The following is a 144,179-nucleotide window of genomic DNA, read 5'->3' as shown; positions in this document are numbered from 1 at the left end:
TGCAATTTACTGAGAATTTACAGGGAATTTTCTGCGAATTTACTGGGAATTTCTTGAGTAATTTACTTGAAATTTTTTGAGTAATTCACTGAGAATTTACTGGGAATTTACTGAAAATTTACTGAGTAATTTACTGGGAATTTACTAGGAATTTACGGAGTAATTTACTGGGAATTTAGTGAGTAATTTACTCAGAATTTACTGAGTAATTTACTGAGAATTTACTATGAATTTAATGAGTCATTTACTGACAATTTATTGGGAATTTAATGCGAATTTACTGGGAATTTATTGAGTAATTTATTGGAAATTAATTGAGTAAGTTACTAAGAATTTAAAGGGAATTTGCTGTGTAATTTATTGAAAATTTACATAGTAATTTACTGAGAATTTACTGAAAATTTACTGAGTAATTTACTTAGAATTTAGTGGGAATTTATTAAGTAATTTAAAGAGAATTTACTGAGACTTTGCTGGGAATTTACTGAGAATTTATTGGAAATTTACTGAGTAATTTATTGAGAATTTACTGGGAATTTACTCTGTAAATTACTAAGAATTTACTGAGTAATTTACTCAGTAATTTACTAAGTAATTTTATGGGAATTTACTTAGAATTTACTTGGAATTTACCGAGTACTTTACTTAAAATTTACTGAGTAATTTACTGAGAAATTTACTGAGTAATTTACTAAGAATTTACTGGGAATTTACTGAGAATTTACTGGGAATTTACTGAGAATTTACTGGTAATTTACTGAGTAATTTATTGAAAATATACTGGGAATTTACCAAGTAATTTAATGATAATTTATAGGGAATTTACAGAGTAATTTACTGAGAATTTATTGTCAATTTACTGAGTAATTTATTGAGAATGTATTGGGAATTTACTTAGCAATTTACCGCGAATTTATTGTCAATTTACTGAGTAATTTATTGAGAATGTACTTGTAATTTATTGAGTAATTTACTGACAATTTACAGGGAATTTACTGAGTAATTTTTTTGAAATTTACTGAGCAATTTATTGAGAATTTACTAGTAATTTATTGGGAATTTAATGAGAATTTACAATGAATTTAATGGGTAATTTAATAAAAATATACTGGGAACTTACTGAGAATTTACTAGGAATTTACTGAGTAATTTAATTAGTAATTTGTTGAGAATTTACTGACTAATTTAATGAAAATTTACTGAGAATTTACTAAGAATTTACTGAGTAATTTATTGAGATTTTTTTGGAAATTTACGGAGTAATTTAAAGAGAATTTACTGGGAATTTACTGAGTAATTTAGTGCGAATTTATTGTCAATTTACTGAGTAATTTGTTGAGAATTTACTGGTAAATTACTGAGAATTTACTAGGAATTTGCTGAGTAATTTTTTTCAAATTTACTGAGTAATTTATTGAGAATTTACTGGGAATTTAATGAGAATTTATAACGAATTTAATGAATAATTTAATGAAAATTTACTGGGAACTTACTGAGAATTTATTGAGTAATTTACTTAGTAATTTATTGAGAATTTACTGACTAATTTAATGAAAATTTAATGCGAATTTTCTGAGTAATTTAATTAGAATTTACTGGTAATTTGCTGAGAATTTACTGGGAATTTACTGGGAATTTAATGAGAATTTTCATGGAATTTACGGAGTAATTTAAAGAGAATTTACGGAGTAATTTACTGAGAATTTACTGAGTAATTTAATGAGAATTTACTGGGAATTTACTGAGTAATTTAATCGAAATTTACTCAGTAATTTACTAGGAATTTACTCAGTAATTTTCTAAAATTTACTTGGAACTTACTCATTAATTTGCTGGTAATTTACAGGTAATTTACTAAAAATTTATTGAGATCTTAATGGGAATTTTCTGAGAATTTACTAGGAATTTACTGTGCAATGTAACGATAATTTATTGGGAATTTACTGCGAATTTACTGAGCAAGTTTCTGAGATTTTACTGGAAATTTAATGAGTAATTTACTGAGAATTTACTGAAAATTTACTGGGAATTTACTGAGTAATTTAAAGAGAATTTACAGAGAATTTATTTGGAATTTACTGAGAATTTACTCTGTAATTTATAGAGAATTTACTGGGAATTCACTTTGAATTTACTGAGCAATTTACTTAGAATTTATTTGAAATTTACTCAGATATATATAGAGAACATGTTGGGAATTTACTGAATAATTTACTAAGAATTTATAGAGTAATTTACTAAGAATTTACTGAAAATCTACTGAGTAATTTAATGAGAATTTATTGGGAATTCACTGATAATTTTCTGGGAATTTGCTGCGAATTTACTAAGTAATTTATAGGGAATTTAATGAGTAATTTGCTGAGAATTTACTTGAAATTTAGTGAGAATTTGCTGAGTAATTTTTTGAGAATTTAATGGGAATTTACTAAGTATATTAAGGAGAATTTATTGAGAATTTACTCTGTAATTTACAGAGAAGTTACTCGGAATTTACTCAGTAATTTAGTGAGAATTTACTAGGAATTTACTGGGTAATTTACAGGGATTTTGCTGAGTAATTTACTGAGAATTTACTCAGAATTTACTAAGTAATTTACTGAGAATTTACTGTGAATTTACTCAGTAAATTACTGAGTAATTTCTTGAGAATTTATTGGGAATTAACTCAGTAATTTACTGGGAATTTACTGCGTAATTTACTAAGAATTTAAAGGGAATTTTCTAAGTTATTTATTGAGAATTTACTGAAAATTTTCTGGGAATTTTCTGAGTAATTTACTTAGAATTTGCTAGGAATTTACTGTGAATTTACTGAGTGATTTAATTAGAATTTACAGAGAATTTAACTAGAATTTACAAAGAATTTACTGAGAATTTGCTGGGAATTTATTGCGTAATTTACTGAGAATTTATTGTCAATTTATTGAGTAATTTATTGAAAATTTACTGGGAATTTACTAAGCAATTTACTGAGAATTTATTGGGAATTGACTGAGTAATTTTTGAGTGATTTATTGGGAATTTACTGAGTAATTTAACGAGAATTTACTGAGAATTTTCTTGGAATATACTGAGAATTTACTAGGAATTTACCAAGAATTTATAGGGAACTTACTGAATAATTTACTGAGAATTTACAGGGAATTTAATGAGTAATTTACTGGGAATTTTCTGAGTAATTTACTGGGAATTTCATGAGTAATTTTCTGAGAATTTTCTGGGAATTTACTCAGCAATTTACTGAGAATTTGCTGAGTAATTTACTGGGAATTTATAGAGTAATTTATTGAGAATTTTCTGCGAATTTACTCAGTAATTTACTAGGAATTTATTGAGAATTTTCTGCGAATTTACTCAGAAGTTTACTGAGAATTTACTCAGACTTTAGTGGGACTTTACTGAGTAATTTACTCAGAATTCACTGGGAATCTACTGAGAATTTACTGAGTAATTTGCTGGAAATTTACTAAGTAATTTACAGGGAATTTACTGAGTAATTTACTGAGAATTGTCTGGGAATTTACTGTGTAATTTACAGAGAATTTACTAAGTTATTTAATTAGAATTTACCGGGAGTTTACAGAGATTTTACTGGGAATTTACTGAGTAATTTACTAAGAATTAACTGCGAATTTGCTGAGTAATTTACTGAGAATCTATTTGGAATTTACTTAGGAATTTATTTAGAATTTACATGGAATTTAACGAGTAATTTACTGAGATTTTACTGAGTAATTTTGTTGGGAATTTACTGAGTAATTTAGTGAATATTTACCGGTAATTTACTGAGTATTTACTTAGAATTTACTAAGAATTTACTGAGTAATTTACTGTGAATTAATTTAAAAGTTACTCAAAATTTTCTGAGTAATTTACTGGGAATTTAATGCGAAATTAACTCAATAATTTACTAGGAATTTACTAAGAATTTACAGGGAATTTACTAAGAATTTATATGGAATTTACTAAGTAATTTACTTAGTATTTACTGAGTAACTTACGAAGAATTTTTGGGAAATTACAGGGTAATTTGCTCAGAATTCACTGGAAATTTACAAAGTAATTTACTGAGAATTTACAGGTAATTTACTGAGAATTTACTGGGAATTTACTGAGAATTTGCTGAGTAATTTACTGAGAATTTAGTGAGTAATTTACTAGGAATTTACTGAGAATTTATTGGGAATCTACTAAGTAATTTACAGAGAATTTAGTTGGAATTTACTGAGAAATTTACAGAGAATTTATTGAGTAATTTACTTCGAATTTATTTAGAATTTGCGGGTAATTTACTGAGAATTTACAGGGAATTTACTCGGTAATTTGCTGAGAATTTACCGTGTGATTTACTGAGAATTTAATGGGAATTTACTGTGAATTTACTGAGTAATTTATTGAGAATTTACTAAATAATTTGCTCAGAATTCACTGGAAATTTACCGAGTAATTTACTGAGAATTTACTCAGTAATTTATTGACAATTTACTGAAAATTTTCTGATTAATTTACTGAGAATTTATTGGGAATTTACTCAGTAATTTTCTTGGAATTTACTAAGAATTTACGGGGAATTTACTGAGCAATTCAGTGAGAATTTCCTCGGAATTTACCGAGTAATTTAATTAGAATTTTCTGAAAATTTACTGACAATTTTTTGGAAATTTCCTGAGTAATTTACTGAGAATTTTCTAGGTTTGAATTTACTAGGAATTTACAAAATATTTTACTTAGAATTTTCTGAGAATTTAATTGGAATTTTTAGGGAATTTACTGTGTAATTTAGTGGGAATTTTTTTGGAATTTACTGAGTACTTTAGTGGGAATTTTTTCAGAATTTACTAGGAATTTGCATGGAATTACTCATTAATTTACTGAGAATTTTCTGGAAATTTACTGAGTATTTACTTAGAATTTTCTGAAAGTTTACTGGGATTTTACTGAAAATTTAATGGGAATTTACTCAGTAATTTACTGAGAATTTATTTCGAATTTACCCACTAATTTACTGGGAATTTACTGAGAATTTATTGGGAATTTACTAATTAATTTACTGAGAATTTACTAGGAATTTACTGAGTAATTTATTGGTAATTGACTGAGAATTTTCTAAGAATTGACTGAGTAATTTATTGAGAGTTTACTTGGATTTTACTGAGTAATTTACTAAGAATTTACTGAGTAACTTACGGAGAATTTACCTGAAATTTATAGAGTAATTTGCTAAGAATTCCCTGGGAATATACCGAGTAATTTACTGAGAATTTACAGGTAATTTACTGAGAATTTACTAGGAATTTACTGCGAATTTACTGAGTAGTTTATTAAGAATTTAGTGAGTAATTTTCTGAGAATTTACTGATTAATTTACTGAGTAGTTTACTGGAAATTTATTGAGTAATTTATTTCGAATTTATTTAAAATTTATGGGTAATTTACTGTGAATTTAAAGGGAATTTACTCGGTAATTTGCTGAGAATTTACTGAAAATTTACCTTGTGATTTACTGAGAATTTAATGGGAATTTATTGAGAATTTACTATGAATTTACTGAGTAATTTACTTAGAATTTACTTTGAATTTACTGAATAATTTGCTCAGAATTCACTAGGAATTTACCGAGTCATTTACTGAGAATTTACTTAGTAATTTATTGACAATTTACTAAGTAAGTTACCGGGAACTTACTGAAAATTTACTGTGTAATTTACTGAGAATTTACTGATTAATTTACTGAGAATTTTCTAAGTAATTTACTAAGTAATTTATTGGGAATTTATTCAGTAATTTACTTCAAATTTATTTAGAATTTACGGGTAATTTACTGAGAATTTACAGGGAATTTACTCGGTAATTTGCTGAGAATTTATTGAAAATTTGTTGAGAATTTATTTTGAATTTACTGAGTAATTCACTGAAAATTTACTACGAATTTACACAGTAATTTACTGAGAATTTACACAGTAATTTTCTGAGAATTTATTGGGAATTTACTGAGAATTTATTTGGAATTTACTGGAAATTTACACAGTAATTTGTTGAGAATTACTACGAATTTACTGAGAATTTAATTAGTAATTTGCAGAGATTTTATTGGAAATTTACTGAGTTATTTACCGAGAATTTGCTCGAAATTTTTGGAGTAATTTATTGGGAATTTATAGAGTAATTTACTGAGAATTTTGTGAAAAATTTACTGGCAATTTTCTGAGTAATTTAATGAGAATTTACTGGGAATTTACTGTGTAATTTACTAAGTATTTAATGAGAATTTACTAGGAATTTATACAGTAATTTACTGAAAATTTACTTGGAATTTACAAACTAATTTTCTAAGAATTCAGTGGGAATTTATTGAGAATTTACTGGGAATTTACTAAGTAATTTACTCACAATTTAATTGGAATTTACAGAGTAATTAAATGAGATTTTATTAAGAATTTACTGAAAATTTACTGAGTAATTTAATAATAATTTACTGGGAATTTAATGAGAATTTACTGGGACTTTACGTAGTAATTTATTGAGAATTTACTGGGAATTTACTGAGTAATTTATTGGGAATTTATGGGCAATTTACTGAGAATTTATTGGGAATTTACTCAGTAATTTGTTGAGAATTTACGGGAAATTTTCTGATTAATTTACTGAGAATTTAATGGTAATTTACTGAGTAATTTAATAAGAATTCACTTGGAATTTAGTAGGAATTTACTGAGTAATTTACTGAGAATTTACTGCATAATTAACTGAGAATTTACTGAATGATTTACTCAGAATTTGTTTCGAATTTACTGAGTAATTTAATGAGAATTTACTGAGTAATATAAATGAGAATTTACTGGTAATTTACTGAGAATTTACTGGGAATTTAGTCAGTAATTTACTGGGAATTAACTGGAAATTTATTGAAAATTTATTTGGAATTTACTGAGTAATTTAATAATAATTTATGGGGAATTTGCTTAGTAATTTAATGAGAATTTACCGGGAATTTACTTAGTAATTTACTGAGAATTTACCGGGAATTTAATTTACTGAGAATTTACTGATAATTTTTTGCGAATTTACAGAGTAATTTACGGAGAATTTACTGGAAATTTACTAAGTAATTTACTTAGAATTTTTTGGGAATTTACTGAGTAATTTACTGCGAATTCACTGAGAATTTACTGAGTAATTTACAGAGAATTTACTGAGAATTTGCTGGGAATTTACACAGTAATTTACTTAGAATTTACTGGAAATTTACTGTGTAATTTTTTGTGAATTTATTGGGAATTTAATGAGAATTTACTGGTAATTTACTGAGAATTTTGTTGGGAATTTACTGAGTAATTTACTTGGAATTTCGCAGAGAATTTACTGGGAATTTACTTAGTAATTTTCTAAGAATTTTCTAGGAATTTCGCAGAGAATTTAATGGGAATTTCCGGAGTAATTTACTAAGAATTTACTGGGAATTTACTCAGTAATTTTCTAGAAATTTACTGAGTAATTTGCTGGTAATTTACTGGGAATTTATTGAGTAATTTACTACGAATTTACTGAAAATTTATTGACAATTTAATTTGAATTTATTGAGTAATTTAATGAGAATTTATTGAGTAATTTTCTGCGAATTTACACAGTAATTTGCTGGGAATTTACTGAGTAATTTTCTGAGAATTTATTAGGAATTTATAGAGTAATTTACTGAGAATTTATTGGTAATTTTTTGTGATTTTACTGACAATTTATTGGGAATTTACTGAATAATTTACAGAGAATTTACTAGAAATTTACTGAGAATTTACTCAGTAATTTGCAGAGAATTTACTGGAAATTTACGGAGTAATTTACTAAGAATTTGTTGAAAATTTACGGAGTAATTTTCTGAGAATTTATTGGAAATTTATAGAGTAATTTACTGAGAATTTTTTGAGAATTTTGCGAAAAATTTACTGGCAATGTTCTGAGTAATTTACTTAGAATTTGCTGGGAATTTATTGTGTAATTTACTTAGAATTTAATGAAAATTTACTTGGAATTTATAAAGTAATTTACCGACAATTTATTGGGAATTTACAGAGTAATTTATTGAGTAATTTAATGAGAATTTACTGGGAATTTATACTGTAATTTACTCACAATTTATTTGGAATTTACAGAGTAATTACCTGAGAATTGATTGGGAATTTACTGTGTAATTTACTGAGAATTTACTGGAAATTTACTCAGTAATTTACTGAGAATTTATTGGGAATTTACTGTGTAATTTACTAAGAATTTATAGGGAATTTATTGAGTAATTTACAGAGAGTTTACTGGGAATTTACTGAGTAATTTAATGTGAATTTACTAGGAATTTACTGAGAAATTTGCTGAAAATTTACTGTGAATTTACGAGTAATTTTTTGAGAATTTACTTTGTAATTTACTGAGAATTTATTGAGAATTTATTGAGAATTTACTGGGAATTTACTTAGTAATTCACTGAGAATTTGCTGAGTAATTTACTTGGAATTTACTGAGTAATTTTCTGGGAATTTACTGAGTATGTTCTGAGAATTTTTTGAGAATTTACTTAGTAATTTACTGAGAATTTAGTGGGAATTTACTGAGAATTTCTAGGAATTTACTCAGTAATCTACTGAGTATTTGCTTAGAATTTACTGGGAATTTACTGAGAATTTATTTGGAATTTACTGCGTAATTTACTGAGAATTTACTGGTAATTTACAGAGTTATTTACTGAGAATTTACTGGTAATTTACAGAGTAATTTTCTGAGAATAGGGAATTTACTCAGTAATTTATAGAGAATTTACTTGGAATTTTTCTGAGTAATTTAATGAGAATTTACTGAAAATTTATGGAGAATTTACCGAAAATTTACTGGAATTTACTTTGTAATTTATTGAGAATTTGCTGGGAATTTACTAAGTAATTTATTGAGAATTTACTGAGTAATTTAGTCAGAATTTACTGAGTATTTTGCTTAGAATTTACAGGGAATTTGCTGAGTAATTTACAAAGAATTTACTAAGAATTTACTAGGATTTTTTTTTTTTTGAACTATTAAAAGCCAAAACGCTACACACAGGCATCAACACACAATGACTCCTTTAAAGGAGGAGGAATAAGTTTCACCCAATCTACAGAAAGCTTCCCGCTGTGGTGAGAAGAAGCCAACCAATGGGCCACCCTATTAGCCTCTCTAGGAATCCAGGAAAAATGGCACCTAAGACTGGACTTCAAAGAGTGATTATCGTGCAGCAATGCTAAACAATCCCGAGGGGGATCCAGCTCCGAGACACTGAGATCAATAACCACCTTACAATCACTTTCTACTTGGACATTTGATAGACCAAGAGTTTGAAGGAGACGACAAGCCAAACGAACCGCACGAGCTTGACCTTGCAAAACTGAGGATGAAGGGGCCGAGACAACAATGCCATTGACCAACCGTCCTTGCAAATCGTGCAGAACAGCTGCTATGGATGTTCTCCCACTGTCTACAGCCACACTTGCATCACAATTAATTTTCAAACAGCCACAAGTTGGACAATGCCAAGTAGGACGTGACTGAGGTAAAGGAGGAACTGCTGGAATAGGGTCAACCATCGAAGTGAGAGGTTGATTAATTTCCCTCCAAAAAGTATAAACCTTACGCACAACAGCTTGAGGATTTACTGGACACTGGGAAAAAACCCATTCATTTCTAGCTTTCCAGATAAACCAACACACCACCGCAGCCTTACCCACTATTTCTTTACGCTCCTTGGCATTTGAGCACATTTCCATGAGCGACACAGTCCAGATTTTAGCTGGGGGACAAATCCCAATCCCCGGCAGCAAACCCAGATCACATGCAAACCAAACTGCCCTGGTCTAATCGCACTTGAACAGAAGTTGCTCGATTGATTCTACTGAAGCATTGCAAATTGGGCACTGGTGGGAATCAGAACAACGACGCCTAAACAGATTTTCCTTTGTAGCTAGCTTGTTATAGCAGACTCGCCACCAAAAGTTACGAATCTTTAGCTTGTTATAGCAGACTCGCCACCAAAAGTTACGAATCTTAGGCGGGACTGGAGTCGACCAGATTACTTTCCAGAAATCTTTTGGGAGCAAAAGAGATGAAGACGCCCCTGAAAGTACTGCAGACTGCTTAGCCTCAACCGCCATTCGGTATCCACTCTTAACATCATATATTCCTCGGTTGGAGTGGTGCCAGACAAGAGAGTCCTCCATATTTGTTGAGGATATGGGAATAGCAAGAATATGTTGAGCTTCTGCTACTCCCACTGTGGTCGTAAGTTTGCCTAGATACCAATCTTTGGAATTAGGATGTATGACATCACTTACTAATTAAACTTGGCACCCAGGTTGCTGAGGGGACGCGACTTTGAAAGTTCGAGAATGCGGCACCCATTGATCCTCCCAAAATGAATTGACTTTCCATTGCCCACCTGCCACCGAAGACCTGATTTAAGAAGCTCTCTGCCCTGTAAAAGACTAGACCAGGCCCAGGATGGCCGGCTCCCTTTCCTAGCCATCAGAATGTCAACATTCGGGTAGTAAAGGCCTTTTAAAACTTGAGCGCAAAGAGAGGCGGAGGATTTAAACAATCTCCAAACTTGTTTAGCTAACAGGGCTAAATTGAAGGCTTTAAAATCTCTGAATCCCAGCCCCCCTTGGCTCTTACCCACAGATAAACTGGCCCAACTAGCCCAATAGATTCCACGGTCCGACGAGTCCCCGCCCCACCAAAAATTGCTTGTATAGGAATTCAAACAGTCGGTAAATTTTTTTGGCAGAGCAAAACAGGCCATTGCATATGCTGGAATAGCTTGGACTATTGATTTAATGAGAACTTCCCTACCAGCCTATGATAAAAGATTTTGTATACAACATTGCATCTTTTGCACCACTTTTTCAATTAAATAGCCATAAGCTTCTGCTTTTGATCTCCCCCAAAAAAATGGGAGGCCAAGATATTTGGAACCACGGTTTAAAGTAGAAATGCCCAAGGAAGAGCTAATGCTGTGTTTCACATCATCAGGAGTATTTTCTGAAAACAAGATCCCAGATTTCTCGAAGTTTATCAATTGGCCGAAAGCTAAGCTATACTCCTCTAGGATTGATTTCAAAACATGGCACTCTGATAAGCTGGCTTGGGCAAACAGAAGAGCATCATCTGCAAAGAAAATGTGAGAGAGCACGGGACAACCCCTCCGTAAAGTAACCCCTGACCACTGTTTCTCTTGAACACTTTTGGAAATTTGTAGAGACAACCCTTCAGCAACAAGTACAAATAAATACGGAGATAGAGGGTCACCTTGACGAAGCCCCCGCGATGGAGTAAACGCTGCCTGTCGCTCGCCATTTGCAAAAATTGAAAACGAAACCGTGGACACAATTTCCATAACCCAGTTAACCCAAATGGAATGAAAACCCAACTTTACCATCAGAACCTTTAAAAAATCCCACTGCACCCGGTCATAGGCTTTGTTGAAGTCAAGCTTCATAGCCATATCATGCACAACCCCTCTTTTCTTTAACTTCATGTGATTGAAAACTTCATGAGCCACAATTATATTAAGAATTTAATGGGAATTTAATGAGTAATTTACTGGGAATTAGCTTTGAATTTACAGAGTAATTTAAGAATAATTTATGAGGAATTTACTGAATAATTTATTGAGAATTTACTAGAAATTTACTGACTATTTACTGGGAATATACTGAGTAATTTACTAAGAATTTACCAAGTAATTTACTGAGAATTTAAAGTAATTTACTGAAAATTTACTGGGAATTTACTGAGAATTTATTGGGAATTTGCTGAGAAATTTAATAAGATTTTATGGGAATTTACTGATTAATTTAATGGAAATTTACTGAGAATTTACAGGGAATTTACTCAGTAATTGACAGAGAATTTTCTGGGAATTTACTGAGTAATTTACAGTGAATTTACTACGAATTTACACAGTAATATAATGAGAACTTACTGGGAATTTACTGAGTAATTTACTGGGAATTTACTGAGAATTTAGTGAGTAATTTAATGGAAATTTACTGCGAATTTACTAGGAATTTACTGGGAATTTACTCGGTAATTTACTGAGAATTTACTTGGATTTTACTGAGTAATTTATTGAGAATTTTCTAGGAATTTATTGGGTAATTTACAGAGAATTTACTTGGAATTAACTGCATAATTTAATGAGAATTTTTTGAGAATTTAATGAGTAATTTAATAAGAATTTACTAGGAATTTACTGAGAATTTACTCAAGAATTTACTGAGAATTTACGGGGAATTTACGGGGGATATTTTGAATAATTTACTGAGAATTTACTGGGAATTTACTTAGTAATTTACGAGGAATTTACTGAGTAATTTAATGAGAATTTGCTGGGAATTTATTGAGTAATTTGGTGAGAATTTACTGAGAATTTACTACGAATTTACTCAGTAATTTACAGATAATTTAATGAAAATTTACTGAGAATTTACTCAGAATTTACTGAGTAATTTAGTGAGAATTTACTGCGACTTTACTTAGTAATGTAATAGGAATTTACTGGGAATTTACTGATTAACTTATTGAAAATTTACAGAGAATTTATTGAGTAATTTATTGAGAATTTACAGGGAGTTTACTTAGTAATTTACTGAAAATTTACTGAATAATTTACTGAGAATTTGCTAGGAATTTATTGAGAATTTACAGGGAATTTACTGAGTATTTTTTAATAATCTACTTGGAATTTAAACAGTAATTTAATGAGAATTTACTTGGAATTTAATAGGTAATTTACTCAGAATTTACTGAGTAATTTAATGCGAATTTATTGAGAATTTATAGAGAATTTACTAGGAATTTATTGAGTAATTTACTGAGAATTTACTCTGTAATGTACTGAGTAATTTACTAAGAATTTACTGAGTAATTTACTGACAATTTACTTCGTAATTTATTGAGAATTTATAGGGAATTTGTTGAGTAATTTCCTAAGATTTTACTGGGAATTTACTGAGTAATTTACTTAGAATTTACGGGGAATTTACACAGTAATTTAATGAGAATTTACTAGGAATTTACTGAGTAATTTACTAAGAATTTTCTGAGTAATTTACATGGAATTTACCGAGTCATTTACTGAGAATTTACTGAGAATTTACTTGGAATTTACTAAGTAATTTACAGGTAATTTTATGAGAATTTACACTGTAATTTACTGAGAATTTATTGGGAAATTACTGAATAATTTACTTAGAATTTACAAGGAATTTACTGGGAACTTACTGCGTAATTTACTGGGAATTTACGGAGTAATTTACTGAGAATTTACTAGGAATTTATTAAGTAATTTAATGAGAATTTACTGGGAATTTACTAAGTAATTTACTGAGAATTTACTGAGAATTTTCTCAGGAATTTACTAGGAATTTACTAAGTAATTTACTGAGAATTTACAGAAATTTTCTAGGAATTTACCGAGTAATTTACTGAGAATTTACTTAGAATTTATTGCATAATTTAATGAGAATTTACTGGGAATTTACTCAGTAATTTAATGAAAAATTACTATAAACTTACTGAGTAATTTAATGAGAATTTACTGGGAATTTACTCAGTATTTTACTGAGAATTTACTGGTAATTTACTGAGTAATTTAATTAGAATTTACTTAGAATTTAATGAGTAATTTGTTGGGAATTTAGTCAGTAATTTACTGAGAATTTACTAGGAATTTCATCATTAATTTACGGGGAATTTACTGAGTATTTAATAAGAATTTACTGATTAATTTGATGCAAATTTACTGGGAATTTACTGAGAATTTACTGAGAATTCACTAAATAATTTACTGAGAATTTACTGGAAATTTACTGAATAATTTGCTGAGAATTTATTGGGAATTTAGTGAGAATTTACTAACTATTTATTGGAAACTTACTGAGTAATTTACTAAGAATTTATTAGGAATTTACTAAGTAATTACAGAGAATTTACTGAGTAATTTAATTAGAATTTTTTGGGAATTTACTGAGTAATTGACTTGGAATTTTCTCAGTAATTTACCCAGAATTTTCTGGGAATTTATGGAGTAATTTAATGAGAATTTTCTCGAAATTTACTGAGCAATTTATTGAGAATTTACTAGGAATTTAATGAGTAATTTACTGAGAATTTTCTGAGTAATTTAATAGCAATTTACGGGGAATTTACTGAATAATTTACAAAGAATTTACTGAGAATTTACTCAGAAATTTACTGAGAATTTACTAAAAATTTACTGAGAATTTATTAGAAATTTACTGGCCAATTATTGGGAATTTACTAGGAATTTACTCAGTAATTTATTGAGAATTTACTAGGAATTTACTGAGTAATTTCATGAGAATTTACTAAGTAATTTACGGAGAATTACCTGAGTAATTTTACTACGAATTGATTGGGAATTTACGGAGAATTTATTGAGAATTTACTGAGTATTTACAAGGAATTTACTCAGTAATTTACCCAGAATTTACTTGGAATTTACTGAGTAATTTAATTAGAATTTACAGGGAATTTACTGAAAATTTACTGGGAATTTACAAAGAATTTACTGAGTAATTTAATAGCAATTTATGGGGAATTTACTGAATAATTTACAGAGAATTTACTGGGAATTTACTTAGAAATTTACTGAGAATTTGCTGAACATTTATTGAGAATTTATGGAAATTTACTGACTAATTATTGGGAATTTACTAGGAATTTACTCAGTAATTTATTGAGAATTTACTAGGAATTTACTGAGTAATTTCATGAGAATTTACTAGGAATTTACCAAGTAATTTACTGAGAATTAACTGAGTAATTTTACTACGAATTGACTGTGAATTTACGGAGAATTTATTGAGAATTTACTGAGTATTTAAAGGGAATTTACTCAGTAATTTACCCAGAATTTACTTGGAATTTACTGAGTAATTTAATTAGACTTTACAGGGAATTTACTGAAAATTTTCTGGGAATTTTCTGGGAATTTATTGAGTAATTTACTGAGAATTTACTGATAATTTACTGAGAAATTTAATAAGATTTTATGGGAATTTACTCAGCAATTTAATGAGTAATTTAATGGGAATTTAATGCGAATTTACTTAGAATTTACTAGGAATTTAATGAGTAATTTACTAGGAATTTACTCTGTAATTTACTGAGAATTTACTTGGAATTTACTTCGTAATTTACTAAGAATTTACTAGGAATTTACTGAGAATTTACTGGGATTTTACTGAGTATTTTACTAGTAATTTACTGAGAATTTTCTGAGTAATTTATAGAGAATTTACTTGGAATTAACTGCATTATTTAATTAGAATTTACTGGGTATTTACTGAGAGTTTAATGGGAATTTACTAAGTAATTTGCTGAGAATTTAATGAGTAATTTAATAATAATTTACTGGGAACTTATTGAGAATTTACGGTGAATTTACTCAAGAATTTACTGGGAATTTGCAAAGAAATTTATTTAGTATTTAATGGGAAGTTACTAAGTAATTTACTGAGAATTTAAAAGGAATTTACTGAGTAATTTAATGGGAATTTACTGAGAATTTACTAGGAATTTACGTAATAATTTTCCGAGAATTTTATGGAAATTTATTGAGTAATTTAATAAGAATTTTTTGGGAATTTACTAATTAATTTAATGAGAATTTACTTGAAATTTACTGAAAATTTAGTGGGAATTTACTAAGTTATTTACTGAGAATTTACAAGGAATTTCCTCAGTAATTTCCTAAGAATTTGCTGAAAATTTACTGAGAATTTACTGAGAAATTTAATAAGAATTTACTAAGAATTTACTAATTAATTTAATGAGAATTTACTGGGAATTTACTGAGAATTTATTAGAAATTTAATGAGTAATTTACTGAGAATTTGCTTTGAATTTATAGAGTAATTTGCTGGGAATTTACTGAGTAATTTAAGAAGAATTTACGAGGAATTTTCTGAATAATTTACTGGGAATTTACTCAGTAATTTACTGAGAATTTACTGAATAATTTACTGACTATTTACTGGGAATTTACTGAGTAATTTACTGAGAATTTACCAGGAATTTACTGAAAATTTACTGGGAATTTAATGAGAATTTACTGGGAATTTATTGAGTAATTTACTGAGAATTTACTGGAAATTTAGTCAGTAATTTCTTGAGAATTCACCTGGAATTTACTGAGAAATTTAATAAGATTTTATGGGAATTTACTGAGTAATTTACTGAGAATTTACAGGGAATTTGCACAGTAATTTACAGAGAATTTTCTGGGAATATACTGAGTAATTTACTGTGAATTTACCGCGAATTTACACAATAATATAATGAGAATTTACTGGGAATTTACTGAGTAATTTACTAAGAATTTACTTAGCAATTTACTGCGAATTTGCTGAGAATTTACTCGGTAATTTCCAGGGAATTTACTAGGAATTTAATAAGTAATTTAATGAAATTTATTGCAAATTTATTGAGAATTTACTGGGAGTTTACTCGGTAATTCACTGAGAATTTACTTGGAATTTACTACGTAATTTACTGAGAATTTACTTGGATTTTACTGAGTAATTTTGTAGTAATTTACTGAGAATTTACTGGGTAATTTACAGAGAATTTACTTGGAATTAACTGCATAATTTAATAAGAATTTTCTGCGAATTTAATGAGTAATTTAATAAGAATTTATTGGGAATTTACTGAGAAATTTACTGAGAATTTAACGAGAATTTACTAAGTAATTTATTGAGAATTTAAAAAGAATTTGGTGAGTAATTTAATGGGAATTTGCTGAGAATTTACGTAGTAATTTGCTGAGAATTTACTGGAAATTTACTGAAAAATTTACTGGGAATTTACTGAGTAATTTAATAAGAATTTAGTGGGAATTTACAAATTCATTTAATGAGAATTTATTGGGAATGTACTGAGTAATTTACTGAGAATTTACAGGGAATTTCCACAGTAATTTACTGAGAATTGACAGGGAATTTACTGAGTAATTTAATGAGAATTTACTAAGAAATTTATTGAGAATTTTCAGGGAATTCCCTGAGTAATTTAATAAGAATTTACTGATTAATTTAATGAGATTTTACTGAGTAATTTACTGAGAATTTACTAGGAATTTAATGAGAATTTACTGAGAATTTATCAGGAATTTACTAAGTAATTTACTAAGAATGTAACAACCCTCACTCTACTCTAGTCATGCTTGCATATATTACATGATCTTGTCTTGATATGTTGCATTTTTTTGCAAAACCTTGATTTGCTTTGCTTAAGTGTTTCTTGCATGTTTTGTACCTTGCTTGGTGTGAGTTTAGCCGAGGTCATCTTCAGTCTAGAATTATCTTGGAACCACTTTGTTTGACCTCCACCTTCGCCCTGACATATTGGCCGAGATGTCATTATCTAGGCCGAGGTGTTCATCACCAAGGCTGAGATGTGTATCATCTAGGCCGAGATGTTACCTTTGCACCTAAGTGATCTTGTCCCGGAGTGGTATGACCTAGGCCGAGGTGTGGCACATCTAGGCCAAGGTGTGGCACAACTAGGTCAAGTGTTGTCCTTCCTAGCCGAGATCATTGTTCCCCTACTTGCCGATGCCTTGTTCCTAGCCGAGATCATTACCTGCAGGAGTGCCTATGCCATCTTGCTTGTTGAACACACTTTGTCATAGTCTTGTCTTTTCACTCAGCCACCTTTTTGAGGAGAACCAACCCGGTAGTGCCACGTGTCCCAGCTGAGTGTTAAGTTAGCCAGCAGACCTAGAAATGTATCATTTGCTATATGTCTTTGTTCTTGAGGAGAGAGAAGCTCTAGAAGAGGGAGAAGGGGTTCTTAGAGGAGGAATAGATTTTCCAAGCTTGATCTTCACACCTTGAGCAGTTAGATTCGTGTCTTGAGGTTAGAATCTTAATCTACTCTTGCTGTTCTTATTGATCATCTAGCTGCATTGCCTGATCGAACCTGATTTGAAAGCCTTGCATCGATTTAAAGTTGGGTTTAGAAAGAGAAAGTGGTAATCATGTGTTCTTGAATAAAAGCCTTGTTTGATTCGAAAGCTTGCATCGAGATTCATGTTTTTGTGTTTGTTTTCATAAAATCTTCGAGTATGGGTACCCAGGTCCATGTTTTTGAGGTTAGAATCTTAATCTACTCTTGCTGTTCTTATTGATCATCTAGCTGCATTGCCTGATCGAACCTGATTTGAAAGCCTTGCATCGATTTAAAGTTGGGTTTAGAAAGAGAAAGTGGTATTCATGTGTTCTTGAATAAAAGCCTTGTTTGATTCGAAAGCTTGCATCGAGATTCATGTTTTTGTGTTTGTTTTCATAAAATCTTCGAGTATGGGTACCCAGGTCCATGTTTTTGAATTCATAGCATGAAATCTTAGATTTTGTAATAACAAGTTATGCTCTTTGCGCTCATGTTCTTCATGTTCTTCAAGAAAGGGAAACCCAGATTTTCCCGACTTCATTCCCTTGAATGCGGCCCTCGGGACCACACCTCGGCAGGGAGGTGTGGGACCTCGGCCAAGACCTGGTTGGTGCCCATTATGTTTTCCCGAGATGAGGAACAGTGTTTTGTTTTGGTCCGACTTAGTTTTGAAGTAATGCTGAGATCATTTGCATTCATGTAAAGCTTGTTTGTTAGTGCATTCAATGGGATTTTTTATGTACTTGTAGGCCTTGGATCCTCGCTTGTAACCCCGACGTTTGAAGAATTATGTGAGTGGTATTTTTAATAAAGCTATGTTATAAATTTTTGATAAAGCTTTGCTTTGTTTTGAAAAGTATTTGTTAAGCATGAATGATTATCCCTATTTTGTGTGTCAAGTGTAAGTCTTGTTTTGGATCACAAACCTTTGAAAGTCCGTACGTGCTAGGGGACTATAAGCATTTGTAGTACAACCCTTTGAAAGTCCATACGTGATAGGGGACTATAAGCATTTGTAGTACAACCCTTTGAAAGTCTGTACGTGCTAGGGGACTATAAGCAATTGTAGCACAACCCTTTGAAAGTTCGTACGTGCTAGGGGACTATAAGCATTTGTAGCACAAACCTTTGAAAGTCCGTACGTGCTAGGGGACTATAAGCATTTGTAGCACAACCTTTGTCAACGTCACCCTTTGAAACTTGAAAGCCTTGAAAGACTTTGATTGATGAAGCTTGAAAGATTTGTTAGATGAACTTGATTCCTCCCTTGTTAGTTACAAGCTATGATTATGTATTGTTTTGTTAAAGATCTCGGATATCATGCATGCAAACCCTTTATTACTTGTACCATTCACTGAGTATCCAAGCTCACCCTCTATATATATATGTAGGTGATGAGCAGGACGGCGGCGATGCCTAGATGTGCCTTGCAACTTGTTTTGGATTCGCATTTTGTAGCATCTTGAAGATCATGCTTCTTAGCTTGCATTTCTTTGTATTTTGTATATGATGGCTCAAGAAGCCTTTTGGTCAAGATGTATTTTGTATTTCATTTTATTGTATCCAAGTTGTAAAGCTATGTATAGATGTATGCCATTTCATTTGACTTATGCACAGCTCTTATGGACTAATTAGATTTGTATATACTGCTTCCGCACATGTTAGCCCCATATGTAATACTCTGATTGTGTGTGAAACTTGAAAGTTGGCCTTCGATAATCTCGGATTACTGGCCATCACGGTACCATTCTACTAGGGGCGGAATGGGGTTGTGACAAAGAATTTACTGAGTAATTTACTCAGAATTTACTGAGAATTTACTACGTAATTTACTGAGAATTTAATGGGAATTTACTGAGTAATTTACTGAGATTTTACTGAATATTTTACTAGTAATTTACTGAGAATTTTTTGGAAATTTACGGGATAATTTACAGAGAATTTACTTGGAATTAACTGCATAATTTAATTAGAATTTACTGGGTATTTACTAAGAGTTTAATGGGAGATTACTGAGTAATTTGTTGAGAATTTAATGAGTCATTTAATAAGAATTTACTGGGAATTTATTGAGAATTTACGGGGAATTTACTCAAGAATTTACTGAGAATTTACTGGGAATTTACTAAGAAATTTAATGAGAATTTAATGGGAATTTAAAAGGAATTTACTGAGTAATTTAATGAGAATTTAATGGGAATTTACTAGGAATTTACATAGTAATTTGCTGAGAATTTAATGAAAATTTACTGAGTAATTTACTGAGAATTTACTGAGTAATTTAATAAGAATTTACTGGGAATTTACTAATCAATTTAATGAGAATTTACTGTCAATTTACTGAGAATTTACTTGGAATTTTCTGAGTAATTTACTAAGAATTTACAAGGAATTTCCTCAGTAATTTGCTGAGAATTTTTCTGGAAATTTACTGAGTAATTTAATAAGAATTTCCTGGGAATTTAGTAATTAATTTAATGAGAATTTACTGGGAATTTGCTAAGAATTTACTGGGAATTTAATGAGTAATTTACTAAGAATTTTGCTTTGAATTTACAGAGTAATTTGTTGGAAATTTACTGAGTAATTTAAGAAGAATTGACGAGGTATTTATTGAATAATTTACTGGGAATTTACTCAGTAATTTATTGAGAATTTACAGAATAATTTACTGACTATTTACTAGGAATTTACTGAAAATTTACCAAGTAATTTACTGATAATTTATTGGAAATTTACTGAGAATTTACTGAGAATTTATTGAGTAATTTACTGAGATTTACTGGGAATTTAGTCAGTAATTTCCTGAGAATTCACTAGGCATTTACTGAGAAATTTAGTAAGATTTTATGGGAATTTACTTATTAATTTAATGGGAATTTACTGAGTAATTTACTGAGAATTTACAGGGAATTTACTCCGTAATTTACAGAGAATTTTCTGGAAATTTACTAAGTAATTTACTGTGAATTTACTACGAATTTACACAGTAATATAATGAAAATTTACTGGGAATTTACTGAGTAATTTACTGAGAATTTATAGGGAATTTACTAAATAATTTACTGGAAATTTACTAGGAATTTACTAGGAATTTAATGAGTGATTTAATGGAAATTTACTGCAAATTTACTGAGAATTTACTGGGAGTTTACTCGGTAATTTACTGAGAATTTACTGGGAGTTTACTCGGTAATTTACTGAGAATTTACTGGGAGTTTACTCGGTAATTTACTGAGAATTTACTTGGATTTTACTGAGTAATTTACTGAGAATTTTCTGGGAATTTACTTGTTAATTTACAGAAAATTTACTTGGAATTAACTACATAATTTAATAAGAATTTTATGGAAATTTAATGAGCAATTTAATAAGAATTTACTGGGAATTTACTGAGAAATTTACTGATAATTTAACAGGAATTTACTAAGTAATTGACTGAGAATTTAAAAAGAATTTGCTGAGTAATTTAATGGGAATTTACTGATAATTTACGTAGTAATTTGCTGAGAATTTATTGGAAATTTACTGAGTAATTTACTAGGAATTTACTGAGAAATTTGCTAAAAATTTACTGGGAATTTACTGAGAAATTTGCTAGAAATTTATGGAGAATTTAACGGGAATTTACTAAGTAATTTACTGAGAATTTAAAAAGAATTTACTGAGCAATTTAATGAGAATTTACTGAGAATTTACGTAGTAATTTGCTGAGAATTTACTGAAAATTTACTAATTAATTTATTAGGAATTTACTGAGAAATTTGCTAAAAATTTACTGGGAATTTGCTGAGTAATTTAATAAGAATTTACTGGGAATTTACTAATTTATTTAATGAGAATTTACTGGGAATTTATAGGGAATTTCCACAATAATTTACTGAGAATTGACTGGGAATTTACTGAGTATTTATTGGGAATTCACTGAGTAATTTAATGAGAATTTACTGGGATTTTACTGTGAAATTTACTGATTAATTTAATGGGAATTTACTGAGTAATTTACTAAGAATTTACTAGGAATTTAATGAGAATTTACTGAGTAATTTACTGAGAATTTAGTGAGAATTTACCAGGAATTTACTAAGTAATTTTCTGAGAATTTACTGGGAATCATCTAGGAATTTACATCAAATTTACTAAGAATTTACTGAGTAATTTACTCAGAATTTACTGGGAATTTACTACGTAATTTGCTTAGAATTAATGGGAATTTGTTGAGTAATTTACTGGGAATTTACTGAGTAATTTATACTGGCAATTTATTGAGTAATTTAATAAGAATTTACTGTGAATTTTGTCAATAATTTACTGAGAATTTACTAGGAATTTACTGAGCAATTTAATAAGTATTTACTTGGAATTTACTAATTAATTTAATGAGAATTTACTGAGAATTTGCTGGGAATTTACTGATAATTTACTGGGAATTTAATCGGTAATTTACTGATAATTTACTGGGCATTTACTTGAAATTTACTGTGAATTTACCCCGTAATTTAATGAGAATTTACTGGGAATTTACTGAGAATTATCTGAGAATTTATTGAGTAATTTAATGAGAATTTATTGGGAATTTACTGAGTAATTTACAGAGAATTTTTTTAGAATTTATTGCGTAATTTACTAAGAATTTACTGGGAATTTACTGCGTAGTTTGCTGAGAATTTACTGGGAATATACTGAGTAATTTAATGAGAATTTACGAAAAATTTACAGGGAATTTTTTTGAATAATTTACTGAGAATTTATTGGGAATTTACTTATTAATTTACGAGGAATTTACCTAGTAATTTACTGAGAATTTTCTAGGAATTTACTGAGTAATTTGTTAAAAATTTACTTGAAATTTACTGATTAATTTAAAGAGAATATATTGGTAATTTACTGGGAATTTACTCAGTAATTTACTGAGAATTTATTGGTAATTTACTGAGAAATTTACTAAGAATTTTGCTGAGTAATTTAATGAAAATTTACTAGGAATTTACTGAGAATTTACTCAGCAATTTGGTGAGAATTTACTGTGAATTTACTGAGTAGTTTACTGGGAATTTATTGAGAATTTACTTGGAATTTACTGAGTAGTTTACTGAGAATTTACTAGGAATTTACTTAGTAATTTTTCGAGAATTTACTAGGATTTTACTAAGAATTACTAGCAATTTACTGAGTAATTTAATTAGAATTTACTGAGAATTTACCGAGAATTTACTGGGAATTTACTAAGTAATTTACTGAGAATTTACTCAGTAATTTACAGAGAATTTATTGAAAATTTACTGAGAATTTACTGAATAATTTACTGCGACTTTACTTAATAATTTAATAGGAATTTACTGGGAATTTACTGATTAACTTAATGAAAATTTACAAAGAATTTACTGAGAATTTACCTGTAATTTACTGAGAAATTTATAGAGAATTTACTGAGAATTTACAAGGAATTTGCTGAGTAATTTTTTGATAATTTACTCAGAATTTAAACAGTAATTTAATGAGAATTACTTGAAATTTAATAAGTAATTTACTGAGAATTTATTGCGAATTTATTGAGAATTTACTGAGAATTTACTGAGAATTTAGTCAATAATTTATTGAGAATTTACTACGAATTTATTGAGTAATTTACTAAGAATTTACTGGGAAGTTACTGAGTAATTTACTGGGAATTTACTGAAAATTTACTGAGAATTTACTTCGTAATTTACTGAGATTTTATTGGGAATTCGCCGAGTAATTTACTAAGAATTTACTGGGAATTTACTACGACTTTACTGAGTAATTTACTGAGAATTTTCTGGGAATTTACTGAGCAATTTACTGGGAATTTACATGGAATTTACTGAGAATTTACTCGAAATTTACTGAGTAATTTACTCAGAATTTACTGAGAATTTATTAGGTATTTACTGAGTAATTTGCAGATAATTTACTGGGAATTTACACTGTAATTTACTGAGTAATTTATTAGGAAATTACTGAATAATTTACTGGGAAATTACTAAGTAATTTACTGGGAATTTAGTGGTAATTTATTGAGTAATTTTATGAGAATTTACTGGGAATTTAATAAGTAATTTAATGAGAATTTACTTGGAATTTACTGAGAATTTAAGGGAAATTTTCTCAGTAATTTACTGGGAATTTACTGAGTAATTTACTGAGAATTTAAAGAATTTTTCTAGGAATTTACTGAGTAATTTACTGAGAATTTACTTCATAATTTAATGAGAATTTATAGGGAATTTACTGGGAATTTACTCAGTAATTTAATGAAAAATTACTATAAACTTATTGAGTAATTTAATGAGAATTTACTAGGAATTTACTCAATAATTTACTGAGAATTTACTGGAAATTTACTGAGTAATTTAATTAGAATTTACTGGGAATTTAATGAGTAATTTATTGAGAATTTACTGGGAATTTAGTTAGTAATTTACTGAGAATTTAATAATTAATTTACGGGTAATTTACTGAGAATTTATTGGGAATTTACTGAGTATTTAATAAGAATTTACTGGAAATTTACTGATTAATTTGATGAGAATTTACTGGGAATTTACTGAATAATTTACTGAGAATATACTAGAAATTTACTGAATACTTTGCTGAGAATTTATTGGGAATTTAGTGAGAATTTACTAACTATTTACTGGGAACTTACTGAGTAATTTAGTGAGAATTTACTAGGAATTTACTAAGTAATTTACAGAGAATTCACTGAGCAATTTAATTAGAATTTACTGGGAATTTACTGAGTAATTTACTGGGAATTTACTGAGTAATTTACAGGGAATTTCCTCAGTAATTTACCCAGAATTTTCTGGAAATTTACTGAGTAATTTATTTATAATTATCTGGAAATTTACTGAGTAATTTATTGAGAATTTACCGGGAATTTAATGACTAATTTACAGAGAATTTAATGGGAATTTAGTCAGTAATTTACTGAGAATTTACTCGAAATTTAATGAGTAATTTACTAAAAATTTGCTTTGAATTGACAGAATATTTAACTGAGAATTTACTGAGTAATTTAATAAGATTTTTCGGGGAATTTACTTAATAATTTACTGAAAATTTACAGGGAATTTACGAAGAAATTTACTGAGCAATTTACTGAGAATTTACTAGGAATTTAATTAGTAATTTACTGAGAATTTACTAGGAATTTAATCAGTAATTTACTGAGAATTTACTGGGAATTTACTGAGTAATTTAATGAGAATTTACTGAGTAATTTACTGGAAATTTACTGAATAATTTTCTACAAATTGACTGGAAATTTACGGAAAATTTACTAGGAATTTACTAGGAATTTACTCAGTAATTTACCCAGAATTTAATGGGAATTTACTGAAAATTTTCTGAGAATTTACTGAGTATTTAGTGGAAATTTATTGAGTAATTTACTGAGAAATTTAATAAGATTTTACGGGGATTTACTGATTAATTTAATGGGAATTTACTGAGTAATTTACTTAGAATTTATGGGAAATTTACTCAGTAATTTACAGATAATTTTCTATGAATTTACTGAGTAATTTACTGAGAATTTACTATAAATTTACGGAGTAATATAATGGGAATTTTCTGAGTAATTTTCTGAGAATTTACTTGGAATTTACTGGGAATTTACTCAGTAATTTACTGGGAATTTACTAAGCAATTTACTGAGAATTTAATGAGTAATTTAATAGGAATTTATTTAGAATTTACTAGGAATTTAATGAGTAATTTACTGGGAATTTACTTGGTAATTTACTGAGAATTTACTGCGTAATTTACTGAGAATTTAATGGGAATTTACTAAGTAATTTACTGAGAAGTTACTGGGATTTTACTGAATATTTTACTAGTAATTTACTGAGAATTTTCTAGGAATTTACGGGGTAATTTACAGAGACTATACTTGGAATTAGCTGCATAATTTAATTATATGTAGACACCCCATTTTTGACCGACCTTAAAACTCAAACGTCATCGATTGAGCGCTCGGTGATGGTGCATGTTGTGCTCGTTTCGAGGTTTCGGAGTTCTTGGCTGAGAGCCTCGCCTCCGGACCTGGGACCCTTTTGTACTTTGACTCGGTCCGCGGACCAGGTCTTGTTGTCTCTTCCTGGAGGGAGGGAGAGGTCTTGGAGACCATCTCTCAATGGTCGTAGACCACTTTTCGCGGTCGTAGGCCACTGTTCCCGGTTGGAGACTAGTTTCCGATTTTCGGAGCCGTCGACTGCGCGCCTCGGCTCGGGACCGCTTAACATTCTCCGTTTGGCACGGTTTTTGGAACACACCTTGTTTCCTCTGTCTAGAGGGACACTGTGGCCCGGGAGACCACTTTTGTGGTTGCACACCACTTTCGGTGCTCAACAGCCAGTTTTCGAGGCACCCGGCCGCGCGTTTTGCCTCCCGAACTCTCGTTTTGCATCCGTGTTGGTTCTTTTTTTTGGCATGAACCTTGTTTTCCTTGTTTGGGAGGTGGTACAAGGGTGGGAGACCACATTTTCTCCTTGGAGACAACTTTTCTCCCCGCCAGCCGATTTTCTGGTCGGGAAACTGGTTTTCTTGGCCTTTGGGCCACATTTACTGGTCTCCCACCACACCTTGGGCTTGCTTTCAGTGTGGAGACCACCAATCCCCTTGGCCGACCACTTTTTTTTTTTTTTTTCTGGGAGACCACTTTTTCTGGTCGGCTGGTTTCCTCCTGTTTTGTCAGATTGTGTGGATGCCAGCTGTGCCAGCTGGAAGGCACAGACTGTATCCTCCATACACGTGTATGGAGGATTTGCATCCAAGCTTTTAGCTTCTTGAGGAAGCTTTAGCTTCAAATCTCTATAAGAGAGGCCCTCCCTCTCCTTTGCAGAGGTTCAAAAAATTTCCTAAGGCTTGAGCATATATCTCTCCCTTTCTCTCTATATATTGTAGTTTTGCTTCACACTTGTGCACACAACCTCTCTTACCTTATAGCTGAGTTGCTGGAGGGTCTTGAGGGAGCTCAAGAGTTGGTTTTAGCTCAAAAAATTTGCTGGTTTTGTTGAGCTTCAAGGGTAACCTCATTTTCTCTCTTTTTAAGCTCTATCTTGATCATTCTCTTAGCCATACTTGCACGCATATTTAGGCTTTGTTGTCAACTGAAAAAAGCTTCATATTTAAGTGTTTTTCATGTTTGTTTAAGGCTCTTTTGGTGTTAAGGGTCATCTACCCTCTTGCATGCTCTATTTAGCCTTGTTTTGTACCATGCTATGAGACCTTTGTGTTGATCTTTGCTTGGTCTTTTAGCCACTGAAATCTAGCGGATTTTCAGTGGTTGGCATGTGGTTTTGAGGGCCTAAATCAGAGAGGGGAGACCCTCTCTCTTTTGGCCTTGTTTGTTTGCATTTTGGGCCTTTCAAAGGAGCACATACTTCCATACTTCCAAGGCTTGGTTCAGGCCCTTTTTGGTGACTTTTGGGACCTTCTTAGACTCTGTCTATGGCTGGTTTGGTCACCTTGTGTTTGCCTCTTGCATGTGTAGAATAATCCCTTTCATGGCTTATCAAAGTAGCACCTCATTATTGCATGTATTGGTCATGTCTCAGTGGGTTTTTGGCTATCATTTGGCATGCCATGATTCTGTTTTTGGCTGGTTTGGTAGCCTCTCATATGCTTCATATGGTTGTAGTGTAAATCATGTTTACTAGCTTGAATTGCATGTTGTTTTGGCCCTCTATTCTAGCATATTTTGGCCATGATCCAAACTGATTTTGTTCATATTTTGGGCTGCCTTAGCTCTGTTTTGAGGCCTCTTGGTCGAATGATGCTTGCCTTGCATGCCTATAGTGTAATACACTTCACTAGTTTCGGTGCTTGAGCCATTCAACATGCATTGTGTGAGTTGTTTACATCATTCGGAGTCATTTTGTGTCACGACCCGAACCCGCCCCTCTGGGTTAAGGCCATAACCGGCTAGTAATCATGAGATTACCTACGGCCTCAAACCAAATAAGACAAAACTCATCAGAGTAAAAGGGGCCAAACGGACGCAATTTTAAAACTTTGTTCATAGAGCCGTGCTTATATGCACATCATAACATTCCAGACATACATATGTTAATAACTCACAACAAAAAGTATAGTAACATAAGTACTGTACAGACAGGATCATTCAAATCTAAGTCAGCCAAGCAAAACTACATACAGACGTATTCAAACTTTCGCTAATCTGACAAAATGTAAATACATGACAAAAGGGGCGAAGACGGGTCTCATGCGTGAGACACAAGGGCCGACTCTCTCAAAACCTTAGTTGTTCCGTACAGACTTCACTGAGGCTGGGTCTGGACTTCTCTTGGCTCACCTACAAACATATGAATGAGCGTGAGCGATAGCCCAGTGAATAATATCAAATCAAATACAAAAGTTACATAACAATGTAGAACAACATGTTCCAAACGGCCTTGGGCCCAATTTACATTTTAACTAGTATATACATACATAGACACATGTAAGTTAAGCAACTGAGGTTCCAAACACATCATACGGCCTCGGGCCCAATTCATTCATTTCATTGTCAAACTGGCCTGCAGCCTTTTCAAACTTTCATATCAAACTGGCCCTTAGGCCTATTTACACTTTCGTGTCGAAACGGCCTATGGCCCATTCATTCATGTCTTGTCAAAACGACCTTCGGTCCATTTATTTATGTCAAAATGACCTTCGGTCTATTCATTTGTGCCAAAATGACCTTCGGTCCATTCATTTGTGTCAAAACAGCCTTCGGCCCAATCATTCATGTCAAAACGGCCTTCGGCCCAATCATTCATGTCAAAACGGCCTTCGGCCCATTTGTTTCTATCGAAATGACCGTCGGTCCATTCATTTCTGTCAAAACGACCTTCGGTCCATTCGCTTACGTCAAAACGGCCTTCGGCCCATACATTCGTGTCAAAACGGCCTTCGGCCCACTCATTCATTTCAAAACGACCTTAGGTCCATTTATTTCTATCAAAACGACCTTAGGTTCATTTATTCATATCGAAACGACCTTTAGTCCATTTATGTTTATCAAAACGACCTTTGGTCTATTTATGTTTATCGAAACGACCTTTGGTCCACAATCCCAATTAGCAACTTATAAAGCTTATAAGGGAATAATAATTGGACATTTACAATCATTCAAATATCGATATTACTCACAGTGATCGGCTTGTGGATTTATCTTGGAGCTTGACCCTACACATTTCATGAACACAAAAGGGTCACTAACAGTTCAATCCGTTCTTTGATTCACATATTCCTCTTTAGGCTTTATTCTTATCTCATTAACTCATTTACAATGCTTAACATATGCCTAAGAGTGCTTACAAGTGAAAGAGAACGGAAAACGAAACACAGAATGAGCATACAAAATTTCAGAGAACAGGGTCCCCGCTCGAGCGTCAACTTACCCGCTCGAACGGACCCTTAAGGCCTGCAAAAGTACTAGTTGCATGAAAAATACGCTCGAGCATGGAATAGAGAGCTCAAGCGGAATGCCTGTCTACAAAACTCCCCGCTCGAGCGTGAGATATCCCGCTCGAGCGGAAATCCAACTCTGCAAAAAGTGCTGGGAGCACGATTTTCCTGCTCGAGCGGCACTTAACCCGCTCGAGCGGACATCAAAAATCTGGGTTTTCCAGATTGAGTTCTTGAGCTCCAAACGACCTCCAACGGTTCCAAACTCAAAATCTTGTTTCTCCAAACATGCAAACACATTACATACCATGAGTATACAAGTATTAGGAGGCCAATTACTCAAAATCATGGTCACATTTCTTCAAAATAAACCAACATTCTTGTAAACTCATGGTTCAAGTTTTCAAATCTCATATAAGTTCATTAATCAAACATGCATGCAATCTTTTAGCTCCAATTCCATTTCAAAAGATGCAAATAGTGCCTATTCTCATAAAGCTCAACAAAACCAAGCTTGCATGCATGATCAAACTTCAAATCTTGCTTAATTGGTATGTTACATGCTAGATTATGCAAACTTATGGCAATTTAAAAGCAATTCTATGCATGCATGGCCAAATCTCACCAAAACCAATTTAAATCATGCTCTTGATCACAAATAAACTTTGAGCTTACAAAATTACAAATTCAATTCATGAATTCAAGAGTCAATGGCTTACCTAGAAGCCCAATTCCTTCAATCTATGGTCCAATTTAGAGTTGGACTTCAAATTTCCAAGCCTTCAAGATCAAAATAGATTTTTCTCCCTTTTCTCTCTCTAATAGCCGACCCTCTCCTCTCCTTAGAGTGTATATCAGCCAAGTGAAACAAAAAGGGAGTAATTGATTGTGTAGTGCTCATATTAAAAGCCCCTCTCTTGTAGTATTATTATAATATCAAAGAATAGAGCACTAACTCGCTAGTTTAATCAATTTAATCTGACCCGAATCAATTTCCAATTAAATTTCACCGTAGGTTCTAAAAATTATGCCAATCACAATGGCGTAATCGATTTCGGGTTCTGTGGTCGATAAGGCCTCCAATTTAATTTCCAAAGCAGATTATTCAAACAGATATTCCTATGGTGAACAGATAGAACTTCAAAATCGATTGTATTCACAAAATGGCACATAAAATCATATTAAACACATCATTATACTCATATTAAGGACCAATTAGCATACTACAGAACAGGGGTATTACATTTTGTATGTCATTTCAGAGTTGGAACATGTGTCTTTGCACTCCATATTTCATTATTTTCAATGCGTTTGGAAAGTTGTGTTTTATGGCTTAGGCTTGGGGCCATTGCATTGGGCATGTTTGCATGAGTTTTGGAGCCTTGTTTTCATCATCATTGGCCACTGATTTGGGTGTGGCTGAGGTCCATCCATTTTGGTTTAAGTCCATTTTGCATTGAGTATGCCATTGTAGTTCATAACATTGAGTATCCCATGTTGTCGCATGATTGATCATTGCATTGTGCATGCCTTGTTCATCTCATTGTGTATGTTAGTCTCTACGTGCATTGTGTATGCTAAGTGTCATGTGCTTTGAGCATGCCATTGTTAGTTTATAGCATTGTGTATGCTAGTTGCATGTTTGCATGTTATCCCTTGTATGTTCGCATGACTTAGTTGCATTGCATTGCATTAGGATCACATGCTAGAGTTGCATTGGTGCATGCCTCGTTTATTACATTGTGTTTGGGATAGGAGTTAGCCCAAACACGGGAAACGAGGAGCGTTTCATACTCGAAGTGATGAAATGCGCCTCGATTCCTGGTCGCCGACACTCTTGATTACTCATGACGGAGTTGTTGGCTTTAGGTGCTTACATGTACATTCATTTCACATCGAGTCGTGCAATTCGGCTCCTCGGCCATCATGTATCAAAATGCGTGATTGGTGGCCCAAGGGTCGAGGACTACACTCCCTTGAGCTTATGCAATGATGGGGAGAGTGGTCGTGCACACATGTGTTGCAAATACTTTGCCGTGCCTCCCTGTAGACGTCCCCGAACGTCCCGGGAAGGAATCCCGTTTTGTTCATTTGGGCTTACTACAGTTCAAGACTCAATGTCACGGTCCTGTATCTAATCTCGTAGAGTGCAATGCAACACCGATGAATCATCAAAGAGTCCAAATCCGACAAATCATTTTGGAAAACAGATTTTTAAGAAAGAAGTGCCAAACATGGACTGTTTTGCCAGATACAGAGTCGCCACCTAAATATTTTATTTTAGGGAATTTAGGAAACCCTGACTTGTACCTAAGGCCACGTGTCCGTCATCACCAAAGTTGTCTCGACTCGGGAACTTGGGTACGATTGGGGAAGGTCAGCTATGAGCACCCCCGCTCGCCCGATCCGAAGATCGGTCTGTACTAAGCATGATATCTTGTTTTTGAAAACACATGCATTCTTATTCTGGTTAATTAGCTAGAATTACTATGTGACGCGCACAACACACAAGTATAGACTAGATCGCCTAATTTGGAACAAAGCATCACATATTCGTTTGTTTTGAAAATGGATTGAAGTTTGCTACTCGCAAGTAGGCTAAAACACAGGTTTCGACGAATTATTCCAACTCAAGCAACCCAACCTTCACCCACAGGCATTCAGGCAGTTATATCACATAAGCAATTAGCCTCATGGCAAGCATGCTGTCATGTTAACACTCACACACATGCAAAATGCTAAAGCATAAATGCTTACCTAGTACTCCGAGCTAAAACAGGAAACTAGTTAGCAATCAAATGCATGATCCTAGTTCATGTTAGCAATGGCTAATGCAACACATACAAAATGCAACACATGCAAAATGCAACTAAGATAGGCTCGGCTATTCTAAAATGTCATGTGAAATGCAACTTGATACATGTATTCAAGCAGGAATTGAAATACAATGCAGTTAGCATGATGCGCCGAGCCCGGTGCGTACAATATGAATGAATGTATGCAAACATGCTATCATAAGTATGCTAATTGAAACGTGCCCTAAGACTAACCATTGAAAGCAGGTAAGTAAAAGGGAGAAAGACGTGGGGTTGGAAGACATGCATCACACCCACGCACGTTTATTACAAAATTCGCCCTCTCTCGGAGGGGCCAAAAGAATAATACAAACCAAATAAATAATTAACTACTCTTGCTAATTAAATATTACAAAACCTTAATTAATTAACAAATTAATAAAGCTACTAAAGCAGTAAAGCTGCCTCGGGAAGAGGGTCAAATGCATGCATGCTTGATTCGTCTCGCTCGGAAACCCGTTGCCATGCCACATGTTGCCTCTAATTGCACTGTTCTGCACCTCTAAGAACTGTGAAAATCCTTGAGATGCCTCTGAATTACTCCCTGAGCATTGTGGGATTTCACTGGCCAAAAGATAGGACCACCGGCCATTGGGAAGTGGTCACCGACCAAAAGTGGGGCCATCGGCTGGACTATGGTAGCCGGCCGGCACTGAAGAGGGCCGACGGGCCATCTGTTCTTGCAGAACTCTATTTTTGCTGCAGCAGAGGACAGACAGTGCATGGCAAGGAATTTACAAGACACTGTATGCATGACCACCCTCCCTACCATGCTATGAACTCAAGGGGGTTTGGTTCTCGACCCTTGGACCACCAATCACGCATTTCAATGCATGATGGTTAAAGGCGCCAAGTGTGCAATTTGATATCAAATGAAATGCACAAAAACACATAAGGGCCCCAACCTCTATCATGATTGATTCAAGAGGCAAGGGATGCGTACACAATGCTATGCAACCTAAGCATGCAAGCAAACTAATGCAACATGAGCATGCAAGCAACAATGCTATACAAGGCAACTAGCATATAACAATATGCAAAGACAAGCATGTAAATAAGCATGTAACTTAACAAGTATGCAAGATGGATGAGCATGCAACAACATGTCAATAGGCTAACATTTAATAACATGCAAAGGCAAGTATACTTAGACCAATGTAATACATGCATGATGAACTTAACAAAGCCACACAAGCATGCAATAGGCAATAGGCATACAACCTAAACATGTGAACATGTATAGCATGCAACAACATGCAAAATGAAACAAGCATGCAACAACATGGTGAGATGGACTTACACTAACATGGGTAGCTCTCAAGCATGCCAAAATCAGTGGCCGAAGTAATGAATTGGTGACATGAAATGCGAGACAAACATGTTCATGCAATGGCCCAAGAATTAAGGCATAAGGACACAACACCCAAACATGAGCAAAGGGGGGACAATCATGATAATGTGGCAATGAAGTAAGCTCTGAAATCATGTCAAGAGTGATGCCGAATCATGCACATAGGATAAGCATAGCATGCTAATGGACTTAATGCTCAAAGCTAGCCAAGGAGCTTGTACCAAGGCCACATCAACCAACTCCCAAAGGGCCAAGGTGAACCAAAACAGTCCCAAGGTAGACCAAAACAAGGCTAGAACATGCATGGAATGAGGCCAAAACATGCTAGAAAGGTGAACACAAAACATGAGGCATGCAAGGCCAACAAAGGGGTGTTACACTACACCTATTACAACCAAACATGGCATGGCTTAACCAATGAAAATCAGAGTTATGGCATGTCAAAATAAGCCCAAAAACCTACTGAGATGGCATCCTAAAGGCCTAAGCATAAAGGCATGCACAATGGTCCATTCTTGAAGCACAAAACAACAACTCTTCAAAGCAATGAAAGAGTGACAAATACAAGTGTATGACCATGAAATATGCACTGATATATCATATGGAATGATGCCAAATCATAAGAATAGTCCTAGCAATGCATACTAATGACTTAGACATTCAAAGCCAACAAGCTAGGTTGAACCATGGCTATACAAAACAATGCAAGCATGACCAAAAAAACACCAAACAGACCTTAAGCATGGTAAAACAAGGCTAAAATCTTCTTTGGGTCAAGCCAAAATCATGCTAAAAACAAGGCTCAAAGCACAAAGCATGTTAAGGCAATTTCATGGAAATGCACTACAAGTGCATGATACATGCAAGGGGCTATCAAACCAACTTTAGGCAGAGTTATGAAATGCTAAATAATGACCAAAAACATGCTGAAATGGAGCCCATACATGCTTAACAAACATGCTACTTTGGTAGGCTAACAAGGCTAGCAAAGGGGATTTACACTACAAGTGCAATAAGCATGCAAGAGATGAGCAAGAAAGCCCAAAACAGATTTATGGTAGGTTTGGAAAGTCACAAAAATGAGGCTAAACAAAGCCTCCAAGAAGTAGAAACACATGCGCTTTTGGAGGGCCATCAACACAAGTAAACAAAACAAGAGGAGGGGGGACAACCCCCACCCATTTGGGCCTTCAAAATAGGGTTTTTACCACTGAAAATCCTCTGGATTTCAGTGGTTAAAAGGCCACGAAAAGTTGGTTTCAAAAGCTTAGGAAGTTGGCTCAAAAGGCTTTACAAGCCAAAGAGCAAAAGGGAGGACAACCCCCTAGCCAACCAAGGTACAAACCAAGACTTTTAGGACTGAAAAATAGAGGAAAAACAAGGGTTTTTGTGGTTCAACACCACCCCCAAAACAGCCTCAAAGTAGTTCAAAAACTTATGGCAAAGCTAGTATGCAAAACAAGCTAAAAGGGAGAGAGATGTTACCCTTGATGCACAGCTGCAAAACCAGTCCAAAATCTGAGCTAAGACTAGCTTTTGAAGCTCAAAATGATCCTCCAAGAACCTTAGCCCAATGGGGGATAACTTTGATGAAGGATGTATATGTAAACAAGAAGTATTTCTCTACTTCTATGGACTTCTATGCACAAAAGAGCAATGGAGAGAGGCTCTAGAGAGAGAGGCAGAGGTTTTTAGGTCTGAAATTTCTAAAGAGAGAGGACCTTTTAGAGTGAGAAGCTCCAAAACTTGCTTAGGAAGTTCTCTCTTGGAAAATGGGAGATATATCATCATATATAGCAAAAGCAACACTCAAGGTCGGAAATATCTGAGCTGGGGACAGCTGAAGCAAGCTGGAAACAGCTGGAGATGAAATATCTTCAACAAAGCTGAGTTTGGGTCATTCTTGGCCGGCCGGCCATCTTTAGTGCCGGCCTGCTACTTGTGATGGCCGGCCTGCTACTTTTTTGGCCGATCTATTACTTTTGTGGCCGGTAGCACATATTTGTGGCCGGTAGCAAATTCTGCTCTACAGGTCCAACTTCAAATGGGCATAACTCCTTCATATGAACTCATTTTCTGGTCATTCTTATGTCTAAACTGAAGCCCCGGAAGTAAGCTTTCCAATGGTGGCAGTCTTGCATAAAAATTACAACTGTGAAAAAAGTTATGCCTCTTTTATTGAAGACTGCTCAGTTTCGATTCAATCGGAATGATGCCCAACTTCAACCAATCATATCTCCCCCATCCGGACTCGGCTTTAGGAGATTCTTAAGTGCAAAATGAAGCCCCAGAAGTCTCCTTTCCAATGGTATGGCCTCATACCTTAAATCCAAGTGCATAGATAGATAGGCCTGATTTAGCGAGGACTGCTCGTCCCTCTCTTAGCAATTCATGCCCATCTTCTTCTCCAATTTGGTTTCTTCCCTCTTCTCCTCTTTTCTTCAACTCCAAACCTCCGAACAAGGTGTTCTAAAAGATTTTTCAAATATTTCACCTCTCTTTCATTTATTTCCACTTTGTCCTTGCTCGGTTTACCGAAAAGCACATCATTTAACAAAATACGAGCCTCAAAGCATCGTAGAAACTTTATTTCAAAAATATTTTGAAAGAGAGGGTTTTAAGGTCTAAAAACCATTCAAAATAGCTTTGGTCCAAAATGGGGTGTGAGGTTAGGATTTGACTCTCCTCTTGCCGAAGAAATCGAACTTTTGCTCTGCACATCTTTCACCACCAACTAAACCATCAGTAGTGTCCAAGTCTTAAGGGCGGTCAAAAATGGGGTGTCTGTACTCCCTCTTTTCCTTTGTTGCAGAAAACCAGAAACCAAGAGAGAAAACTGGTCGGCCGACCAGATTTACTGGCTGGCCGACCACTTTTTCTGGTTTTTCACCACAAAAGTGGTCGGCAGGTGGTCTCCAAGGCCAATAGCTGGTCGGCAGCCTTCCCACAGATTCCCAGGGTGGAGTTTCATCTCTCTGGAGCTTTGTGCAAGTTTCTGAGATCAATTGCAAACAAAGGCAAGTCGGGGCGTCGCGAGGGATTTCCGCGCAAGGCGATTCGAGCATGCATGCATCATTCATCATCCGAGGCAGAGCTGAGGCAGCCCATTTCACATAGTTTGCATGCTTATTTAATTGTTAATTTAGTTGATTTGTTAACTAGTTAGCGTTGTGTAATAATTAGCTGTAGCTTGTTATTCATTTCATTCTGTAATAACTAGTTTAATTAGATTAGCTTAAATTAGCTAGTTGGTTTTGTATTATTCATTTGGATCCTCCGTCGAGAGGGCCAACTGTTGTAAATAAGTGTACGTGTGTGTGATGCATGTCTTCCAACCCCATGTCTTTCTCCCTTTTATTTACCAGCTTATGATGGTTAGTCTTAGGGCACGTTTTAATTAGCATCCTTATGTTCGCATGTTTGCATCCATTCATCTGTCTTGTATGCACCGGGCTCGGCGCATCATACTAACTGCATTGTATTTCAATTCTGAGTTGAATACATGTTATCTATAGCATCTCATATGCCATCTTAGAATAGCCGAGCCTATCTTAGTTGCATTTTGCAAGTGTTGCATTAGCCATCTTAACATGAACTAGGATCATGCATTGATTACTAACTAGTTTCTATTTTAGCTTGGAGTACTTGGTGAATGTTTATGCTTTAACATCCTTGCATGTGTGTGAGTGACTGCCATGATAGCATGCTTGCCAAGGCTGACTGCTTATGTGATATACCTGTCTGAATGCCTGTGGGTGAAGGTTGGATTATTTAAATTGGAACAATTTATCGATTGCGAGTTTTAAGCCCACTTGAGAGTGGCAAATCACCATGTTTTCTAAGCCCACTTGAGGGTGGCAAAATCCACATTTTAGCCTACTTGCGAGCAGCAAACCGCTTTCAAAAACAAACATGAGATGTTTTGTTCCAACTTAGACGATCCAGTCTATACTTGTATGCTGTGCGCATCACGTGGCAACTCTAGGCTAATAAACTGGAATAAGAGCACATATGTTTTCAAAAACAAGATATCATGTTTAGTAGTGGCCGATCTTTGATCGGGCGAGCGGGGGTGCTCATTGCATGACCTTCCCCAATCGTATCCAAGTTCCCGAGCCGAGACAACTTTGGTGATGACGGACACATGGCCTTAGGTACGAGTCAGGGTTTCCTAAATTTTCCCAAAATAAAATATTTAGGTGGCGACTCTGTATCTGGCAAAGCAGTCCATGTTTAGCACTTCTTTCTAAAAATCAGTTTTTCAAAATGATTTGCCGGATTTGGACTCTTTGGTGATTTATCAATCTTGCATTGCACTTTGCAAGATCAAATTAAGAACCGTGACATTGAGTCCGAACTGTAGTAAGCTCCATTGAACAAAACGGGATTTTCTCAGGACGTTCGGGGACGTCTACATTATAATTTCCTGGGTATTTACTGAGAGTTTAATGGGAATTTACTGAGTAATTTGCTGAGAATTTAATGAGTAATTTAATAAGAATTACTGGGAATTTATTGAGAATTTACGGGAAATTCACTCAAGAATTTACTAAGAATTTACTGTGAATTTGCTGAGAAATTTATTGAGAATTTAATGGGAATTTACTAATTAATTTACGGAGAATTTAAAAGGAATTTACTGAGTAATTTAACGAGAATTTATTGGGAATTTACTGAGAATTTACTGGGAATTTACGTAGTAATTTGTTGAGAATTTACAGGAAAATTACTAAGTAATTTACTGGGAATTTACTGAGTAATTTCCTGAGAATTTACAAGGAATTTGCTCAGTAATTTGCTGAGAATTTACTGAAAATTTATTGAGTAATTTACTAAGAATTTACTAGGTAATTTAATAAGAATTTACCGGGAATTTACTAATTAATTTAATGAGAATTTATTGGGAATTTACTGAGAAATTACTGGGAATTTAATGAGTAATTTACTGAGAATTTGCTTCAAATTTATAGAGTAATTTGCTGGAAATTTACTGAGTAATTTAAGACGAATTTACTAAATAATTTGCTGAGAATTTACTCAGTAATTTACTGGAAATTTACTGAATAATTTACTGAGAATTTACTGACTATTTACTGGGAATTTACTGAGAATTTACCAAGTAATTTACAAAGAATTTATTGAGTAATTTGCTGAGAAATTTAATAAGATTCTCTGGGAAATTACTTATTAATTTAATGGGAATTTACTGAGTAATTTATTGAGAATTTACAGGGAATTTACTCAGTAATTTACTGAGAATTTACTGAGAATTTAATGAGTAATTTACTAAGAATTTGCTTTGAATTTACAGAATAATTTGCTGAAAATTTCCTGAGTAATTTAAGAAGAATTTACGAGGAATTTATTGAATAATTTACTGAGAATTTACTGGGAAGTTACTCAGTAATTTACTGAGAATTTACTGAAAATTTATTGAATAATTTACTGAGAATTTACTGACTATTTACTGGGAATTTACTGAGTAATTTATTAAGAATTTACCAACTAATTTACTGAGAATTTACTAGGTAATTTACTGTGAATTTACGTAGTAATATAATGGGAATTTACTAAGTAATTTACCGAGAATTTACTTAGTAATTTACTAGAAATTTACTGAGAATTTAATGAGTAATTTAATGGGAATTTATTACGAATTTACTTAGAAGTTATTAGGAATTTAATGAGTAATTTACTGGGAATTTACTCGGTAATTTACTGAGAATTTACTTGGAATTTACTGCGTAATTTATTGAGAATTTTCTGAGAATTTAATGGGAATTTACTGAATAATTTATTGAGAATTTACTAGGATCTTACTGAATATTTTACTAGTAATTTACTGAGAATTTTATGGGAATTTACGGGGTATTTACAGAGAATTTACTTGGAATAAACTGCATAGTTTAATTGATATTTACTGGGTATTTACTGAGAGTTTAATGAGAATTTAATAAGAATTTACTGAGAATTTACTGCGAATTTGCTGAGAAATTTATTGAGAATTTAATGGAAATTTACTAATTAATTTACTCAGTAGTTTAATGAGAATTTATTGGGAATTTACTAGGAATTTACATAGTAATTTGCTGAGAATTTACTGGAAATTTACTGAGTAATTTAAAAAGAATTTACTAAGAATTTACTAATTAATTTATTGAGAATTTATATGGGAATTTACTGAGAATCTACAAGGAATTTCCTCAGTAATTGGCTAAGAATTTATTGGAACTTTACTGAGTAATTTACTAAAAATATACTAAGTAATTTAATAAGAATATACCGGAATTTACTAATTAATTTAATGAGAATTCACTGGGAATTTACTGAGAATTTAATGAGTAATTTACTGAGAATTTACTAGGAATTTAGTTAGTAATTTACTGAGAATTTGCTTTGAATTTACAGAGTAATTTGCTGGAAATTTACTGAGTAATTTAAGAAAAATTTACGAGAAATTTACTGAATAATTTAATGAGAATTTACTAGGAATTTACTCAGTAATTTACTGAGAATTTACTGAAAATTTACTGAATAATTTACTGAGAATTTACTGGGAATTTAGGCAGTAATTTCTTGAGAATTTATTATGAATTTACAGAGAAATTTAATAAGATTTTTTGGGAATTTACTTATTAATTTAATGGGAATTTACTGAGTAATTTATAGGGAATTTACTCAGTAATTTACTGAGAATTTATTGGGAATTTAATGAGTAATACTGAGAATTTGCTTTTAATTTATAGAGTAATTTGCTGGGAATTTACTAAGTAATTTACGAAGAATTTACGAGGAATTTACTTAATAATTTACTGAGAATTTACTAGAAATTTACTGACTATTTTCTGGGAATTTACTAAGTAATTTCCTCAGAATTTACTAAGTAATTTACGGAGAATTTACTGGGAATTTACTGAAAATTTCCTTGGAATTTACTGAGAATTTACTGAGAATTTATTGAGTAATTTACTGAGAATTTACTGGGAATTTAGTTAGTAATTTCCTGAGAATTTACTGGGAATTTAGTTAGTAATTTCCTGAGAATTTATTGGGAATTTATTGAGAAATTTAATAAGATTTTATGGGAATTTACTTATTAATTTAATGGGAATTTACTGAGTAATTTATTGAGAATTTACAAGGAATTTTCTCATTAATTTACAGAGAATTTTCTAAGAATTTACTGAGTAAGTTACTGTGAATTTACTGCGAACTTACATAGTAATATAATGAGAATTTATTGCGAATATACTGAGTAATTTACTGAGAATTTACTGGGAATTTATTGAGAATTTACTCGGTAATTTACTGACAATTTACTACAAATTTAGTGAGTAATTTAATGGGAATTTACTGAGAATTTACTAGGAGTTTACTCGGTAATTTACTGAGAATTTACTTGGAATTTACTACGTAATTTACTAAGAATTTTCATGGAATTTACTGAGAATTTACTTGGAATTAACTGCATAATTTAATGAGAATTTTCTGCGAATTTAATGAGTAATTGAATAATAATTTACTGGGAATTTACTGAGAATTTACTCAAGAATTTACTGAGAATTTATTGGGAATTTACTGAGAATTTAATGGGAATTTACTAAGTAATTTACTGAGAATTTAAAAGAAATTTATTGAGTAATTTAATGAGAATTCACTGGAAGTTTACTGAGAATTTACATAGTAATTTGCTGAGAATTTACTGGACATTTACTGAGTAATTAATGGGAATTCACTAAGTAATTTACTAAGAATTTACTTGGAATTTACTAATTCATTTAATGAGAAATTACTGGGAATTTACTGAGTAATTTACAGGGAATTTCCATAGTAATTTATTGAGAATTGACTGGGAATTTACTGAGAAATTTATTGAGAATTTTCTGGAAATTTCTTGAGTAATTTAATGAGAATTTACTAGGAATTTAATGGGAATTTACTTATTAATTTAATGGGAATTTACTGAGTAATTTACTAAGAATTTCCTGGAAATTTAATGTAGGAATATCTGTTTGAGTGAACTACTTTGGGAATTAAATTGAGGGCCCTATCGGCCACAGGACCCGAAATTGATTACGCCATTGTGATTAGCGTAATTTTTAGAGCCTACGGTGAAATTTAATTGGAAATTGATTCGGATCAGATTAAATCGATTCAATTATTGAATTAGTGCCCAATTACTTTATTGTTATTATATTGGAATTAGTGGGGCTTTATATAAGGGCCATTATACCTCAATTCCTCTCCTTTTTACACTTTGGCTGATTTTGAACTCAAGATGGAGGAGAGGGTCGGCTAAGAGAGAGAGGGTGAAGAAAATTGGGGTTTTGATCCTAAAGCTTGAGTCATTTGAAGCTACACTCAAGAAATTGCCATAGATTGGAAGAATTGAGCCTCTAGATAAGTAATTGACCTTGAATTCAAACGTTTGAATTTGTAATCTTGTGTGTTCAAGGTTTGTTTGTAATCAAGAGCATGATTGAGTTAGTTTTGTTGAAATTGAGGGTTGATATGTGCATGCATGTAAAGAACACCTATGGAATCACAAAATCTAGCATGTGAATTGTAAATTATGAAAGATTAAAAGTGTAATCCCACATGCAAGCATGTTTTTGTTGTATTCCATGAGAATGAACACCATTTGCATTGTTTGGGATGGAAATGAAATCAAGATTAGCATGCATGTTTGAATAATTAAGAGATGGGCTTTGAATGTATGATTTTGGTTTGTATTAGAATGAGTTGATGGGAGATTGGGGCATGCATGTGAATTAATTGTGAATTGGGCTCCATTGTAATGTGTTTTGGTGTTTATGGCATGTTAGCATAACTATATTTGAGATTTGAGCCATAACATGCATGTTCTGCTGGTTGAAATTCGAAATGAAGCTCAAGAACACAGTTCTGGGTTTTCTAGAATTTTGAGGTCCGCTCGAGCGGGGAACCTGACGCTCAAGCGGGAAATGCGTGCTCCCAGTACTTTTTGTAGACTTGATGTCCCCTCGAGCGGGGTAATTAACGCTCGAGCATGGGAGCTATTTTGACAGGCCTTCCGGTCGAGCGTCCTATTTCACGCTCGAGCGTATTTTTGATGCAACCAGCACTTTTGCAGGCCTATAGGGTCCGCTCGAGCGGGGAAGTCCACGCTCGAGCGGGGACCCTGTTTTCTGAAATTTTGTTCATGCGTTCTATGTTTCGTTTTCCGTTCTCTTTCACTTATAAGCACTCTTAGGCATATGTTAAGCATTGTAAATGAGTTGATAAGATAAGAATAAAGCCTAAAGAGGAATATGTGAATTAAGGAATGGATTGAATTGTTAATGACCCTTTTGTGTTCATGAAATATGTAGGGTCAAGCTCCAGGGCAAATCCACAAGCCGATCACTGTGAGTAATATCGATATTTGAATGATTGTGAATGTCCAATTATTATTCTCTTATAAGCTTTATGAGTTGCAAATTGGGATTGTGGACAAAAGTCTGACAGGAATAAACATAAATGGACCAAAGGTCGTTTCGATAAACATAAATGGACCAAAGGTCGTTTTGATAAACATAAATGGACCAAAGGTCGTTTTGATAAACATAAATGGACCAAAGGTCGTTTTGATAACAAAAGAACGGACCGAAGGTCGTTTTGACCTATATGAATGGGCCGAAGGTCGTTTTGACCTATATGAATGGACCGAAGGTCGTTTTGACATATATGAATGGACCGAAGGTCGTTTTGATAGAAATGAGTGGACCGAAGGTCGTTTTGACATATATGAATGGACCTAATGTCACGACCCGAACCCGCCCCCATGGGTTAAGGACGTAACCGGCGAGTAATCCTAAGATTACCTACGGCCTCAAACCAAAACAGACTTAACACATCAGAGTAAAGGGGCCAAAAGGGAAGCAAAATTTAAAACTTTGTCCATAGAGCTGTGCTTACATGGCACATCAAAACAAACCATACATATGTACGTTAATAACTCACAACAGAAACATAGCGACATAGTTTCTGTACAGACAGGATCATCCAAAACTAAGTCAACCCATAAAAACTATAAGCAGACATATACAAAACTTCGCCAACCTGACAAAATGTAAATACATAACAAAAGGGCGAAGACGGGTCTCGTGCGTGAGACACAAGGGCTGACTCTCTCAAAACCTTAGTTGTTCCATACAGACTTCACTGAGACTGGGTCTGGACTTCTCTTGGCTCACCTACAAACACATGAATGAGCGTGAGCGATAGCCCAGTGAATAATATCAAATCAAATACAGAAGTTACATAACAATGTAGAACAACATGTTCCAAACGGCCTTAGGCCCAATTCATATTTCCATTTAACAGATATATAACTATACGAGATTCAAATCAAGTGACTGTAGTTCCAAACATTCTGGCCTTTGGCCCATTCAGATTTCCATTCATGTCAAAACGGCCTTCGGCCCGTTCATTTACGTCAAAACGGCCTTCGGCCCATTCATTTCTATCAAAACGACCTTCGGTCCATTCATTTATGTCAAAACGGCCTTCGGCCCACTCATTCATGTCAAAACGACCTTCGGTCCACTCATTTCTATCAGAACGACCTTTGGTCCGTTTATGTTTATCAGAACGACCTTTGGTCCGTTTATGTTCATCAAAACGACCTTTGGTCCATTTATGTTTATCAGAACGACCTTTGGTCCGTTTATGTTCATCAAAACGACCTTTGGTCCATTTATGTTTATCAGAACGACCTTTGGTCCATTTATGTTTATCAAAACGACCTTTGGTCCATTTATTTACATCAAAACGACCTTCGGTCCATTCATTCATTCCTGTCAGACTTTTGTCCACAATCCCAATTAACAACTCATAAGGTTTATAAGGGAATAAACAATTGAACATTGACAAGCTTTCAAATATTGATATTACTCACTGTGATTGGCTTGTGAATTTGCCCTGGAGCTTGACCCTACACATTTCATGAACACAAAAAGGGTCACTAACAGTTCAGTCCGTTCTTTAATTCACATATTCCTCTTTAGGCTTTATTATTATCTCATTAACCCATTTACAATGCTTAACATATGCCTAAGAGTGCTTGCAAGTGAAAGAGAACGGAAAACAGAACACAAAATGCAAAAACATGATTTCAGAAAATAGGGTCCCCGCTCGAGCGTGGACCTTCCCGCTTGAGCGGACCCTTAGGTCTGCAAAAGTAATGGTTGCCTTCAATTCCAGCTCGAGCGTGAACTCGGCCGCTCGAGCGTACTGCCTGTCTACATAGCTCCACGCTCGAGCGTCAACTTCTCCGCTCGAGCGGGAACCATGTCTGCAGAAAATGCTGGGAGCTCGATTTCTCCGCTCGAGCGTCACTTCACCCGCTCGAGCGGACGTCGAAAATCTGGGAATCCCAGGTTGAGTTCTTGAGCTCCATTCCGACTTTTAACCAACAAAACATGCATGTTGTAGCTCAAATATCACATATAAGTATACTAACAAGGTATAAACACCAAAACACATTATTATGGAGCTCAATTTCAAGGATTAAACACTTGCATGTCTCAAATTGACACCAAACTCAATTCTATCATACATATTCATGCATTCAAAGCTCCCATCATCAATTATTCAAACATGCATGCCCATTTTGACTTCATTTTCATTTCAAATAATGCAATTAGTGCTCATTCCCATAAGACTCAACAAAGACATGCTTGCATGTGGGATTACACTACCAATCTTTAACAATTTCACAAATTACATGCTAGATTTTGTGATTCCATAGGAGTTCTTTACATGCATGCACTTATCAAGCCTCAATTCAACAACACAACTCAACTTCATTACAATCTTGTTCTTAATCATCAAGATAGCTTGGACATGCACAAAATTACAATTATAATCCAAGAATCACTCACCTAGGAGCTTGATCCTCACAATCTATGGTTAATTCTTGAGCTAGCCTTCAAGACTCCAAAGCTTCAAGAGCAAACTTAGATGATTTCCCCCTTTCTCTCTCAATTTCGGGTCTCTCACTCTCTCTAGAGAGTTTAATCAGCCAAAGCCACATAAGGGAAGGAATTGAGGGTGTAGTGCCCTTTTACATCAAACCCCACTATTCCAAAATAATAATAATAAACAATTGGGCACTAAATCATCAATTTAATCAGTTTAATCTGACCAGGATCAATTTCTAATTAAATTTCACCGTAGGCTCTAAAAATTATGCCAATCACAATGGCGTAATCAATTTCGGGTTCTGTGGCCGATAAGGCCCTCAATTTAATTTCCAGAGCAGATTATTCAAACAGATATTCTTACGGTGAACAGGTAGAATTCCAAAGTCGCATATATTCACATAATGGCACACAAAAATCATATCAAAACATATAGTCACATACGTATTAGGGACCAATTAGCATATTACGGAACAGGGGTGTTACACCTAAGGTCGTTTTGACATGAATGAGTGGGTTGAAGGCCGTTTTGACACGAATGTATGGGCCGAAGGCCGTTTTGACGTAAACGAATGGGCCGAAAGGCCGTTTTGACATGAATGGAAATCTGAATGGGCCAAAGGCCAGAATGTTTAAAACTACAGTCACTTGATTTGAATTTCGTATAGTTATATATCTGTTAAATGGAAATATGAACTGGGCCTAAGGCCGTTTGGAACATGTTGTTCTACATTGTTATGTAACTTCTGTATTTGATTTGATATAATTCACTGGGCTATCGCTCACGCTCATTCATGTGTTTGTAAGTGAGCCAAGAGAAGTCTAGACCCAGCCTCGGTGAAGTCTGTATGGAACAACTAAGGTTTTGAGAGAGTCAGCCCTTGTGTCTCACGCACGAGACCCGTCTTCGCCCTTTTGTTATGTATTTACATTTTGTCAGGTTGGCGAAGTTTTGTATATGTCTGCTTATAGTTTTTATGGGTTGACTTAGTTTTGGATGATCCTGTCTGTACAAAACCTATGTTACTATGTTTCTGTTGTGAGTTATTAACGTACATATGTATGGTTTGTTTTGATGTGCCATGTAAGCACAGCTCTATGGACAAAGTTTTAAATTTTGCTTCCCTTTTGGCCCCCTTTACTCTGATGTGTTTAGTCTGTTTTGCTTTGAGGCCGTAGGTAATCTTAGGATTACTGGCCGGTTATGGCCCTAACCCAGAGGGGCAGGTTCGGGTCGTGACAGTAATTTACTAAGAATTTACTGGGAATTTACAGAGTAATTTACTTAGAATTTACTGGGAATTTACTGAGAATTTACGAGAATTTACACAGTAATTTAATTAGAATTTAATAGGAATTTACTGAGTAGTTTACTGAGAATTTACTGGGAATTTACATAGTAATTTACTGAGAATTTTCTGGTAATTTACTGAGTATTTTAAAGAGAATTTACTAGGAATTTACTGAAATTTTACACAGTAATTTGCTAGGAATTTACTAAGAATTTACTGGGAATTGACTTTGTAATGTACTGAGAATTTACTACGAATTTATCAGAATTTACACAGTATTATAACAAGAATTTACTGGGAATTTACTGGGAATTTACTAAGTAATTTACTGAGAATTTAAAAGGAATTTCCTCAGCAATTTGCTGAGAATTTACTGGAAATTGACTGAGTAATTCACTGAGAATTTACTAAGTAATTTAATAAGAATTTACCGAAAATTTACTAATTAATTTAATGGGAATTTACTGAGAATTTAATGAGTAATTTACTGAGAATTTACTGGGAATTTTGTCAGTAATGTAAGAGAATTTACTGGGAATTTAATGAGTAATTTACTGAGAATTTGATTTGAATTTACAGAGTAATTTTCTGGGAATTTACTGAGTAATTTAAGAAGAATTTACGAGGAATTTACTGAATAATTTACTACGAATTTACTGAGAATTTACTCATTAATTTACTGAGAATTTACTGAAATTTACTGAATAATTTACTAAGAATTTACTGCAAATTTACGGACTATTTATTGGGAATTTACTGAGTAATTTACTGAGAATTTACTGAGGATTTACTAACTAATTTACTGAGAATTTACCAAGTAATTTGCTGGGAATTTACTGAAAATTTACTGGGAATTTACTGAGAAATTTAATAAGATTTTATGGGAATTTACTTTTAATTTAATGGGAATTTACTGAGTAATTTACTGAGAATTTACAGGGAATGTACTTAGTAATTTACTGAGAATTTACTGGGAATTTAATGAGTAATTTACTGAGAATTTGCTTTGAATTTATAAAGTAATTTGCTGGGAATTTACTGAGTAATTTAAGAAGAATTTACGAGGAACTTACTGAATAATTTACTGGGAATTTACTCAGTAATGTACTGAGAATTTACTAGAAATTTACTGAATAATTTACTGAGAATTTACTGGAAATTTACTCACTATTTATTAAGTAATTTACTGAGAATTTACCAAGTAATTTACTGAGAATTTACTGTGAATTTACTAAGTAATTTACTGAAAATTTATTGTAAATTTACGCAGTAATATAATGGGAATTTACTGAGTAATTTACTGAGAATTTAATGAGTAATTTTAATGGGAATTTACAGCAAATTTACTTAGAATTTACTAGGAATTTAATGAGTAATATACTTGGAATTTACTCGGTAATATACTGAGAATTTACTGGGATTTTACTTAATATTTTACTAGTAATTTACTGAGAATTTTCTTGGAACTTACGGGGTAATTTACGGAGAATTTTCTTGGAATTAACTGCATAATTTAATTAAAATTTACTCGGTATTTACTGAGAGTTTAATGGGAATTTACTGAGTAATTTGCTGAGAATTTAATAAGAATTTTCTAGGAATTTATTGAGAATTTACGGGGAATTTACTCAAGAATTTACTGAGAATTTAGTGCGAATTTGTTGAGAAATTTATTGAGAATTTAACGGGAATTTACTAATTAATTTACTGAGAATTTAAAAGAAATTTACTGAGTAATTTAATGAGAATTTATTGAGAATTAACTAGGAATTTACGTAGTAATTTGCTTAGAATTTACTGAAAATTTACTAAGTAATTTACTGAGTAATTTAATAAGAATTTGCTGGCAATTTACTAATTAATTTAATTAGAATTTACTGGGAATTTACTGAGAATTTACAAGGAATTTCCTTAGTAATTTGCTGAGAATTTATTGGGAATTTACTGAGAATTTACTAAGTAATTTAATAAGAATTCACCGGGAATTTACTAATTAATTTAATTAGAATTTACTGGAAATTTACTGAGAATTTAATGAGTAATTTACTGGGAATTTAGTCAGTAATTTACTGAGAATTTACTGGGAATTTAATGAGTAATTTACTGAGAATTTGCTTCGAATTTACAGGGAATTTATTGAGTAATTTAAGAAAAATTTACGAGGAATTTACTGGGAATTTACTGAGTAATTTACTGAATAATTTACTGAGAATTTACCAAGTAATTTATTGAGAATTTACTTGGAATTTACTGAGAATTTACTGGGAGTTTATTAAGTAATTTACTGAGAATTTACTGGGAATTTAGTCAGTAATTTCTGGAGAATTTACTAGGAATTTACTGAGAAATTTAATAAGATTTTATAGGAATTTACTTATTAATTTAATAGGAATTTACTAAGTAATTTACGGAGAATTTACAGGGAATTTACTCAGTAATTTACTGAGAATTTACGAGGAATTTAATGAATAATTTACTGAGAATTTGCTTTGAATTTACAGAGTAATTTGTTGGGAATTTCCTGAGTAATTTAAGAAGAATTTACGAGGAATTTACTGAATAATTTACTGAAAATTTACTGGGAATTTACTCAGTAATTTACTGAGAATTTACTGGAAATTTACAGAATAATTTATTGAAAATTTATTGACTATTTACTGGGAATTTACTGAGAATTTACCAAGTAATTTACTGAGAATTTACTGAAAATTTACAGAAAATTTATTGAGTAATTTACTGAGAATTTAGTCAGTAATTTCCAGAGAATTTACTGGGAATTTACTGAGAAATTTAATAAGATTTTATAGGAATTTACTTATTAATTTAATGGGAATTTACTGATAATTTACAGGGAATTTACTCAGTAATTTATTAAGAATTTGCAGGGAATTTACTCAGTAATTTACTGAGAATTTACAAAGTAATTTACTGGGAATTTACTGAGTAATTTAAGAAGAATTTACGAGGAATTTATTGAATAACTTACTGGGAATTTACTCAGTAATTTACTGAGAAGTTACTGGAAATTTACTGAATAATTTGCTGAGAATTTACTGGAAATTTACTAACTATTTACAGGGAATTTGCTGAGTAATTTACTGAAAATTTACCAAGTAATTTTCTAAGAATTTACTGGAAATTTACTTAAAATTTCCTGGAAATTTACTGAGAATTTACTGGGAATTTATTGAGTAATTTACTAAGAATTTACTGGGAATTTAGTCAGTAATTTCCTGAGAATTTTCTAGGAATTTATTGTGAAATTTAATAAGATTTTATGGGAATTTACTTATTAATTTAATTGGAATTTACTGAGTAATTTACTGAGAATTTATAGGGAATTTACTCAGTAATTTACAGAGAATTTTCTGAGAATTTTCTAAGTAATTTACTGTGAATTTACTGCGAATTTACATAGTAATATAATGAGAATTTACTGGGAATTTACTGAGTAACTTACTGTGAATTTACTGAGAATTTACTTGGTAATTTACTGAGAATTTATTAGGAATTTAATGAGTAATTTAATGGAAATTTACTGCAAATTTACTGAGAATTTACTTGGAATTTTTCGAGTAATTTACTGAGAATTTACTGGGAGTTTACTCGATAATTTACTGAGAATTTACTGCGTAATTTACTGAGAATTTTCTAGGAATTTACTAGGTAATTTACAGAGAATTTACTATGTAATTTACTGAGAATTTTTTGAAAATTTACTAGGTAATTTACAGAGAATTTACTTGGAATTAACTGCATAATTTATTGAGAATTTTCTATGAATTTAATGAGTAAATTAATAATAATTTACTGAGAATTTATTGAGAATTTATTCAACAATTTACTGAGAATTTACTTGGAATTTACTGAGAAATTTACTGAGAATTTAATGGGAATTTACTAAGTAATTTAATAAGAATTTACTGAGTAATTTACTAAAAATTTACTGAGTAATTTACAAGGAATTTACTGAGTAATTTACTGGGAATATACTGAGTAATTTAATAAGAATTTACTGGGAATTTACTAATTCATTTATTGAGAATTTACTGATAATTTACTGAGAATTTACTGGGAATTTCCAGAGTAATTTACTAAGAGTTGACTGGGAATTTACTTAGTATTTACTGAGAATTTACTGAGTAATTTAATGAGAATTTACTGAGAATTTAGTGAGAAATTTACTGAGAATTTTCTGGTAATTTCCTGAGTAATTTAATGAGAATTTAATTGGAATTTACTGAGAATTTAATTGGAATTTACTGATTAATTTAATTGGAATTTACTGAGTAATTTACTAGAAATTTAATAAGAATTTACTGAGAATTTACCGGGAATTTACTGAGTAATTCACTGAGAATTTACTGCGAATCATCTGGGAATTTACATTGAATTTTCTGAGAATTTACTCAGTAATTTACTGGGAATTTATTGAGAATTTACTAACAATTTACTCAGAATTTACTACGTAATTTACTGAGAATTTAATGGGAATTTACTGTGTAATTTACCGAAAATTTGCTGAGTAATTTATTGAGTAGTTTGCTGAGAAATTACATTGAATTTCCTCAGTAATTTACTGATAATTTACTGGGAATTTACTGAGTAATTTACTAAGAATTTACTAGGAATTTACTAGGAATTTACTGAGTAATTTACTGAGTAATTTACTGAGAATTTACACAGTAATTTACTTAGAATTTACTAGGAATTTACTAAGTAGTTTACTCAGAATTTACTGGGAATTTACACAGTAATTTATTGAGAATTTTTTCGTAATTTATTGAGCAATTTAATGATTATTTTTTGGGAATTTACTGAAATTTTACACAGTAATTTGTTTCGAATTTACTGAGAATTTACTTGGAATTTACTTTGTAATGTCCTGAGAATTTTCTAGGAATTTATAGAGTAATTTACTGAGAATTTACAAGGAATTTCCTCTGTAATTTGCTGAGAATTTACTAAAAATTTATAGAACAATTTTCTGAGAATTTACTACGTAATTTAATATAAATTTATCAGAATTTACTAATTAATTTACTGAGAATTTACAGAGAATTTAATGAGTAATTTACTGAGAATTTACTGGGAATTTAGTCAGTAATTTATTGAGAATTTACTCGGAATTTAACGAGTACTTTACTGAGAATTTGCTTTGAATTTACAGAGTAATTTGCTAAGTAATTTAAGAAGAATTTACAAGGAATTTACTGAATAATTTACTGAGAAATTACTGGGAATTTACTCTGTAATTTATTGAGAATTTACTGAGTAATTTACTGAGAATTTACTGGGAATTTATTGACTAATTTACTTAGAAAATTAATAAGATTTTATGGGAATTTACTTATTAATTTAATGGGAATTTTCTGAGTAATTTACTGAGAATTTATAGGGAATTTACTCAGTAATTTACCGGGAATTTAATGAGTAATTTACTGAGTAATTTAAGAAGAATTTACGAGGAATTTACTTAATAATTTACTGAGAATTTACTCGGAATTTACTCAGTAATTTACTAGGAATTTGCTAAGTATTTTACTGAGAATTTACCAAGTAATTTATAGAGAATTTACTCAGTAATTTACTGAGATTGAATGAGTAATTTAATGGGAATTTACTGCGAATTTACTTAGAATTTGCTAGGAATTTAATGAGCAATTTACTTGGAATTTACTCGGTAATTTACTGAGATATTACTGAGAATTTCCTGGGATTTTACTGAATATTTTACTAGTAATTTACTGGGAATGTTCTGGGAATTTACGGGGTAATTTACAGAGAATTTACTTGGACTTAACTACATAATTTAATTAGAATTTATTGTGTATTTACTGAGAGTTTAATGGGAATTTACTGAGTAATTTGTTGAGAATTTAATGAGTAATTTAATATGAATTTACTGAGAATTTATTGAGAATTTACGGGGAATTTACTCAAGAATTTACTGAGAATTTGCTGCGAATTTGCTGAGAAATTTATTGAGAATTTAATGGGAATTTACTAATCAATTTACCGAGAATTTAAAAGGAATTTACTAAGTAATTTAATGAGAATTTATTGGGAATTTACTAGGAATTTACTAGGAATTTACGTAGTAATTTGCTGAGAATTTATGAGAAATTTACTGAGTAATTTACTGAGAATTTACTGAGTAATTTAATAAGAATTTACAAGGAATTACTAATTAATTTAATGAAAATTTACTTGGAATTTACTGAGAATTTACTGGGAATTTATAAGGAATTTCCTCAGTAATTTGCTTAGAATTTACTGAGTAATTTACTGAGAATTGACTAAGTAATTTAATAAGAATTTATCGAGAATTTACTAATTAATTTAATGAGAATTTACTAGGAATTTATTGAGAATTTACTAAGTAATTTAAGAAGAATTTACGAGGAATTTACTGAATAATTTACTGAGAATTTATTGGGAATTTACTCAGTGAATTTACTAGAAATTTACTGACTAGTTACTGGGAATTTCTGAGAATTTACTAGGAATTTATTGAGCAATTTCCTGAGAATTTACTGGGAATTCACTGAGAAATTTAATAAAATTTATGGGAATTTACTTATTAATTTAATGGTAATTTACAAGGAATTTACTTAGTAATTTACTGAGAATTTACTGGCAATTTAATGAGTAATTTATTGAGAATTTGCTTTGAATTTACAGAGTAATTTGCTGGGAATTTGCTGAGAAATTTAAGAAGAATTTACGAGGAATTTACTGAATAATTTACTGAGAATTTACGGGGAATTTACACAATAATTTACTAAGAATTTACTGAATAATTTACTGAGAATTTACTAAAAATTTACTGACTATTTACTGGGAATTTACTAAGTAATTTACCAAGTAATTTACTAAAAATTTCCTAGGAATTTACTGAGAATTTACTGGGAATTTTTTGAGTAATTTACTGAGAAATTACTTGGAATTTAGTCAGTAATTTCGTGAGAATTTAATGGGAATTTACTGAGAAATTTAATAAGATTTTATGGTAATTTACTTATTAATTTAATAGGAATTTCCTGAGAATTTACAGGGAATTTACTCAGTAATTTACAGAGAATTTTCTGAGCAATTTACTGTGAATTTACTGCGAAATTACACAGTAATATAATGAGAATTTACTGAGTAATTTACTGAGAATTTACAGGGAATTTACTTAGTAATTTACTGGGAATTTACTGAGAATTTACTCGGTAATTTACTAGGAATTTGCTAGGAATTTAATGAGTAATTTAATGGGAATTTACTGCGAATTTACTTGGAATTTACTGAGTAATTTACTGAAAATTTAGTGGGAGTTTACTCGGTAATTTACTGAGAATTTACTGCGTAATTTACTGAGAATTTTCTAGAAATTTACTGGGTAATTTACAGAGAATTTACTTGGAATTAACCGCATAATTTAATGAGAATTTTCTTCTAATTTAATGAGTAATTTAATAATAATTTATTGGGAATTTACTAAGAATTTACTCAAGAATTTGCTGAAAATTTACTGAGAAATTTACGTAGAATTTAATGGGAATTTACTAAGTAATTTACTGAGAATTTAAAAGGAATTTACTAAGTAATTTAATGAGAATTTACTGAGAAATTACGTAGTAATTTGTTGATAATTTACTGAGTAATTTACTAGGAATTTTCTAAGTGATTTATTAAAAATTTATTAGGAATTTATTTAGTAATTTAATAAGAATTTACTGGGAATTTACTAATTCATTTAATGAGAATTTACTGGGAATTTACTTAGTAATTTACCGAGAATTTATAGGGAATTTCCACAGTAATTTACTGAGAATTGACTGGGAATTTACTGAGTATTTACTGGGAATTGACTTAGTAATTTAATGATAATTTACTGAGAATTTATTTAGAATTTTCTGGGAATTTCCTCTGTAATTTAGTGGGAATTTACTGAGTAATTTAATGGGAATTTACTGATTAATTTATTGGGAATTTACTGAGTCATTTACTGAGAATTTACTGAGAATTTAATGAGAATTTATTAGGATTTTACTGAGTAATTTACTGAGAATTTAGTGAGAGTTTACCGGAAATTTACTGAGTAATTTTTTGAGGATTTACTGGAAATCATCTAGAAATTTACTGGGAATTTACTGAGAATTTAATGGGAATTTACTGTGTAATTTACCGGTAATTTACTGAATAATTTATTGAGTAATTTGCTGAGAAATTACATTGAATTTGCTCAGTAATTTACTGAGAATTTACTGGGAATTTACTGACTAATTTACTTAGAATTTACTGGGAATTTACTGAGTAATTTGCTGAGAATTTACGGGGAATTTACACAGTAATTTAATTAGGATTTACTAGGAATTTACTGAGTAGTTTACTGAGAATTTACACAATAATTTATTGAGAAATTTCGGGTAATTTACTGAGTAATTTAATGAGAATTTACTGGGAATTTGCGGAGATTTTACTGGGAATTTACTTTGTAATGTACTGAGAATTTACTTGGAATTTACTGAGTAATTTACTGAGAATTTACTTGAATTTACACAGCAATATAATGAGAATTTACTGGGAATTCACTGAGTAATTTACCGGGAATTTACTGAGTAATTTACTTAAAATTTACAAGGAATTTCCCCAGTAATTTGCTGAGAATTTACAGGAAATTTACTGAGTAATTTACTAAGAATTTACTAAGTAATTTAATAAGAATTTACCGGGAATATACTAATTAATTTAATAAGAATTTACTGAGAATTTACTAAGAATTTAATGAGTAATTTACTGAGAATTTAATAGGAACTTAGTCAGTAATTTACTGAGAATTTACTGGGAATTTAATGAGTAATTTACTGAGAATTTGCTTTGAATTTACAGTGTAATTTGCTGGGAATTTACTGAGTAATTAAAGAAGAATTTACTAAATAATTTACTGAGAATTTAATGGAAATTTACTCAGTAATTTACTGAGAATTTACTGACTATTTACTGAGAATTTACTCAAAATTTACTGAACAATTTACTGAGAATTTACTGGAAATTTACTAACTAATTTTTGGGAATTGACTGTGTAATTTACTGAGAATTTAGTAGGAATTTGCTCAGTAATTTGCTGAGAATTTATTGGGAATTTACTAAGTAATTTACTGAGTAATTTTCTACGAATTGATTGGGAATTTTACGGAGAATTTACTGGGAATTTACTAAGTATTTACTAGGAATTTACTCAGTAATTTACCCAGAATTTACTTGAAATTTACTGAGTAATTTAATTAGAATTTAATGGAAATTTACTGAAAATTTTTTGGGAATTTACTGAGAATTTATTGACTAATTTATTGAGAATTTATTGAGTAATTTACTGAAAATTTGTGGGTAATTTACTGAGAAATTTAATAAAATTTTACGGGGATTTACTGATTAATTTAATGGGAATTTACTGAGTAATTTACTTAGAATTTACAGGGAATTTCGTAACAACCCTCACTTCATCTTAGTCATACTCTCATGCATTTATATGATTTTGTCTTGTTAAGCTTGCATTTCAAATCTTGTCTTTGTTTTTGCTTAAGTGTTACTGCATGCTCAGTTCCTTGCTTGGTGTGAGTTTAGCCGAGGTCATCCTAAGCCTGGGTCGCACCTTTGAATCTCTTATACCTAGGACTATCTTGGAATCTTTTGGTTAACCTCCACTCGCACCTTGGCATATTGACCGAGATGTCACTATCTGGGCCGAGGTGTTCATCACCAAGGCCGAGATGTGTATTATCTAGGCCGATATGTTGCCCTTGCACCTAGTGATCTTGTTCCTGGATTGGTATGACCTAGACCGAGGTGTGGCACATCTAGGCCGAGGTGTGGCACAGCTAAGTCAAGTGTTGTCCTTCCTAGCCGAGATCATTGAGACCTTACTTGCCAAAGCGTGTCCTTAGCCGAGATCACTACCTGGCGGAGTGCCTATGCCATCTTGCTTGTTGAACACACTTTGTCATAGTCTTGTCTTTTCACTCAGTCACCTTTTTGAGAAGAGCCAACCAGCCGATGCCACGTGTCCCAGCAGAGGGTTAAGTCGGTGAGCTGTTGAGAAACACATCATTTTGTATCATATCCTTGTCTTTTAGAGAGAGAGGCTCTAGGAAGAAGAAGGAGGAGTTCTTAGAGAGGGAATAGATTTCCAAGCTTGATCTTTACACCTTGAGCCGTTAGATTCGTGTCTTGAGGTTAGAATCTTGATCTACTCTTGTTGTTCTTATTGTTCATCTAGCTGCATTGCATGATCGAGCACGATTTGTAAGCCATGCATTGATTTAAAGTTTGGTTTTAGAAAGAGAAAGTGATATTCATGTGTTCTTGAATAAAAGCCTTGTTTGATCCAAAAGCTTGCATCAAGATTCATGTTTTCGTGTTTGTCTTCATAAGATCTTCAAGTATGGGTACCCAGGTCCATGTTTTCGAACTCATCTCATGAAATCCCAGATCTTGTAATAACAAGTTGTGATTGAGCATTCATGTTTTTCATGTTCTTCATGTTCATGTTCTTCATGTTCTTCAGCAGAGGGAAACCCAGATTTTCTCGATTTCATTTCCTTGAATGTGGCCATCGGGACCACACCTCGGCAAGGAGGTGTGGGACCTCGGCCAAGACCTGGTTGGTGCCCATTATGTTTTCCGAGATGAGAAACAGTGTTTTGTTTTGGTCTGACTTAGTTTTGAAGAAATGCCGAGATCATTTACATTCATGTAAAGCTTGTTTGAGAGTGCATTCAATAGACTTTGCCATGTGTTTGTAGGACTTAGACTCTTGCTTTGACCCCGACGTTTGAAGAACTAAGTGAGTGGTATTTTTAATAAAGCTATGTTATGACATTTGATAAAGTTTTACTTTGCTTTGTTTTGAAAAAGTATTTGTTAAGCATGAATGATTATCCCTATTTTGTGTATCAAGTATTAGCCTTGTTTCGGACGACATTCTTGACAAGTTCGTACGTGCTAAGGGACTATAAGCATTTATAGCACAAGTCCGTACGTGCTAAGGGACTATAAGCATTTGTAGCACAAGTCCGTACGTGCTAAGGGACTCTAAGCATTTGTAGCACAAGTCCGTACGTGCTAAGGGACTCTAAGCATTTGATGAATCTCGTTTCGCTTTGTTTGATGAAAAGTATTTGATTTAGCATGATGCCTATCCCTATTTGTATATCAACCACTATCTTGTTTTGATGACATGTCTTGAAAGTCCTTAGTTGCAGGGGACTATAATGCAACTGCACTCTTGTCTTGAAAGTCCTTAGTTGCAGGGGACTATAATGCAACTGCACTCTTGTCTTGAAAGTCCTTAGTTGCAGGGGACTATAATGCAACTGCACTCTTGTCTTGAAAGTCCTTAGTCGCAGGGGACTATAATGCAACTGCACTCTTGTCTTGAAAGTCCTTAGTCGCAGGGGACTATAATGCAACTGCACTCTTGTCTTGATATGTCGTCGCACTTGTAATATGTAGATGTTATTAACATCCAAGGAATTTGAAAGACCGGCAACGAACTTGATTCTTCCCTTGCTTGTAAAATATGCTATGTATGCTTTTTGAAAGAATCTCGGATGTTAATCATGCAAAACTTTTATTTCTAATATCATTCACTGAGTATCTAAGCTCACCCTCTCTATATATATGTAGGTGATGAGCAAGAAGGCATTGAGGCCTAGACGTGTAGCCGATGTGTTTTTGGGTGTATTGCCGACGTGTTTTGGATTAGCATTTTGTACCATCTTGAAGATTATGCTTCTTAGCTTATATTTCTTGTGCACTTGTATATGTCGGCTTGAGAAGCCTTTTGGTCAAGATGTATTTTGTATCTCATTTCCTTATTGTATCTAAGTTGTAAGACCTTGTAAGAATGTATGTCATTTCATTGGACTTAAGCACGGCTCTCATGGACTATTTAGATTCAGTATATATATATATGTTGCTTCCGCACTTGTAAGCCCCACATTTTATACTCTGATTGTGTGTGTTTCTTGTAAGTCGGCCTTCGGTAATCTCGGATTACTGGCCATCACGGCACCAAACTACTAGGGGCGGTTTGGGGGCGTGACAGAATGGTATCAGAGCACAAGTTCCTTATAGTACGTTAATCACACACACCTTGAGTCCTAAAGAGCATAGGATGTCCCTTAGAATGATGTTAGGATTGCATCATATTGCTTGCTACTTGACAAGGTGTGCAACGTCTCAGCATGAACATTTTGTTACATCAGCATGATCATATTCTCTTGCATACATGTTCCTTTGTTCATTTTGTTTAAGTGTCATATCCTGCATACCCCAGCATCATGAGGAGAGGTAGACCTCCAGTTGGCCGAGATCATTCCGAGGATAGGTTGGAGAGACTGGAAAGGTTAGTCGAAGGCTTGGTTCGTAAGCAGAGACAACCCAGGCCACAGGATACTAGTATGACTTCCACGCAGGCCGAGCAGACGAATGGCCGATATGCAGCTCCGCCTCCACCTCCTCCAGTACCACAAGTGCCTCCGCAGCAAGCTTTGTATGGGAACGACACGATAACCCTAATCAGAGAGTTCAAGAAAATGAAACCGCCAAGATTCCAAGGGGGCATAGAACCAATGAAAGCCGAGGCGTGGGTTTTAGAAATGGAGAAGCTGTTTGAAATTTTCCCCAGTACAGACGCTCAGAAGGTATCTCTGGCAGCGTTCACGTTAGACGACGACGCCCGCAGGTGGTGGATGATGGTTCGAGAAAGTAATCCGGGTTTGAATTGGGCCAGATTCCTGGAGTTATTCTACAACAAACATTTTCCCCTTAGCGTCCGAGACCGAAAGACCACGGAGTTTCAGAATCTGATGCAAGAGAACAAGACAGTCGCAGAATACGATCGTGCCTTTACTGAACTGGCGAGATATGCGCCTCATATGGTTGACGACGAATACCGAAAGGCGAGGAAGTTCGAAAGTGGGTTGCGTGGACCGATACAAGATCGGGTCAATATGCTCAATATGCCGACATACGCCGGAGTACTGGACAAGGCCATCCTGGCTGAAGCTAATTTGAACCGATACCAGAGTTCAGGTGAGGGTCAGAGGAAGAGACAGAATTATGATAATCGCCGACTTCCATTCAATGCCAAGAAGAGAATGAGCACAGACAGTTCCAGCAACTCAAATCAGGAAGGTAACGCCAAGCCGGTGTGCGCGAGTTGTGGAAAGCTACATTTCGGGGTTTGTCGTTGGGCAACAGGAGCTTGCTATGAGTGCGGCGAGATAGGTCATCGTGTGAAGGACTGCCCGAAGGCAGGGATTGACGCCAGAAAGAGGAATGGAAGCACCTCGGGCCCTGCACAGAACAACAACGTCAGGAGAATACAGGCAAGACAAGGCAGAGTTTTTGCATTGGTACCCGGAGATGCCCAGAATGCCGAGGCGGTGGTGTCAGGTACCCTTTCAATTTGTTCTCAAGATGCATACGTATTGATTGATTCTGGTTCTATGCATTCATTTGTGTCCACTATATTCGCCGAGAAGTTGAGTAGAGAATTAGAGCCCCTTGATTACGTATTATCTGTGTCTACTCCATCTGGGAGAAATATGATTGTTACATCCATTTATAGGGCGTGTATTGTTATGATTGAGAGTGTAGAGTTGTTAGTTGATTTGATGCCATTAAGCATGACCCACTTCGATGTCATATTGGGAATGGATTGGTTAGTAGCGAACCATGCATCCATTAATTGTGTTACTAAGAGCGTCACATTGAAGACCCCAAGTCAAGCCGAGGTCATTTTCCAAGGTAAAGGAGTAGTACCCCCACCTTACTTAATCTCATCCATGAAGGCCTACAAGTTGATCCAAAAAGGATGTCAGGGTTATTTGTGCAGTATACTAAGTGATTTGAATGGAAGTGTCGAGTTAGCCGACATACCCATTGTTGAGGAATTCCCCGATGTCTTTCCGAATGAGTTGTCTGGCCACCTTGTCGATAGAGAAATAGAGTTTACTGTGGACATCCTGTCAGGAACACAACCCATCTCCAAAACACCCTACAGAATGGCCCCAGCCGAACTTAGAGAACTGAAATCGCAATTACAAGAATTGTTGGATAAAGGATTTGTTAGGCCGAGCACTTCACCGTGGGTTGCACCCGTTCTATTTGTTAAGAAAAAGGATGGCACACTTCGTCTTTGCATTGACTACAGAGAACTTAATAAGGTGACCATTAAGAACAAGTACCCATTGCCTAGAATCGATGATTTGCTTGATCAACTACGAGGAGCACGAGTCTTTTCCAAGATTGACCTTAGGTCAGGCTACCACCAGTTGAAGGTTAAAGCCGAGGACATTGAGAAAACTGCTTTTCGGACAAGATATGGCCACTATGAATTTTTGGTAATGCCCTTCGGAGTAACCAATGCCCCAGCAGCATTCATGGATTTGATGAACAGAGTCTTTAAGCCGTACCTAGATGAGTTTGTCATTATTTTTATCGACGACATATTGATCTATTCCGGGAGTACGAGCGAGCACGAGAATCATCTGAGACTTGCCCTGCAGACCTTGAGAGATAAGAAGTTGTACGCCAAGTTGAGTAAATGCGAGTTTTGGCTTTCCAGCATTTCATTCCTAGGGCATGTGATTAATGAAGATGGTATATCAGTTGACCCCAGTAAGATTGAAGCCGTTGTGAATTGGCCGACGCCGACCCACGTGTCCGAGGTTCGTAGTTTTCTGGGTTTGGCAGGTTATTACAGAAAGTTTGTGAAGGATTTCTCGAGGATTGCAGTGCCATTGACACAACTAACTAAGAAGGGAGCAGCTTATGAATGGACCAATGAAAGAGAATCAGCCTTCCAGGAGCTGAAGACGAGGTTAGTTACAGCACCAGTTCTCGTACTACCATCGGCTAATGAGGAATTTCAGATTTACAGTGATGCTTCATATAAGGGTTTGGGTTGCGTGTTAATGCAAGAAGGTAAAGTCATAGCGTACGCGTCTTGCCAGTTGAAGCCCAATGAAAAGAATTATCCTACCCATGATCTAGAGCTAGCTGCCGTGGTTTTTGCTTTGAAGATATGGCGCCATTACTTGTATGGAACATCTTGCCAAGTTTTCACCGACCACAAGAGTCTGAAGTATTTGTTCACCCAGAAAGAGTTAAATATGAGGCAGAGAAGATGGCTCGAGCTACTGAAGGATTATGACATGCAGATTCAGTATCACCCAGGTAAGGCAAATTCCGTAGCTGACGCATTGAGCAGGAAGCTAGTTGGAAGTTTGGCGTGCCTGACAGCGGTTTCGGTGGAACCGACCCTCGTTGAGGAAGTGAAGACCAGGCAGATGGAAGATAAGTTCCTAAAAAGGGTAATTGACGAATTCGTCTCCAAGCCGAGGCCAGGATACACAGTGGAAAATCAGGTGCTTAAGTTTGAAGGAAGATTGTGCGTAGCCGACCTGCCAGAGTTGAAAAGGAAGATTTTGCAAGAAGCCCATAGTTCCAAGTTTGCCGTTCATCTAGGGAGCACCAAGATGTATCAGGACGTAAAACGGACTTTTTGGTGGCCAAACATGAAAAGAGAGATAGCCGAGTTTGTATATCAGTGTCTGTGTTGTCAGCAAGTGAAGGCAGAACACCAGAGACCAGCAGGACTTCTTCAACCCTTGTCAATTCCTGAGTGGAAATGGGAGCACATCTCCATGGATTTCGTAGTGGGTTTGCCGAGGACGCAAAGAGGTATGGATTCCATTTGGGTTATAGTCGACAGGTTTACTAAGTCAGCTCACTTCTTGCCTGTCAAGACTACATTCAATGCCGACCGACTTGCCGAATTGTACATGAATGAGATCGTTAGGCTCCATGGTGTGCCGATGTCCATTGTGTCAGACCGAGATCCGAAGTTCGTTTCTAGATTTTGGCAGAGTCTACAAGGAGCCTTGGGGACTGAGTTGAGATTTAGCACAGCCTTTCACCCCCAGACCGACGGGCAGACGGAAAGAACGATTCAGACACTCGAAGACATGCTCAGACTGTGCGTGATGGATTTCCAGGGAAGTTGGGAATCGCATTTGCCATTAGTGGAGTTCGCGTACAACAACAGTTATCAAGCCAGCGTAGGCATGGCGCCGTATGAAGCTTTGTATGGAAGGAAGTGCAGATCGCCGATATGTTGGACTGAAGTAGAAGACAAAGCTCTAATTGGCCCCGAGATGGTTCAAATGACAACTGAAAAGATTAAACTCATCCAGCAGAGGATTAAAACCGCACAGAGTCAACAAAAGAGTTATGCCGACCAGAGAAGGAGGGAGTTAGAATTTGAAATTGGGGATCATGTATTTTTGAAGGTCTCGCCGATGACAGGAGTTCCGAGATTTGGGAGGAAGGGTAAACTTGCACCCCGATACATTGGGCCGTTTGAAATTCTTGAGAAAGTTAACACCGTTGCTTACAGACTCGCTTTGCCGCCAGATTTGAGCCAAGTCCACAGCGTGTTTCATGTTTCAATGCTGAGAAAATATATCCGAGACCCACTGCATGTGATAGATTATTCCGGGGTTGTAGTTAATGAAGATCTAGGCTACGAAGAGAAACCGATGAGAATTATTGACAGACAAGTGAGACAGTTGAGAAACAAGTCGATATCGATGGTAAAAATCGAATGGGTGAAGCATTATGGCAAGGAGGCCACGTGGGAAAAAGAAGAAGAAATGAAAATCTGCTATCCGGAGTTATTCGTAGGATAAGGTAACTTAAGTTTGGGGACCAAACTTCTTTAAGGAGGGTAGACTGTAAGAACCCACATTTTATGTCTTCGTCATGTTCATGAGCATCTGTATGATTATGGCTTGTTAAGCTTGCATGTGTATGATTGTGACTTGTTTCGCTTAAGCGAGTGAGATCCATGCCTTGTCTTGAAGCCTTGTGATTTGTCTAAGTGTTGTGTGCTTGTCTTGTTCCTTCCTTGATGTGAAACTTAGGTCACGCCTTGAATGAGTTATGTAAGCCGATGTTATTCCTAGCCTAGGTTACGTTATGCCTAGATCATTCCAAGCCGAGGTCATCCTCAGTCTAGAAGTATCTTGGAACCCCTTGTTGACCTCCGTCCTTGCCTTGCCACATTAGCCGAGATGTTACCTTGCACCCAAGTGATCTCGTCCTGGAGTGGTATGACCTAGACCGAGGTGTGGCGCATCTAGGCCAAGATGTGGCACAGCTTAGTCAAGTGTTGTCCTACCTAGCCGAGGTCATTGTCACCTTAGTTGCCGAAGTCCTTTTGTTAGGCGATGTCACCCCTTGCCGGAGTGCCATTCCGTGTAGCTTGTTAGATACGCCTTGTTATTAGCCGATGTCATTGCCCCGTCAGAGAGCCCATACCGCTTTACTTGTTGAACACCCTTCCACCATGCTTTGTCTGGTCTGTCAGCCACCTTTTCAGGGGAAACCAACCAGTCGCCGCCACGTGTCTCAGCAGAGGGTTAACCCCAGAACCGAGTAAAGAAAACTATCATTTGGTATCATAACCTTGCCTTGAAGAGAGAGAGAGAAACTCTAGGAGGAAGAAGGAGTTTTAGAGTGAGAAAGTAAATCTTCAAGCTTGATTCCTAGAGATCGAACCGTTAAATCCGTGTTCTAAGGTTAGATTCTTGATCTGCTCATGATGTTCTTTATGTTCATGTTATTGCATTGCATGATCGGATATGATTTGTAAGCCATGCATTGTTTTGAAGTTTGGTTTTAGAAAGAGAAAATGGTGCTCATGTGTTCTTGAAGAAAAGTCTTGTTTCGATCCAGAAGCTTGCATAGAGAATCATGTTTTTGTGTTTATTTCCGCAAGAACTTCAAGTATGGGTACCCAGGTCCATGTTTTCAAACTCGTGGTATAAAAATCCCAGATTTTGTAATAACGGGTTGTAAATGAGCATTCATATTCTTCATGTTTTCGTACTCATGTTCTTCATGTTCATCAGCAGAGGGAAACCCAGAGTTCCCGACCTCTTTTCCTTGCATGTGGCCCTCGGGGACACACCTCGGCAAGGAGGTGTGGAACCTCGGCCTAGACCTGGTTAGTGCCCAGCATGTTTTTCCGAGATCATTGGTTTGCATCCATGTAAAGCTTGTTTGAAAGTACATTTAATAGACCTTGCCATGTGTTTGTAGGACTTGGGCTTGTCTCGACCCCGACGTTTGAAGAGCTAAGTGAGTGGTATTTTTAATAAAGTTATGTTAAACTTGTTTTGATGAATCTCGTTTCGCTTTGTTTGATGAAAAGTATTTGATTTAGCATGATGCCTATCCCTATTTGTATATCAACCACTATCTTGTTTTGATGACATGTCTTGAAAGTCCTTAGTTGCAGGGGACTATAATGCAACTGCACTCTTGTCTTGAAAGTCCTTAGTTGCAGGGGACTATAATGCAACTGCACTCTTGTCTTGAAAGTCCTTAGTCGCAGGGGACTATAATGCAACTGCACTCTTGTCTTGAAAGTCCTTAGTCGCAGGGGACTATAATGCAACTGCACTCTTGTCTTGAAAGTCCTTAGTCGCAGGGGACTATAATGCAACTGCACTCTTGTCTTGATATGTCGTCGCACTTGTAATATGTAGATGTTATTAACATCCAAGGAATTTGAAAGACCGGCAACGAACTTGATTCTTCCCTTGCTTGTAAAATATGCTATGTATGCTTTTTGAAAGAATCTCGGATGTTAATCATGCAAAACCTTTATTTCTAATATCATTCACTGAGTATCCTAGCTCACCCTCTCTATATATATGTAGGTGATGAGCAAGAAGGCATTGAGGCCTAGACGTGTAGCCGATGTGTTTTTGGGTGCATTGCCGACGTGTTTTGGATTAGCATTTTGTACCATCTTGAAGATTATGCTTCTTAGCTTATATTTCTTGTGCACTTGTATATGTTGGCTTGAGAAGCCTTTTGGTCAAGATGTATTTTGTATCTCATTTCCTTATTGTATCTAAGTTGTAAGACCTTGTAAGAATGTATGTCATTTCATTGGACTTAAGCACGGCTCTCATGGACTATTCAGATTCAGTATATATATATATGTTGCTTCCGCACTTGTAAGCCCCACATTTTATACTCTGATTGTGTGTGTTTCTTGTAAGTCGGCCTTCGGTAATCTCGGATTACTGGCCATCACGGCACCAAACTACTAGGGGCGGTTTGGGGGCGTGACAGGTATAGAGCCGATGAAGGCCGAGGCATGGGTTTTGGAAATGGAGAAGTTATTTGAGATTTTTCCCAGCACCGACGCCCAGAAGGTGTCATTTGCAGCATTCACGTTGGACGACAACGCACGAAGATGGTGGGTGATGGTCCGGGGTTTGACTAGGGCTAGATTTTTTGAATTGTTCTACAACAAGCATTTTCCCCTTAGTGTCCGAGATCGTAAAACTACAGAGTTCCAGACTCTGACACAAGGCAACAAGACAGTGGCAGAATACGACCGTGCTTTTACCGAGTTGGCGAGATATGCGCCTCATATGGTCGACGACGAATATAGAAAAGCTAGGAAGTTTGAAAGTGGGCTGCGTGGACCAATTCAGGATCGAGTTAACATGCTCAACATGCCGACATACGCCGGAGTATTGGACAAGGCCATCCTTACAAAAGCTAACTTGAACTGATATCAGAACTCAGGAGAGAGCCAGAGGAAAAGACAGAACTACGAGAATCGTCGAGTACCGTTCAATGCCAAGAAGAAGGCGAGCATGGGCAGTTCCAGCAACTCGAATCGGGAAGGTAATGCTAGGCCGACGTGTACAAGCTGTGGAAAACCGCATTCTGGGGTTTGCCGTTGGGCATCAGGGGCTTGTTTTTAATGTGGCGAGATAGGTCACCGCGTGAAAGACTGTCCGAAGACAAGGGCTGACGATGGCAAGAAGAATGAGAGCACTTCGGGCTCTGCACAGGGAAACAATGTCGGAAGGGCACAGATGAGGCAGGGCAGAGTTTTTGCATTGGTACCAGGAGACACTCAGAATGCTGAGACAGTAGTGTCAGGTATACTCCCAATTTGCTCTCAAGATGCATACATATTGATTGATTCGGGTTCTACACATTCATTTGTATCTGCGAAGTTTGCCGAGAAGTTAAATAGAGAACAAGAACCCCTTGATTATGTGTTATATGTGTCTACTCCATCTGGGAGAACTATGATTGTTGCATCAATTTATAGGGCGTGTGTTGTTGTGATAGAGGGTGTAGAATTATTAGTTGAATTGATACCGTTAAGCATGACTCACTTTGACGTCATATTGGGAATGGACTGGTTAGTAGCGAATCACGCATCTATTAATTGTGTTTCGAAGAATGTCACACTGAAACCCCCAAACCAAGTCGAGGTTATTTTCCAGGGTAAAGGAGTAGTATCCCCACCTTACTTGATCTCATCCATGAAGGCCTATAAGCTAATCCAAAAAGGGTGTCAAGGATATTTGTGTAGCGTACTAAGTAGTTTGAATGGAAACGTAGAATTGGCCGACATCCCAATCGTTAATGAATTCTCCGACGTCTTTCTAAATGAATTGCCTGGCCACTTAGTCAATAGAGAAATAGAATTTACTGTTTATGTCATGTCGGGAACACCGCCTATCTCCAAAACACCCTATAGAATGGCCCCAGCCGAGCTTAAGGAATTGAAAATGCAACTACAAGAATTGTTGGATAAGGGTTTTATTAGGCCGAGCACTTCACCTTAGGGAGCACCAGTCCTATTTGTTAAGAAAAAGGATGGTACACTTCGTCTTTGTATTGATTACTGAGAATTGAACAAGGTGACCATTAAGAACAAGTATCCATTGTCGAGGATTGATGATCTGCTTGATCAATTACAAGGAGCGTGAGTCTTTTCAAAAATTGATCTCAGGTCGGGCTACCATCAGCTGAAGGTTAAGGCCGAGGACGTTGAGAAAATTGCTTTTCGAACAAGATATGGCCACTACGAATTTCTGGTGATGCCTTTTGGAGTGACTAATGCTCCCGCAGCATTCATGGACTTGATGAACAGAGTATTCAAGCCCTACCTAGACGAATTTGTGGTTGTCTTCATCAATGATATATTGATCTACTCCAAGAGTGAAGCTGAGCATGAGAAGCACCTGAGACTTGCCCTACAGGTTCTGAGAGATAGAAGATTATATGCCAAGCTTAGCAAGTGTGAGTTTTGGCTTTCCAGCATTTCATTTTTGGGGCATGTGATTAATGAAGAGGGTATTTCAGTTGATCCTAGCAAAGTTGAAGCCGTTGTGAATTAGCTGAGGCCGACTAATGTGTCCGAGGTCCGTAGTTTTCTGGGTTTGGCAGGTTATTACAGAAAGTTTGTGAAGGACTTTTCAAAGATTGCAATACCTTTGACGCAACTAACTCAGAAAGGAGTGGCGTATGAATGGACTGAGGATAGGGAATCAGCCTTCCAGGAGCTAAAGACGAGGTTAGTCACAGCACCAGTTCTTATACTGCCGACAAGTAATGAGGAATTCCAGATTTATAGCGATGCTTCTTATAAGGGTTTGGGATGTGTGTTAATGCAAGGGGGTAAAGTTATAGCATATGCATCGCATCAATTGAAACCTCATGAAAAGAATTATCCTACCCATGATTTAGAACTAACAGCCGTAGTGTTTGCTTTGAAGATTTTGCGTCATTACTTGTATGTAACTTCTTGCCAAGTCTTCACAGATCACAAGAGTTTGAAGTACTTATTCACTCAGAAGGAGTTAAACATGAGACAGAGAAGATGGCTTGAATTATTGAAAGATTACGACATGCAAATTCAGTATCATCCAGGTAAAGCAAACTCAGTGGCCGACGCGTTGAGCAGGAAGTTAGTGGGGGATTTAGCTTATTTGTCAATGATTTCAGTGGAGCTGACTATCATTGAGGAAGTGAAGACCAAACAGATGGAAGACAGATTCCTCAGAAAGGTGATTGATGAGATTGTCACTAAGCCGAGGTCAGGGTATACCATTGAGAATCAGATACTCAAGTTTGAAGGAAGATTGTGCGTAGCCGACGTCCCAGAGTTAAAAAAGAAGATTTTACATGAGGCCCATGGTTCCAAGTTTGCCGTTCATCCAGGAAATACCAAGATGTACCAAGATGTGAAACAAACCTTCTGGTGGCCAAGAATGAAAAGAGAAATAGCCGAGTTCGTATCTCAGTGCCTATATTGTCAACAAGTGAAAGCAGAACATCAGAGACCAGCAGGACTTCTTCAACCTTTGTCAATTCTTGAGTAGAAATGGGAACAAATCTCCATGGATTTTGTAATCGGGTTGCCGAGGATGCAAAAGGGCATGGATTCGATTTGGATTATAATTGATAGATTAACCAAGTCAGCACACTTTTTGCCTGTTAAGACTACATTTAATGCCGATCAACTTGCTTCATTGTATATGAACGAGATTGTTAGACTTCACGGAGTGCCGATGTCCATTGTTTCAGACTGAGATCCGAAGTTCGTTTTCAGATTTTGGCAGAGTTTACAAGGAGCTTTGGGAACCGAATTGAGGTTTAGCACAACTTTTCACCCCCAAACCAATGGGCAAACAGAGATGACAATTCAGACGCTTGAAGATATGCTTAGACTATGTGTGTTGGACTTCAAGGGAAGTTAAGAAGTGCATCTGCCATTGGTAGAATTTGCTTACAACAACAGTTATCAAGCTAGCAATGGCATGGCGCCGTATGAAGCTCTGTATGGAAGGAAGTGCAGATCGCCGATATGTTGGACCGAAGTAGGAGACAAAGCTTTAATCAGTCCCGAACTGATTCAAGTGACAACTGAGAAGATTAAACTTATCCGACAAAGAATTAGGACTGCTCAGAGTCGACAAAAGAGTTACGCCGACCAGAGGAGAAGAGAGTTAGAATTTGAAGTTGGGGATCATGTATTCCTGAAAATTTCACCGACGAAGGGAGTTTCAAGGTTTGGGAAGAAAGGTAAGTTAGCACCTCGTTATATTGGACCATTTGAAATTCTTGAAAGAGTTAACCCAATTGCTTACAGACTTTCCCTACTACCAGAACTAAGTCAAGTCCACAATGTGTTTCACATTTTGATGTTGAGGAGGTATATTCGGGATCCATTGCATGTGATTAATCATTCCGGGATTAGGGTTAATGAAGATTTAGGCTACGAGGAGAAGCCAATGAGAATTATTGATAGATAAATGAAACAGTTGAGGAACAAGTCGATACCGATGGTGAAAATCGAATGGAAGGAGCATTACGGCAAGGATGCTACATAGGAGATGGAAGAAGAGATGAAAGTCCGATATCCGGAATTTTTTTCGGATCAAGGTAACTCAAGTTTGGGGACCAAACTTCTTTAAGGGAGGTAAGATGTAAGAACCCTTACTTCATCTTAGTCATGCTCTCATGCATTTATATGATTTTGTCTTGTTAAGCTTGCATTTCAAATCTTGCCTTTGTTTTTGCTTAAGTGTTATTGCATGCTCCGTTCCTTGCTTGGTGTGAGTTTAGCCGAGGTCATCCTAAGCCTGGGTCGCACCTTTGAATCTCTTATACCTAGGACTATCTTGGAATCTTTTGGTTAACCTCCACTCGCACCTTGGCATATTGACCGAGATGTCACTATCTGGGCCGAGGTGTTTATCACCAAGGCCGAGATGTGTATTATCTAGGCCGATATGTTGCCCTTGCAACTAGTGATCTTGTTCCTGGATTGGTATGACCTAGACCGAGGTGTGGCACATCTAGGCCGAGGTGTGCACAGCTAAGTCAAGTGTTGTCTTTCCTAGCCGAGATCATTGAGACCTTACTTGTCGAAGCTTGTCCTTAGCCGAGATCATTACCTGGCGGAGTGCCTATGCCATCTTGCTTGTTGAACACACTTTGTCATAGTCTTGTCTTTTCACTCAGTCACCTTTTTTAGAAGAGCCAACCAGCCGATGCCACGTGTCCCAGCAGAGGGTTAAGTCGGTGAGCTGTTGAGAAACACATCATTTTGTATCATATCCTTGTCTTTTAGAGAGAGAGGCTCTAGGAAGAAGAAGGAGGAGTTCTTAGAGAGGGAATAGATTTCCAAGCTTGATCTTCACACCTTGAGCCGTTAGATTCGTGTCTTGAGGTTAGAATCTTGATCTACTCTTGTTGTTCTTATTGTTCATCTAGCTGCATTGCATGATCGAGCACGATTTGTAAGCCATGCATTGATTTAAAGTTTGGTTTTAGAAAGAGAAAGTGATATTCATGTGTTCTTGAATAAAAGCCTTGTTTAATCCGAAAGCTTGCATCAAGATTCATGTTTTCGTGTTTGTCTTCATAAGATCTTCAAGTATGGGTACCCAGGTCCATGTTTTCGAACTCATCTCATGAAATCCCAGATCTTGTAATAACAAGTTGTGATTGAGCATTCATGTTTTTCATGTTCTTCATGTTTATGTTCATGTTCTTCATGTTCTTCAGCAGAGAGAAACCCAGATTTTCCCGACTTCATTTCCTTGAATGTGGCCATCGGGACCACACCTCGGCAAGGAGGTGTGGGACCTCGGCCAAGACCTGGTTGGTGCCCATTATGTTTTCCGAGATGAGAAACAGTGTTTTGTTTTGGTCCGACTTAGTTTTGAAGAAATGCCGAGATCATTTACATTCATGTAAAGCTTGTTTGAGAGTGCATTCAATAGACTTTGCCATGTGTTTGTAGGACTTAGACTCTTGCTTTGACCCCGACGTTTGAAGAACTAAGTGAGTGGTATTTTTAATAAAGCTATGTTATGACATTTGATAAAGTTTTACTTTACTTTGTTTTGAAAAAGTATTTGTTAAGCATGAATGATTATCCCTATTTTGTGTATCAAGTATTAGCCTTGTTTCGGACGACATTCTTGACAAGTCCGCACGTGCTAAGGGACTTTAAGCATTTATAGCACAAGTCCGTACGTGCTAAGGGACTATAAGCATTTGTAGCACAAGTCCGTACGTGCTAAGGGACTCTAAGCATTTGTAGCACAAGTCCGTACGTGCTAAGGGACTCTAAGCATTTGTAGCACAAGTCCGTACGTGCTAGGGGACTATAAACTTTTGTAGCACCTTTGATTATGTCATCCCTTGTATTATATTGATGCTAGTAAGCATCCCTTGAAGATTTTGAAAGACTTGATTGATGGACTTGGTTCATCCCTTGATTTTGTATTGTAAGCTATGTATTGGTTAGAAAGGAGATCTTGGATATCATTCATGCAAAACCTTTATTACTGGTATCATTCACTGAGTATCTAAGCTCACCCTCTCTTATATATATGTAGGTGATGAGCAAGAAGGCGGCGACGCCTAGATGATTATTTGCAACTTGTTTTGGATTCGCATTTTTGTAGCATCTTGAAGATCATGCTTCTTGGCTTGTAAATACTTCCTTTGTTTATGTCGGCTTGAAAAGCCTTTTGATCAAGATGTATTTTGTACTTTATTTTATTGTATCCAAGTTGTAAGTTATATTAAGATGTATGTCATTTCATTTGATCTATGCACAGCTCTCATGGACTACTTAGATTTAAATTCACTGCTTCCGTACATGCAAGCCCCATATGTATACTCTGATTGTGTATGAATCTTTCCGAGTTGGCCTTTGGTAATCTCGAATTACTGGCCATCACGGCACCATTCTACTACGGGCGGAATGGGGTCGTGACAAATTTACTCAATAATTTACAGAGAATTTTTTGGGAATTTATTGAGAATTTACTGTGAATTTACGGAGTAATATAATGGGAATTTTCTGAGTATTTACTGAGAATTTATTGGGAATTTACTAAGTAATTTTCTGAGATTTTACTCAGTAATTTACTGGGAATTTACTAAGTAATTTACTGAGAATTTAATGGGAATTTACTTAGAATTACTAGGAATTCAATGAGTAATTTACTGGGAATTTACTTGGTAATTTACTGAGACTTTACTTCGAATTTACTGCGTAATTTACTGAGAATTTAATGGGAATTTACTGAGTAATTTACTGAGAATTTACTGGGATTTTACTAAATATTTTACTAGTAATTTACTCGGAATTTTCTTGGAATTTACGGGGTAATTTACAGAGAATATACTTGGAATTAACTGCATAATTTAATTATAATTTCCTAGGTATTTACTGAGAGTTTAATGGGAATTTACTGAGTAATTTGCTGAGAATTTAATGAGTAATTTAATAAGAATTATTGGGAATTTATTGAGAAATTACGGGGAATTTACTCAAGAATTTACTAAGAATTTACTGCGAATTTGATGTGAAATTTATTGAGAATTTAATGGGAATTTACTAATTAATTTACTAAGAATTTAGAAGGAATTTACTGAGTAATTTAATGAGAATTTATTGAGAATTTACTTAGAATTTACTAGGAATTTACGTAGTAATTTGTTGAGAATTTACTGGAAATTTACTGAGTAATTTACTGGGAATTTACAAAGAATTTCCTCAGTAATTTGCTGAGAATATACTGGAAATTTACTGAGTAATTTACTGAGAATTTACTAAGTAATTTAATAAGAATTTACCGGGAATTTACTAATTAATTTAATGAGAATTTATTGGGAATTTACTGAGAATTTAGTCAGTAATTTACTGAGAATTTACTGGGAATTTAATAAGTAATTTACTGAGAATTTGCTTCGAATTTACTAAGTAATTTGCTGGGAATTTACTGAGTAATTTAAGACAAATTTACGAGAAATTTACTGAATAATTTACTGAGAATTTACTGGGAATTTACTCAGTAATTTACTGAGAATTTATTGAATAATTTACTGAGAATTTACTGAAAATTTACGGACTATTTATTGGGAATTTACTAAGTAATTTACTGAGAATTTACTGGGAATTTACTGAGAAATTTAATAAGATTTTATGGGAATTTACTTATTAATTTAATGGGAATTTACTGAGTGATTTACTGAGAATTTACAGGGAACTTAGTCAGTAATTTACTAAGAATTTACTGGGAATTTAATAAGTAAATTACTGAGAATTTGCCTTGAATTTACAGAGTAATTTGTCGGGAATTTACTGAGTAATTTAAGAAGAATTTACGAGGAATTTACTGAATAATTTACTGAGAATTTACTGGGAATTTACTCAGTAATTTACTGAGAAATTACTGAAAATTTACTGAATAATTTACTGAGAATTTACTGAAAATTTACTCACTATTTATTGGGAATTTACTGAAAATTTACTGGGAATTTACTGAGATCTTATTGGGAATGTATTGAGTAATATACTGAAAATTTATTGAGAATTTAGTCAGTAATTTCCTGAGAAATTTAATAAGATTTTATGGGAATTTACTTATTAATTTAATGGGAATTTACTGAGTAATTTACTGAGAATTTACAGGGAATTTACTCAATAATTTACTGAGAATTTGCTTTGAATTTATCGAGTAATTTGCTAGGAATTTACTGAGTAATTTAAGAAGAATTTACAAGGAATTTATTGAATAATTTACTAAGAATTTACTGGAAATTACTGAATAATTTACTGAGAATTTGCTGGAAATTTACTGGCTATTTACTTGAAATTTACTGAGTAATTTACTGAGAATTTATTGAGTAATTTACTGAAAATTTAGTGAGAATTTACTGGGAATCATCTGGGAATTTACTGAGAATTTACTCAGAATTTATTAGGAATTTACTGAGTAATTTACTGAGAATTTACTAGGAATTTATTGAGAATTTACTAGGAATTATCTGCGAATTTACTACGAATTTACTGGGAATTTATTGAGTTATTTACTGAGAAATTTAATAAGATTTTATGGGAATTTACTTATTAATTTAATGAGAATTTACTGAGAATTTACAGGGAATGTACTCAGTAATTTACAGAGAATTTACTGGGAATTTAATGAGTAATTTACTGAGAATTTGCTTTGAATTTACAGAGTAATTGGCTGGGAATTTACTGGTAATTTAAGAAGAATTTACGAGGAATTTACTGGGAATTTACTCAGTAATTTACTGAGAATTTACTGGAATTTTACTGAATAATTTATTGAGAATTTATTGGAAATTTACTCACTATTTACTGGGAATTTACTGAGTAATTTACTGCGAATTTACTAAGTAATTTACTGAGAATTTACTATGAATTTACGCAGTAATATAATGAGAATTTAGTCAGTAATTTACTGAGAATTTACTGGGAATTTAATGAGTAATTTACTGAGAATTTGATTTGAATTTACAGAGTAATTTGCTGGAAATTTATTGAGTAATTTAAGAAGAATTTATGAGGAATTTACTGAATAATTTACTGAGAATTTACTAAGAATTTTCTCAGTAATTTACTAAGAATTTACTGAAATTCATTGAATAATTTACCGAGAATTTATTAGAAATTTATGGACTATTTATTGGGAATTTACTGAGAATTTATAAAGTAAGTTACTGAGAATTTACTCGGAATTTACTAAGTAATTTACTTAGAATTTACCAAGTAATTTACTGAAAATTTACTGAGAATTTATTGAGTAATTTACTGAGAAATTTAATAAGATTTTATTGGAATTTATTTATTAATTTAATGGGAATTTACTGCGTAATTTACTGAGAATTTATAGGGAATGTACTCAGTAATTTACTTAGAATTTACTGAAAATTTAATGAGTAATTTACAGAGAATGTGCTTTGAATTTACAGAGTAATTTACTGAGTAATTTAAGAAGAATTTACGAGGAATTTACTGAATAATTTACTGAGAATTTACTGAGAATTTACTCAGTAATTTACTGAGAATTTACTGGAAATTTACTAGAAATTTACTCACTATTTACTGGGAATTTACTAAGTAATTTACTAAGAATTTACCAAGTAATTTTTTGAGAATTTACTGCGAATTTGCTAAGTAATTTACTGAGAATTTACTGGGAATTTACTGAGTAATTTACTGAGAACTTAATGAGTAATTTAATGGGAATTTACTGCGAATTTACTTAGAATTTACTAGGAATTTAATGAGCAATTTATTTGGAATTTACTCGGTAATTTACTGAGAATTTACTGAGAATTTAATGGTAATTTACTGAGAATTTACAGGGATTTTACTGAATATTTTACTAGTAATTTACTGAGAATTTTCTTGGAATTTACGGGGTAATTTACAGAGAATTTTCTTGGAATTAATTACATAATTTAATTAGAATTTATTGGGTATTTACTGAGAGTTTAATGAGAATTTACTGAGTAATTTGCTAAGAATTTAATAAGAATTTTCTGGGAATTTATTGAGAATTTACGGGGAATTTACTCAAGAATTTACTGCGAATTTGTTAAGAAATTTATTGAGAATTTAAAGGAAATTTTCTAATTAATTTACTGAGAATTTAAAAGAAATTTGCTGAGTAATTTAATGAGAATTTACGTAGTAATTTGCTTAGAATTTACTGAAAATTTACTGAGTAATTTAATAAGAATTTACTGAGAATTTACTACTTAATTTAATGAGAATTTAATGGGAATTTACTGTGAATTTATAAGGAATTTCCTCATAAATTTGCTAAGAATTTACTGGAAATTTACTGAGAATTTACTAAGTAATTTAATAAGAATTTAACGGGAATTTACTAATTAATTTAATTTGAATTTATTGAGAATTTACTGAGAATTTAATGAGTAATTTACTGGGAATTTAGTCAGTAATTTACAGAGAATTTACTGGGAATTTAATGAGTAATTTACTGAGAATTTGCTTTGAATTTACTGAGTAATTTGCTGGGAATTTACTGAGTAATTTAAGAAGAATTTTCGAGGAATTTACTAAATAATTTACTGAGAATTTACTGGGAATTTACTCAGTAATTTACTGAATAATTTACTGAGAATTTACCAAGTAATTTTTTGAGAATTTACTGGGAATTTAGTCAGTAATTTATAGAGAATTTACTGAGAATTTACTGAGAAATTTAATAAGATTTTATAGGAATTTACTTATTAATTTAATGGGAATTTACTGAAAATTTACAAGGAATTTACTTAGTAATTTACTGAGAATGTGCTTTGAATTTACACAGTAATTTGCTGGAAATTTACTGAGTAATTTAAGAAGAATTTCCGAGGAATTTAATGAATAATTTACTGGGAATTTACTCAGTAATTTTCTGAGAATTTATTGAAAATTTTCTGGAAATTTACTGACTATTTACTGGGAATTTACTGAGAATTTACTAGGAATTTAGTCAGTAATTTCCAAAGAATTTACTGGGAATTTACTGAGAAATTTAATAAGATTTTATAGGAATTTACTAATTACTTTAATAGGAATTTACTGAGCAATTTACTGAGAATTTACAAGGAATTTACTCAGTAATTTACTTAGAATTTACTGGGAATTTACAGAGTAATTTGCTGGGAATTTACTGAGTAATTTTAGAAGAATTTATCAGAAATTTATTGAATAATTTACTGGGAATTTACTCAGTAATTTACTAACTATTTACTGGGAATTTACTGAGTAATTTATTGAGAATTTACCAAGTAATTTACTGAGAATTTACTAAAAATTTCCTGGGAATTTATTGAGAATTTGCTGGGAATTTATTGAGTAATTTACTGAGAATTTAGTCAGTAACTTCCTGAGAATTTATTGGAATTTACTGTGAAATTTAATAAGATTTTATGGGAATTTACTTATTAATTTAATGGGAATTTACTGAGAATATACAAGGAATTTACTCAGTAATTTACAGAGAATTTTCTGAGATTTTACTGAGTAATTTACTGTGAATTTACTGCGAATTTGCACAGTAATATAATGAGAATTCACTGGAAATTTACTGAGAATTTACTCAGTAATGTACTGAGTAATTTAATAGGAATTTACGGCAAATTTACTGAGAATTTACTAGGAATTTACTAAGAAATTTACTGAGAATTTACTGGGAGTTTACTCAGTAATTTACTAAGAATTTACTTGGAATTTACTAGGTAATATACAAAGAATTTACTTGGAATTAACTATATAATTTAATGAGAATTTTCTGCGAATTTAATGTGTAATTTAATAATAATTTACTGAGAATTTACTCAAGAATTTATTGGGAAATTTACTGAGAATTTAATGGGAATTTACTAAGTAATTTACTGAGAATTTAGAAGGAATTTACTAAGTAATTTAATGAGAATTTACTGAGAATTTACGTAGTAATTTGCTAAGAATTTATCGAAAAGAATAATGCTTAGGACCCCCTTTTGGGGGTCACCCCCTCACCCCCCCTTTGCCACGTGGCGGGTGGTGATTGGAGGAGCAGGAAAAAAAAGAAAAAGAAAAAGAAAATGTAACCAATGAGAGAGAGGGGGGTCAAAGGGGGTGGGAGGAAAAGGGGGGATGAATCATTGTTGTTATCGAAAATTTACTTAGTAATTTCATAGGAATTTATTGAGTAATTTACTAAAAATTTACTGGGAATTTACTGAGTAATTTAATAAGACTTTACAGGGAATTTACTAATTCATTTAATGAGAATTTATAGAGAATTTCCACCGTAATTTACTGAGAATTGAATGGGAATTTACTGAGTATTTACTAGGAATTTGCCGAGTAATTTAATGAGAATTTATTGAGAATATAGTGAGAAATTTATTGAGAATTTTCTGGTAATTTCCTGAGTAATTTAATGAGAATTTACTGGGAGTTTGCTGAGAATTTAATGTAAATTTACTGATTAATTTAATGGAAATTTACTGAGGAATTTACTAAGAATTTACTAGAAATTTAATGAGAATTTATTAGTAATTTACTGAGAATTTAGCGAGAATTTACCGGGAAATTACTGAGTAATTCACTGAGAATTTACTGCGAATCATCTGGGAATTTACTGTGAATTTGCATTGAATTTACTTAGTAATTTGCTGGGAATTTATTGAGAATTTACTGAGTAATTTACTCAGAATTTACTGGGAATTTACTAACAATTTACTCTGAATTTACTACGTAATTTACTGAGAATTTAATGGGAATTTACTGTGTAATTCACTGAAAATTTATTGAGTAATTTATTGAATAATTTGCTGAGAATTTACATTAAATTTCCTCAGTAATTTACTGAGAATTACTAGGAATTTACTGAGTAATTTAGTTAGAATTTACTGGGAATTTACTGAGTAATTTACAGGAAATTTACACAATAATTTAATTAGAATTTACTAGGAATTTACTGAGTAGTTACTGAGAATTTACTGGGAATTTACATAGTAATTTATTGAGATTTTTTTTGGCAATTTACTGAGTAATTTAATGAGAATTTATTGGAAATTTACTGAAATTTTACACAGTAATTTGTTTGGAATTTACTGAGAATTTACTGGGAATTTACTTTGTAATGTACTGAGAATTTTCTAGGAATTTACTCAGTAATTTACTGAAAATTTACAAGGAATTTCCGCAATAATTAGCTGAGAATTTACTGGAAATTTACTGTGTAATTTACTGAGAATTTACTAAGTAATTTATTGAGAATTTACTGGGAATTTACTGAGAATTTAATGAGTAATTTACTGAGAATTTATTGGGAATTTAGTCAGTAATTTATTGAGAATTTACTCAGAATTTAACGAGTAATTTACTGAGAATTTGCTTTGAATTTACAGAGTAATTTGTTGGGAATTTACCAAGTAATTTAAGAAGATTTGACAAGGAATTTAATGAATAATTAACTGAGAATTTACAGGGAATTTGCTCAGTAATTTACTGAGAATTTACTGAAAATTAATTGAATAATTTACTGAGAATTTACTGGAAATTTACTGAGTAATTTACTGAGAATTTACTAAGTAATTTACTGAGAATTTACCATGCATTTTACTGAGAATTTATTGGGAATTTACTGAAAATTTACCATGCATTTTACTGAGAATTTATTGGCTAATTTACTGAGAAATTTAATAAGATTTTATGGGAATTTACTTATTAATTTAATGTGAATTTACTGAGTAATTTCTTGAGAATTTACAGAGAATTTACTCAGTAATTTACTGGGAATTTACTGAGTAATTTACTGAGAATTTTCTTTGAATTTACAGATTAATTTGCTGGAAATTTACTGAGTAATTTAAGAAGAATTTATGTGGAATTTACTAAATAATTTACTAAGAATTTACTTAGTAATTTACTGGAAATTTGCTTAGTAATTTACCGATAATTTCCCATGTAATTTACTGTGAATTTACTGAGAATTTACTCAGTAATTTATTGGGAATTTACTGAGTAATTTACTGAGAATTTAATGAGTAATTAATGGAAATTTACTGCGAATTTACTTAGAATTTACTAGGAATTTAATGAGTAATTTACTTAGAATTTACTTGGTAATTTAATGGTAATTTACTAAGTAATTTACTGAGAATTTACTGGGATTTTACTGAATATTTTACTAGTAATTTACTGAGAATGTTCTTGGAATTTACGAGGTAATTTACAAAGAATTCACTTGAAATTAACTGCATAATTTAATTAGAATTTACTGGGTATTTACTGAGAGTTTAATGGGAATTTACGGAGTAATTTGCTGAGAATTTAATGTGTAATTTAATAAAAATTTACTGAAAATTTATTGAGAATTTAGGGAGAATTTACTCAAGAATTTACTGCGAATTTGCTGAGAAATTTACTGAGAATTTAATAGGAATTTACTAATTAATTTATCGAGAATTTCAAAGGAATTTACTAAGTATTTTAATGATAACTTATTGGGAATTTACTGAGAATTTACGTAGTAATTTGCTGAGAATTTAGTAGAAATTTACTAAGTAATTTTCTGAGAATTTACTGAGTAATTTAATAAGAATTTACTAGGAATTACTAATTAATTTAATGAAAATTTACTAGGAATTTACTGAGAATTTACTGGGAATTTACAAGGAATTTCCTGAGTAATTTGCTTAGAATTTACTGAGTAATTTACTGAGAATTTACTCAGTAGTTTACTGGAAATTTAATGAGTAATTTACTGAGAATTTGATTTGAATTTACGGAGTAATTTGCTGCGAATTTACGAATTAATTTAATAAGAATTTACGAGGAATTTACTTATTAATTTACTTAGAATTTACTGTGAATTTATTCAGTAATTTACTGAGAATTTACTGAAAATTTATTGAACAATTTACAGTGAATTTACTGGAAATTTACTGACTATTTACTGGGAATTTATTGAGTAATTTACTGAGAATTTACTGGGAACTTACTGAGAAGTTTAATAAGATTTTATGGGAATTTACTTATTAATTTAATGGGAATTTACTGAGTAATTTACAGGGAATTTACTCAGAAATTTACTGAGAATTTACTGGGAATTTAATGAGTAATTTACTGAGAATTTGTTTTGAATTTACAAAGTAATTTGCTGGGAATTTACTGAATAATTTAAGAAGAATTTACGAGGAATTTACTGAATAATTTACTGAGAATTTACTGGGAATTTACACAGTAATTTACTAAACATTTACTGAAAATTTACTGAATAATTTACTGAGAATTTACAGGAAATTTACTGACTATTTACTGGGAATTTACTGAGTAATTTACTGTGAATTTACTGAGAATTTCCTGGGAATTTACTGAGAATTTACTGGGAATTTATTGAGTAATTTACTGAGAATTTACTGGGAATTTAGTCAGTAATTTCCTGAGAATTTACTGGGAATTTAATGAGAAATTTAATAAGATTTTATGCGAATTTAATTATTAATTTAATGGGAATTTCCTGAGTAATTTTCTGAGAATTTACAAGGAATTTACTCAGCAATTTACAGAGAATTTTCTGAGAATTTACTGAGTACTTTACTGTGAATTTACAGCGAATTTACACCGTAATATAATGAGAATTTACTGGGAATTTACTTTGTAATTTATTGAGAATTTACAGGGAATTTACTCAGTAATTTACTGGGGATTTACTAAGAATTACTCGGCAATTTACTAGGAATTTAATGAGTAATTTAATGGGAATTTACTGAGAATTTACTGAGAATTTAGTGGGAGTTTACTCGGTTATTTACAGAGAATTTATTTGGAATTTACTGCGTAATTTATTGAGAATTTTCTGAGAATTTACTAGATAATTTACAGAGAATTTACTTGGAATTAACTGCATAATTTAATGAGAATTTTCTGCTAATTTAATGAGTAATTTGATAATAATTTACTGAGAATTTACTCAAGGATTTATTAAAAATTTACTGGGAATTTACTGAGAATTTAATGGGAATTTACTAAGTAATTTATTGAGAATTTAAAAGGAATTTACTAAGTAATTTAATGAGAATTTACTGAGAATTTTCTGAGAATTTACGTAGTAATTTGCTGATAATTTACTGAAAATTTGCTGAGTAATTTGCTAAAAATTTACTGGGAATTCACTTAGTAATTTAATAAGAATTTACTGGGAATTTACTAATTCATTTAATGAGAATTTACTGGGAATTTATTGGGAATTTCCACAGTAATTTACTGAGAATTGATTGGGAATTTACTGCGTATTTACTGGGAATTTATTTAGAATTTTTTGGGAATTTCCTCAGTAATTTAGTGGGAATTTACTTAGTTATTTACTGAGAATTTAATGGGAATTTACTGATTAATTTATTGGGAATTTACTGAGTAAATTACTGAGAATTTACTAGGAATTTAATGAGAATTTATTGAGAATTTATTACGATTTTACTGAGTAATTTACTTAGAATTTAGTGAGAGTTTACCGGTAATTTACTAAGTACTTTACTGAGAATTTAATGGGAATCATCTGGGAATTTACTGAGAATTTACTGAAAATTTACTGAGAATTTACTCAATAATTTACTGGGAATTTTTTGAGAATTTACTACGTAATTTACTGTGTAATTTACCGGCTATTTACTGAGTAATTTATTGAGTAATTTGCTGACAAATTACATTGAATTTGCTCAGTAATTTACTGAGAATTTACTGACTAATTTACTTAGAATTTACTGGGAATTTACTAAGTAATTTGCTAAGAATTTATGGGGAATTTACACAGTAATTTAATTAGGATTTTCTAGGAATTTACTAAGTAGTTTACTAAGAATTTACTTGGAATTTACACAGTAATTTATTAAGAATTTTCGAGTAATTTACTGCGTAATTTAATGAGAATTTATACGGAATTTACTGAAATTATAGGCAGGAATTTGCTTGAAATTTACTGAGAATTTACTGGGAATTTACTTTGTAATGTACTGAGAATTTACTGGAATTTACACAGTAATATAATGAGAATTTACTGGGAATTTACCGAGTAATTTATCGGAAATTAACTGAGTAATTTACTGAGAATTTATAAGGAATTTCCTCAATAATTTGCTGAGAATTTATTGGAAATTTACTGAGTAATTTACTGAGAATTTACTATGTAATTTAATAAGAATTTACCAAAAATTTACTAATTAATTTATTAAGAATTTACTGGGAATTTAATGAGTAATTTACTGGGAATTTACCGGGAACTTAGTCAGTAATTTACTGGGAATTTAATGAGTAATTTACTGAGAATTTGCTTTGAATTTACAGAGTAACGCTGGAAATTGACGGAGTAATTTAAGAAGAATTTACGAGGAATTTATTGAACAATTTACTGAGAATTTACGAAAAATTTACTGACTATTTACTGAGAATTTACCAAGTAATTTACTGAGAATTTACTGAATAATTTACTGAGAATTTACTAGAAATTTATTGAGTAAGTTACTGAGTAATTTAATAAGAATTTACTGGGAATTTACTAATTAATTTAATGAAAATTTACTGCGAATATACTATGAATTTATAAGGAATTTCCTCAGTAATTTGCTAAGAATTTACTGGAAATTTACTGAGAATTTACTAACTAATTTAATAAGAATTTAACGAGAATTTACTAATTAATTTAATTTGAATTTACTGAGTAATTTACTGGGAATTTAGTTAGTAATTTACTGAGAATTAACTGGGATTTAATGAGTAATTTACTGAGAATTTGCTTTGAATTTACTGAGTAATTTGCTGGGAATTTATTGAGTACTTTAAGAAGAATTTTCGAGGAATTTACTGAATAATTTACTGAGAATTTACCAAGTAATTTTCTGAGAATTTACTCGGAATTTACTGAAAATTTACTGGGAATTTACTGAGAATTTATTGAGTAATTTACTGAGAATTTACTGCGAATTTACTGAGAAATTTAATAAGATTTTATAGGAATTTACTTATTAATTTAATGAGAATTTACAGGGAATTTACTTAGTAATTTACTTAGAATTTACTGGGAATTTAATGAGTAATTTACTAAGAATGTGCTTTGAATTTACACAGTAATTTGCTAGGAATTTACTGAGTAATTTAAGAAGAATTTCTGAGGAATTTAATGAATAATTTACTGAGAATTTACTCAGTAATTTTCTGAGAATTTATTGAAAATTTTCGAGAAATTTACTGACTATTTACTGGGAATTTACTGAAAATTTACTGGTAATTTACTGAGAATTTACAGGAAATTTATTGAGTAATTTACTGAGAATTTACTGAGAAATTTAATAAGATTTTATAGGAATTTACCTATTACTTTAATGGGAATTTACTGAGCAATTTACTGAGAATTTAAAGGGAATTTACTCAGTAATTTACTGAGAATTTACTGGGAATTTACTGAGTAATTTGCTGGGAATTTACTGAGTAATTTTATAAGAATTTACGAGGAATTTATTGAATAATTTACTGGGAATTTACTCAGTAATTTACTAACTATTTACTGGAAATTTACTGAGTAATTTACTGAGAATTTACCATGTAATTTACTGAGAATTTACTGGGAATTTACTGAAAATTTTCTGGGAATTTATTGAGAATTTGCTGGGAATTTATTGAGTAATTTACTGAGAATTTACTGGGAATTTAGTCAGTAACTTCCTGAGAATTTACTGGAATTTACTGTGAAATTTAGTAAAATTTTATGGGAATTTACTTATTAATTTAATGGGAATTTACTGAGAATATACAAGGAATTTTCTCAGTAATTTACAAAGAATTTTCTGAGATTTTACTGAGTAATTTACTGTGAATTTACTGCGAATTTGCACAGTAATATAATGAGAATTCACTGGAAATTTACTGAGAATTTACTCAGTAATTTACTGAGTAATTTAATTGGAATTTACTGCGAATTTTCTGAGAATTTACTAGGAATTTACTGAGAAATTTACTGAGAATTTACTGGGAGTTTACTCAGTAATTTACTGAGAATTTACTTGGAGTTTACTAGGTAATATATAGAGAATTTACTTGGAATTAACTACATAATTTAATCAGAATTTTTTGCGAATTTAATGTGTAATTTAATATTAATTTACTGCGAATTTACTGAGAATTTACTAAGAAATTACTGGGAAATTTACTGAGAATTTAATGGGAATTTACTAAGTAATTTACTGAGAATTTAGAAGGAATTTACTAAATAATTTAATGAGAATTTACTAAGAATTTACTGAAAATTTACTTAGTAATTTATTGAGTAATTTACTAAAAATTTACTGAGAATTTACTGAGTAATTTAATAAGACTTTACTGGGAATATACTAATTCATTTAATGAGAATTTACAGGGAATTTCCCCAGTAATTTATTGAGAATTTACTGGGAATTTGCTGAGTAATTTAATGAGAATTTATTGAGAATATAGTGAGAAATTTATTGAGAATTTTCTGGTAATTTCCTGAGTAATTTAATGAGAATTTACTGGGAGTTTACTGAGAATTTAATGTAAATTTACTGATTAATTTAATAGGAATTTACTGAGTAATTTACTGGGAATTTAATAAAAATTCATTAGTAATATACTGAGAATTTAGTAAGAATTTACCGGGAATTTACTGAGCAATTCACTGAGAATTTATTGCAAATCATCTGGGAATTTACTGTGAATTTACTACGAATTTACTCAGTAATTTGCTGGGAATTTACTGAGAATTTACTGACAATTTACTCAGAATTTACTACATAATTTTCTGAGAATTTAATGGGAATTTACTGTGTAATTTACTGAAAATTTACTGAGTAATTTATTGAGTAATTTGCTGAGAATTTACATTAAATTTCCTCAGTAATTTACTGAGAATTTACTAGGAATTTACTGAGTAATTTAGTTAGAATTTACTGAGCATTTACGGGGAATTTACACAATAATTTAATTAGAATTTACTATGAATTTACTGAGTAGTTACTGAGAATTTACTGGGAATTTACATAGTAATTTATTGAGAATTTTTTGGTAATTTACTGAGTAATTTAATGAGAATTCACTGGAAATTTACTGAAATTTTACACAGTAATTTGTTTGGAATTTACTGAGAATTTACTGGGAATTTACTTTGTAATGTACTGAGAATTTTCTAGGAATTTACTCAGTAATTTACTGAAAATTTACAAGGAATTTCTGCAGTAACTAGCTGAGAATTTACTAGAAATTTACTGTGTAATTTACTGAGAATTTACTAAGTAATCTATTGAGAATTTACTGAAAATTTACTGAGAATTTAATGAGTAATTTACTGGGAATTTATTGGGAATTTAGTTAGTAATTTACTGAGAATTTACTCGGAATTTAACGAGTAATTTACTGAGAATTTGCTTTGAATTTACAGAGTAATTTATTAGGAATTTACTGAGTAATTTAAGAAGATTTGACAAGGAATTTAATGAATAATTAACTGAGAATTTACAGGGATTACTCAGTAATTTACTGAGAATTTACTGAAAATTTATTGAATAATTTATTGAGAATTTACTGGAAATTTACTGAGTAATTTACTGAGAATTTACTAAGTAATTTACTGAGAATTTACTGGGAATTTACTGAAAATTTACTGGGAATTTACTGAGGATTTATTGACTAATTTACTAAGAAATTTAATAAGATTTTATGGGAATTTACTTATTAATTTAATGTGAATTTACTGAGTAATTTCCTGAGAATTTAAAGAGAATTTACTCAGTAATTTACTGGGAATTTACTGAGTAATTTATTGAGAATTTTCTTTGAGTTTACAGATTAATTTGCTAGAAATTTACTGAGTAATTTAAGAAGAATTTATAAGGAATTTACTAAATAATTTACTGAGAATTTACTGGGAATTTACTTAGTAATTTACTGGGAATTTGCTTAGTAATTTACCGATAATTTCCCATGTAATTTACTGAGAATTTACTGGGAATTTACTGAGAATTTTCTCAGTAATTTATTGGGAATTTATTGAGAATTTAATGAGTAATTAATGAAAATTTACTGCGAATTTACTTAGAATTTACTAGGAATTTAATAAGTAATTTACTTGGAATTTACTTGGTAATTTACTGAGAATTTACTGGGATTTTACTGAATATTTTACTAGTAATTTACTGAGAATGTTCTTGGAATTTACGGGATAATTTACAAAGAATTTACTAGAAATTAACTGCATAATTTAATTAGAATTTACTGAGAGTTTAATGGGAATTTACGGAGTAATTTGCTGAGAATTTAATGTGTAATTTAATAAAAATTTACTAGAAATTTATTGAGAATTTAGGGGGAATTTACTCAAGAATTTACTGCGAATTTGCTGGAAAATTTATTGAGAATTTAATAGGAATTTACTAATTAATTTATCGAGAATTTAAAAGGAATTTACTGAGTATTTTACTGAGAATTTATTGGGAATTTACGTGGTAATTTGCTGAGAATTTAATAGAAATTTACTGAGTAATATACTGAGAGTTTACTAAGTAATTTAATAAGAATTTACTAGGAATTACTAATTAATTTAATGAAAATTTACTAGGAATTTACTGAGAATTTACTGGGAATTTACAACGAATTTCCTCAGTAATTTGCTTAGAATTTACTGAGTAATTTACTAAGAATTTACATAGAATTTACTCAGTAGTTTACTGGGAATTTAATGAGTAATTTACTGAGAATTTGATTTGAATTTACGGAGTAATTTGCTGCGAATTTACGAATTAATTTAAGAAGAATTTACAAGGAATTTATTTATTAATTTACTTAAAATTTACTGAGAATTTATTCAGTAATTTACTGAGAATTTACTGAAAATTTACTGAATAATTTACAGTGAATTTACTGGAAATTTACTAGGAATTTACTGAGTAATTTACTAAGAATTCACTGGAATTTATTGAGTAATTTACTGAGAATTTACTGGGAACTTACTGAGAAATTTAATAAGATTTTATGGGAATTTACTTATTAATTTAATGGAAATTTACTGAGTAATTTACAGAGAATTTACAGAGAATTTACTCAGTAATTTACAGAGAATTTACAGGGAATTTGCTCAGAAATTTACTGAGAATTTACTGGGAATTTAATAAGTAATTTACTGAGAATTTGCTTTGAATTTACAGAGTAATTTGCTGGAAATTTGCTGAGTAATTTAAGAAGAATTTAAGAGGAATTTACTGAATAATTTACTGAGAATTTACTGGGAATTTACACGGTAATTTACAAAGAATTTACTGGAAATTTACTGAATAATTTACTAAGAATTTACAAGAAATTTACTGACTATTTACTGGGAATTTACTGAGAATTTACGGGGAATTTATTGAGTAATTTACTGAGAATTTACTGGGAATTTATTGAGAAATTTTATAAGATTTTATGGGAATTTAATTATTAATTTAATGGGAATTTCCTGAGTAATTTTCTGAGAATTTACAGGGAATTTACTTAACAATTTACAGAGAATTTTCTAAAAATTTACTGAGTACTTTACTGTAAATTTACAGCGAATTTACACCGTAATATAATGAGAATTTACGGGGAATTTACTTTGTAATTTACTGAGAATTTACAGGGGATTTACTCAGTAATTTTCTGGGGATTTACTAAGAATGACTCTGCAATTTACTGGGAATTTACTAGGAATTTAATGAGTAATTTAATGGGAATTTACTGAGAATTTATTAGGAATTTACTGCGTAATTTTCTGAGAATTTAGTAGGAGTTTACTCGGTTATTTACAAAGAATTTACTTAGAATTTACTGCGTAATTTACTGAGAATTTTCTGTGAATTTACAGAGAATTTACTTGGAATTAACTGTATAATTTAATGAGAATTTTTTGCTAATTTAATGAGTAATTTAATAATAATTTACTGAGAATTTACTCAAGGATTTACGAAAAATTTACTGGGAATTTACTGAGAATTTTACTGTGAATTTAATGGGAATTTACTAAGTAATTTACTGAGAATTTAAAAGGAATTTACTAAGTAATTTAATGAGAATTTTCTGAGAATTTACGTAGTAATTTGCTAATAATTTACTGAAAATTTATTAGGAATTTACTGAGTAATTTGCTAAAAATTTACTAGGAATTCACTTAGTAATTTAATAAGAATTTATTGAGAATTTACTAATTCATTTAATGAGAATTTATTGAGAATTTATTGGGAATTTCCACAGTAATTTACTGAGAATTGACTGGGAATTTACTGCGTATGTACTAGGAATTGACTGAGTAATTTAATGAGAATTTATTGGGAATTTATTTAGAATTTTCTGGGAATTTCCTCAGTAATTTAGTGGGAATTTACTTAGTTATTTTACTGAGAATTTAATGGGAATTTACTGATTAATTTATTGGGAATTTACTGAGTAAATTACTGAAAATTTACTAGGAATTTAATGAAAATTTACTGAGAATTTATTAGGATTTTACTGAGTAATTTACTTAGAATTTAGTGAGAGTTTACCAGTAATTTACTGAGAATTTAATGGGAATCATCTGGGAATTTACTGAGAATTTACTGAGAATTTACTCAATAATTTACTGGGAATTTTTTGAAAATTTACTACGTAATTTACTGTGAATTTAGTGGGAATTTACTGTGTAATTTACCGGCTATTTACTGAGTAATTTATTGAGTAATTTGCTGACAAATTGCATTGAATTTGCTCAGTAATTTACTGAGAATTTACTGACTAATTTACTTAAAATTTACTGGGAATTTACTGAGTAATTTGCTGAGAATTTACGGGGAATTTACACAGTAATTTAATTAGGATTTTCTAGGAATTTACTAAGTAGTTTACTGAGAATTTACTTGGAATTTACACAGTAATTTACTGAGAATTTTCGAGTAATTTACTGCGTAATTTAATGAGAATTTACACGGAATTTACTGAAATTATAGGCAGTAATTTGCTTGAAATTTACTGAGAATTTACTAGGAATTTACTTCGTAATGTACTGAGAATTTACTAGAAATTTATTGAGAATTTACTGAAATTTACACAGTAATATAATGAGAATTTACTGGGAATTTACTAAGTAATTTACTGAGAATTTACAAGGAATTTCCTCAATAATTTGCTGAGAATTTACTGGAAATTTATTGAGTAATTTACTGAGAATTTACTATGTAATTTAATAAGAATTTACCGGAAATTTACTAATTAATTTATTAAGAATTTACTGGGAATTTAATGAGTAATTTCCTTAGAATTTACAGGGAACTTAGTCAGTAATTTACTGGAAATTTAATGAGTAATTTACTGAGAATTTGCTTTGAATTTACAGAGTAATTCGTTGGAAATTGACTGAGTAATTTACGAAGAATTTACGAGAAATTTACTGAATAATTTACTGAGAATTTACGAAAAATTTACTGACTATTTACTGAGTAATTTACTGAGAATTTACCAAGTAATTTACTAAGAATTTACTGGGAATTTACTGAAAATTTACTGAGTAATTTACTCAGAATTTACTGAGTAATTTAATAAGAATTTACTGGGAATTTACTAATTAATTTAATGAAAATTTACTGTGAATTTATAAGGAATTTCCTTAGTAATTTGCTAAGAATTTACTAAGTAATTTAATAAGAATTTAACGGGAATTTACTAATTAATTTAATTTGAATTTACTGAGAATTTACTAGGAATTTAGTCAGTAATTTACTGAGAATTTACTGGGGATTTAATGAGTAATTTACTGAGAATTTGCTTTAAATTTACTGAGTAATTTGCTGGGAATTTACTTAGTAATTTAAGAAGAATTTACGAGGAATTTACTGAATAATTTACTGAGAATTTACCAAGTAATTTTCTGAGAATTTACTAGGAATTTGCTGAAAACTTACTGGGAATTTACTGAGAATTTATTGAGTAATTTACTGAGAATTTACTTGGAATATAGTTAGTAATTTATAGAGAATTTACTGGGAATTTACTGAGAAATTTAATAAGATTTTATAGGAATTTACTTATTAATTTAATGAGAATTTATTGGGAATTTACTCAGTAATTTACTTAGAATTTACTGGGAATTTAATGAGTAATTTACTGAGAATGTGCTTTGAATTTACACAGTAATTTGCTGGGAATTTACTGAGTAATTTAAGAAGAATTTCTGAGGAATTTAATGAATAATTTACTTGTAATTTACTTAGTAATTTTCTGAGAATTTACTAAAAACTTACTGGTAATTTACTGAGAATTTACCGGAAATTTATTGAGTAATTTACCGAGAATTTACTAGGAATTTAGTCAGTAATTTCCAGAGAATTTACTGGAAATTTAATAAGATTTTATAGGAATTTACCTATTACTTTAATGGGAATTTACTGAGCAATTTACTGGAATTTACAGAGTAATTTGCTGGGAATTTACTGAGTAATTTTAGAAGAATTTACTGAGTAATTATAGAAGAATTTACGAGGAATTTATTGAATAATTTACTAGGAATTTACTCAGTAATTTACTAACTATTTACTGGAAATTTACTCAGTAATTTACTGAGAATGTACCATGTAATTTACTGAGAATTTACTGAAAATTTCCTGGGAATTTATTGAGAATTTGCTGGGAATTTAGTCAGTAACTTCCTGAGAATTTACTGGAATTTACTGTGAAATTTAATAAGATTTTACGGGAATTTACTTATTAATTTAATGGGAATTTACTGAGAATATACAAGGAATTTACTCAGTAATTTACAGAGAATTTTCTGAGATTTTACTGAGTAATTTACTGTGAATTTACTGCGAATTTGCACAGTAATATAATGAGAATTCACTGGAAATTTACTGAGAATTTACTCAATAATTTACTGAGTAATTTAATGGGAATTTACTGCGAATTTACTGAGAATTTACTAGGAATTTACTGAGAATTTACTGGGAGTTTACTCAGTAATTTACTGAGAATTTACTTGGAGTTTACTAGGTAATATATAGAGAATTTACTTGGAATTAACTACATAATTTAATGAGAATTTTCTGCGAATTTAATGTGTAATTTAATAATAATTTACTGGGAATTTACTGAGAATTTACTCAAGAAATTACTAAGAATTTACTGAGAAATTTACTGAGAATTTAATGGGAATTTACTAAGTAATTTACTAAAAATTTAGAATAAATTTAATAAGTAATTTAATGAGAATTTACGTAGTAATTTGCTGAGAATTTACCGAAAATTTACTTAGTAATTTACTAGGAATTTATTGAATAATTTACTAAAAATTTACTGGGAATTTACTGAGTAATTTAATAAGACTTTATTGGGAATTTACTAATTCATTTAATGAGAATTTACTTAGAATTTATAGGAATTTCCACAGTAATTTACTGAGAATTGAATGGGAATTTACTGAGTAATTTAATGAGAATATAGTGAGAAATTTACTGAGAATTTTATGGTAATTTCCTGGGTAATTTAATGACAATTTACTGGGAGTTTACTGAGAATTTAATGTAAATTTACTGATTAATTTAATGGAAATTTACTGAGTAATTTACTGGGAATTTATTAGTAATTTACTGAGAATTTAGCGAGAATTCACCGGGAATTTACTGAATAATTCACTGAGAATTTACTGCGAATCATCTGGGAATTTACTGTGAATTTACTGCGAATTTACTCAGTAATTTGCTGGGAATTTATTGGGAATTTACTACGTAATTTACTGAGAATTTAACGGGAATTTATTGTGTAATTTACTAGGAATTTACTGAGTAATTTGCTGAGAATTTACATTAAATTTCCTTATTAATTTACTGAGAATTTATTAGGAATTTACTGAGTAATTTAGTTAGAATTTACTGGGAATTTACTGAGAATTTACACAATAATTTAATTAGAATTTACTAGGAATTTACTGAGTTGTTACTAAGAATTTACGGGGAATTTACACAGTAATTCATTGAGAATTTTTTGGTAATTTACTGTGTAACTTTATGAGAATTTACTGAAAATTTTCTGAAATTTTACACAGTAATTTGTTTGGAATTTACTAAGAATTTACTGGGAATTTACATTGTAATGTACTGAGAATTTTTTAGGAATTTACTCAGTAATTTACTGAAAATTTACAAGGAATTTCCGCAGTAATTAGTTGAGAATTTACTGAAAATTTACTGTATAATTTACTGAGAATTTACCAAGTAATTTATTGAGAATTTACTGGGAATTTACTGAGTAATTTATTGAGAATTTATTGGGAATTTAGTCAATAATTTATTGAGAATTTACTCGGAATTTAACGAGCAATTTACTGAGAATTTGCTTTGAATTTACAGAGTAATTTGTTGGGAATTTACTGAGTAATTTAAGAAGATTTTACAAGGAATTTAATGAATAATTAACTGAGAATTTACAGGGAATTTACTCAGTAATTTACTGAGAATTTACTGAAAATTTATTTAATAATTTACTGAGAATTTACTGGAAATTTACTAACTATTTGCTGGGAATTTACTGAGAATTTACCAAGTAATTTACTGAGAATTTACCAAGTAATTTACTGAGAATTTACTGAGAATTTATTGACTAATTTACTGAGAAATTTAATAAGATTTTATGGGAATTTACTTATTAATTTAATGTGAATTTACTGAGTAATTTCCTGAGAATTTATCGAGAATTTACTCAGTAATTTACTGAGAATTTGTTTTGAATTTACAGATTAATTTGCTAGAAATTTACTGAGTAATTTAAGAAGAATTTTTGAGGAATTTACTAAATAATTTACTGAGAATTTACTGGGAATTTACTCAGTAATTTACTGGGAATTTGCTGAGTAATTTACCGATAATTTCCCATGTAATTTACTGAGAATTTACTAGGAATTTACTGAGTAATTTATAGAGAATTTACTCAGTAATTTACTGGGAATTTACTGAATAATTTACAGGGTATTTAATGAGTAATTAATGGGAATTTACTGCGAATTTATTTAGAATTTACTAGGAATTTAATGAGTAATTTACTTGGAATTTACTTGGTAATTTACTGAGAATTTAATGGTAATTTACTAAGTAATTTACTGGGATTTTGCTAAATATTTTACTAGTAATTTACTGAGAATGTTCTTGGAATTTACGGGGTAATTTACAAAGAATTTACTTGAAATTAACTGCATAATTTAATTAGAATTTACTAGGTATTTACTGAGAGTTTAATGGGAATTTACTGAGTAATTTGCTGAGAATTTAATGTGTAATTTAATAAGAATTTACTGGGAATTTATTAAGAATTTACGGGGAATTTACTCAAGAATTTACTACGAATTTGCTGAGAAATTTAATAGGAATTTACTAATTAATTTATCGAGAATTTAAAAGGAATTTACTGAGTATTTTAATGAGAACTTATTGGGAATTTACTGAGAATTTACGTAGTAATTTGCTGAGAATTTAATGGAAATTTATTGAGAATTTATTGAGTAATTTAATAAGAATTTACTAGGAATTACTAATTAATTTATTGAAAATTTACTAGGAATTTACTGGGAATTTACAAGGAATTTCCTCAGTAATTTGCTTAGAATTTACTGAGTAATTTACATAGAATTTACTCAGTAGTTTACTGGGAATTTAATGAGTAATTTACTAAGAATTTGATTTGAATTTACGGAGTAATTTGCTGCGAATTTACGAATTAATTTAAGAAGAATTTACGAGGAATTTACTTATTAATTTACTGAGAATTTACTGGGAATTTATTCAGTAATTTACTGAGAATTTACTAAAAATTTACTGAACAATTTACAGTGAATTTACTGGAAATTTACTGTCACGACCCCAAACCGCCCCTAGTAGTTTGGTGCCGTGATGGCCAGCAATCCGAGATTACCGAAGGCCAACTTTCAAAAGTTTAACACAATCAGAGTATAGTATAGGGGCTCACAGATGCGGAAGCGATAAATCAAAATACAAGTGGTCTATAAGAGCTGTGCATAGATCAAATGTAATGACATACATGACATAGTTTCTCATTCGGTTGATAATAAACGAAATACATATCAGAATCTTGATCAAAAGGCTTCTAGAGCCGACATGTGCAAATACAATGATTACAAGCCAAAGAAGCATAATCTTCAAGATTTGCCGACGAAATACAAATTTTCCGACATAGTTCTGTCTCTTTCGCTGGTTCTCCCCCGAGCTCTGGTATCGATTCTGGTTAGCTTCGGCCAGAATGGCTTTGTCCAACACTTCGGCGTAAGTCGGCATATTGTGCAAGTTAACCCGGTCTTGAATCGGTCCGCGAAGGCCACTCTCGAACTTCCTGGCCTTCATGTAATTCATCGTTGGCCATGTGAGGTGCAAACCTCGCCAATTCAGTAAAAGCGGGGTCGTATTCCGCCACTGTTCGGTTGCCTTGCGTCAAAGTCTGAAATTCGGTAGCCTTGCGGTTTCGAACACTTAGGGGAAAGTGTTTGTTGTAGAACAACTCTAAGAATCGGCTCTAGGTCAGATCTGGATTGCTTTCTCGAACCATCATCCACCATCTGCGAGCGTCATCATCTAACGTGAATGCTGCCAACGCCACCTTCTGAGCGTCGGTGCTAGGAAAGATCTCGAACAACTTTTCTATTTCCAAAACCCACGCCTCAGCCTTCATTGGCTCTATACCCCCAGAGAATCTCGGTGGTTTCATTTTCTTGAACTCCCTGATCAAAGCTATCGTGCCATCCTCATATAAGGCTGGCTGCGGAGGAACTTGCGGCACTGGAGGAGGTGGAGGCAGAACTACATTTCGGCCGTTGGTCTGCTCGGCCTGAGTCGACGTAGCACTAGCGTACTACTGTCTTGTTTGCCTCAACTCGCGGGCCAAACCTTCAACTAATCTTTCCAGTCTGTCCAATCTGTCTTCGGGCTGATCCCGGCCAATTGGAGGTCTACCTCTCCTCACGATGCTATGAGCATGCAAAGTGTGAATTTAAAACAAATAAGCAAATAACCACGTAGGCAAGTGACAGATAGGTATGTCAAGACAATGCACACCTCGTTCAAATAGCAAGCACCATGATGCAATCCTAACATCTTTCTAAGGGAAATCCTATGCTCTTTAGGACTCAAAGTGTGTAAATAACGTATACTGAGGAACTTGTGCTCTGATACCATTCTGTCACGACCCCAAACCGCCCCTAGTAGTTTGGTGCCGTGATGGCCAGCAATCCGAGATTACCGAAGGCCAACTTTCAAAAGTTTAACACAATCAGAGTATAGTATAGGGGCTCACAGATGCGGAAGCAATAAATCAAAATACAAGTGGTCCATAAGAGCTGTGCATAGATCAAATGTAATGACATACATGACATAGTTTCTCATTCGGTTGATAATAAACGAAATACATATCAGAATCTTGATCAAAAGGCTTCTAGAGCCGACATATGCAAATACAATGATTACAAGCCAAAGAAGCATAATCTTCAAGATTTGCCGACGTAAATACAAATTTTCTGACATAGAACAAGTCAAGACGACATGACAAGAATCCAAAACAAGCTTTGCAAAACACTTCTAGGCGTCGCCACCGTCCTGCTCATCACCTACATATATATAGAGAGGGTGAGCTTGGATACTCAGTGAATGGTACTAGTAATAAAGGTTTTGCATGAATATAGCCGAAGTCTTTTCCAAACAAAACATGCCAAGACCATACGAATATTAGCTGAGATCCTTTCAGATCAAAACAGATCAAAACTTTATCAAAGCAAGAGATGAACCGTATTCATCTATCAAGTCTTACAAGTCTCAAGGGATGCTTACTGGCATCGGCAAAACACAAATCAAGCTTTCCGAACAAACAAATCCACGCGGTAAACCGTCAGTGGCAAAACAAAGACTGCACGATCCGTAATCGATTAGTCGAAGGTACTGCGAAAGTTTATAGTCCTCCAGCACAAGGGACTTGTGTTACTTAAGCCCGTAGCTCTTTTTAACACGATGGTCTTGTGTTACTTAGGCCCGTAGCCCGCTTTAACACGATAGTCTTGTGTTACTTAGGCCCGTAGCCCGCTTTAACACGATAGTCTTTCCAAGAAAGGACCGTATCCTTTTATTATTAGTGCTGCGAAAGTTTAGAGTCCTCCAGCACAAGGGACTTTTCAAGGATGACATCAAAACAAAGCTTATACTTGATACATCAAAACAGAGCTATTCATTCATGCTTAAGAAATACTTTCGTCAAAACAAAGCAAAGCAAGATTTATCAAAACAGTATAACATCGCTTTATTAAAAATACCACTCACATAGATCTCCTCGGGTGTGGGCTCAAAGCAAAGATCAAGGGCCTACAATCACATGGCAATCACATTCTCAAAACAAGCTTTATATACATGCAAATGATCCCGGCATTCTCACCAGATCCAAGTCAATGACAAAGCAAAACATGTTGGGAGTTTAAACACTGCTTTCGTCTCATGAAAACACACTGGGTACCAACCAGGTCTTTGCCGAGGTCCCACACCTCCTTGCCGAGGTGTGGTCCCGATGGTCTCGTTCAAAAGCAAAGTCGGGAAAACCTGGGTTTCCCTTTGAAGAACATGAAGAACATGATGAACATGGTCATGAGGAAGATGAATGCAAGATCATAACTTGTTACAAAAAAATCTGAGATTTCATGCCATGAGTTCAAAACATGGACCTGGGTACCCATACAAGAAGGTCATGCAAGAACAAACACAAAACATGGTTCTTGTTCCAAACTTTCGGATCAAAACGAGACTTTTCTTCAAGAACACATGAATACTATCTTTCTCTTCCGAAACCAACTTCAAATCGATGCATGACATGCAAAACAAATTCGATCATGCAATGTAGCTAGATGATCAATAACAACAACCAGAGTAGATTAAGATTCTTACCCCCAAAGCTCGAATCTAACGGCTCAACTCCAAAGGTCAACTTGAAAATCTACTCTCTCACTCTAAAACTCCTTCTCCCTCTTCTAGAGCTTCTCTCTCTTCAAGAACAAAACTTGCAACAAAATGATACAAAAGAATGATATGTTCACAGTCCTGCCGGCTGACTTAACCCTCAGCTCGGACATGTGGCGCTTCCGGGTTGGTTCAACTCAAAGGGTGACTGATTGATAAGACAACTCTATGACAAAGCGTATGCAGCAAGCTAAGGCAAGACACATCGGCAAGTAATGACATCGGCTAAAGTCAAAGCTTCGGCAACAGGGTAACAAAGACATCGGCTAGGGAGGACGACACTTGACTAAGCTGTGCCACACCTCGGTCTAGGTCATACCTGCCCAAGGACAAGGATCACTAAGTGCAAAACATCTCAGCAACAAGCCCGGTGTAAAGATGGGGGTCGACCAAGCGGTTCCAAAACAGTTCTAAATACAAAGGTTCAGAGGTGAACTAAGCTCAAGATGACCTCGGCTACACACCAAGCAAGGAACAAAATCATGCAAGCAATACTTAATCAAAACAAGGCAAGGCAAAACTTGCAAAACAACATAACAAGACGGGATCATGAATGAATGTATGCAGGTATGACAAGAGTAAGGTGAGGGTTGCTACATTTACTGACTATTTATTGAGTAATTTACTGAAAATTTACTGGGAATTTATTAAGTAATTTACTGAGAATTTGCTGAGAACTTACTGAGAAATTTAATAAGATTTTATGGGAATTTACTTATTAATTTAATGGGAATTTACGGAGTAATTTACTGAGAATTTACAAGGAATTTACTCAGAAATTTACTGAGAATTTACTGGGAATTTAATGAGTAATTCACTGAGAATTTGCTTTTAATTTACAAAGTAATTTGCTGGGAATTTACTGAGTAATTTAAGAAGAATTTACGAGGAATTTACTGAATAATTTACTGAGAATTTACTGGGAATTTACACAGTAATTTATTAAGAATTTACTAGAAATTTACTGACTATTTATTGGAATTTACTGAGTAATTTACTGAGAATTTACTGGGAATTTACTAGGAATTTATTGAGTAATTTACTGGGAATTTAGTCAGTAATTTCTTGAGAATTTACTGGAAATTTACTGAGAAATTTAATAAGATTTTATGGGAATTTAATTATTATTTTAATGGGAATTTCCTGAGTAATTTTCTGACAATTTACAAGGAATTTACTCCGCAATTTACAGAGAGTTTTCTGTGAATTTACTGAGTACTTTACTGTGAGTTTACAGCGAATTTACACCGTAATATAATGAGAATTTACTGGGAATTTACTTTGTAATTTACTGAAAATTTACAGGGAATTTACTCAGTAATTTAATGGGGATTTACTAAGAATTACTCGGCAATTTACTGGGAATTTACTAGGAATTTAATGAGTAATTTAATGGGAATTTACTGAAAATTTACTAGGAATTTACTGAGTAATTTACTGAGTAATTTAGTGGGAGTTTACTCGGTTATTTACAGAGAATTTACTTGGAATTTACTGCGTAATTTACTGAGAATTTTCTGTGAATTTACTAGGTAATTTACAGAGAATTTACTTGGAATTAACTGCATAATTTAATGAGAATTTTCTGCTAATTTAATAATAATTTACTGAGAATTTACTCAAGGATTTACTAAAAATTTACTGGGAATTTACTAAAAATTTTACTGTGAATTTAATGGGAATTTACTAAGTAATTTACTTAGAATTTAAAAGCAATTTACTAAGTAATTTAATGAGAATTTACTGAGAATTTTCTAAGAATTTACGTAGTAATTTGCTGATAATTTACTGAAAATTTACTAGGAATTTACTGAGTAATTTACTAAAAATTTACTGGGAATTCACTTAGTAATTTAATAAGAATTTACTGGGAATTCACTAATTCATTTAATGAGAATTTACTGGGAATTTATTGAGAATTTCCACAGTAATTTACTGAGAATTGATTGGGAATTTAATGCGTATTTACTGGGAATTGACTGAGTAATTTAATGAGAATTTACTAGGAATTTATTTAGAATTTTCTGGGAATTTTCTCAGTAATTTAGTGGAAATTTACTTAGTAATTTACTAAGAATTTAATGGGAATTTACTGATTAATTTATTGGGAATTTACTGAGAATTTACTAGGAATTTACTGAGAATTTATTAGGATTTTACTGAGTAATTTACTGAGAATTTAGTAAGAGTTTACCGGTAATTTACTAAGTAATTTACCGAGAATTTACTAGGAATCATCTGGGAATTTACTGAGAATTTACACAATAATTTACTGGGAATTTTTCTGAGAATTTACTACGTAATTTACTGAGAATTTAGTGGGAATTTACTGTGTAATTTACCGACAATTTACTGAGTAATTTATTGAGTAATTTGCTGAGAAATTACATTGAATTTGCTTAGTAATTTACTGAGAATTTAATGACTAATTTACTTAGAATTTACTGGGAATTTACTGAGTAATTTGCTGAGAATTTACGGGGAATTTACATAGTAATTTAATTAGGATTTACTAGGAATTTACTAAGTAGTTTACTGAGAATTTACTTGGAATTTACACAGTAATTTACTAAGAATTTTCGAGTAATTTACTGCGTAATTTAATGAGAATTTACACGGAATTTACTGAAATTATAGACAGTAATTGATTGAAATTTACTGAGAATTTACTGGGAATTTACTTTGTAATGTACTGAGAATTTACTAGGAATTTACTGAGAATTTACTGGAATTTACACAGCAATATAATGAGAATTTACTGGGAATTTACTGAGTAATTTATCGGGAATTTACTGAGTAATTTACTGAGAATTTACAAGGAATTTCCTCAATAATTTGCTGAGAATTTACTGAGTAATTTACTGAGAATTTACTATGTAATTTAATAAGAATTTACCAGAAATTTACTAATTAATTTATTAAGAATTTACTAGGAATTTAATGAGTAATTTATTTAGAATTTGCTTTCAATTTACAGAGTAATTTGCTGGAAATGTTTTGAGTAATTTAAGAAGAATTTACGAGGAATTTACTGAATAATTTACAAAAAATTTACTGACTATTTACTGAGTAATTTACTGAGAATTTACCAAGTAATTTACTAAGAATTTACTCAGAATTTACTCAATAATTTACTGAAAATTTACTGAATAATTTACTGAGAATTTACTGACTCTTTACTGGGAATTTACTGAGTAATTTAGATAGAATTTATCAAGTAATTTACTGAGAATTTACTGGGAATTTATTGAGTAATTTATTGAGAAATTTAATAAGATTTTATGGGAATTTACTTATTAATTTAATAGGAATTTACTGAGTAATTTACTGAGAATTTGCAGGGAATTTACTCAGTAATTTACTGCGAATTTACGTTGAATGTACAGAGTAATTTGCTGGGAATTTATTGAGTAATTTAAGAAAAATTTACGAGGAATTTACTGAATAATTTACTGAGAATGTACTGGAAATTTACTTACTATTTACTGGGAATTTACTGAGTAATTTACTGAGAATTTGACAAATAATTTACTGAGAATTTATTGGGAATTTACTAAGAATTTATTGAGAATTTACTGTGAATTTACGCAGTAATATAATGGGAATTTACTTAGTAATTTACTGAGAATTTACTCGGAATTTACTGAGAATTTACTCAGCAATTTACTGAGGAATTTATTGAGAATTTAATGAGTAATTTACTTAGAATTTACTAGGAATTTAAAGAGTAATTTGCTGGTAGTTTACTCGGTAATTTACTGAGAATTTACTTGGAATTTGCCGCGTAATTTCTTGAGAATTTAATAGGAATTTACTGAGAATTTACGGGGATTTTTATGACTATTTTACTAGTAATTTACTGAGAATTTTTTGGGAATTTACGGGTAATTTACAGAGAATTTACTTGGAATTAACTGCATAATTTATTTAGAATTTACTAGGTATTTACTAAGAGTTTAATGGGAATTTACTGAGTAATTTGCTGAAAATTTAATGAATATTTGAATAAGAATTTACTGGGAATTTATTGAGAATTTACGGGGAATTTACTAAAGAGTTTACTGAGAATTTACTGTGAATTTGCTGAGAAATTTATTGAAAATTTAATGGGAATTTACTAATTAATTTACTGAGAATTTAAAAGGAATTTATTGAGTAATTTAATGAGAATTTATTAGGAATTTACTGAGAATTTACTAGGAATTTACGTAGTAATTTGCTTATAATTTATTGGATATTTACTGAATAATTTAATAAGAATTTACTGGGAATTTACTAATTAGTTTAATGAGAATTTACTGAGAGTTTACTGGAAAAACTGAGTAATTTACTGAGAATTTACAAAGAATTTCCTCAGTAATTTGCTGAGAATTTACTGGAAACTTTCTGAGTAATTTACTTAAAATTACTAAGTAATTTAATAAGAATTTACCGGGAATTTACTAATTAATTTAATGAGAGTTTACTAGGAATTTACAAATTAATTTAATGAGAATTTACTAGGAATTTACTGAGAATTTAATGAGTAATTTACCGAGAATTTACTGGGAATTTAGTCAGTAATTTACTGAGAATTTGCTTTGAATTTGCAGAGAAATTTTCTGGGAATTTACTAAGTAATTTAAGAAGAATTTACAAGGAATTTACTGAATAATTTACTGAGAATTTACTGGAAATTTACTCAGTAATTTACTAAGAATTTACTGAAAATTTACTAAATAATTTACTGAGAATTTATTGAAAATTTACTGACTATTTACTGGGAATTTACGGCGTAATTTACTGAGAATTTACCAAGTAATTTACTGAGAATTTGCTGGGAATTTACTGAAAATTTACTGGGAATTTACTGAGAACTTACTGGGAATTTATTGAGTAATTTACTGAGAATTTATTGGAAATTTAGTCAGTAATTTACTGGGAATTTACTGAGAAATTTAATAAGATTTTATGGGAATTTACAGGGAATTTACTCAGTAATTTACTGAGAATTTACTGGGAATTTAATGAGTAATTTACTGAGAATTTACTTTGAATTTACAGAGTAATTTGCTGGGAATTTACTGAGTAATTTACGAAGAATTTACGAGAAAGTTACTGAATAATTTACTGAGAATTTACTGGGAATGTACTCAGTAATTTACTGAAAATTACTGAATAATTTACTGAGTATTTTCTGGAAATTTACTGACTATTTACTGGGAATTTACTGAGAATTTATCAAGTAATTTACTGAGAATTTACTCCGAATTTATTGGGAATTTATTGAGTAATTTACTGAGAATTTACTATGAATTTAGTTAGTAATTTCTTGAGAAATTTAATAAGATTTTATTGGAATTTACTTATTAATTTAATGAGAATTTACAAGGAATTTACTCAGTAATTTACAGATAATTTTCTTAGAATTTACTGTGAATTTACTGCGAATTTACACAGTAATATAATGAGAATTTACTGAGAATTTATAGGGAATTTACTCTGTAATTTACTGTTAATTTACTCGGAATTTACTGAGAATTTACGTGGTAATTTACTAGGAATTTACTAAGAATTTAATAAGTAATTTAATAGGAATTTACTGTGAATTTTATGAGAATTTACTAGGAATTTATTGGGAGTTTACTCAGTAATTTACTGAGAATTTACTGCGTAATTTACTGAGAATTTTCTGGAAATTTACTGGTAATTTACAGAGAATTTACTAGGAATTAACTACATAATTTAATGAGAATTTTCTGCGTATTTAATGAGTAATTTAGTAAGAATTTACTAGGAATTTATTGAGAATTTACTCAAGAATTTACTGGGAATTTACTGAGAAATTTATTGAGAATTTAATGGGAATTTACTAAGTAATTTACTGAGAATTTAAAAGGAATTTACTAAGTAATTTAATGAGAATTTATTGCGAATTTACTGAGAATTTACGCATTATTTGCTGAAAATTTACTAGAAATTTACTAAAAATTTACTGAATAATTTAATAAGAATTTTCTGGGAGTTTACTAATTCATTTAATGAGAATTTACTGAGAAATTACTTTGAATTTACAGGTAATTTACACAGTAATTTACTAGGAGTTGTCTGGGAATTTACTGAGTATTTACTGGAAATTTACTGAGTAATTTAATGAAAATTTAATGAGAATTTACTGATTAATTTAATGGGTATTTAATGAGTAATTTACTGAGAATTTACTGGGAATTTAATGAGAATTTACTGAGAATTTACTAGGAATTTACTAGGTAATTTACTGAGAATTTATTGAGAATTTGCCGGGAATTTATTGAGTACTTTACTGAGAATTTATTGGGAATCATCTGGGAATTTACTGAGAATTTACTGCGAATTTGCTGAGGAATTTACTTGGAATTTGCTGAGTAATTTACTCAGAATTTACTGGGAATTTACTACGTAATTTACTGAGAATTTAATGGGAATTTTCTGTGTAATTTACCGGGAATTTACTGAGTAATTTATTGAGTAATTTGCTGAGAATTTATTTTGAATTTCCTTAGTAATTTACTGAGAATTTACTGGGGATTTATTGAGTAATTTACTTAGAATTTTCTAGGAATTTACTGAGTAGTATGCTTAGAATTTACGGGAAATTTACTGAGAATTTATTCAAAATTTACTCAGTAATTTACTGAGAATTTACTGAAAATTTTCTGAATAATTTACTGATAATTTACTCAGTATTTACTGGGAATTTACCAAGAATTTACCAAGTAATTTACTGAGAATTTACTCTGAATTTACGCAGTAATATAATATGAATTTATTAAGTAATTTACCGGGAATTTACTGAGAATTTACTCAGTAATTTACTGGGAATTTACTAAGTAATTTGCTAAGAATTTAATGAGTAATTTACTTACAATTTACTAGGAATTTAATGAGTAATTTGCTGGGAATTTACTCGGTAATTTACTGAGAATTTACTTGGAATTTACTAGGTAATTTGCTGAGAATTTACTAGGATTTTACTGAGTATTTTACTAGTAATTTAATGAGAATTCTCTGGTAATTTACGGGGTAATTTACAGGGAATTTACTTGGAATTAACTGCATAATTTAATTAGAATTTACTGGGCATTTACTAAGAGTTTAATGGGAATTTATTGATTAATTTGACAAGAATTTAATGAGTAATTTAATAAGAATTTACTTGGAATTTATTGAGAATTTATGAGGAATTTACTCAAGAATTTGCTGAGAATTTACAGCGAATTTGCTGAGAAATTTATTGAGAATTTAATGGGAATTTACTAATTAATTTACTAAGAATTTAAAAGCAATTTACTGAGTAATTTAATTAAAATTTATTGGGAATTTACTGAGAATTTACTAGGAATTTTACCTAGTAATTTGCTTAGAATTTACTGAAAATTTACTGAGAATTTACTAAGTAATTTAATAAGAATTTACATGGAATTTACTAATTAGTTTAATGAGAATTCATTGAGAATTTACTGGGAAAACTGAGTAATTTACTGAGAATTTACAAGGAATTTCCTCAGCAATTTGCTGACAATTTACTGGAAATTTACTGAGTAATTTACTGAGAATTTACTAAGTAATTTAATAAGAATTTACCGGGAATTTACTAATTAATTTAATGAGAATTTACTAGGAATTTACTTAGAATTTAATGAGTAATTTACTAAGAATTTACTGGGAATTTAGTCAGTAATTTACTGAGAATTTACTGGGAATTTAATGAGTAATTTACTGAGAATTTGCTTTGAATTTACAGAGTAATTTGTTGGAAATTTACTGAGTAATTTAAGAAGAATTTGCGAGGAATTTACTGAGAATTTACTGGGAATTTACTTAGTAATTTACTGAGAATTTATTGGAAATTTACTAAATAATTTACTGAGAGTTTATTGGAAATTTACTGACTATTTACTGGGAATTTACTGAGTAATTTACTGATAATTTACCAAGTAATTTACCTAGAATTTACTGAGAATTTACTAGGAATTTATTGAGTAATTTACTAATAATTTACTGGGAATTTAGTCAGTAATTTCCTGGGAATTTACTTAGAAATTTAATAAGATTTTATGGGAATTTACTTATTAATTTAATGGAAATTTACTGAGTAATTTATTAAGAATTTACAGAGAATTTAATGAGTAATTTACTGAGAATTTGCTTTGAATTTACAGAGTAATTTGCTGGGAATTTATTTAGTAATTAAGAAGAATTTAGGATGAATTTACTGAATAATTTACTGAGAATTTATTGGCAATTTACTCAGTAATTTATTGAGAATTTACTGGAAATTTACTGAATAATTTACTGAGAACTTATTGAAAATTTACTGACTATTTACTGGGAATTTATTGAGAATTACTAGGAATTTACATAGAATTTATAGGGAATCTATTGAGTAATTTACTGGAAATTTACTGAGAAATTTAATAAGATTTTATGGGAATTTACTTATTAATTTAATGGGAATTTACTGAGTAATTTATTCAAAATTTACAGGGAATTTACTCAGTAATTTACTGTAAATTTAATGAGTAATTTGCTGAGAATTTTCTTTGAATTTACAGAGTAATTTGCTGGGAATTTACTTAGTAATTTAACAAGAATTTACTTGGAATTTATTCAGTAATTTATTGAGAATTTACTGGAAATTTACTGAATAATTTACTGAGAACTTACTGGAAATTTACTGACTATTTACTGAGTAATTTACTGAGAATTTAACAAGTAATTTACTGAGAATTTACTTAAAATTTACTGAGAATTTACTCAGAATTTCTTGAGTAATTTACTGAGAATTTATTGGAATTTAGTCAGTAATTTCCTGAGAATTTATTGGGAATTTATTGAGAAATTTAATAAGGTTTGATGGGAATTTATTGAGAAATTTAATCAGATTTTATGGGAATTTACTTATTAATTTAATGAGAATTTACTCAGAATTTACAGGGAATTTATTCACTAATTTACATAGAATTTGCTGAGTAATTTACTGTGAATTTACTGCGAATTTATACTGTCACGCCCCCAAACCGCCCCTAGTAGTTTGGTGCCGTGATGGCCAGTAACCCGAGGTTACCGAAGGCCGTCTTACAAAAATCACACACAATCAGAGTATGAAATATGGGGCTTACAAGAGCGGAAGTAAAATATACATATAAACCGAGTTGTCCATGAGAGCCGTGCATAAGTCCAATGGAATGCCATACATCAAACATCTTTACAAGTCTTACAATTTTAGATACAACAAAATGGAACACAAAATACATCCTGACCAAAAGGCTTCTCAAGCCGACATATGCCAAAACAAACAAAGAAACATAAGCCGAGAAGCATAATCTTCAAGACGATGCAAAACGCAAATCCAAAACATGTCGGCAAAGCACCCAAAACACATCGGCAATCACGTCTAGGCCTCAATGCCTTCTTGTTCATCACCTACATATATATAGAGAGGGTGAGCTTGGATACTCAGTGAATGATACTAGAAATAAAGGTTTGCATGATTGATATCCAAGATTTCTTTCAAAACTATACATAGCATACTTATCGATCAAGAGGGAAATCAAGTTCATTTGCCGGCTTTCATGTTCCTTGGATGTTAATAACATCTACTTATTTCAAGGGGTGATGACATATCAAGACAAGAGTTTCAAGACAAGCTGTGCTGCAAAAGTTTAGAGTCCTCTAGCACTAAGGACTGTCAAGACAAGCTGTGCTGCAAAAGTTTAGAGTCCTCTAGCACTAAGGACTGTCAAGACAAGCTGTGCTGCGAAAGTTTAGAGTCCTCTAGCACTAAGGACTGTCAAGACAAGCTGTGCTGCAAAAGTTTAGAGTCCTCTAGCACTAAGGACTGTCAAGACAAGTCATCAAAACAAGATAGCATTTGATATACAAAATAGGGATAGTCATTCATGCTAGATCAAGTACTTTTCAAAACAAGGCAAGATGAGGTTTATGAAAGCAAGTGTAACATAGCTTTATTAAAAATACCACTCACATCGTTTCTTCACACGTCGGGGTCGAGACAAGCCCAAGTCCTACAACACATGGCAAAGCCTATTGAATGCGCTTTCAAACAAGTCTCTCATATACACAAATGTTTTCGGAAAACATGCTGGGCACCAACCAGGTCTAGGCCGAGGTTCCACACCTCCTTGCCGAGGTGTGTTCCCGAGGGCCACATGCAAGGAAAGAGGTCGGGAAACTCTGGGTTTCCCTCTGTTGATGAACATGAAGAACATGAGTGTGAAAACATGAAAAATGCGAATGTTTGATCGTAATCTGCCATCACAAATCTGGGATTTTCGTGCTAAGAGTTTGAAAACATGGACCTGGGTACCCGTAGTTGAAAATCATGCAAGGACAAACACAAAACTTGAGTCTAGGCGAAAAGCTTTCGGATCAAAACAAGACTTTCTTGAAGAACACATGAATGTCATTTTCTCTTTCTAGAATCGAGCTTCAAAACGATGCATGGCTTACAAATCTTTTTCAATCATGCAATGCAATAACATAAACATAAAGAACATCATGAGCAGATCAAGAATCTAACCTTAGAACACGGATCTAACGGTTCGATCTCTAGGAATCAAGCTTCAAGATCTACTTCCTCACTCTAAAACTCTTTCTTCCTCCTAGAGCTTCTCTCTCTACAAGACAAGGTTATGACACCAAATGATAGTTTTCTATACCCGGTTCTGGGGTTAACCCTCTGCTGAGACACGTGGCGGCGGCTGATTGGGTTTTACCTGAAAAGGCGCCTGACAGACCAGACAAGGCATGGTGGAAGGTTGTTCAACAAGCAAAACGGTATGGGCTCTCTGACAGGGCAATGACATCGGCTGACAACAAGGCGTATCTAACAAGCTACACAGAATGACACTTCGGCAAGGGGTGACAATGACCTCGGCTAGGAAGGACAACACTTGACTAAGCTGTGCCACATCTTGGCCTAGATGCGCCACACCTCGGCCTAGGTCATACCGCTCCAGGACGAGATCACTGGGGTGCAAGGTAACATCTCGGCTAACGTGATCGAGGCAAGGACTGAGGTCAACAAGGGGTTTCAAGATACTTAGGCCAGACTAAGGAAGACCTCGGCATTGAAATAACGTCGGCTAGAGGCAAGGCGTGACCTAAGTTTTAACATCAAGGAAGGAACAAGACAAGCATACTACACTTAGACAAATCACAAGGCTTCAAATCAAGGCACGAATCTCACTTGTTAAAGCAAAACAAGTCACAACACACACATGCAAGCTTAACAAGTCATAATCATGCAAACGCTCATGAACATGATTAAGATGAAAAAATGTGGGTTCTTACAGTCTACCCTCCTTAAGGAAGTTTGGTCCCCAAACTTAAGTTACCTTGACCTACGAATAACTCCGGGTAACAGATTTTCATCTCCTCTTCCTTTTCCCATGTGGCCTCCCCGCCATAATGCTTCTCCCATTCGATTTTCACCATCGATATCGACTTGTTTCTCAACTGTCTCACTTGTCTGTCAATAATCCTCATCGGTTTCTCTTCGTAGCCCAAGTCTTCATTAACTACAACCCCGGAGTAATCTATTACATGCAGTGGGTCTCGGATATATTTTCTCAGCATCGAAACATGGAACACACTGTGGACTTGGCTCAAATCTGGCGGCAAAGCGAGTCTGTAAGCAACGGTGTTAACTTTCTCAAGAATTTCAAACGGCCCAATATATCGGGGTGCAAGTTTACCCTTCTTCCCAAATCTCGAAACTCCTGTCATCGGCGAGACCTTCAAAAATACATGATCCCCAGTTTCAAATTCTAACTCTCTCCTTCTTTGGTCGGCATAACACTTCTGTCGACTCTGTGCAGTTTTAATCCTCTGCTGAATGAGTTTGATCTTTTCAGTTGTCATCTGGACCAACTCGGGGCCAATTAGAGCTTTGTCTCCTACTTCAGTCCAACATATCGGCGATCTACACTCCCTTCCATACAGAGCTTCATACGGCGCCATGCCTATGCTGGCTTGATAACTGTTGTTGTACGCGAACTCCACTAAGGGCAAATGCGATTCCCAACTTCCCTGGAAGTCCAACACGCACAGTCTGAGCATGTCTTCGAGTGTCTGAATCGTTCTTTCCGTCTGTCCGTCGGTCTGGGGGTGAAAGGCTGTGCTAAATCTCAACTCTGTTCCCAAGGCTCCTTGTAGACTCTGCCAAAATCTAGAAACGAACTTCGGGTCTCGGTCTGACACAATGGACATCGGCACACCATGAAGCCTAACGATCTCATTCATGTACAATTCGGCAAGTCGGTTGGCATTGAATGTAGTCTTGACCGGCAAAAAGTGAGCTGACTTAGTAAACCTGTCAACTATAACCCAAATGGAATCCATACCTCTTTGCGTCCTCGGCAAACCCACTACGAAATCCATGGAGATGTGCTCCCATTTCCACTCAGGAATTGACAAGGGTTGAAGAAGTCCTGCTGGTCTCTGGTGTTCTGCTTTCACTCGCTGACAACACAGACACTGAGATACAAACTCGGCTATCTCTCTTTTCATGTTTGGCCACCAAAAGGTACGCTTTACGTCCCGATACATCTTGGTGCTCCCTGGATGAGCGGCAAATTTGGAACTATGGGCCTCTTGCAAAATCTTCCTTTTTAACTCTGGTACGTCGGCCACGCACAATCTTCCTTCAAACTTAAGCACCTGATTCTCTATAGTGTATCCCGGCCTCGGCTTGGTGACGAATTCATCAGTTACCTTCTTGAGGAATTTATCCTCCCTCTGACTAGTCTTCACTTCCTCAATAATAGTTGGTTCCACCGAAACCGCTGTCAGGCACGCCAAACTTCCAACTAACTTCCTGCTCAATGCGTCGGCTACGGAATTTGCCTTACCTGGGTGGTACTGAATCTGCATGTCATAATCCTTCAGTAGCTCGAGCCATCTTCTCTGCCTCATATTTAACTCTTTCTGAGTGAACAAGTACTTCAGACTCTTGTGGTCGGTGAAAACTTGGCAAGATGTTCCATACAGGTAATGACGCCATATCTTCAAGGCAAAAACCACGGCAGCTAGCTCCAAATCATGGGTAGGATAATTCTTTTCATTGGGCTTCAACTGACGAGACGCGTACGCTATGACTTTACCTTTTTGCATTAAAACGCAACCCAAACCTTTGTGTGAAGCATCGCTGTAAATCTGAAATTCCTCATTAGCTGATGGTAGTACCAAAACTGGTGCTGTAACCAACCTCGCCTTCAGCTCCTGGAAAGCTGATTCTCTTTCGTCGGTCCATTCATAAGCTGTTCCCTTCTTCGTTAGTTGTGTCAATGGCACTGCAATCCTCGAGAAATCCTTTACAAACTTTCTGTAATAACCTGCCAAACCCAGAAAACTACGAATCTCGGACACGTTGGTCGGCGTCGGCCAATTCACAATGGCTTCAATCTTACTGGGGTCAACTGATATACCGTCTTCATTAATCACATGCCCTAGAAACGAAATGCTGGAAAGCCAAAACTCGCATTTACTTAACTTGGCGTACAACTTCTCATCTCTCAAGGTCTGCAGGGCAAGTCTCAGATGATTCTCGTGCTCGCTCGCACTCCCAGAATAGATCAATATGTCGTCGATAAAAATAATGACAAATTCATCTAGGTACGGCTTAAAGACTCTGTTCATCAGGTCCATGAATGCTGCTGGGGCATTGGTTACTCCGAAGGGCATCACCAAAAATTCGTAGTGGCCATATCTTGTCCGAAAAGCAGTCTTCTCGATATCCTCGGCTTTAACCTTCAACTGGTGGTAGCCCGACCTAAGGTCAATCTTGGAAAAGACTCGTGCTCCTCGTAGCTGATCAAGCAAATCATCGATTCTTGGCAATGGGTATTTGTTCTTAATGGTCACCTTATTAAGTTCTCTGTAGTCAATGCAAAGACGAAGGGTGCCGTCCTTTTTCTTAACAAATAAAACGGGTGCTCCCCACGGTGAAGTGCTCGGCCTGACGAATCCCTTATCCAACAATTCTTGTAATTGCGATTTCAGTTCTCTAAGTTCAGCTGGAGCCATTCTGTAGGGTGTTTTGGAGATAGGTTGTGTTCCTGGCAAGACGTCCACAGCAAACTCTATTTCTCTATCGACAAGGTGGCCAGGCAACTCAGTCGGAAAGACGTCGGAGAATTCCTCCACAACGGGTATGTCGGCTAACTCAACATTTCTATTCAGATCACTTAGTATACTGCATAAGTAACCCTTACATCCTTTTTGGATCAACTTGTAGGCCTTTATGGATGAGATTAAGTAAGGTGGGGGTACAACTCCTTTACCCTGGAAAATGACCTCGGCTTGACTTGGGGTCTTCAATGTGACGTTCTTAGTAACACAATTAATGGATGCATGATTCGCCGCTAACCAGTCCATTCCCAATATAACATCGAAGTGAGTCATGTTTAATGGCATCAAATCAACTAACAATTCTACACTCTCAATCATAGCAATACACGCCCTATAAATGGATGTAACAATCATATTTCTCCCAGATGGGGTAGACACAGATAATACATAATCAAGGGGTTCTAATTCTCTATCCAACTTCTCGGCGAATATAGTGGACACAAATGAATGCGTAGAACCCGAATCAATCAGTACGTATGCATCTTGAGAACAAATTGAGAGGGTACCTGACACTACCGCCTCGGCATTCTGGGCGTCTCCTGGTACTAATGCAAAAACTCTGCCCTGCCTCGCCTGTATTCCCCCGAGGTTATTCTTCTGTGTAGAGCCCGAGGTGCTTCCATTCCTCTTCCCATCATCGGTCCTTGCTTTCGGGCAGTCCTTCACGCGATGGCCTATCTCGCCACACTCATAACAAGCTCCCGTTGCCCAACGACAAACCCCGAAATGTTGCTTTCCACAACTCGCGCACATCGGCTTGGCGTTACCTTCCTGATTTGAGTTGCTGGAACTGTCTGTGCTCATTCTCTTCTTGGCATTGAACGGAACTCGGCGACTATCATAATTCTGTCTCTTCCTCTGACCCTCACTTGAACTCTGGTATCGGTTTAAATTAGCTTCAGCCAGGATGGCCTTGTCCAGTACTCCGGCGTATGTCGGCATATTGAGCATATTGACCCGATCTTGTATCGGCCCACGCAACCCACTTTCGAACTTCCTCGCCTTTCGGTACTCGTCATCAACCATATGAGGCGCATATCTCGCCAGTTCAGTAAAGGCGCGATCGTATTCTGCGACCGTCTTGTTCCCTTGGACCAGATTCTGAAACTCCGTGGTCTTTCGGTCTCGGACGCTGAGGGGGAAATGCTTGTTGTAGAACAACTCCAAAAATTTTGCCCAAGTCAAACCCGGATTGCTTTCTCGGACCATCATCCACCACCTACGAGCATCGTCGTCTAACGTGAATGCTGCCAGAGATACCTTCTGAGCGTCTGTACTGGGGAAAACTTCAAACAACTTCTCCATCTCTAAAACCCATGCCTCGGCTTTCATTGGTTCTATGCCTCCCTGAAATCTCGGCGGTTTCATCTTCTTGAACTCTCTGATTAGAGTTATCGTGTCGTTCCCATACAAAGCTTGCTGCGGAGGCACTTGTGGCACCGGAGGGGGTGGAGCTGCATATCGGCCATTCGTCTGTTCGGCATGCATAGAAGTGGTACCAGTATCCTGCGGCCTAGATTGCCTCTGCTCACGAACCAAGCCTTCGACTAACCTTTCCAATCTCTCCAACCTGTCTTCCGATCGATCTCGGCCAACCGGGGGTCTACCTCTCCTCATGACGCTAGGGGGGGGGAAGATGCAAGATGAGACTTTAAAACAACTAAACAGATAACACATATGCAAGTAACGAGCGTCTAAGCCAAAACGAGGCACACATAGTCAAGTAGCAAGCAATATGATGCAATCTTAACTTTCTTCTAAGGGAAATCCTAGGCTCTCTAGAACTCAAGGTGTGTGATTAACGTACTACAAGGATCTTGTGCTCTGATACCAATCTGTCACGCCCCCAAACCGCCCCTAGTAGTTTGGTGCCGTGATGGCCAGTAACCCGAGGTTACCGAAGGCCGTCTTACAAAAATCACACACAATCAGAGTATGAAATATGGGGCTTACAAGAGCGGAAGTAAAATATACATATAAACCGAGTTGTCCATGAGAGCCGTGCATAAGTCCAATGGAATGCCATACATCAAACATCTTTACAAGTCTTACAATTTTAGATACAACAAAATGGAACACAAAATACATCCTGACCAAAAGGCTTCTCAAGCCGACATATGCCAAAACAAACAAAGAAACATAAGCCGAGAAGCATAATCTTCAAGACGATGCAAAACGCAAATCCAAAACATGTCGGCAAAGCACCCAAAACACATCGGCAATCACGTCTAGGCCTCAATGCCTTCTTGTTCATCACCTACATATATATAGAGAGGGTGAGCTTGGATACTCAGTGAATGATACTAGAAATAAAGGTTTGCATGATTGATATCCAAGATTTCTTTCAAAACTATACATAGCATACTTATCGATCAAGAGGGAAATCAAGTTCATTTGCCGGCTTTCATGTTCCTTGGATGTTAATAACATCTACTTATTTCAAGGGGTGATGACATATCAAGACAAGAGTTTCAAGACAAGCTGTGCTGCAAAAGTTTAGAGTCCTCTAGCACTAAGGACTGTCAAGACAAGCTGTGCTGCAAAAGTTTAGAGTCCTCTAGCACTAAGGACTGTCAAGACAAGCTGTGCTGCAAAAGTTTAGAGTCCTCTAGCACTAAGGACTGTCAAGACAAGCTGTGCTGCGAAAGTTTAGAGTCCTCTAGCACTAAGGACTGTCAAGACAAGCTGTGCTGCAAAAGTTTAGAGTCCTCTAGCACTAAGGACTGTCAAGACAAGTCATCAAAACAAGATAGCATTTGATATACAAAATAGGGATAGTCATTCATGCTAGATCAAGTACTTTTCAAAACAAGGCAAGACGAGGTTTATGAAAGCAAGTGTAACATAGCTTTATTAAAAATACCACTCACATCGTTTCTTCACACGTCGGGGTCGAGACAAGCCCAAGTCCTACAACACATGGCAAAGCCTATTGAATGCGCTTTCAAACAAGTCTCTCATATACACAAATGTTTTCGGAAAACATGCTGGGCACCAACCAGGTCTAGGCCGAGGTTCCACACCTCCTTGCCGAGGTGTGTTCCCGAGGGCCACATGCAAGGAAAGAGGTCGGGAAACTCTGGGTTTCCCTCTGTTGATGAACATGAAGAACATGAGTGTGAAAACATGAAAAATGCGAATGTTTGATCGTAATCTGCCATCACAAATCTGGGATTTTCGTGCTAAGAGTTTGAAAACATGGACCTGGGTACCCGTAGTTGAAAATCATGCAAGGACAAACACAAAACTTGAGTCTAGGCGAAAAGCTTTCGGATCAAAACAAGACTTTCTTGAAGAACACATGAATGTCATTTTCTCTTTCTAGAATCGAGCTTCAAAACGATGCATGGCTTACAAATCTTTTTCAATCATGCAATGCAATAACATAAACATAAAGAACATCATGAGCAGATCAAGAATCTAACCTTAGAACACGGATCTAACGGTTCGATCTCTAGGAATCAAGCTTCAAGATCTACTTCCTCACTCTAAAACTCTTTCTTCCTCCTAGAGCTTCTCTCTCTACAAGACAAGGTTATGACACCAAATGATAGTTTTCTATACCCGGTTCTGGGGTTAACCCTCTGCTGAGACACGTGGCGGCGGCTGATTGGGTTTTACCTGAAAAGGCGCCTGACAGACCAGACAAGGCATGGTGGAAGGTTGTTCAACAAGCAAAACGGTATGGGCTCTCTGACAGGGCAATGACATCGGCTGACAACAAGGCGTATCTAACAAGCTACACAGAATGACACTTCGGCAAGGGGTGACAATGACCTCGGCTAGGAAGGACAACACTTGACTAAGCTGTGCCACATCTTGGCCTAGATGCGCCACACCTCGGCCTAGGTCATACCGCTCCAGGACGAGATCACTGGGGTGCAAGGTAACATCTCGGCTAACGTGATCGAGGCAAGGACTGAGGTCAACAAGGGGTTTCAAGATACTTAGGCCAGACTAAGGAAGACCTCGGCATTGAAATAACGTCGGCTAGAGGCAAGGCGTGACCTAAGTTTTAACATCAAGGAAGGAACAAGACAAGCATACTACACTTAGACAAATCACAAGGCTTCAAATCAAGGCACGAATCTCACTTGTTAAAGCAAAACAAGTCACAACACACACATGCAAGCTTAACAAGTCATAATCATGCAAACGCTCATGAACATGATTAAGATGAAAAAATGTGGGTTCTTACATATACAGTAATATAATGAGAATTTACTGGGAATTTACTGAGTAATTTACTGAAAATTTACAGAGAATTTACTCTGTAATTTACTGTTAATTTACTGAAAATTTACTCGGTAATTTACTGTGAATTTACTAGGAATTTAATGGTAATTTAATGGGAATTTACTGCGAATTTACTGAGAATTTATTAGGAATTTACTAAGTAATTTACTGAGAATTTACTGGAAGTTTACTCGGTAATTTACAGAGAATTTACTTGGGATTTACTGCGTAATTTACTTAGAATTTTATGAGAATTTACTTGCAATTAACTACATAATTTAATGAGAATTTTCTGCGAATTTAATGAGTAATTTAATAAGAATTTACTGGGAATTTACTGAGAATTTAATGGAAATTTACTAAGTAATTTACTGAGAATTTAAAAGGAATTTACTGAGTAATTTAATGAGACTTTACTGGGAATTTACTTAGAATTTACGTAGTAATTTGCTGAGAATTTACTGAAAAATTACTAAGTAATTTACTAGGAATTTACTGAGTAATTTACTAAAAATTTACTGAGAATTTACTGAGTAATTTAATAAGAATTTATTGGGAATTTACGAATTCATTTAATGAGAATTTACTGGGAATTTACTGAGTAATTCACTAAGAATTTACAGGGAATTTCCACAGTAATTTACTGAGAAGTGTCTGTGAATTTACTGAGTATTTATTGGGAATTTACTGAGTAATTTAATGATAATTTACTAGGAATTTACTGAGAAATTTACTGAGAATTTTTTGAGAATTTCCTGAGTAATTTAATGAGAATTTACTGGTAATTTACTAAGTAATTTACTAAGAATTTAATGGAAATTTACTGATTAATTTAATGGGAATTTACTGAGTAATTTACTGGAAATTTACTGAGAATTTATTAGCAATTTACTGAGTAATTTACTGAGAATTTAGTGAGACTTTACCGGGAATTTACTAAGTAATTTACTGGGAATCATCTGGGAATTTACTGAGAATTTACTACGAATGTACTGAGAATTTGCTTAGTAATTTACTGAGTATTTACTTGAAATTTACTGAGTAATTTACTCAGAATTTATTGAAAATTTACTGAGAATTTACTCAGAATTTACTACGTAATTTACTGAGAATTTAATGGGAATTTACTGTGTAATTTATTGGGAATTTACTGGATAATTTATTGAGTAATTTGCTGAGAATTTATATTGAATTTCCTCAGTAATTTATTGAGAATTTACTAGGAATTTATTGAGTAATTTACTTAGAATTTACTAGGAATTTACTGAGTAGTTTGTTGAGAATTTACGAGGAATTTACATAGTAATTTAATTAGAATTTACTAGGAATTTACTAAATAGTTTGCTGAGAATTTACCCAGTGATTTATTGAAAATTTTATGGTAATTTAATAAGAATTTACTGGCAATTTATTGAAATTTTACACAGTAATTTGCTTGGAATTTATTGAGAATTTACTGGGCATTTACTTTGTCATGTACCGAGAATTTACTAGGAATTTACTGAGTAATTTACTGAGAATTTTCTGGAATTTACACAGTAATATAATGGGAATTTACTGGGAATTTACTGAATAATTTACTGAGAAATTTACTGAGTAATTTACTGAGAATTTACAAGGAATTTCCTCAGTAATTTTCTAAGAATTTACTGGAAACTTACTAAGTAATTTCCTAAGAATTTACTAAGTAATTTAATAAGAATTTACGGGGAATTTACTAATTAATTTACTTATTAATTTAATGGGAATTTACTGAGAATTTACAGGGAATTTACACAGTAATTTACTGAGAATTTACTGGGAATTTACTGAGTAATTTAAGAAGAATTTACGAGGAATTTACTGAATAATTTACTGAGAATTTATTGGGAATTTACTCAGTAATTTAATGAGAATTTACTGAAAATTTACTGAGAATTTGCTGGAAATTTTGTGACTATTTACTGGGAAATTGCTGAGTAATTTACTGGGAATTTACCAAGTAATTTACTGAGAATTTACTGCGAATTTACTGGGAATTTGCTGAGAATTTACTTGGAATTTATTGAGTAATTTTTTGATAATTTACTGGGAATTTAGTCAGTAATTTCCTGAGAATTTACTAGGAATTTAATGAGAAATTTAATAAGATTTTATGGGAATTTACTTATTAATTTAATGGGAATTTATTGAGTAATTTGCTGAGAATTTACAAGGAAGTTACTCAGTAATTTACTGAGAATTTGCTTTGAATTTACAGAGTAATTTTCTGGGAATTTACTGAGTAATTTAAGATGAATTTACGAGGAATTTACTGAATAATTTACTGAGAATTTACTGAATAATTTACTGAATAATTTACTGGAAATTTACTCACTATTTACTGGGAATTTACTGAGTAATTTATTTAGAATTTACCAAGTAATTTACTGAGTATTTACTGTGAATTTACGCAGTAATATAATGGAAATTTACTGAGTAATTTACTGAGAATTTACTCAGTAATTTACTGGGAATTCATTGAGTAATTAACTGAGAAATTAATGAGTAATTTAATGGGAATATACTGCGAATTTACTTAAAATTTACTAGGAATTTAATGAGTAATCTATTGGGAATTTACTCGGTAATTTACTGGGAATTTACAGAGTAATTTTTTGAGAATTTACTGGGATTTTACTGAATATTTTATTAGTAATTTACTGAGAATTTTATGGGAATTTACAGGTTAATTTACAGAGAATTTACTTGGAATTAACTGCATAATTTGATTAGAATTTACTGGGTATTTACTGACAGTTTAATGGGAATTTACTGAGTAATTTGATGAGAATTTAATGAGTAATTTAATAAGAATTTACTGGGAATTTATTGAGAATTTACGAAAAATTTGCTTAAGAATTTACTGCGAATTTGCTAAGAAATTTATTGAGAATTTATTGGGAATTTACTAATTAATTTGCTGAGAATTTAAAAGGAATTTACTAAGTAATTTAATGAGAATTTAATAGTAATTTGTTGAGAATTTATAGAAAATTTACTGAGTAATTTAATAAGAATTTACTGGGAATTTACTAATTAATTTAATGATAATTTACTGGGAATTTACTGAGAATTTACTGGGAATTTAATAAGTAATTTACTAAGAATTTACAAAGAATTTCTTCAGTAATTTGCTGACAATTTACTGTAAATTTATTGAGTAATTTCCTGAGAATTTACTAAGTAATTTAATAAGAATTTACTGGGAATTTACTAATTAATTTAATGAGAATTTACTCGGAATTTACTGAGAATTTAATGAGTAATTTACTAAGAATTTACTGGTAATTTAGTAAGTAATTTACTGAGAATTTACTGGGATTTTAATGAGTAATTTACTGAGAATTTGCTTTGAATTTACAGAGTAATTTGCTGGGAATTTACTGAGTAATTTAAGAAGAATTTACGAGGAATTTACCGAATAATTTACTGAGAATTTACTGGGAATATACTCAGTAATTTATATAGAATTTACTTGAAATTTTTTGAATAATTTGCTGAGAATTTATTGAAAATTTACTGACATATTTACTGGGAATTTACGGAGTAATTTACTGAGAATTTACCGGGAATTTACTTGAAATTTACTGAGAATTTACTGGGAATTTACAGAGAAATTTAATAAGATTTTATGGGAATTTACTTATTAATTTAATGAGAATTTACTAAGTAATTTACTGAGAATTTACAGCCAATTTACTCAGTAATTTACTCGAAATTTAGTGAGTAATTTTCTAAGAATTTGCTTTGAATTTACAAAGTAATTTGCTGGGAATTTACTGAGTAATTTAAGAAGAATTTATGGGAAATTTACTGAATAATTTACTGATAATTTACTGGGAATTTACTCAGTAATTTACTGAGAATTTGCTGAATAATTTACTGGGAATTTACTGTAAATTTACTGGGAATTTAATTAGTAATTTACTGAGAATTTACTGATAAATTTAATAAGATTTTATGAGAATTTACTTATTAATTTAATGGAAATTTACTGAGTAATTTACTGAGAATTTATGGGAAATTTACTCAGTAATTTTCTGAGAATTTACTGAGTAATTTACTGTGAATTTACTCCAAATTTACACAGTAATATAATGAGAATTTGCTGGAAATTTACTGAAAATTTACAGGGAATTTACTCAGTAATTTACTGGGAATTTACTTAGAATTTACTCGGTAATTTACTGGGAATTTAATGAGTAATTTAATGGGAATTAACTGCGAATTTACTGGGAGTTTACTCGGTAATTTAATGAGAATTTGCTTGGAATTTACTGCGTAATTTGCTGAGAGTTTTCTTGGAATTTACTGGGTAATTTACAGAGAATTTACTTGGAATTAACTGCATAATTTTATTAGAATTTTCTGGGAATTTTAATGAGTAATTTAATAAGAATTTACTGAGAATTTACTCAAGAATTTACTGAGAATATAATGAGAAATTTACTGAGAATTTAATGGGAATTTACTAAGTAATTTACTGAAAATTTAAAAGGAATTTACTGAGTAATTTAATGAGAATTTACTGGAAATTTACTGAGAATTTACGTTGTAATTTGCTGAGAATTTACTGAAAATTTACTGAGTAATTTACTAGGAATTGACTAAGTAATTTACTAAAAATTTACTGGGAATTTGCTGAGTAATTTAATAAGAATTTACTGCAAATTTACTAATTCATTTAGTAAGAAATTTCTGTGAATTTACTGAGAATTTACTGAGTAATTTATTGAGAATTTACATGAAATTTCCACAGTAATTTGCTGAGAATTGACTGGGAATTTACTGGGAATTTTCTTAGTAATTTAATGTGAATTTACTCGGAATTTACTAAGAATTTTTTGCGAATTTCCTGAGTAATTTAATAAGAATTTACTGAGTAATTTACTGAGAATTTAATGGGAATTTACTAAGTAATTTACTGTGAATTTACTATGAATTTAATGAGAATTTACATAGAATTTATTAGGAATCTACTGAGTAATTTACTGAGAATTTAGTGAGAATTTACAGGGAATTTACTGAGTAATTTACTGAGAATCATTTGGGAATTTACTGAGAATTTACTACCAATTTACTGGGAATTTACTCCGTAATTCACTGGAAATTTACTGAGTAATTTACTCAGAGTTACTAGAAATTTACTGAGAATTTATTAAGAATTAATATGTAATTTACTGAGAATTTAATGGGAATTTACTAAGTAATGTACTGAGAATTTACAGGGAATTTAAACAGTAATTTAATTAGAATTTACTAGGAATTTACTGAGAATTTACTGGAAATTTACACAGTAATTTATTGAAAATTTTCTGGTAGTTTACTGAGTAATTTGATTAGAATTTACTAGGAATTTACTGAAATTTTACACAGTAATTTGTTTGGAATTTACTGAAAATTTATTAGAAATTTACTTTGTAATGTACTTAGAATTTATTAGGAATTTATTGAGTAATTTACTGAAAACTTACTGGAATTTACACAGTAATATAATTAAAATTTACTGGGAATTTACTGAGTATTTTACAGAGAGTTTATCGGAAATTTATGGGGGATTTACTGAGAATTTATTGGTAATTTACTGAGTAATTTGCTGAGTAATTTACTCGGAATTTACTGAGAATTTAGTGGTAATTTACTGAGAATTTACTATTAAATTTATTGAGTAATTTAAGGGGAATTTAACAGGAATTTACTGAGTAATTTACTGGGAATTTACTCGGTAATTTATTGACAATTTACTTCTAATTTACTGAGAATTTACTGGGAATTTACCGAGTAATTTATGGGGAATTTACTGAGTAATTTACTGAGAATTTACTTGAAATTTACTACATAATTTAATGAGAATTTACTGGGAATTTGCTAAGAATTCACTTGGAATATACTGGCAATTTACTAGGAATATGCTGAGTAATTCACTGGGAATTCACTCGGAATTTACTGAGAATTTACTGAGTAATTTAATAAGAATTTACTGGGAATTTTGTCAGTAATTTACTGAGTAATTAATAAGAATTTACTTGAAATTTACTGATTAATTTACTGGGAATTTACTGAGAATTTGCTGGGAATTTACTGCGTAATTTACTGGGAATTTACTAAGTATTTACTGAGAATATACTAGGAATTTACTGATAATTTACGGGGAATTCAATCAGTAATTTTTTGATAATTTACTCGGAATTTACTGAGAATTTACTCCGTAATTTAATGGGAATTTACTGGGAATTTACTGTGAATTATCTGGGAATTTATTAGGAATTTTCTCAGAGAATTTACTGAGAATTTACTTGTAATTTACTGAGAATTTATAGGGAATTTACTGAGTAATTTTTTGAGAATTCACTCGGAATTTAAATAGTAATTTAATGAGAATTTACTTGGAATTTACTAAGTAATTTACTGAGAATTTACTGCGAATTTATTAGGAATTTATTGAGAATTTACTCAGTAATATACTGAGAATTTACCAGGAATTTATTGAGTAATTCACTGAGAATTTACTCTGTAATTTACTGAGTAATTTACTAAAAATTTACTGAGAAGTTATTGAGTAATTTACAGAGAATTTATTTCGTAATTTACTGAGAATTTATTGGGTATTTGCTGAGTAATTTACTCAGAATTTATTGGGAATTTACTGAGTAATTTGCTTAGAATTTACGGGGAATTTACACAGTAATTTAATGAGAATTTACTAGGACTTTATTAAGTAATTTACTGAGTAATTTACTCAGAATTTATAGGGAATTTACTGAGTAATTTACAGATAATTTACTGAGAATTTACACTGTAATTTACTGAGTAATTTACAGATAATTTACTGAGAATTTACACTGTAATTTACTGAGTAATTTACTGAGAAGTTATTGGGAAATTACTGAGTAATTTACTGAGAATTTACAGGGAATTTGCTGAGAATTTACTAGGAATTTACGGAGTAATTTATTTGGAATTTACAAAGTAATTTACTCGGAATTTAATGGTAATTTACTAAGTAATTTACTGAGAATTTACTGGGAATTTACTGAGAATTTACGGGGAATTTTCTCAGTAATTTATTGGGAATTTACTGAGTAATTTACTGAGAATTTACATAAATTTTCTAGGAATTTACCGAGTAATTTACCAGTAATGTAACAACCCTCACTTCAACTTAGTCATACTTGCATACATTTATGTATGATCTTGTTTTGTTATGTTGCATTTGCAAATCCTGTCTTGTTTTGCTTGAGTGTTGCTTGCATGTTTTGTTCTTGCCTGGTGTGTTGCCGAGGTCACCTTAAGCCTAGTCACCTTTGAACCTTTTTACACTTAGAACTATCTTGGAACCACTTTGGTTGACCTCCACCATCACCTAGGCATATTGGCCGAGATGCCATCATCTAGGCCGAGGTGTGCGTCACCTAGGCCGAGATGTGCATCATCTAGGCGTTCTAGATCCTTGATCCTTGCACTTAGTGATTTTGTTCCTGGAATGGTATGACCTAGACCAAGGTGTGGCACAGCTTAGTCAAGTGTTGTTCTTCCAAGCCGATGTCGTTGTTACCCTACTTGCCGAAGCTTTGCCCTTTAGCCGAGATCATCACTTGCCAGAGTGCTCTTGCCGTCTAGCTTGTTAAATACACTTTGTCATGGTCTTGTCTTGTCAGTCAGTCACCTTTTTTAGTAGAGCCAATCAGCCGATGCCACATGTCCCAACAGAGGGTTTAAGTCAGTGACTGTCGAGAAAAACATATCATTTTGTATCAAATCTTGTCTTTTAGAGAGAGAGACTCTAAGAAGAAGAAGGAGAAGCTTTTGAGTGAGAGAGTGGACCTCCAAGCTGATCGTTGGAGTTTGAACCGTTAGATTCGAGTTTTGAGGTTAGAATCTTAATCTACTCTTGTTGTTCTTATTGATCGTCCAGTTGCATTGCATGATCGAACCTGTTCTGCATGCCCTGCATTGATTTAAAGTTGGTTTTTAGTAAGAGAAGATAGTGTTCATGTGTTCTTGAAGGAAAGTCTTGTTTTGATCCGAAAGTTGCATCAAGAATCATGTTTTTGTGTTTGTTTTCACAAGATCTTCAAGTATGGGTACCCAGGTCCATGTTTTCGAACTCATAGCACGAAATCTCAGACTTTGTAATAACAAGTTATGATTTAAGCATGCATGTTCTTCGTCTTCTCCGACTTCGCTTTTGAATGTGGCCGTCGGGACCACACCTCGGCGAGAAGGGGTGGGACCTCGGCCAAGACCTGGTTGGTGCCCAGCATGTTTTCCCAAGATGAGAAATAGTGTTTTGTTTTGATTTAACTTAGTTTTCGAAGAATGCCGAGATCATCCGTTTGCATGTGAAGCTTGTTTGAAAGTGCGTTCAATAGACTTTGCCATGTGTTTGTAGGACTTGGACTTTTGCCTTGACCCCGACGTTTGAAGAACTAAGTGAGTGGTATTTTTAATAAAGCTTTGTTATCATATTTTGATAAACTTTGCTTTGCCTTGTTTTGAAAAGTATTTGATCAAGCATGAATGATTATCCCTATTTTGTATATCAAGTATTATCTTGTTTTGATGACATTCTTGGAAAAGTCCTTAGTGCCAGAGGACTATAATGCAACTGCACCCTTGTCTTGGAAAAGTCCTTAGTGCCAGGGGACTATAATGCAACTGCACCCTCGTCTTGAAAGTCCTTAGTGCCAGGGGACTATAATGCAACTGCACCATCGTTTGAGATATCTCCCTTGTTTTATCTTGTTTTGCCACTGGCGGTTTACCGCGTGGGTTTTTTTGTCCGGAATGTCATCATTTGCAATATGTTGATGCTAGTAAGCATCCCTTGCAGCTTTGAAGATTTGTTAGATGAACGTGGTTCATCCCTTGTTATGTAAAGTTGATATGTATTGTTTTGAAAGGACTTCGGCTATTATTCATGCAAACCCTTTATTATTTATATCATTCACTGAGTACCCAAGCTCACCCTCTCTATATATATATGTAGGTGATGAGCAAGAAGGCGGTGACGCCTAGATGTGTTTCGCAAGCTTGTTTTGGATTCTTGTTATGTCGGCTTGACTTGTATTCATGTTGGCAATCTTGAAGATTATGCTTCTCGATTTGTAATACTTGTATTTTGCATACGTCGGCTTGAGAAGCCTTTTGATCACGATGTAACATGTACCTTACTTTATTTGTAACCAAGTTGTAACCCATGTTAAGATGTATGCCATTTCATTGATCTATGCACGACTCTTATGGACCACTTGTATTTTAAATTATTGCTTCCGCATTTGCAAGCCCCTATGAATACTCTGTTTGTGTGTGAATCTCCTTTGGTTGGCCTTCGGTAATCTCGGATTACTAGCCATCACGGCACCATCCTACTAGGGGCGGTTTGGGGTCGTGACAAGTAAATTACTGAGAATTTACTGCATAATTTAGTGAGAATTTATTGGGAATTTACTGAAAATTTACTCAGTAATTTAATAAAAAATTATTATAAACTTACTGAGTAATTTAATGAGAATTTACTGGGAATTTACTCAGTAATTTACTGTGAATTAACTAGGAATTTAATGAGTAATTTACTGAAAATTTACTGGGAATTTAGTCAATAATTTATTGAGAATTTACTCAAAATTTATTCATTAATTTACGGGAAATTTATTGCGAATTTAATCATTAATTTACGGGGAATTTACTGAGTAATTTACTGAGAATTTATTGGAAATTTACTGGGTATTTAATAAGAATTTACTTGGAATTTACCGATTAATTTGATGAGAATTTATTGAAAAATTTACTAGAAATTTACTGAATAATTTGCTGAGAATTTATTCGAAATTTAGTGGGAATTTATTAACTATTTACTAGGAACTTACTGAGTAATTTACTGAGAATTTACTAGGAATTTATTATGTAGTTTACAGAGAATTTACTGAGTAATTTAATTAGAATTTACTGGGAATTTACTGAGTATTTATTGGGAATTTACTGAGTAATTTACTGGGAATTTCCTCAGCAATTTACCTAGAATTTTTTGGGAATTTACTGAGAAATTTATTGAGAATTTTCTGGAAATTCACCGAGTAATTTATTGAGAATTTACTGGGAATTTAATGAATACTTTACATAGAATTTATTGGGAATTTAATGAGTAATTTACGAAAAATTTTCTTTGAATTGATGGAGTAATTTACTGAGTAATTTAATAAGAATTTAAGGGGAATTTACTAAATAATTTACTGAGAATTTATTGAAAATTTACTGACTAATTACTGGGAATTTACTGAGTAATTTACTGAGAATTTACTAAGAATTTACAAAGTAATTTACAGAGAATTTACGGGGAATTCACTGAGTAATTTAATGAGAAGTTACTCGGAATTTACTGGGTATTTACTGAGTAATTTACTAAGAATTAACTGGCAATTTACGGGGAATTTACTGAGAATTTATTAGGAAATTACTCAGTAATTTATCTAGAATTTACTTTGAATTTCTGAGTAATTTAATTAGAATTTACAGAGAATTTACTAAAAATTTACTGAGAATTTACTGAGAATTTACTGGAAATTTATTGAGTAATTTACTGAAAATTTACTGGTAATTTACTGAGAAATTTAATAAGATTTTATGGGAATTTATTGAGTAATTTGCTTAGAATTTACGGGGAATTTGCTCAGTAATTTACAGAGAATTTTTTGGGAATTCACTGAGTAATTTACTGAGAATTTACTGTGAATTTACGCAGTAATATAATGAGAATTTACTGAGTAATTTATTGAGAATTTACTAAGTAATTTACTGAGAATTTACTGGGAATTTACTGAGGGTTTACTCAGTAATTTACTAGGAATTTACTATGTAATTTACTGAGAATTTAACGAGTAATTTAATGGGAATTTACTTAGAATTTACTAGGAATTTAATGAGTAATTAATTTACTAGGAATTTACTCGGTAATTTACTGAGAATTTACTGAATATTTTACTAATAATTTACTGAGAATTTTTGGGGAATTTACGGGGTAATTTACAGAGAATTTACTTGGAATTAACTGCATAATTTAATTAGAATTTACTGGGTATTTACTAAGAATTCAATGGGAATTTACTGAGTAATTTGCTGAGAATTTAATGAGTAATTCAATAAGAATTTACTGAAAATTTATTGAGAATTTACGGGGAATGTGACGACCCCATTCCGCCCCTAGTAGAATGGTGCCATGATGGCCAGTAACCTGAGATTACCGAAGGCCAACTTGCTAAGTTCACACACAATCAGAGTATACATATGGGGCTTACATATGCGGAAGCAATAAATTTAAATCTAAATAGTCCATAAGAGTTGTGCGTAGACCAAATGAAATGTCATACGTAACGTGGTTTTACAATTTGAATACAAATAAAATAAGTACATATTACATCTTGATCAAAAGGCTTCTCAAGCCGGCATATACAAAAGGGGTGAAATACAAGACCAAGAAGCATAATCTTCAATATGCTAGCAAAAGTATGAATCCAAAACATCATGCAAAACACATCTAGGCGTCATCGTCTTCTTGCTCGTCACCTACATATATATAAAGAGAGGGTGAGCTTGGATACTCAGTGAATGATATTAGTAATAAAGGTTTAAATGAATGCTATCTGAGATCTTTATCAAAACCATACATATAATAACTTGTACAAAACATGGGACGAATCAAGTTCATCAATCAAAACTTTCAAAGCTTCAAGGGATGCTTACTAGCATCAATAATATAAGGGATGACATTAAACAAAGGTGCTACAAAAGCTTAGAGTCCCCTAGCACGTACGAACTTATGCTACAAAGGTTTAGAGTCCCCTAGCACGTATGGACTTGTGCTACAAAGGTTTAGAGTCCCCTAGCATGTACGGACTTGTGCTACAAAGGTTTAGAGTCCCCTAGCACGTACGGACTTTCCAGGAATGTTATCCAAAACGAGGCTAATACTTGATACACAAAATAGGGATAATCATTCATGCTTAACAAATACTTTTTCCAAGACAAAGCAAAGCAAAGCTTTATCAAAACTTTATAACATAACTTTATTAAAAATACCAGTCACATAGCTCTTCGAGTGTGGGGATTACAAGCAAGGATCCAAGGCCTACAAGTACATAAATAATTCCATTGGATGCATTTCAAGAAGATAAGAAGAGATGCTCAAAAATGGGTATGAAATGCATTCCTAAAACAAGCTTTGCATGAGTGTAAATGATCTCGGCATTTCTCTCAAAACTAAGTCAAAACGAAGCAGTCATGTGCTGAGAGTCGAACACTGTTTTTCATCTCGAAAAACATGCTGGGTACCAACCAGGTCTTGGCCGAGGTCCCACGCCTCTTGGCCGAAGTATGGTCCCGATGACCACATTTAAGGAAATGAAGTCTGGAAAATCTGGGTTTTTTTTGAAGAACATGAACATGAATGCTAAAAATCATAACTTCTTTATTCAAAATCTGAGATTTCATGAGATGAGTTCGAAAACATGGACCTGGGTACCCATACTTGAAGATCTTATCAAAACAAACACAAAAACATGGATCTTAATACAAACTTTCGAATCAAAACATGGTTTTATTCTAAGAACACAAGAACATCATTTTCTTTTTCTAAAACAAGTTTTAAATCAATGCATGGCTCATGAATCATGCTAGATCATGCAATGTGATCGGATCAATATAAAGAACAATAAGAGTAGATCAAGAATCTAACCTCAAAACACGGATCAAATGGTTTAGACTCTAAGGATCAAGCTTGGAAATCTACTTCTCTCTCTAAGAACTTCTCTTCCTCTTCCTAGAGCTTCTCTCTCTTCAAAGGCAAAGATATGACAAATGATATGGGTTTCTCTACTGCCAGCAGACTTAACCCTCTGCTGGGACACGTGGCAACGATCGGTTGGCTCTCCTAAAAAAGGTGACAGAATGACAAGACAAGAGTATGACAAAGTGTATACAACAAGCAAGGTGACATGGGCACTCCGGCAGGTAATGACCTCGGATTACGACAAGGCTTTGGCAAGTAGGTTTAGTGATCTTGGCTAGGAAGGATAACACTTGACCTAACTGTGCCACACCTCGGCCTAGATGTGCCACACCTCGGTCTAGGTCATACCAGTCCCGGAACAAGATCACTAGGTGCAGGGATCAAAGGTCTAGGATGTCTAGATGATAACATCTCGGCCTAGATGAAACACATCTCGGCCTAGGTAACGCACACCTCGGCCTAGATGACGACATCTCAGCCAATATGCCAGGGCGAAGGTGGAGGTCAACCAAAGTGGATTCCAAGATGGTCCTAGGTTTAAGGGGTTCAAGGGTGTGACCTAGGCTTAAGATGACATCGGCTTCACACCAAGCAAGAAACAAAACATGCAAGCAACACTTAGACAAACAAATCAAGGTCAGTAAATGCAAACTTAACAAAACAATTTCATGTGAATGCATATGAGCATGACTAAGATAAAGTGAGAGTTGTTACAGGGAATTTACTCAAGAATTTACTAAGAATTTACTGCGAATTTGCTGAGCAATTTATTGAGAATCTAATGGGAATTTACTAAGTAATTTACTGAGAATTTAAAAAGAATTTACTGAGTAATTTAATGAGAATTTACTTGGAATTTACTGAGAAATTTTTAGGAATTTACGTAGTAATTTGCTGAGAATTTGCTAGAAATTTACTGAGTAATTTATTGAGAATTTACTGAATAATATAATAAGAATTTATAGGGAATTTACTAATTAATTTAATGAGAATTTACTGGGAATTTACTGAGAATTTACTGGGAGTTTACTGAGTAATTTACTGAGAATTTACAAGGAATTTCCTCAGTAATTTGCTGAGAATTTATTGGAAATTTACTGAGTAATTTACTGAGAATTTACTAAATAATTTAATAAGACTTTACCGAGAATTTACTAATTAATTTAATGAGAATTTACTGGGAATTTACTGAGAATTTATTGGGAATTTACTGAGTAATTACTGAGAATTTAGTTAGTAATTTACTAAGAATTTACTGGGAATTTAATGTGTAATTTACTGAAAATTTACTTTGAATTTACAAAGTAATTTGCTAGGAATTTACTGGGAATTTACTGAGTATTTTAAGAAGAATTTATGAGGAATTTACTAAATAATTTACTGAGAATTTACTGGGAATTTGCTCAATAATTTACTGAGAATTTACTGACTATTTACTGGGAGTTTACTGAATAACTTACTGAGAATTTACTGGAAATTTACTCAGAATTTACTGGGAATTTATTAAGTAATTTACTGAGAATTTACTGGGAATTTAGTCAGTGATTTCCTGAGAATTTACTAGGAATTTACTCAGAAATTTAATAAGATTTTATGGGAATTTACTTATTAATTTAATGGGAATTTACTGAGTAATTTACTGAGAATTTATAGGGAATTTACTCAGTAATTTACTGAGAATTTTCTAGGAATTTACTGAGTAATTTATTGTGATTTTACTGCGAATTTACTGAGTAATTTACTTAGAATTTACAGGGAATTTACTCAGTAATTTACTTGGAATTTACTGAGAATTTACTAGGTAATTTATTAGGAATTTAATGAGTAATTCAATGGGAATTTACTAAGAATTTTTGAGAATTTACTGGGAGTTTACTCGGTAATTTATTGAGAATTCACTTAGAATTTACTGCGTAATTTACTGAGAATTTACTTGGATTTTATTGAGTAATTTACTAGTAATTTACTAAGAATTTTATGGGAATTTATTGGGTAACTGACAGAGAATTTACTTGGAATTAACTGCATAATTTAATGAGAATTTTCTGGGAATTTAATGAGCAATTTAATAAGAATTTACTCAAGAATTTACTAAGAATTTACTTAGAAATTACTGAGAAATTTGCTGAGAATTTTATGAGAATTTACTAAGTAATTTACTGAGAATTTAAAAAGAATTTACTGAGTAATTTAATGAGAATTTATTGAGAATTTACGTAGTAATTTGCTGAGAATTTACTGAAAATTTACTGAGTAATTTGCTTAGTAATTTACTAAAAATTTCTTTGGAATTTACTGAGTAATTTAATAAGAATTTACTGGGAATTTATTGAGAAATTACTGAGAATTTACAGGAAATTTCCACAGTAATTTATTGAGAATTGATTGGGAATTTACTGAGTATTTATTCGGAATTTACTGTGTAATTTAATAAGAATTTACTGGGAAATTTCCTGAGAATTTTTTGAGAATTTCCTGAGTATTTTAATGAGAATTTATTGGGAATTTACTGAGTAATTTACTAAGAATTTAGTAAGAATTTCCCGGAAATTTGTTGAGTAATTTACTGGGAATCATCTGGGAATCTACTGAGAATTTACTGCGAATTTACTGTGAATTTACTCAGTAATTCACTAAGAATTTACTGGGAATTTACTGAGAATTTACTCAGAATTTACTACGTAATTTACTGAGAATTTAATGAGAATTTACTGAGTAATTTTCTAGGAATTTACTGAGTAATTTACCGAGAATTTACATTGAATTTCCTCAGTAATTTACTCAGAATTTACTGGGAATTTACTGAGTAACTTACTGAGAATTTACGGGGAATTTACACAGTAATTTAAGTAGAATTTACTAAGAATTTACACAGTAATTTACTGAGAATTTTCTGATAAGTTACTGAGTAATTTAATAAGAATGTACTGATATTTTACATAGTAATTTGCTTGGAATTTACTGGGAATTTACTTTCTAATGTACTGAGAATTTTCTAAGAATTTACTGAGTAATTTACAGAGAATTTACTGGGAATTTACTGGGTATTTTACAGAGAGTTTACCGAAAATTTATTGGGAATTTTTTTGAGAATTTACTGAGTAATTTACTGAGAATTTACTTGAAACTTACTAAGAATTTATTGCGAATTTATTGAGTAATTTACTCGGAATTTACATAATAATTTACTAAGTAATTTACTGGGAATTTACTGAGAATTTACTTGGAATTTAGTGGTAATTTACTGTGAATTTACTGAGTAATTTAAGGATAATTTAACAGGAATTTACTGAGTAATTTTCTGGAATTTACTCGATAATTTTCTGACATTTTACTTGGAATTTACTGAGTAATTTACTTAGAATTTAAACGGAATTTACTGGGAATTTATCGAGTAATTTACGGGAATTTACTGAGAATTTACTTGGAATTTACTACATAATTTAATGAGAATTTACTGGGAATTTACTGAGTAATTTACTAGAAATTTACTAGGAATTTACTGAGAATTTACTGGGAATATACTGGCAATTTACTAAGAATATACTGAGTAATTTACTGGGAATTTACTAAGTAATTTACTGAGTAAATTACTAAGAATTTACTGGGAATTTTGTCAGTAATTTATTGAGTAATTTAATAAGAATTTACTTGGAATTTTCTGATTAATTTACTGGAAATTTACTAAGTATTTACTGAGAATATACTGGGAATTTACTAATAATTTATTGGGAATTTAATCAGTAATTTACTGAGAATTTACTGCGAATTTACTCCGTAATTTAATGAGAATTTACTGGGAATTTACTGAGTAATTTAGTGAGAATTTACTTGGAATTTAATGAGTAATTTAATGAGAATTTATTGGGAATTTATTACGTAATTTACTGAGAATTTGCTGAGTAATTTAATGAGAATTTACTGAAAATTTACGAGAAATTTTTTGAATAATTTACTGAGAATTTACGGGGAATTTACTTAGTAAGTTATGAGGAATTTACTGAGTAATTTACAGAGAATTTTCTAGGAATTTACTGAGTAATTTAATAAGAATTTACTTGAAATTTATGTTTAATTTAATGAGAATTTACTAGGAATTTACTGAGAATTTACTAGGAATTTACTCAGTAATTTACAGAGAATTTACTTGCAATTTACTGATAATTTACTGGGAATTTATTGAGTAATTTACTGAGAATTTACTACGAATTTTGCTGAGAATTTACTGGGAATTTACTCAGTAATTTAGTGACAATTTACTAGGAATTTACTGAGTAGTTTACTGAGAATTTACTGGGAATTTACTCAATAATTTACTGGGAATTTATTCGGAATTTACTGAGAATTTACCGGGAATTTAGTGAGTATTTACTGGGAATTTACTGAAATTACTAGCAATTTACTAAGTAATTTAATGAGAATTTTCTGGGAATTTATTGAGAATTTACGGGGAATTTACTGAGTAATTTAGTGAAAATTTACCGGGAATTTACTCAATAATTTACAGAGAGTTAAATGGAAATTTACTGAGTAATTTACTGAGAATTTACTGTGACTTTACTTAGTAATTTAATATAAATTTACTGGGAATTTACGGTGTAATTTACTGGGAATTTACAAAGTAATTTACTGAGAATTTATTGGTGATTTACTCAGTAATTTACTAAGAATTTACTGGGAGTTTACTAAGTAATTTAATGAGAATTTACTGGGAATTTACTAAGTAATTTACTGAGAATTTACGGGGAATTTTCTCAGTAATTTACTGGAAATTTACTGAGTAATTTATTGAGAATTTACAGAAAATTTCTTGGAATTTACCGAGTAATTTACTGAGAATTTACTGCATAATTTAATGAGAATTTACTGGGAATTTGCTCAGTAATTTAATGAAAAATTACTATAAACTTACTAAGTAATTTAATGGGAATTTACTAGGAATTTTCTCAGTAATTTACTGAGAATTTACTGGGAATTTACTGAGTAATTTAATTAGAATTTATTATGAATTTACTGGGAATTTAATGAGTAATTTACTGAGAATTTACTGGGAATTTAGTTAGAAATTTACTAGGAATTTAATCATTAATTTACGGGGAATTTACTTAGTAATTTATTGGGAATTTACTGAGTATTTAATAAGAATTTACTGGGAATTTACTGATTAATTTGATGAGAATTTACTGGAAATTTACTGAATAATTTACTCAGAATTTACTGAAAATTAACTGAAGAATTTGCTGAGAATTTATTGGGAATTTAGTGGGAATTTACAAACTATTTACTGGGAACTTACTGAGTAATTTACTGAGTAATTTAATTAGAATTTACTGGAAGTTACTGAGTAATTTACTGGGAACTTACTAAGAATTTACTCGGAATTTGCTGAGTATTTACTGGGAATTTTCTGAGTAATTTACTGAGAATTTCCATAGTATTTTACCTCGAATTTTCTTGGAATTTACTAAGTAATTTATTGAGAATTTTCTGGAAATTTACTAAGTAATTTATTGAGAATTTACTGGTAATTTAATGAGTAATTTGCAGAGAATTTACGGGGAATTTAGTCAGTAATTAACTAGGAATTTAATGAGTAATTTATTGAAAATTTGCTTTGAATTGACAGAGTAATTTACTGAGAATTTACTGAGTAATTTAATAAGAATTTAAGGGGAATTTACCGAATAATTTACTGAGAATTTACTAGGAATTACTAAGAAATTTACCGACTAATTACTAGGAATTTATTGAGTAATTTTCGGAGAATTTACTAGGAATTTACTCAGTAATTTACTGAGAATTTACTGGGAATTTACTAAGTAATTTACTAGGAATTTACTGAGTAATTTACTACGAATTGAGTTGGAATTTACGGAGAATTTTCTGAGAATTTACTGAGTATTTACGAGGAATTTACTCAGCAATTTACCTAGAATTTACTTGGAATTTACTGAGTAATTAATTAGAATTTATAGGGAATTTAATGAAAATTTACAGGGAATTTACTGAGAATTTACTCAGAATTTACTGGTAATTTACTGAGAAATTTAATAAGATTTTATAGGAATTTACTAATTAATTTAATGGGAATTTACTGAGTAATTTACTTAGAATTTACAGGAAATTTACTCAGTAATTTACAGAAATTTTTTTGAGAATTTACTGAGTAATGTACTGAGAATTTACTGCGAATTTACGCAGTAATCTAATGGGAATTTACTGAGTATTTTCTTGAGAATTTACTGGGAATTTACTCAGTGATTTACTGAGAATTTAATGAGTAATTTAATCAAAATTTACAGCGAATTTATTTTGAATTTACTAGGAATTTAAAAAGTAATTTACTGGGTAATTTACTGAGAATTTACTGCGTAATCTACTGAGAATTTACTGGGAATTTACTGAGTAATTTTATGTGAATTTACTGGGATTTTACTGAGTAATTTACTAGTAATTTACTGAGAATTTTTTGGGAATTTACTAGGTAATTTACAGAGAATTTACTTGGAATTAACTGCATAATTTAATTAGAATTTACTGGGTATTTACAGAGAATTTGTTGGGAATTTACTGTGAATTTAATGAGTAATTTACTGAGAATTTACTGAGAATTTATTTAGTAATTTACTGAGAATTTACTGGGAATTTAATCATTAATTTACTGGGAATTTACTTATTAATTTGATGAAAATTTACTGGGAATTTACTGAGAATTTACTTAGAATTTACTGAAAGTTTACTAAATAATTTGCTGAGAATTTATTGGGAATTTAGTAATTATTTACTGGGAACTTACTGAGTAATTTACTGAGAATTTACTAAGTAATTTACAGAGAATTTACTGAGTAATTTAATTAGAATTTATTGGAATTTACTGAGTATTTGATGGGAATTTCCACAGTAATTTACCCAATTTTTTTTTGGGAATTCACTGAGTAATTTATTGATAATTTTCTAGAAATTTACTGAGTAATTTATTGAGAATTTACTGAGAATTTAATGAGTAATTTACAGAGAATTTACGGGGAATTTAGTCAGTAATTTATTGGGAACTTCATTAGTAATTTCCTGAAAATTTGCTTTGAATTGACAGAGTAATTTATTGAGTAATTTAATAAGAATTTACGAGGAATTTACTAAATAATTTACTAAATAATTTACTGAGAATTTACTGAAAAATTTATTGACTAATTACTGGGAATTTATTGAGTAATTTACTGAGAATTTACTAGGAATTTATTCAGTAATTTACTGAGAATTTGCTGGGAATTTACTAAGTAATTTACTGAGTAATTTACTACGAATTGACTGGGAATTTACAGAGAATTTACTGAGTATTTACGAGGAATTTACTCAGTGATTTACCAAGAATTTATTTGGAATTTACTGAGTAATTTAATTAGAATTTACAGGGAATTTACTGAAAATTTTCTGGGAATTTACTGAGAACTTACAGAGAATTTATTGAGTAATTTACTGAGAATTTACTTGTAATTTACTGATAAATTTGATAAGATTTTTTGGAAATTTATTGATTAATTTAATAGGAATTTACTGAGTAATTTACAAAGAATTTTCTGGGAATTTACTGAGTAATTTTCTGAGACTTTACTGTGAATTTACGCAGTAATCTAATCAGAATTTACTGAGTATTTTATTGAGAATTTACTAGGAATTTACTAAGTAATTTACTGAAAATTTACTCAGTAATTTACTAGAAATTTATTGAGTAATTTACTGAGAATTTAATGAGTAATTTAATGGGAATTTACTGCGAATTTACTAGGAATTTAATAAGTAATTTTTACTTGGAATTTACTCGGTAATTTACTGAGAATTTACTTAGAATTTACTGCGTAATCTACTGAGAATTTACTGAGTAATTTTATGAGAATTTACTGGGATTTTACTGAGTAATTTACTAGTAATTTGCTGAGAATTTTCTTGGAATTTACAGAGAATTTACTTGGAATTAATGACATAATTTAATTAGAATTTACTGTGTATTTACTGAGAGTTTAATGGGAATTTACTGAGTAATTTGCTGAGAATTTAATGAGTAATTTATTAAGAATTTATTGGGAAATTGCTGAGAATTTATGGGAAATTTACAGAGAATTTACTGGGAATATGTTAAGAAATTTATTGAGAATTTTATGAGAATTTACTAAGTAATTTACTGAGAATTTAAAAGGAGTTTACTGAGTAATTTAATGAGAATTTACTGAGAATTTTACTAGGAATTTACGTAGTAATTTGCTGAGAATTTACTGGTAATTTTTTGGGAATTTACTAACTATTTACTGGGAATTTACTGAGAATTTATTAGGAATTTACTCAGTAATTTACAGACAATTTACTGAGTAATTTAATTTGAATTTACTTGAAATTTTCTGAGTAATTTACTGAGAATTTATTGAAAATTTACGAAGTATTTACTGGGAATTTACTGGGCATTTGCTGAGTAATTTAATGAGACTTTTCTGGGAATTTAACATGATTTTACTAAGTAATTTACTGAGAATTTACTAGAAATTTGTTGAGTAATTTACTGAGAATTTACTGCGAATTTACTGAGTAATTTAATAAGAAATTATTGAGAAGTTTAATAAGATTTTATGGGAATTTACTGATTAATTTAATGAGAATATGCTGGGAATTTACTGAGAATTTACTGAAAATTTACTTAGCAATTTACTGTAACAACCCTCACTTCAACTTAGTTATACTTGCATACATTTATGTACGATCTTGTTTTGTTATGTGCATTTGCAAATCTTGTCTTGTGTTACTTGAGTGTTCTTGCATACTTTGTTCTTGCCTGGTGTGTTGCTGAGGTCATCTTAAGCCTAGACACCTTGGAACCTTTCTACATTTAGAACTATCTTGTAACCACTTCGGTTGACCTCCATCTTCACCCTGGCATATTGGCCGAGATGTCATTATCTAGGCCGAGGTGTTCATCACCAAGGCCGAGATGTGTACTATCTAGGCTGAGATGTTACCTTTGCACCTAAGTGACCTTGTCTTGGAGTGGTATGACCTAGACTGAAGTGTGGCACATCTAGGCCAAGGTGTGGCACAGCTTAGTCAAGTGTTGTCCTTCCTGGCCGAGGTCATTGTCACCTTAGTTGCCGAAGCTTTGTCCTGAGCCGATGTCATCACTTGCTGAAGTGCCTTACCGAGTAGCTTGTTATATACACTTTGTCATGGTCTTGTCTTGTCAAGTCAGTCACCTTTTTGAGTAGAGCCAATCAGTCGATGCCACGTGTCCTAGCAGAGGGTTAAGTCAGTGACTGCCGAGAAAACATATCATTTTATATCAAATCTTGTCTTTTGAGAGAGAGGCTCTAGGAAGGAGAAGGAGAAGTTTTGAGTAAGAGAGAGTGAACTTCCAAGCTTGATCGTTGGAGTTTGAACCGTTGGATTCAAGTTTTGAGGTTAGAATCTTAACCTACTCTTGTTGTTCTTATTAATCATCTAGCTGCATTGCACGATCAAACCTGTTCTGCACGTCGTGCATTGATTTAAAGTTGGTTTTAGAAAGAGAAAATGGTTCTCATGTGTTCTTGAAGAAAAGTCTTGTTTCGATCCGAAAGTTTGCATCTAGAACCATGTTTTTGTGTTTGTTTTCGTAAGATCTTCGAGTATGGGTACCCAGGTCCATGATTTCGGATTCTTAGCACGAAATTTCAGATTTTGTAATAGCAAGTTTTAATCTTTGCATTCATTTTCCTCATGTTCATGTTCATGTTCTTCATGTTCGTCATGTTCTTCAAGAGAGGGAAACCCAAATTTTCCCGACTCCATTTCCTTGACTGTGGCCATCGAGGCCACACCTCGGCAAGGAGGTGTTGGACCTCGGCCCAGACCTGGTGGTTGCCCAGCTTGTTTTCCAGCGATAAGAAACTATGTTTTGATTTGATTTGACTTAGTTTTTGAAGAATGTCGAGGTCATTTGCATGCATGCAAGACTTGTTTTGAGAACTGCATTCAATAGACTTTGCCATGTGTTTGTAGGACTGGGACTGGCCTTGACCCCGACGTTTGAAGAACTATGTGAGTGGTATTTTTAATAAAGCTATGTTATCAATGTTTTGATGAGCTTTACTTTACTTTGTTTTGAAAAGTATTTGTTAATCATGAATAATTGTCCCTATTTTGTATACCAAGCATTATCTTGTTTTGAAAGTCCCTTGTGCTGGAGGACTCTAAACTTTCGCAGCACATCTTGTTTTAAAAGTCCCTTGTGCTGGCTTGTTTTGAAAGTCCCTTGTGCTGGAGGACTCTAAACTTTCGCAGCACATCTTGTTTTGAAAGTCCCTTGTGCTGGAGGACTCTAAACTTTCGCAGCACATCTTGTTTTGAAAGTCCCTCGTGCTAGAGGACTCTAAACTTTTGTAGCACCCTTGTTGAGATATCTCCCTTGCTTTGTTTTGTTTGCCACTGACGGTTTACCGCGTGGGTTTGGTTGTCTGGAATGTCATAATTTGTAATATGCCGATGCGAGTAAGCATCCCTCGAATCCTTGAAGATTTGTTAGATGGACGAGGTCCATCCCTCGTTATATAAAGTTTTGACATGTATTGTTTTGAAAGGACTTCGGCTATCATTCATGCAAACCCTTTATTAATTATATCATTCACTGAGTATCCAAGCTCACACTCTCTATATATATGTAGGTGATGAGCAAGAAGGCGGTGACGCCTAGATGTGAATTCGCGAGTTCGTTTTGGATTTCTGTCATGTCGGCTTGACTTGTAATTATGTCGGCAATCTTGAAAATCATGCTTCTCGACTTATAATATTTGTATTTTGCACACGTCGGCTTGAAAAGCCTTTTGATCAAGATGTGTGTTTTGTATATATGTTATGTCGGCAGTGAGGATGTCGGCAATCTGGAAGACTATGTTCCTTGACCTATAGTTTATGCATTTTGTTTATGTCGGCTTGTGAAGCCCTTTTGTTAAAATGTAATATGTATTTTTGTACCTTACTTTAATTGTATTCAAGTTGTAAAGCTACGTAAAGATGTATGCCATTCCATTTGACTCATACACTGCTCTTATGGACCATTTGTATTGTAAATCATTGCTTCCGTACTTGTTAGCCCCATATGTAACACTCTGTGTGTGTGTGAATCTTGAAAGTTGGCCTTCAGTAATCGCGGATTACTGGCCATCACGACACCATCCTACTAGAGGCGGGTTGGGGTCGTGACAGAATGGTATCAGAGCACAAGTTCCTTAGTATACGTTATTCACACACTTCGAGTCCTAAAGAGCATAGGATTTCCCTTTAGAATGATGTTAGGATTACATCATATTGCTTGCTATGTGAACAAGGTGTGCATCATCTTGGCATGCTTAATTGTTACTTGCCTACGTGTTTATCTGTCTATTTTGTCTTAAAGTCACATTTTGCATATTCATAGCACCATGAGGAGAGGTAGACCTCCAGTTGGCTGAGATCAGTCTGAGGACAGATTAGACAGACTGGAAAGGTTAGTTGAAGGATTGGCCCGCGAGCTAAGGCAGACAAGACAACAGTACGCTAGTGCTACATCGACTCAGGCCGAGCAGACAAACGGCCGAAATGCAGTTCCACCTCCACCTCCTCCAGTACCACAAGTGCCCCCACAGCCAGCTTTATATGGGGACGGCACGATAGCTTTGATCAGAGAGTTCAAGAAAATGAAGCCACCAAGATTCCAAGGGGGTATAGAGCTGATGAAAGTCGAGGCGTGGGTTTTGGAAATGGAGAAGTTGTTCGAGATCTTCCCCAGCACCGACACCCAGAAGGTGACATTAGCAGCCTTTACACTAGATGATGACGCTCGCAGATGGTGGATGATGGTTCGAGAAGGCAATCCAGACTTGACCTGGACCCGATTTTTAGAGTTGTTTTACACCAAGCATTTTCCCCTAAGTCTTCGAAATCGTAAGGCTACCGAATTTCAGACTTTGGCGCAAGGTAGTAGAACAGTGCCTGAATACGACCGTGCCTTTACCGAGTTGGCGAGGTATGCAGCCCACATGGTCAATGATGAATACATGAAGGCTAAGAAGTTTGAAAGTGGGTTGCGTGGACCAATACAAGACCGAGTCAACATGCTCAACATGCCGACTTACGCCGGAGTGTTGGACAAAGCCATTCTGGCCGAAGCTAACTTGAACAGATACCAGAGTTTGGGAGAGAGCCAGAGGAAGAGACAGAATTATGACAATCGTCGAGCACAATTTGGTACCAAGAAGAAAGCAAATGTTGGCAGTTCGAACAACCCAAGGCAGGAAAGTGGTGCTAAGCCGACATGTCCAAGTTGTGGGAAGCCACATTTCGGGGTCTGTCGTCGGGCGTCTGGAGCTTGTTATGAGTGTGGTGAAATAGGCCATTATGTGAGGGACTGTCCTAAAACAAAGGTTGATGATAGTAAGAAGGATGAGAATACCTCGGGTTCCGTACAAAAAAGTAACGTCGGAAAAGGACAGATGAGACAAGGTAGAGTTTTTGCACTAATACCAGGAGACACTCAGAATGCTGAGACAGTGGTGTCAGGTATACTCCCAATCTGCTCTCAAAATGCATATATATAGATTAATTCGGGTTCTACGCATTCATTCGTTTCTGCTAAGTTTGCCGAGAAGATTAATAGGAAACTAGAACCCCTTGATTATGTGTTATCTGTATCTACTCCATCTGGGAGATCTATGAATGTTACATCCATCTATCGAGCATGTATTGTTGTGATTGGGAATGTTGAATTGTTAGCTGATTTAATGCCATTGGACATGACTCATTTTGATGTTATATTGGGGATGGATTGGTTAGTAGCAAATCACGCATCCATAAATTGTGTTTCTAAAAGTGTTACGTTAAAACCCCTAAACCTAGCCGAGGTCACGTTTCAGGGTAAAGGAGTAGTATCCCCACCCTACTTAATTGCATCCATGAAAGCCTATAGGTTGATCCAAAAAGGGTGTCAAGGTTATTTGTGTAGCATACTAAGTAATTTGAATGAAAGTGTTAAGTTGGCCGACGTCCCCGTTGTTAACGAATTTCCCAACGTCTTTCCAAATGATTTGTCTGGCCACTTAGTTGATAGAGAAGTAGAATTTACTGTTGACATCATATCGGGAACTCAGCCCATCTCTAAAACACCCTATAGGATGGCCCCCGCCGAGCTTAAGGAATTGAAATTGCAACTGCAAGAGTTGCTGGATAAGGGTTTTATTAGGCCGAGCACTTCACCTTGGGGAGCACCCGTCTTGTTTGTTAAGAAGAAGGATGGCACACTTCGTTTTTGTATTGATTACCGGGAACTGAATAAGGTAACCATTAAGAATAAGTACCCGTTGCTGAGGATAGATGATTTGTTTGATCAGTTGCAAGGAGCACGAGTCTTTTTCAAAATTGACCTTAGGTCGGGCTACCATCAACTTAAAGTCAAAGTCGAGGATGTTGAGAAGACCACTTTTCGGACGAGGTATGGCCACTACGAGTTTTTAGTAATGCCTTTTGGAGTGACCAATGCCCCTGCAGCATTTATGGATTTGATGAACAGAGTCTTTAAGCCATATCTAGATGAGTTTGTGGTTGTCTTCATCGATGATATATTGATCTACTCTAAGGGCAAAGCTGAACACGAGGACCATTTGAGACTTACCTTACAGACTTTGAGGGATCGGAAATTGTATGCTAAGTTTAACAAGTGTGAGTTTTGGCTTTCCACTGTTTCATTTTTGGGTCATGTAATTGATGAAGATGGTATTTCAATCGATCCTAGTAAAATTGAAGCCGTTGTGAATTGGCCGAGGCCGACCAATGTGTTCGAGGTTCGTAGTTTTTTGGGATTGGCAGCTTATTACAGAAAGTTCGTAAATGATTTCTCAAGGATTGCAATTCCGTTGACACAACTGACTAAGAAGGGAGCGACTTACGAATGGACTGAGGATAGAGAAGCAGCCTTCCAAGAGTTGAAGACGAGGTTAGTCGCAGCACCAGTTCTTATACTGCCTTCAGGTAATGAAGAGTTTCATGTTTATAGTGATGCTTCGCATAAGGGTCTGGGTTGTGTATTAATGCAAGGGGGTAAGGTCGTAGCATATGCCTCTCGTCAACTGAAGCCACATGAAAAGAACTATCCCACCCACGATTTGGAACTAGCAGCCGTGGTATTTGCTTTAAAGATTTGGCGTCACTACTTGTATGGAGCTTCTTGTTAGGTTTTTACAGATTATAAGAGTTTAAAGTACTTGTTCACTCAGAAAGAATTGAATATGAGGCAGAGATGATGGCTCGAGTTGTTAAAAGACTACGACATGCAAATTCAATATCACCCAGGTAAAGCTAACACCGTAGCCGACGCTTTGAGCAGAAAGATGGTTGGAAATCTGGCTTGTCTAACCACGATCTTAGTGGAGCCGACTATTGTTGAGGAAGTAAAGACAAGACAGATGGAGGATGAATTCTTCAAGAAGGTAGCCGATGAGATTATCACAAAGCCGAGATCAAGGTACACCATAGAAAATCAAGTGCTCAAGTTTGAAGGAAGATTGTGTGTGGCCGACATCCCAGAGTTGAAAAGAAAAATTTTGCAGGAGGCTCATGGTTCTAAGTTTGTTGTTCACCCAGGGAACACTAAGATGTATCAGGATGTGAAGCAGACGTTTTGGTGGTTGAATATGAAAGGAGAAATAACCGAGTTCGTGTCCCAGTGCCTGTATTGTCAACAAGTGAAAGCAGAACATCAAAGGCCAGCGGGACTTCTACAACCTTTACCAATTCCTGAGTGGAAACGGGAGCACATCTCCATGGACTTTGTGG

At 32.8% G+C, this 144,179-nt stretch overlaps 1 protein-coding gene across 1 annotated transcript; it reads right to left on the bottom strand.

Moving 5' to 3' along the window:
• Positions 1 to 9,074: 9,074 nt before the first annotated feature.
• LOC145819047 (uncharacterized) lies at positions 9,075 to 9,785 on the bottom strand. The gene has a single exon (XM_082913034.1). It carries the CDS (start codon positions 9,783 to 9,785, stop codon positions 9,075 to 9,077), a length of 711 nt encoding a protein of 236 aa, XP_082769160.1.
• Positions 9,786 to 144,179: the final 134,394 nt, after the last annotated feature.

This window comes from Camellia sinensis, chromosome 2 (assembly GCF_055761805.1).
Source record: "Camellia sinensis isolate YWXY chromosome 2, ASM5576180v1, whole genome shotgun sequence".
Classification (NCBI taxonomy): Eukaryota; Viridiplantae; Streptophyta; class Magnoliopsida; order Ericales; family Theaceae; genus Camellia; species Camellia sinensis.
Note: the sequence above shows the minus strand (reverse complement) of the source record. Positions and strands in the feature narration are given on the sequence as shown.

Coding starts and splice junctions, on each gene's coding strand:
- LOC145819047 (XM_082913034.1), bottom strand. CDS start 9,785: ATGGAAATGTGCTCAAATGCCAAGGAGCGTAAAGAAATAGTGGGTAAG.